The sequence below is a fragment of the Genypterus blacodes genome, unplaced genomic scaffold, assembly GCF_046128005.1.
Source record: "Genypterus blacodes isolate CSIRO-AG114 ecotype Tasmania unplaced genomic scaffold, CSIRO-AGI_Gbla_v1 ptg000040l_1, whole genome shotgun sequence".
Classification (NCBI taxonomy): Eukaryota; Metazoa; Chordata; class Actinopteri; order Ophidiiformes; family Ophidiidae; genus Genypterus; species Genypterus blacodes.
In genome coordinates, this window is record NW_027466853.1 from 3,233,287 (window position 1) to 3,377,465 (window position 144,179).

A 144,179-nucleotide genomic window follows, 5' to 3' on the forward strand; every position below is an offset into this window, starting at 1 on the left:
ACATTTTTAGAAAATTTTCAATATTCCCCAATTTGTCCCAAATTTACACAAATTGATGGCATTTCTGCCTGGATGCTGCGTCTGATATTTTAGCTCTCTATCTCCTTCCTTGTCACAGATATGGGCTTTTCAAGTTTTCTCCAGTTTCAAAAATCGATGACCCGGGGGTCAACATTTTTAGAAAATTTTCAATATTCCCCAATTTGCCCCAAATTCACACACATTGATGGCATTTCTGCCTGGATGCTGCGTCTGAAATTGTAGCTCTCTATCTCCTTCCTTGTCACAGATATGGGCTTTTCAAGTTTTCTCTAGTTTCAAGAATCGATGACCCGCGAGTCAACTTTTTTAGAAAATTTAAAAATATTCCCCAATTTGCCCCAAATTCACACACATTGATGGCATTTCTGCCTGGATGCTGCGTCTGAAATTGTAGCTCTCTATCTCCTTCCTTGTCACAGATATGGGCTTTTCAAGTTTTCTCTAGTTTCAAGAATCGATGAATTGCGGGTCAACATTTTTAGAAAATTTTCAATATTCCCCAATTTGCCCCAAATTTACACACATTGATGGCATTTCTGTCTGGATGCTGCGTCTGAAATTTGAGCTCTCTATCTCCTTCCTTGTCACAGATATGGGCTTTTCAAGTTTTCTCTAGTTTCAAAAATCGATGACCCGGGGATCAACATTTTTAGAAAATTTTCAATATTCCCTAATTTGCCCAAAATTTACACACATTGATGGCCTTTCTGCCTGGATGCTGCGTCTGAAATTGTAGCTCTCTATCTCCTTCCTTGTCACAGTTATGGGCTTTTAAAGTTTTTTCCAGTTTCAAAAATTGATGACCCGGGTCAACATTTTTAGAAAATTTTCAATATTCCCCAATTTGTCCCAAATTAACACACATTGATGGCATTTCTGCCTGGATGCTGCGTCTGAAATTTTAGCTCTCTATCTCCTTCCTTGTCACAGATATGGGCTTTTCAAGTTTTCTCCATTTTCAAAAATCGATGACCCGGGGGTCAACATTTTTAGAAAATTTTCAATATTCCCCAATTTGCCCCAAATTCACACACATTGATGGCATTTCTGCCTGGATGCTGCGTCTGAAATTGTAGCTCTCTATCTCCTTCCTTGTCACAGATATGGGCTTTTCAAGTTTTCTCCAGTTTCAAAAATCGATGACCCGGGGGTCAACATTTTTAGAAAATTTTCTATATTCCCTAATTTGCCCAAAATTTACACACATTGATGGCATTTCTGCATGGATGCTGCGTCTGAAATTGTAGCTCTCTATCTCCTTCCTTGTCACAGATATGGGCTTTTCAAGTTTTCTCTAGTTTCAAGAATCGATAACCCGCGGGTCAACATTTTTTGAAAATTTTCAATATTCCCCAATTTGTCCCAAATTTACACAAATTGATGGCATTTCTGTCTGGATGCTGCGTCTGAAATTTTAGCTCTCTATCTCCTTCCTTGTCACAGATATGGGCTTTTCAAGTTTTCTCTAGTTTCAAGAACTGATGACCCGCGGGTTAACATTTTTAGAAAATTTTCAATATTCCCCAATTTGTCCCAAATTTACACACATTGATCGCATTTCTGCCTGGATGCTGCGTCTGAAATTTTAGCTCTCTATCTCCTTCCTTGTCACAGTTATGGGCTTTTAAAGTTTTCTCCAGTTTCAAAAATTGATGACCCGCGTCAACATTTTTAGAAAATTTTCAATATTCCCCAATTTGTCCCAAATTTACACACATTGATGGCATTTCTGCCTGGATGCTGCGTCTGAAATTGTAGCTCTTTATCTCCTTCCTTGTCACAGATATGGGCTTTTCAAGTTTTCTCTAGTTTCAAGAATCGATGACCCGCGGGTCAACATTTTTAGAAAATTTTCAATATTCCCCAATTCGTCCCAAATTTACACAAATTGATGGCATTTCTGTCTGGATGCTGCGCCTGAAATTTCAGCTCTCTATCTCCTTCCTTGTCACAGATATGGGCTTTTAAAGTTTTCTCCAGTATCAAAAATCGATGACCCTGGGGTCAACTTTTTTAGAAAATTTTCAATATTCCCCAATTTGCCCCAAATTCACACAAATTGATGGCATTTCTGCCTGGATGCTGCGTCTGAAATTTTAGCTCTCTATCTCCTTCCTTGTCACAGATATGGGCTTTTCAAGTTTTCTCTAGTTTCAAGAATCGATGAATTCGGGTCAACATTTTTAGAAAATTTTCAATATTCCCCAATTTGCCCCAAATTTACACACATTGATGGCATTTCTGTCTGGATGCTGCGTCTGAAATTTTAGCTCTCTATCTCCTTCCTTGTCACAGATATGGGCTTTTCAAGTTTTCTCTAGTTTCAAAAATCGATGACCCGCAGGTCAACATTTTTAGAAAATTTTCAATATTCCCTAATTTGCCCAAAATTTACACACATTGATGGCCTTTCTGCCTGGATGCTGCGTCTGAAATTGTAGCTCTCTATCTCCTTCCTTGTCACAGTTATGGGCTTTTAAAGTTTTTTCCAGTTTCAAAAATTGATGACCCGGGTCAACATTTTTAGAAAATTTTCAATATTCCCCAATTTGTCCCAAATTTACACACATTGATGGCATTTCTGCCTGGATGCTGGGTCTGAAATTGTAGCTCTTTATCTCCTTCCTTGTCACAGATATGGGCTTTTCAAGTTTTCTCTAGTTTCAAGAATCGATGACCCGCGGGTCAACATTTTTAGAAAATTTTCAATATTCCCCAATTTGTCCCAAATTTACACAAATTGATGGCATTTCTGCCTGGATGCTGCGTCTGAAATTTTAGCTCTCTATCTCCTTCCTTGTCACAGATATGGGCTTTTCAAGTTTTCTCTAGTTTCAAGAATCGATGACCCGCGAGTCAACTTTTTTAGAAAATTTAAAAATATTCCCCAATTTGCCCCAAATTCACACACATTGATGGCATTTCTGCCTGGATGCTGCGTCTGAAATTGTAGCTCTCTATCTCCTTCCTTGTCACAGATATGGGCTTTTCAAGTTTTCTCTAGTTTCAAGAATCGATGAATTGCGGGTCAACATTTTTAGAAAATTTTCAATATTCCCCAATTCATCCCAAATTTACACAAATTGATGGCATTTCTGCCTGGATGCTGCGTCTGAAATTTAAGCTCTCTATCTCCTTCCTTGTCACAGATATGGGCTTTTCAAGTTTTCTCCAGTTTCAAAAATCGATGACCCGGGGGTCAACTTTTTTCCAAAATGTTCAATATTCCCCAATTTGCCCCAAATTTACACACATTGATGGCATTTCTGCCTGGATGCTGCGTCTGAAATTGTAGCTCTCTATCTCCTTCCTTGTCACAGATATGGGCTTTTCAAGTTTTCTCCAGTTTCAAAAATCGATGACCCGCGGGTCAACATTTTTAGAAAATTTTCAATATTCCCTAATTTGCCCAAAATTTACACACATTGATGGCATTTCTGCCTGGATGCTGCGTCTGAAATTGTAGCTTTCTATCTCCTTCCTTGTCACAGATATGGGCTTTTCAAGTTTTCTCTAGTTTCAAAAATTGATGACCCGGGTCAACATTTTTAGAAAATTTTCAATATTCCCCAATTTGCCCCAAATTTACACACATTGATGGCATTTCTGTCTGGATGCTGCGTCTGAAATTGTAGCTCTCTATCTCCATCCTTGTCACAGACATGGGCTTTTCAAGTTTTCTCTAGTTACAAGAATCGATGACCCGCGGGTCAACATTTTTAGAAAATTTTCAATATTCCCCAATTTGTCCCAAATTTACTCAAATTGATGGCATTTCTGCCTGGATGCTGCGCCTAAAATTTCAGCTCTTTATCTTCTTCCTTGTCACAGATATGGGCTTTTCAAGTTTTCTCCAGTTTCAAAAATCGATGACCGGGTCAACATTTTTAGAAAATTTTCAATATTCCCCAATTTGCCCCAAATTTACACACATTGATGGCATTTCTGCCTGGATGCGGTGCCTGAAATTTTAGCTCTCTATCTCCTCCTTGTCACAGATATTGGCTTTTAAAGTTTTCTCCAGTTTCAAAAATTGATGACCCGGGTCAACCTTTTTAGAAAATTTTCAATATTCCCCAATTTGCCCCAAATTCACACACATTGATGGCATTTCTGCCTGGATGCTGCGTCTGAAATTGTAGCTCTCTATCTCCTTCCTTGTCACAGATATGGGCTTTTCAAGTTTTCTCTAGTTTCAAGAATCGATGACCCGCGAGTCAACTTTTTTAGAAAATTTAAAAATATTCCCCAATTTGCCCCAAATTCACACACATTGATGGCATTTCTGTCTGGATGCTGCGTCTGAAATTGTAGCTCTCTATCTCCTTCCTTGTCACAGATATGGGCTTTTCAAGTTTTCTCTAGTTTCAAGAATCGATGAATTGCGGGTCAACATTTTTAGAAAATTTTCAATATTCCCCAATTCGTCCCAAATTTACACAAATTGATGGCATTTCTGTCTGGATGCTGCGCCTGAAATTTTAGCTCTCTATCTCCTTCCTTGTCACAGATATGGGCTTTTAAAGTTTTCTCCAGTTTCAAAAATCGATGACCCTGGGGTCAACTTTTTTAGAAAATTTTCAATATTCCCCAATTTGCCCCAAATTCACACAAATTGATGGCATTTCTGCCTGGATGCTGCGTCTGAAATTTTAGCTCTCTATCTCCTTCCTTGTCACAGATATGGGCTTTTCAAGTTTTCTCCAGTTTCAAAAATCGATGACCCGGGGGTCAACATTTTTAGAAAATTTTCAATAATCCCCAATTTGCCCCAAATTCACACACATTGATGGCATTTCTGCCTGGATGCTGCGTCTGAAATTGTAGCTCTCTATCTCCTTCCTTGTCACAGATATGGGCTTTTCAAGTTTTCTCTAGTTTCAAGAATCGATGACCCGCGAGTCAACATTTTTAGAAAATTTAAAAATATTCCCCAATTTGCCCCAAATTCACACACATTGATGGCATTTCTGCCTGGATGCTGCGTCTGAAATTGTAGCTCTCTATCTCCTTCCTTGTCACAGATATGGGCTTTTCAAGTTTTCTCTAGTTTCAAGAATCGATGAATTGCGGGTCAACATTTTTAGAAAATTTTCAATATTCCCCAATTTGTCCCAAATTTACACAAATTGATGGCATTTCTGTCTGGATGCTGCGTCTGAAATTTTAGCTCTCTATCTCCTTCCTTGTCACAGATATGGGCTTTTCAAGTTTTCTCCAGTTTCAAAAATCGATGACCCGGGGGTCAACATTTTTAGAAAATTTTCAATATTCCCTAATTTGCCCAAAATTTACACACATTGATGGCATTTCTGCATGGATGCTGCGTCTGAAATTGTAGCTCTCTATCTCCTTCCTTGTCACAGATATGGGCTTTTCAAGTTTTCTCTAGTTTCAAGAATCGATAACCCGCGGGTCAACATTTTTTGAAAATTTTCAATATTCCCCAATTTGTCCCAAATTTACACACATTGATGGCATTTCTGCCTGGATGCTGCGTCTGAAATTGTAGCTCTTTATCTCCTTCCTTGTCACAGATATGGGCTTTTCAAGTTTTCTCTAGTTTCAAGAACTGATGACCCGCGGGTTAACATTTTTAGAAAATTTTCAATATTCCCCAATTTGTCCCAAATTTACACACATTGATTGCATTTCTGCCTGGATGCTGCGTCTGAAATTTTAGCTCTCTATCTCCTTCCTTGTCACAGTTATGGGCTTTTAAAGTTTTCTCCAGTTTCAAAAATTGATGACCCGGGTCAACATTTTTAGAAAATTTTCAATATTCCCCAATTTGTCCCAAATTTACACACATTGATGGCATTTCTGCCTGGATGCTGCGTCTGAAATTGTAGCTCTTTATCTCCTTCCTTGTCACAGATATGGGCTTTTCAAGTTTTCTCTAGTTTCAAGAATCGATGACCCGCGGGTCAACATTTTTAGAAAATTTTCAATATTCCCCAATTTGTCCCAAATTTACACAAATTGATGGCATTTCTGCCTGGATGCTGCGTCTGAAATTTAAGCTCTCTATCTCCTTCCTTGTCACAGATATGGGCTTTTCAAGTTTTCTCTAGTTTCAAGAATCGATGACCCGCGGGTCAACATTTTTAGAAAATTTTCAATATTCCCCAATTCGTCCCAAATTTACACAAATTGATGGCATTTCTGTCTGGATGCTGCGCCTGAAATTTCAACTCTCTATCTCCTTCCTTGTCACAGATATGGGCTTTTAAAGTTTTCTCCAGTATCAAAAATCGATGACCCTGGGGTCAACTTTTTTAGAAAATTTTCAATATTCCCCAATTTGCCCCAAATTTACACACATTGATGGCATTTCTGTCTGGATGCTGCCTCTGAAATTTTAGCTCTCTATCTCCTTCCTTGTCACAGATATGGGCTTTTCAAGTTTTCTCTAGTTTCAAAAATCGATGACCCGGGGATCAACATTTTTAGAAAATTTTCAATATTCCCTAATTTGCCCAAAATTTACACACATTGATGGCCTTTCTGCCTGGATGCTGCGTCTGAAATTGTAGCTCTCTATCTCCTTCCTTGTCACAGATATGGGCTTTTCAAGTTTTCTCCAGTTTTAAAAATCGATGACCCGGGGGTCAACTTTTTTACAAAATTTTCAATATTCCCCAATTTGTCCCAAATGTACACAAATTGATGGCATTTCTGCCTGGATGCTGCGTCTGAAATTTTAGCTCTCTATCTCCTTCCTTGTCACAGATATGTGCTTTTCAAGTTTTCTCTAGTTTCAAGAATCGATGACCCGCGAGTCAACTTTTTTAGAAAATTTAAAAATATTCCCCAATTCATCCCAAATTTACACACATTGATGGCATTTCTGCCTGGATGCTGCGTCTGAAATTGTAGCTCTCTATCTCCTTCCTTGTCACAGATATGGGCTTTTCAAGTTTTCTCCAGTTTCAAAAATCGATGACCCGCGGGTCAACATTTTTAGAAAATTTTCAATATTCCTTAATTTGCCCAAAATTTACACACATTGATGGCATTTCTGCCTGGATGCTGTGTCTGAAATTGTAGCTCTCTATCTCCTTCCTTGTCACAGATATGGGCTTTTCAAGTTTTCTCTAGTTTCAAAAATTGATGACCCGGGTCAACATTTTTAGAAAATTTTCAATATTCCCCAATTTGCCCCAAATTTACACACATTGATGGCATTTCTGCCTGGATGCTGCGTCTGAAATTGTAGCTCTCTATCTCCATCCTTGTCACAGACATGGGCTTTTCAAGTTTTCTCTAGTTACAAGAATCGATGACCCGCGGGTCAACATTTTTGGAAAATTTTCAATACTCCAATTTGTCCCAAATTTACTCAAATTGATGGCATTTCTGCCTGGATGCTGCGCCTAAAATTTCAGCTCTTTATCTCCTTCCTTGTCACAGATATGGGCTTTTCAAGTTTTCTCCAGTTTCAAAAATCGATGACCGGGTCAACATTTTTAGAAAATTTTCAATATTCCCCAATTTGCCCCAAATTTACACACATTGATGGCATTTCTGCCTGGATGCTGCGCCTGAAATTTTAGCTCTCTATCTCCTTCCTTGTCACAGATATGGGCTTTTCAAGTTTTCTCTAGTTTCAAGAATCGATGACCCGGGGGTCAACATTTTTAGAAAATTTTCAATATTCCCCAATTTGTCCCAAATTTACACAAATTGATGGCATTTCTGCCTGAATGCTGCGTCTGAAATTTTAGCTCTCTATCTCCTTCCTTGTCACAGATATGGGCTTTTCAAGTTTTCTCCAGTTTCAAAAATTGATGAACCTGGTCAACATTTTTAGAAAATTTTCAATATTCCCCAATTTGTCCCAAATTTACACATATTGATGGCATTTCTGTCTGGATGCTGCGCCTGAAATTTTAGCTCTCTATCTCCTTCCTTGTCACAGACATGGGCTTTTCAAGTTTTCTCTAGTTACAAGAATCGATGACCCGGGGGTCAACTTTTTTAGAAAATTTGCAATATTCCCCAATTTGCCCCAAATTTACACACATTGATGGCATTTCTGCCTGGATGCTGCGTCTGAAATTGTAGCTCTCTATCTCCTTCCTTGTCACAGATATGGGCTTTTCAAGTTTTCTCCAGTTTCAAAAATTGATGACCCGGGTCAACATTTTTAGAAAATTTTCAATATTCCCCAATTTGTCCCAAATTTACACAAATTGATGGCATTTCTGTCTGGATGCTGCGTCTGAAATTGTAGCTCTCTATCTCCATCCTTGTCACAGACATGGGCTTTTCAAGTTTTCTCTAGTTACAAGAATCGATGACCCGCAGGTCAACATTTTTAGAAAATTTTCAATATTCCCCAATTTCTCCCAAATTTACACAAATTGATGGCATTTCTGCCTGGATGCTGCGCCTGAAATTTTAGCTCTCTATCTCCTTCCTTGTCACAGATATGGGCTTTTCAAGTTTTCTCCAGTTTCAAAAATTGATGACCCGGGTCAACATTTTTAGAAAATTTGCAATATTCCCCAATTTGCCCCAAATTTACACACATTGATGGCATTTCTGCCTGGATGCTGCGTCTGAAATTGTAGCTCTCTATCTCCTTCCTTGTCACAGACATGGGCTTTTCAAGTTTTCTCTAGTTACAAGAATCGATGACCCGCGGGTCAACATTTTTAGAAAATTTTCAATATTCCCCAATTTGTCCCAAATTTACACAAATTGATGGCATTTCTGCCTGGATGCTGCGCCTGAAATTTCAGCTCTCTATCTCCTTCCTTGTCACAGATATGGGCTTTTCAAGTTTTCTCCAGTTTCAAAAATCGATGACCCGGGGGTCAACTTTTTTGCAAAATTTTCAATATTCCCCAATTTGCCCCAAATTTACACATTGATGGCATTTCTGCCTGGATGCTGCGTCTGAAATTGTAGCTCTCTATCTCCTTCCTTGTCACAGATATGGGCTTTTCAAGTTTTCTCCAGTTTCAAAAATAAATGACCCGCGGGTCAACATTTTTAGAAAATTTTCAATATTCCCCAATTTGTCCTAAATTTACACAAATTGATAGCATTTCTGCCTGGATGCTGCGCCTGAAATTTCAGCTCTTTATCTCCTTCCTTGTCACAGATATGGGCTTTTGAAGTTTTCTCCAGTTTCAAAAATTGATGACCCTGGTCAACATTTTTAGAAAATTTTCAATATTCCCCAATTTGCCCCAAATTTACACACATTGATGGCATTTCTGCCTGGATGCTGGGTCTGAAATTGTAGCTCTTTATCTCCTTCCTTGTCACAGATATGGGCTTTTCAAGTTTTCTCTAGTTTCAAGAATCGATGACCCGCGGGTCAACATTTTTAGAAAATATTCAATATTCCCCAATTTGTCCCAAATTTACACAAATTGATGGCATTTCTGCCTGGATGCTGCGTCTGAAATTTTAGCTCTCTATCTCCTTCCTTGTCACAGATATGGGCTTTTCAAGTTTTCTCTAGTTTCAAGAATCGATGACCCGCGAGTCAACTTTTTTAGAAAATTTAAAAATATTCCCCAATTTGCCCCAAATTCACACACATTGATGGCATTTCTGCCTGGATGCTGCGTCTGAAATTGTAGCTCTCTATCTCCTTCCTTGTCACAGATATGGGCTTTTCAAGTTTTCTCTAGTTTCAAGAATCGATGAATTGCGGGTCAACATTTTTAGAAAATTTTCAATATTCCCCAATTCATCCCAAATTTACACAAATTGATGGCATTTCTGCCTGGATGCTGCGTCTGAAATTTAAGCTCTCTATCTCCTTCCTTGTCACAGATATGGGCTTTTCAAGTTTTCTCTAGTTTCAAGAATCGATGACCCGCTGGTCAACATTTTTAGAAAATTTTCAATATTCCCCAATTTGCCCCAAATTCACACACATTGATGGCATTTCTGCCTGGATGCTGCGTCTGAAATTTTAGCTCTCTATCTCCTTCCTTGTCACAGATATGGGCTTTTAAAGTTTTCTCCAGTTTCAAAAATCGATGACCCGGGGGTCAACTTTTTTCCAAAATGTTCAATATTCCCCAATTTGCCCCAAATTTACACACATTGATGGCATTTCTGCCTGGATGCTGCGTCTGAAATTGTAGCTCTCTATCTCCTTCCTTGTCACAGATATGGGCTTTTCAAGTTTTCTCCAGTTTCAAAAATCGATGACCCGCGGGTCAACATTTTTAGAAAATTTTCAATATTCCCTAATTTGCCCAAAATTTACACACATTGATGGCATTTCTGCCTGGATGCTGCGTCTGAAATTGTAGCTTTCTATCTCCTTCCTTGTCACAGATATGGGCTTTTCAAGTTTTCTCTAGTTTCAAAAATTGATGACCCGGGTCAACATTTTTAGAAAATTTTCAATATTCCCCAATTTGCCCCAAATTGACACACATTGATGGCATTTCTGCCTGGATGCTGCGTCTGAAATTGTAGCTTTCTATCTCCTTCCTTGTCACAGACATGGGCTTTTCAAGTTTTCTCTAGTTACAAGAATCGATAACACGCGGGTCAACATTTTTGGAAAATTTTCAATATTCCCCAATTTGTCCCAAATTTACACACATTGATGGCATTTCTGTCTGGATGCTGCGTCTGAAATTTTAGCTTTCTATCTCCTTCCTTGTCACAGATATGGGCTTTTAAAGTTTTCTCCAGTTCCAAAAATAAATGACCCGCGGGTCAACATTTTTAGAAAATTTTCAATATTCCCCAATTTGCCACAAATTCACACACATTGATGGCATTTCTGCCTGAATGCTGCGTCTGAAATTTTAGCTATCTATCTCCTTCCTTGTCACAGATATGGGCTTTTCAAGTTTTCTCCAGTTTCAAAAATTGATGACCCGGGTCAACATTTTTAGAAAATGTTCAATATTCCCCAATTTGCCTCAAATTTACACACATTGATGGCATTTCTGCCTGGATGCTGCGCCTGAAATTTTAGATCTCTATCTCCTTCCTGGTCACAGATATGGGGTTTTCAAGTTTTCTCCAGTTTCAAAAATTGATGAACCTGGTCAACATTTTTAGAAATTTTTCAATATTCCCCAATTTGTCCCAAATTTACACATATTGATGGCATTTCTGTTTGGATGCTGCGCCTGAAATTTTAGCTCTTTATCTCCTTCCTTGTCACAGACATGGGCTTTTCAAGTTTTCTCTAGTTACAAGAATCGATGACCCGCAGGTCAACATTTTTAGAAAATTTTCAATATTCCCCAATTTGTCCCAAATTTACACACATTGATGGCATTTCTGCCTGGATGCTGCGCCTGAAATTTTAGCTCTCTATCTCCTTCCTTGTCACAGACATGGGCTTTTCAAGTTTTCTCTAGTTACAAGAATCGATGACCCGGGGGTCAACTTTTTTAGAAAATTTGCAATATTCCCCAATTTGCCCCAAATTTACACACATTGATGGCATTTCTGCCTGGATGCTGCGTCTGAAATTGTAGCTCTCTATCTCCTTCCTTGTCACAGATATGGGCTTTTCAAGTTTTCTCCAGTTTCAAAAATTGATGACCCGGGTCAACATTTTTAGAAAATTTTCAATATTCCCCAATTTCTCCCAAATTTACACAAATTGATGGCATTTCTGCCTGGATGCTGCGCCTGAAATTTTAGCTCTCTATCTCCTTCCTTGTCACAGATATGGGCTTTTCAAGTTTTCTCCAGTTTCAAAAATTGATGACCCGGGTCAACATTTTTAGAAAATTTGCAATATTCCCCAATTTGCCCCAAATTTACACACATTGATGGCATTTCTGCCTGGATGCTGCGTCTGAAATTGTAGCTCTCTATCTCCTTCCTTGTCACAGACATGGGCTTTTCAAGTTTTCTCTAGTTACAAGAATCAATGACCCGCGGGTCAACATTTTTAGAAAATTTTCAATATTCCCCAATTTGTCCCAAATTTACACAAATTGATGGCATTTCTGCCTGGATGCTGCGCCTGAAATTTCAGCTCTCTATCTCCTTCCTTGTCACAGATATGGGCTTTTCAAGTTTTCTCCAGTTTCAAAAATCGATGACCCGGGGGTCAACTTTTTTGCAAAATTTTCAATATTCCCCAATTTGCCCCAAATTTACACATTGATGGCATTTCTGCCTGGATGCTGCGTCTGAAATTGTAGCTCTCTATCTCCTTCCTTGTCACAGATATGGGCTTTTCAAGTTTTCTCCAGTTTCAAAAATAAATGACCCGCGGGTCAACATTTTTAGAAAATTTTCAATATTCCCCAATTTGTCCTAAATTTACACAAATTGATAGCATTTCTGCCTGGATGCTGCGCCTGAAATTTCAGCTCTTTATCTCCTTCCTTGTCACAGATATGGGCTTTTCAAGTTTTCTCCAGTTTCAAAAATTGATGACCCTGGTCAACATTTTTAGAAAATTTTCAATATTCCCCAATTTGCCCCAAATTTACACACATTGATGGCATTTCTGCCTGGATGTGGTGCCTGAAATTTAAGCTCTCTATCTCCTTCCTTGTCACAGATATGGGCTTTTCAAGTTTTCTCCAGTTTCAAAAATTGATGACCCGGGTCAACATTTTTAGAAAATTTTCAATATTCCCCAATTTGTCCCAAATTTACACACATTGATGGCATTTCTGCTTGGATGCTGTGTCTGAAATTGTAGCTCTCTATCTCCTTCCTTGTCACAGATATGGGCTTTTAAAGTTTTCTCCAGTTTCAAAAATTGATGACCCGGGGGTCAACTTTTTTACAAAATTTTCAATATTCCCCAATTTGTCCCAAATTTACACACATTGATGGCATTTCTGCCTGGATGCTGGGTCTGAAATTGTAGCTCTTTATCTCCTTCCTTGTCACAGATATGGGCTTTTCAAGTTTTCTCTAGTTTCAAGAATCGATGACCCGCGGGTCAACATTTTTAGAAAATATTCAATATTCCCCAATTTGTCCCAAATTTACACAAATTGATGGCATTTCTGCCTGGATGCTGCGTCTGAAATTTTAGCTCTCTATCTCCTTCCTTGTCACAGATATGGGCTTTTCAAGTTTTCTCTAGTTTCAAGAATCGATGACCCGCGAGTCAACTTTTTTAGAAAATTTAAAAATATTCCCCAATTTGCCCCAAATTCACACACATTGATGGCATTTCTGCCTGGATGCTGCGTCTGAAATTGTAGCTCTCTATCTCCTTCCTTGTCACAGATATGGGCTTTTCAAGTTTTCTCTAGTTTCAAGAATCGATGAATTGCGGGTCAACATTTTTAGAAAATTTTCAATATTCCCCAATTCATCCCAAATTTACACAAATTGATGGCATTTCTGCCTGGATGCTGCGTCTGAAATTTAAGCTCTCTATCTCCTTCCTTGTCACAGATATGGGCTTTTCAAGTTTTCTCTAGTTTCAAGAATCGATGACCCGCTGGTCAACATTTTTAGAAAATTTTCAATATTCCCCAATTTGCCCCAAATTCACACACATTGATGGCATTTCTGCCTGGATGCTGCGTCTGAAATTTTAGCTCTCTATCTCCTTCCTTGTCACAGATATGGGCTTTTAAAGTTTTCTCCAGTTTCAAAAATCGATGACCCGGGGGTCAACTTTTTTCCAAAATGTTCAATATTCCCCAATTTGCCCCAAATTTACACACATTGATGGCATTTCTGCCTGGATGCTGCGTCTGAAATTGTAGCTCTCTATCTCCTTCCTTGTCACAGATATGGGCTTTTCAAGTTTTCTCCAGTTTCAAAAATCGATGACCCGCGGGTCAACATTTTTAGAAAATTTTCAATATTCCCTAATTTGCCCAAAATTTACACACATTGATGGCATTTCTGCCTGGATGCTGCGTCTGAAATTGTAGCTTTCTATCTCCTTCCTTGTCACAGATATGGGCTTTTCAAGTTTTCTCTAGTTTCAAAAATTGATGACCCGGGTCAACATTTTTAGAAAATTTTCAATATTCCCCAATTTGCCCCAAATTGACACACATTGATGGCATTTCTGCCTGGATGCTGCGTCTGAAATTGTAGCTTTCTATCTCCTTCCTTGTCACAGACATGGGCTTTTCAAGTTTTCTCTAGTTACAAGAATCGATAACACGCGGGTCAACATTTTTGGAAAATTTTCAATATTCCCCAATTTGTCCCAAATTTACACACATTGATGGCATTTCTGTCTGGATGCTGCGTCTGAAATTTTAGCTTTCTATCTCCTTCCTTGTCACAGATATGGGCTTTTAAAGTTTTCTCCAGTTCCAAAAATAAATGACCCGCGGGTCAACATTTTTAGAAAATTTTCAATATTCCCCAATTTGCCACAAATTCACACACATTGATGGCATTTCTGCCTGAATGCTGCGTCTGAAATTTTAGCTATCTATCTCCTTCCTTGTCACAGATATGGGCTTTTCAAGTTTTCTCCAGTTTCAAAAATTGATGACCCGGGTCAACATTTTTAGAAAATGTTCAATATTCCCCAATTTGCCTCAAATTTACACACATTGATGGCATTTCTGCCTGGATGCTGCGCCTGAAATTTTAGATCTCTATCTCCTTCCTGGTCACAGATATGGGGTTTTCAAGTTTTCTCCAGTTTCAAAAATTGATGAACCTGGTCAACATTTTTAGAAATTTTTCAATATTCCCCAATTTGTCCCAAATTTACACATATTGATGGCATTTCTGTCTGGATGCTGCGCCTGAAATTTTAGCTCTTTATCTCCTTCCTTGTCACAGACATGGGCTTTTCAAGTTTTCTCTAGTTACAAGAATCGATGACCCGCAGGTCAACATTTTTAGAAAATTTTCAATATTCCCCAATTTGTCCCAAATTTACACACATTGATGGCATTTCTGCCTGGATGCTGCGCCTGAAATTTTAGCTCTCTATCTCCTTCCTTGTCACAGACATGGGCTTTTCAAGTTTTCTCTAGTTACAAGAATCGATGACCCGGGGGTCAACTTTTTTAGAAAATTTGCAATATTCCCCAATTTGCCCCAAATTTACACACATTGATGGCATTTCTGCCTGGATGCTGCGTCTGAAATTGTAGCTCTCTATCTCCTTCCTTGTCACAGATATGGGCTTTTCAAGTTTTCTCCAGTTTCAAAAATTGATGACCCGGGTCAACATTTTTAGAAAATTTTCAATATTCCCCAATTTCTCCCAAATTTACACAAATTGATGGCATTTCTGCCTGGATGCTGCGCCTGAAATTTTAGCTCTCTATCTCCTTCCTTGTCACAGATATGGGCTTTTCAAGTTTTCTCCAGTTTCAAAAATTGATGACCCGGGTCAACATTTTTAGAAAATTTGCAATATTCCCCAATTTGCCCCAAATTTACACACATTGATGGCATTTCTGCCTGGATGCTGCGTCTGAAATTGTAGCTCTCTATCTCCTTCCTTGTCACAGACATGGGCTTTTCAAGTTTTCTCTAGTTACAAGAATCAATGACCCGCGGGTCAACATTTTTAGAAAATTTTCAATATTCCCCAATTTGTCCCAAATTTACACAAATTGATGGCATTTCTGCCTGGATGCTGCGCCTGAAATTTCAGCTCTCTATCTCCTTCCTTGTCACAGATATGGGCTTTTCAAGTTTTCTCCAGTTTCAAAAATCGATGACCCGGGGGTCAACTTTTTTGCAAAATTTTCAATATTCCCCAATTTGCCCCAAATTTACACATTGATGGCATTTCTGCCTGGATGCTGCGTCTGAAATTGTAGCTCTCTATCTCCTTCCTTGTCACAGATATGGGCTTTTCAAGTTTTCTCCAGTTTCAAAAATAAATGACCCGCGGGTCAACATTTTTAGAAAATTTTCAATATTCCCCAATTTGTCCTAAATTTACACAAATTGATAGCATTTCTGCCTGGATGCTGCGCCTGAAATTTCAGCTCTTTATCTCCTTCCTTGTCACAGATATGGGCTTTTCAAGTTTTCTCCAGTTTCAAAAATTGATGACCCTGGTCAACATTTTTAGAAAATTTTCAATATTCCCCAATTTGCCCCAAATTTACACACATTGATGGCATTTCTGCCTGGATGTGGTGCCTGAAATTTAAGCTCTCTATCTCCTTCCTTGTCACAGATATGGGCTTTTCAAGTTTTCTCCAGTTTCAAAAATTGATGACCCGGGTCAACATTTTTAGAAAATTTTCAATATTCCCCAATTTGTCCCAAATTTACACACATTGATGGCATTTCTGCTTGGATGCTGTGTCTGAAATTGTAGCTCTCTATCTCCTTCCTTGTCACAGATATGGGCTTTTAAAGTTTTCTCCAGTTTCAAAAATTGATGACCCGGGGGTCAACTTTTTTACAAAATTTTCAATATTCCCCAATTTGTCCCAAATTTACACACATTGATGGCATTTCTGCCTGGATGCTGGGTCTGAAATTGTAGCTCTTTATCTCCTTCCTTGTCACAGATATGGGCTTTTCAAGTTTTCTCTAGTTTCAAGAATCGATGACCCGCGGGTCAACATTTTTAGAAAATATTCAATATTCCCCAATTTGTCCCAAATTTACACAAATTGATGGCATTTCTGCCTGGATGCTGCGTCTGAAATTTTAGCTCTCTATCTCCTTCCTTGTCACAGATATGGGCTTTTCAAGTTTTCTCCAGTTTTAAAAATCGATGACCCGGGGGTCAACTTTTTTACAAAATTTTCAATATTCCCCAATTTGTCCCAAATTTACACAAATTTATGGCATTTCTGCCTGGATGCTGCGTCTGAAATTTAAGCTCTCTATCTCCTTCCTTGTCACAGATATGGGCTTTTCAAGTTTTCTCTAGTTTCAAGAATCGATGACCCGCTGGTCAACTTTTTTCCAAAATGTTCAATATTCCCCAATTTGCCCCAAATTTACACACATTGATGGCATTTCTGCCTGGATGCTGCGTCTGAAATTGTAGCTCTCTATCTCCTTCCTTGTCACAGATATGGGCTTTTCAAGTTTTCTCCAGTTTCAAAAATCGATGACCCGCGGGTCAACATTTTTAGAAAATTTTCAATATTCCCTAATTTGCCCAAAATTTACACACATTGATGGCATTTCTGCCTGGATGCTGCGTCTGAAATTGTAGCTTTCTATCTCCTTCCTTGTCACAGATATGGGCTTTTCAAGTTTTCTCTAGTTTCAAAAATTGATGACCCGGGTCAACATTTTTAGAAAATTTTCAATATTCCCCAATTTGCCCCAAATTTACACACATTGATGGCATTTCTGCCTGGATGCTGCGTCTGAAATTGTAGCTTTCTATCTCCTTCCTTGTCACAGACATGGGCTTTTCAAGTTTTCTCTAGTTACAAGAATCGATGACACGCGGGTCAACATTTTTGGAAAATTTTCAATATTCCCCAATTTGTCCCAAATTTACACACATTGATGGCATTTCTGTCTGGATGCTGCGTCTGAAATTTTAGCTCTCTATCTCCTTCCTTGTCACAGATATGGGCTTTTAAAGTTTTCTCCAGTTCCAAAAATAAATGACCCGCGGGTCAACATTTTTAGAAAATTTTCAATATTCCCCAATTTGCCACAAATTTACACACATTGATGGCATTTCTGCCTGAATGCTGCGTCTGAAATTTTAGCTATCTATCTCCTTCCTTGTCACAGATATGGGCTTTTCAAGTTTTCTCCAGTTTCAAAAATTGATGACCCGGGTCAACATTTTTAGAAAATGTTCAATATTCCCCAATTTGCCTCAAATTTACACACATTGATGGCATTTCTGCCTGGATGCTGCGCCTGAAATTTTAGATCTCTATCTCCTTCCTGGTCACAGATATGGGGTTTTCAAGTTTTCTCCAGTTTCAAAAATTGATGAACCTGGTCAACATTTTTAGAAAATTTTCAATATTCCCCAATTTGTCCCAAATTTACACATATTGATGGCATTTCTGTCTGGATGCTGCGCCTGAAATTTTAGCTCTTTATCTCCTTCCTTGTCACAGACATGGGCTTTTCAAGTTTTCTCTAGTTACAAGAATCGATGACCCGCAGGTCAACATTTTTAGAAAATTTTCAATATTCCCCAATTTGTCCCAAATTTACACACATTGATGGCATTTCTGCCTGGATGCTGCGCCTGAAATTTTAGCTCTCTATCTCCTTCCTTGTCACAGACATGGGCTTTTCAAGTTTTCTCTAGTTACAAGAATCGATGACCCGGGGGTCAACTTTTTTAGAAAATTTGCAATATTCCCCAATTTGCCCCAAATTTACACACATTGATGGCATTTCTGCCTGGATGCTGCGTCTGAAATTGTAGCTCTCTATCTCCTTCCTTGTCACAGATATGGGCTTTTCAAGTTTTCTCCAGTTTCAAAAATTGATGACCCGGGTCAACATTTTTAGAAAATTTTCAATATTCCCCAATTTCTCCCAAATTTACACAAATTGATGGCATTTCTGCCTGGATGCTGCGCCTGAAATTTTAGCTCTCTATCTCCTTCCTTGTCACAGATATGGGCTTTTCAAGTTTTCTCCAGTTTCAAAAATTGATGACCCGGGTCAACATTTTTAGAAAATTTGCAATATTCCCCAATTTGCCCCAAATTTACACACATTGATGGCATTTCTGCCTGGATGCTGCGTCTGAAATTGTAGCTCTCTATCTCCTTCCTTGTCACAGACATGGGCTTTTCAAGTTTTCTCTAGTTACAAGAATCGATGACCCGCGGGTCAACATTTTTAGAAAATTTTCAATATTCCCCAATTTGTCCCAAATTTACACAAATTGATGGCATTTCTGCCTGGATGCTGCGCCTGAAATTTCAGCTCTCTATCTCCTTCCTTGTCACAGATATGGGCTTTTCAAGTTTTCTCCAGTTTCAAAAATCGATGACCCGCGGGTCAACATTTTTAGAAAATTTTCAATATTCCCCAATTTGTCCTAAATTTACACAAATTGATAGCATTTCTGCCTGGATGCTGCGCCTGAAATTTCAGCTCTTTATCTCCTTCCTTGTCACAGATATGGGCTTTTCAAGTTTTCTCCAGTTTCAGTAATTGATGACCCTGGTCAACATTTTTAGAAAATTTTCAATATTCCCCAATTTGCCCCAAATTTACACACATTGATGGCATTTCTGCCTGGATGCGGTGCCTGAAATTTAAGCTCTCTATCTCCTTCCTTGTCACAGATATGGGCTTTTCAAGTTTTCTCCAGTTTCAAAAATCGATGACCCGGTGGTCAACTTTTTTACAAAATTTTCAATATTCCCCAATTTGCCCCAAATTTACACACATTGATGGCATTTCTGCCTGGATGCTGCGTCTGAAATTGTAGCTCTCTATCTCCTTCCTTGTCACAGACATGGGCTTTTCAAGTTTTCTCTAGTTACAAGAATCGATGACCCGCGGGTCAACATTTTTAGAAAATTTTCAATATTCCCCAATCTGCCCCAAATTTACACACATTGAAGGCATTTGTGCCTGGATGCTGCGTCTGAAATTGTAGCTCTCTATCTCCTTCCTTGTCACAGATATGGGCTTTTCAAGTTTTTTCCAGTTTCAGAAATCGATGACCCGCGGGTCAACATTTTTAGAAAATTTTCAATATTCCCCAATTTGCCCCAAATTTACACACATTGATGGCATTTCTGCCTGGATGCTGCGTCTGAAATTGTAGCTCTCTATCTCCTTCCTTGTCACAGATATGGGCTTTTCAAGTTTTCTCCAGTTTCAAAAATTGATGACCCGGGTCAACATTTTTAGAAAATTTTCAATATTCCCCAATTTGTCCCAAATTTACACAAATTGATGGCATTTCTGCCTGGATGCTGCGTCTGAAATTGTAGCTCTCTATCTCCTTCCTTGTCACAGACATGGGCTTTTCAAGTTTTCTCTAGTTACAAGAATCGATGACCCGGGGGTCAACTTTTTTAGAAAATTTTCAATATTCCCCAATTTGCCCCAAATTTACACACATTGATGGCATTTCTGCCTGGATGCTGCATCTGAAATTGTAGCTCTCTATCTCCATCCTTGTCACAGACATGGGCTTTTCAAGTTTTCTCTAGTTACAAGAATTGATGACCCGCGGGTCAACATTTTTAGAAAATTTTCAATATTCCCCAATTTGTCCTAAATTTACACAAATTGATAGCATTTCTGCCTGGATGCTGCGCCTGAAATTTCAGCTCTTTATCTCCTTCCTTGTCACAGATATGGGCTTTTCAAGTTTTCTCCAGTTTCAAAAATTGATGACCCTGGTCAACATTTTTAGAAAATTTTAAATATTCCCCAATTTGCCCCAAATTTACACACATTGATGGCATTTCTGCCTGGATGCTGCGTCTGAAATTGTAGCTCTCTATCTCCTTCCTTGTCACAGACATGGGCTTTTCAAGTTTTCTCTAGTTACAAGAATCGATGACCCGCGGGTCAACATTTTTAGAAAATTTTCAATATTCCCCAATTTGTCCTAAATTTACACAAATTGATAGCATTTCTGCCTGGATGCTGCGCCTGAAATTTCAGCTCTTTATCTCCTTCCTTGTCACAGATATGGGCTTTTCAAGTTTTCTCCAGTTTCAAAAATTGATGACCCTGGTCAACATTTTTCGAAAATTTTCAATATTCCCCAATTTGCCCCAAATTTACACACATTGATGGCATTTCTGCCTGGATGCGGTGCCTGAAATTTAAGCTCTCTATCTCCTTCCTTGTCACAGATATGGGCTTTTCAAGTTTTCTCCAGTTTCAAAAATTGATGACCCGGGTCAACTTTTTTAGAAAATTTTCAATATTCCCCAATTTGTCCCAAATTTACACACATTGATGGCATTTCTGCTTGGATGCTGTGTCTGAAATTGTAGCTCTCTATCTCCTTCCTTGTCACAGATATGGGCTTTTCAAGTTTTCTCTAGTTACAAGAATCGATGACCCGCGGGTCAACATTTTTAGAAAATTTTCAATATTCCCCAATTTGTCCCAAATTTACACAAATTGATGGGATTTCTGTCTGGATGCTGCGTCTGAAATTTTAGCTCTCTATCTCCTTCCTTGTCACAGTCATGGGCTTTTAAAGTTTTTTCCAGTTTCAGAAATCGATGACCCGCGGGTCAACATTTTTAGAAAATTTTCAATATTCCCCAATTTGCCCCAAATTTACACACATTGATGGCATTTCTGCCTGGATGCTGCGTCTGAAATTTTAGCTCTCTATCTCCTTCCTTGTCACAGATATGGGCTTTTCAAGTTTTCTCCAGTTTCAAAAATTGATGACCCGGGTCAAAATTTTTAGAAAATTTTCAATATTCCCCAATTTGTCCCAAATTTACACAAATTGATGGCATTTCTGTCTGGATGCTGCGTCTGAAATTGTAGCTCTCTATCTCCTTCCTTGTCACAGATATGGGCTTTTCGAGTTTTCTCCAGTTTCAAAAATTGATGACCCGGGTCAACATTTTTAGAAAATTTTCAATATTCCCCAATTTGCCCCAAATTTACACACATTGATGGCATTTCTGCCTGGATGCTGCGCCTGAAATTTCAGCTCTTTATCTCCTTCCTTGTCACAGATATGGGCTTTTCAAGTTTCAAAAATTGATGACCCTGATCAACATTTTTAGAAAATTTTCAATATTCCCCAATTTGCCCCAAATTTACACACATTGATGGCATTTCTGCCTGGATGCTGCGTCTAAAATTGTAGCTCTCTATCTCCATCCTTGTCACAGACATGGGCTTTTCAAGTTTTCTCTAGTTACAAGAATCGATGACCCGCGGGTCAACATTTTTAGAAAATTTTCAATATTCCCCAATTTGTCCTAAATTTACACAAATTGATAGCATTTCTGCCTGGATGCTGCGCCTGAAATTTCAGCTCTTTATCTCCTTCCTTGTCACAGATATGGGCTTTTCAAGTTTTCTCCAGTTTCAAAAATTGATGACCCTGGTCAACATTTTTAGAAAATTGTCAATATTCCCCAATTTGCCCCAAATTTACACACATTGATGGCATTTCTGCCTGGATGCGGTGCCTGAAATTTAAGCTCTCTATCTCCTTCCTTGTCACAGATATGGGCTTTTCAAGTTTTCTCCAGTTTCAAAAATTGATGACCCGGGTCAACATTTTTAGAAAATTTTCAATATTCCCCTATTTGTCCCAAATTTACACAAATTGATGGGATTTCTGTCTGGATGCTGCGTCTGAAATTTTAGCTCTCTATCTCCTTCCTTGTCACAGATATGGGCTTTTCAAGTTTTTTCCAGTTTCAGAAATGGATGACCCGCGGGTCAACATTTTTAGAAAATTTTCAATATTCCCCAATTTGCCCCAAATTTACACACATTGATGGCATTTCTGCCTGGCTGCTGCGTCTAAAATTGTAGCTCTCTATCTCCTTCCTTGTCACAGATATTGGCTTTTAAAGTTTTCTCCAGTTTCAAAAATTGATGACCCGGGTCAACATTTTTAGAAAATTTTCAATATTCCCCAATTTGCCCCAAATTTACACACATTGATGGCATTTCTGCCTGGATGCTGCGCCTGAAATTTCAGCTCTTTATCTCCTTCCTTGTCACAGATATGGGCTTTTCAAGTTTCAAAAATTGATGACCCTGATCAACATTTTTAGAAAATTTTCAATATTCCCCAATTTGCCCCAAATTTACACACATTGATGGCATTTCTGCCTGGATGCTGCGTCTAAAATTGTAGCTCTCTATCTCCATCCTTGTCACAGACATGGGCTTTTCAAGTTTTCTCTAGTTACAAGAATCGATGACCCGCGGGTCAACATTTTTAGAAAATTTTCAATATTCCCCAATTTGTCCTAAATTTACACAAATTGATAGCATTTCTGCCTGGATGCTGCGCCTGAAATTTCAGCTCTTTATCTCCTTCCTTGTCACAGATATGGGCTTTTCAAGTTTTCTCCAGTTTCAAAAATTGATGACCCTGGTCAACATTTTTAGAAAATTGTCAATATTCCCCAATTTGCCCCAAATTTACACACATTGATGGCATTTCTGCCTGGATGCGGTGCCTGAAATTTAAGCTCTCTATCTCCTTCCTTGTCACAGATATGGGCTTTTCAAGTTTTCTCCAGTTTCAAAAATTGATGACCCGGGTCAACATTTTTAGAAAATTTTCAATATTCCCCTATTTGTCCCAAATTTACACAAATTGATGGGATTTCTGTCTGGATGCTGCGTCTGAAATTTTAGCTCTCTATCTCCTTCCTTGTCACAGATATGGGCTTTTCAAGTTTTTTCCAGTTTCAGAAATGGATGACCCGCGGGTCAACATTTTTAGAAAATTTTCAATATTCCCCAATTTGCCCCAAATTTACACACATTGATGGCATTTCTGCCTGGATGCTGCGTCTGAAATTTTAGCTCTCTATCTCCTTCCTTGTCACAGATATGGGCTTTTCAAGTTTTCTCCAGTTTCAAAAATTGATGACCCGGGTCAACATTTTTAGAAAATTTTCAATATTCCCCAATTTGTCCCAAATTTACACAAATTGATGGCATTTCTGTCTGGATGCTGCGTCTGAAATTGTAGCTCTCTATCTCCTTCCTTGTCACAGATATGGGCTTTTCGAGTTTTCTCCAGTTTCAAAAATTGATGACCCGGGTCAACATTTTTAGAAAATTTTCAATATTCCCCAATTTGCCCCAAATTTACACACATTGATGGCATTTCTGCCTGGATGCTGCGTCTGAAATTGTAGCTCTCTATCTCCTTCCTTGTCACAGACATGGGCTTTTCAAGTTTTCTGTAGTTACAAGAATCGATGATCCGCGGGTCAACATTTTTAGAAAATTTTCAATATTCCCCAATTCGCCCCAAATTTACACACATTGATGGCATTTCTGCCTGGATGCTGCGCCTGAAATTTCAGCTCTCTATCTCCTTCCTTGTCACAGATATGGGCTTTTCAAGTTTTCTCCAGTTTCAAAAATTGATGACCCGGGTCAACATTTTTAGAAAATTTTCAATATTCCCCAATTTGCCCCAAAGTTACAAACATTGATGACATTTCTGCCTGGATGCTGCGCCTGAAATTTCAGCTCTCTATCTCCTTCCTTGTCACAGATATGGGCTTTTCAAGTTTTCTCCAGTTTCAAAAATTGATTACCCGGGTCAACATTTTTAGAAAATTTTCAATATTCCCCAATTTGCCCCAAATTTACACACATTGATGGCATTTGTGCCTGGATGCTGCGTCTGAAATTGTAGCTCTCTATCTCCTTCCTTGTCACAGACATGGGCTTTTCAAGTTTTCTCTAGTTACAAGAATCGATGACCCGGGGGTCAACATTTTTAGAAAATTTTCAATATTCCCCAATTTGTCCCAAATTTACACAAATTGATGGGATTTCTGTCTGGATGCTGCGTCTGAAATTTTAGCTCTCTATCTCCTTCCTTGTCACAGATATGGGCTTTTCAAGTTTTCTCTAGTTTCAAGAATCGATGACCCGCGGGTCAACATTTTTTGAAAATTTTCAATATTCCCCAATTTGCCCTAAATTTACACACATTGATGGCATTTCTGCCTGGATGCTGCGCCTGAAATTTCAGCTCTCTATCTCCTTCCTTGTCACAGATATGGGCTTTTCAAGTTTTCTCCTCTTTCAAAAATTGATTACCCGGGTCAACATTTTTAGAAAATTTTCAATATTCCCCAATCTGCCCCAAATTTACACACATTGATGGCATTTGTGCCTGGATGCTGCGTCTGAAATTTTAGCTCTCTATCTCCTTCCTTGTCACAGATATGGGCTTTTCAAGTTTTTTCCAGTTTCAGAAATCGATGACCCGCGGGTCAACATTTTTAGAAAATTTTCAATATTCCCCAATTTGCCCCAAATTTACACACATTGATGGCATTTCTGCCTGGATGCTGCGTCTAAAATTGTAGCTCTCTATCTCCTTCCTTGTCACAGATATTGGCTTTTAAAGTTTTCTCCAGTTTCAAAAATTGATGACCCGGGTCAACATTTTTAGAAAATTTTCAATATTCCCCAATTTGCCCCAAATTTACACACATTGATGGCATTTCTGCCTGGATGCTGCGTCTGAAATTTTAGCTCTCTATCTCCTTCCTTGTCACAGATATGGGCTTTTCAAGTTTTCTCCAGTTTCAAAAATTGATGACTCGGGTCAACATTTTTAGAAAATTTTCAATATTCCCCAATTTGTCCCAAATTTACACAAATTGATGGCATTTCTGTCTGGATGCTGCGTCTGAAATTTTAGCTCTCTATCTCCTTCCTTGTCACAGATATGGGCTTTTCGAGTTTTCTCCTGTTTCAAAAATTGATTACCCGGGTCAACATTTTTAGAAAATTTTCAATATTCCCCAATCTGCCCCAAATTTACACACATTGATGGCATTTGTGCCTGGATGCTGCGTCTGAAATTGTAGCTCTCTATCTCCTTCCTTGTCACAGACATGGGCTTTTCAAGTTTTCTCTAGTTACAAGAATCGATGACCCGCGGGTCAACATTTTTAGAAAATTTTCAATATTCCCCAATTTGTCCCAAATTTACACAAATTGATGGGATATCTGTCTGGATGCTGCGTCTGAAATTTTAGCTCTCTATCTCCTTCCTTGTCACAGATATGGGCTTTTCAAGTTTTCTCTAGTTTCAAGAATCGATGACCCGCGGGTCAACATTTTTAGAAAATTTTCAATATTCCCCAATTTGTCCCAAATTTACACACATTGATGGCATTTCTGTCTGGATGCTGCGTCTGAAATTTTAGCTCTCTATCTCCTTCCTTGTCACAGATATGGGCTTTTCAAGTTTTCTCTAGTTTCAAGAATCGATGACCCGCGGGTCAACATTTTTAGAAAATTTTCAATATTCCCCAATTTGTCCCAAATTTACACACATTGATGGCATTTCTGTCTGGATGCTGCGTCTGAAATTTTAGCTCTCTATCTCCTTCCTTGTCACAGATATGGGCTTTTCAAGTTTTTTCCAGTTTCAGAAATCGATGACCCGCGGGTCAACATTTTTAGAAAATTTTCTATATTCCCCAATTTGCCCCAAATTTACACACATTGATGGCATTTCTGCCTGGATGCTGCGTCTAAAATTGTAGCTCTCTATCTCCTTCCTTGTCACAGATATTGGCTTTTAAAGTTTTCTCCAGTTTCAAAAATTGATGACCCGGGTCAACATTTTTAGAAAATTTTCAATATTCCCCAATTTGCCCCAAATTTACACACATTGATGGCATTTCTGCCTGGATGCTGCGTTTGAAATTTTAGCTCTCTATCTCCTTCCTTGTCACAGATATGGGCTTTTCAAGTTTTCTCCAGTTTCAAAAATTGATGACTCGGGTCAACATTTTTAGAAAATTTTCAATATTCCCCAATTTGTCCCAAATTTACACAAATTGATGGCATTTCTGTCTGGATGCTGCGTCTGAAATTTTAGCTCTCTATCTCCTTCCTTGTCACAGATATGGGCTTTTCGAGTTTTCTCCAGTTTCAAAAATTGATGACCCGGGTCAACATTTTTAGAAAATTTTCAATATTCCCCAATTTGCCCCAAATTTACACACATTGATGGCATTTCTGCCTGGATGCTGCGTCTGAAATTTTAGCTCTCTATCTCCTTCCTTGTCACAGACATGGGCTTTTCAAGTTTTCTCTAGTTACAAGAATCGATGACCCGCGGGTCAACATTTTTAGAAAATTTTCAATATTCCCCAATTTGCCCCAAATTTACACACATTGATGGCTTTTCTGCCTGGATGCTGCGCCTGAAATTTCAGCTCTCTATCTCCTTCCTTGTCACAGATATGGGCTTTTCAAGTTTTCTCCAGTTTCAAAAATTGATGACCCGGGTCAACATTTTTAGAAAATTTTCAATATTCCCCAATTTGCCCCAAAGTTACAAACATTGATGGCTTTTCTGCCTGGATGCTGCGCCTGAAATTTCAGCTCTCTATCTCCTTCCTTGTCACAGATATGGGCTTTTCAAGTTTTCTCCAGTTTCAAAAATTGATGACTCGGGTCAACATTTTTAGAAAATTTTCAATATTCCCCAATTTGTCCCAAATTTACACAAATTGATGGCATTTCTGTCTGGATGCTGCGTCTGAAATTTTAGCTCTCTATCTCCTTCCTTGTCACAGATATGGGCTTTTCGAGTTTTCTCCTGTTTCAAAAATTGATTACCCGGGTCAACATTTTTAGAAAATTTTCAATATTCCCCAATTTGCCCCAAATTTACACACATTGATGGCATTTGTGCCTGGATGCTGCGTCTGAAATTGTAGCTCTCTATCTCCTTCCTTGTCACAGACATGGGCTTTTCAAGTTTTCTCTAGTTACAAGAATCGATGACCCGCGGGTCAACATTTTTAGAAAATTTTCAATATTCCCCAATTTGTCCCAAATTTACACAAATTGATGGGATATCTGTCTGGATGCTGCGTCTGAAATTTTAGCTCTCTATCTCCTTCCTTGTCACAGATATGGGCTTTTCAAGTTTTCTCTAGTTTCAAGAATCGATGACCCGCAGGTCAACATTTTTAGAAAATTTTCAATATTCCCCAATTTGTCCCAAATTTACACACATTGATGGCATTTCTGTCTGGATGCTGCGTCTGAAATTTTAGCTCTCTATCTCCTTCCTTGTCACAGATATGGGCTTTTCAAGTTTTTTCCAGTTTCAGAAATCGATGACCCGCGGGTCAACATTTTTAGAAAATTTTCAATATTCCCCAATTTGCCCCAAATTTACACACATTGATGGCATTTCTGCCTGGATGCTGCGTCTAAAATTGTAGCTCTCTATCTCCTTCCTTGTCACAGATATTGGCTTTTAAAGTTTTCTCCAGTTTCAAAAATTGATGACCCGGGTCAACATTTTTAGAAAATTTTCAATATTCCCCAATTTGCCCCAAATTTACACACATTGATGGCATTTCTGCCTGGATGCTGCGTCTGAAATTGTAGCTCTCTATCTCCTTCCTTGTCACAGATATGGGCTTTTCAAGTTTTCTCCAGTTTCAAAAATTGATGACTCGGGTCAACATTTTTAGAAAATTTTCAATATTCCCCAATTTGTCCCAAATTTACACAAATTGATGGCATTTCTGTCTGGATGCTGCGTCTGAAATTTTAGCTCTCTATCTCCTTCCTTGTCACAGATATGGGCTTTTCGAGTTTTCTCCAGTTTCAAAAATTGATGACCCGGGTCAACATTTTTAGAAAATTTTCAATATTCCCCAATTTGCCCCAAATTTACACACATTGATGGCATTTCTGCCTGGATGCTGCGTCTGAAATTTTAGCTCTCTATCTCCTTCCTTGTCACAGACATGGGCTTTTCAAGTTTTCTCTAGTTACAAGAATCGATGACCCGCGGGTCAACATTTTTAGAAAATTTTCAATATTCCCCAATTTGCCCCAAATTTACACACATTGATGGCTTTTCTGCCTGGATGCTGCGCCTGAAATTTCAGCTCTCTATCTCCTTCCTTGTCACAGATATGGGCTTTTCAAGTTTTCTCCAGTTTCAAAAATTGATGAGCCGGGTCAACATTTTTAGAAAATTTTCAATATTCCCCAATTTGCCCCAAAGTTACAAACATTGATGGCTTTTCTGCCTGGATGCTGCGCCTGAAATTTCAGCTCTCTATCTCCTTCCTTGTCACAGATATGGGCTTTTCAAGTTTTCTCCAGTTTCAAAAATTGATGACCCGGGTCAACATTTTTAGAAAATTTTCAATATTCCCCAATTTGCCCCAAAGTTACAAACATTGATGGCATTTCTGCCTGGATGCTGCGCCTGAAATTTCAGCTCTCTATCTCCTTCCTTGTCACAGATATGGGCTTTTCAAGTTTTCTCCAGTTTCAAAAATTGATGACCCGGGTCAACATTTTTAGAAAATTTGCAATATTCCCCAATTTGCCCCAAGTTTACACACATTGATGGCATTTCTGCCTGGATGCTGCGCCTGAAATTTCAGCTCTCTATCTCCTTCCTTGTCACAGATATGGGCTTTTCAAGTTTTCTCCAGTTTCAAAAATTGATGACCCGGGTCAACATTTTTAGAAAATTTTCAATATTCCCCAATTTGCCCCAAGTTTACACACATTGATGGCATTTCTGCCTGGATGCTGCGCACTTTCATCATCATCATCATCATCATCATCATCATCGTCACACAGTGGCTCGTGTACTTCACTCCTCATGTGCATTCAATCATCTCATATTATGCCCATGTGCAATACTCATTTTCTGAATGTATGCTTTCTTATAAGATAAGATAAGATACAACTTTATTCTCCCGAGGGACATTGGGTGTTGACACAGGGAGTGAAACATGAGGGAGGAGGACCAGGTGAGGCCTGCTGCTCAGAGGGCCAAAATGCTTACTGCACCGGGTATTCCAAGGCGGTCTCCCATCCAAGTACTAACCTGGCCCGACACTGCTTAGCTTCCGAGATCAGACGAGATCGGGCGTGTTCAGAGTGGTATGGCCGTAAACGAGGAAAGCAGCCACTCAGAGGCTCTTTATAGGTGAGACAGACCCAGTTCAAGTCACCGTGTACACATGACTACACTCAAGTTCATATATATCACAATTTACATGATGCCTTCACCAGAAACACACATTTCTGGATAATGAAGTCTTACCTAAAGAAACTGGTAATCATCACATAGAACATACAGAGGGACCACTTACATCACTGACGCTCACTTTCATCATCATCATCATCATCATCATCATCATCATCATCATCGTCACACAGTGGCTCGTGTACTTCACTTCTCATGTGCATTCAATCTTCTCATATTATGCCCATGTGCAATACTCATTTTCTGAATGTATGCTTTCATATAAGATAAGATAAGATAGAACTTTATTCTCCCGAGGGAACTTGCGTGTTCACAGAGGGAGTTAAACATGAGGGAGGAGGACCAGGTGAGGCCTGCTGCTCAGAGGGCCAAAATGCTTACGGCACCGGGTATTCCTAGGCGGTCTCCCATCCAAGTACTAACCTGGCCCGACGCTGCTTAGCTTCCGAGATCAGACGAGATCAGGCGTGTTCAGAGTGGTATGGCCGTAAACGAGGAGAGCAGCCACACAGAGGCTCTTTATAGGTGAGACAGACCCAGTTCAAGTCACCGTGTACGCATGACTACACTCAAGTTCATGTATATCACAGTTTACATGATGCCTTCATCAGAAGAACACTAACATTTCAGATAAGATAAGATACAACTTTATTCTCCCTAGGGAAATTGCGTGTTGACAGAGGGAGTGAAACATGAGGGAGGAAGACCAGGTGAGGCCTGCTGCTCAGAGGGCCAAAATGCTTACGGCACCGGGTATTCCCAGGAGGTCTCCCATTCAAGCACTAACCTGGCCCGACGCTGCTTAGCTTCCGAGATCAGACGAGATCGGGCGTGTTCAGAGTGGTATGGCCGTAAACGAGGACAGCAGCCACACAGAGGCTCTTCATAGGTGAGACAGACCCAGTTCAAGTCACCGTGTACACATGACTACACTCAAGTTCATGTATATCACAATTTACATGATGCCTTCATCAGAAACACACATTTCTGGATAATGAAGTCTTACCTAATGAAACTGATAATCATCACATAGAACATAAAGAGGGACCACTAACATCTCTGACGCTCACTTTCATCATCATCATCATCGTCACACAGTGGCTCGTGTACTTCACTTCTCATGTGCATTCAATCTTCTCATATTATGCCCATGTGCAATACTCATTTTCTGAATGTATGCTTTCATATAAGATAAGATAAGATACAACTTTATTCTCCCGAGGGAACTTGCATGTTCACAGAGTGAGTGAAACATGAGGGAGGAGGACCAGGTGAGGCCTGCTGCTCACAGGGCCAAAATGCTTACGGCACCGGTTATTCCTAGGCGGTCTGCCATCCAAGTACTAACCTGGCCCGACGCTGCTTAGCTTCTGAGATCAGACGAGATCGGGCGTGTTTTTTTTTTTTCTCTTTTATTATCAAAAAATAAATATTTTTACAAATACATTTTACACAAGTAAATACAAGTCATTTCAAATCAAATCAAATTATTTCCAACAATCCATAACACCATTCATCACATCTTTTTTTTTTCTTTTTTTTTTTTTTTCCTTCACCCATCACCCCTCACCCTTGACCTATTGACATTTGCACCCCACCCTGATTTCCACACACAAATAGACAGTTATCTTCCAGCACCTTTTGTTTGAAATCTTGTCCCCACCATCCCACAGCAGACTCACATTCCTTTTCATAAAGTTACAGAAAAATCTCCAGATGTTCACTTTTTTGTCCTCGAAATGTGAATAGTTTCTCCGAAGTCTGATGACATGTTTGGCATAACTCAGAATGTAATTGATAAGCCATTTGTTCACCCCTGCTTTCCTTTCCTTATACCCAAATAGAAAAAACCTCTCCCATTTTTCCTTTTCCGTGATTGTGACTCTACATTTTTGAAAGCATTGGTCCAGCTTCTCAAAAAACACTTTTAACTCCTTACATTCAAAAATAAAGTGCCTAAATGTCTCCACTTCCACCTCACATATATCACAAACCTTGCTGTTGAGTCTATTTATCTGGTTTAGCACCAAATTGACAAATATTCTATTGTGTCTGAGCCTGAAATTTGTATCAAAGCACTCTGATGAAATGAACTTCACATTTAGATCTGACCAAATGTGCTCCCTCTTAAGCCCATGGAACTGCCTTAGCCATACTTCCTCAGCTGCCGCTTTCTTCTTTTCCTTTCCCAAAAACACTCTATATAGTATCTTGGAGTTAACTGATCGTATGTCATGCTCTTTCCCTCCTTGGATGAGGGAGAAACTGACCAACTCCAGAGCCTTCTCTGCCCTCCTCCCCTTCACCAGCGCCACCCAGCTACGAGGTAACCCCTCTAAAATTCTCTGGCATAGTCTTTTGATCTCTATTGGTCTCACTTTCCTTAATCTTCCCCTGACCTCCTGGATTACTTCCTCCTGCAGAAATCCACCACCTCTTTGGATAAAGTGCTTCACCTGATTTAAACCTAGTTCCTCCAAGTACCTCCCTGAAAATACCTTCCCCTGACACCTTATTGCCGGATTTCTGAAAACTGGTTGGTGTAACACCTGCTCCGCAGTCTCACATCTAAACTTTAAATCCCCCAGTAAAATATTCCACGCTTCAAGTATTTCCCCTGTAAATGCATTAACCTGTGCTCCTTCCCTTTGCTCCGTTTCCCTACATAGATTAAACACTCCTCTATTATCCCACCCCTGTAGGCAAGAGTCGAGGCACTTCTGCCACGCGTAAATCTTTGCGTTTCCCCTAAATTTCCCTAACAGTCGAATCCGTGCACTAAGCTTTTTACTTTTCAGGTCCACCAATTTCAAACCGCCCTCCTTCTGCCCATTGATGAGCACCTTCCTGGCTATCAAATGCTGTTTTTTATTCCAGGTGAAAGCACTCATCATGTCATTCAGCTTTCCTATTACCCTGTCCGGCTTTTCACAGACTCTTAGCGCATACTGACACTTGGACAGGAGGAGGGCGTTAGTTACTATCACTTTACCCCTTAGATTCAATTTCCTCCCGGACCAGAAATCCAATCGCATTTTGATTTTTCCCTCTATTTCACCCCACGTTTGTTTTGTTGCTGCATCTCGATTCTTACCTACGTATACACCCAAAACCTTCACCATTTCATTTCTCTTTACAAAATTCCATTTATTTACACAATCGAAACCATCACCAAAGCCAATTAGCTCGGTTTTTTCCCCATTGATTTTGGCCCCAGATGCCCTCTCATAGCACTCTACATGCTGCAGCACCCTGTCTACACTCCTCTCATCCCTAACCGTAATACTTATGTCATCTGCGTACTGGTAGATTTTCGTGTCCGTTTTATCTTCCATTTCAATCCCCAAAATCCCTGGGTCCCTCCTAATGAGGGCAGACAAGGGTTCTGCCGCTATGGAGTATAACATAGCTGAAAGCGGGCATCCTTGCCTGATTGACCTCTCCAGAGCGAAGCTCTCAGTTAACCTCCCGTTTATTTTCACCCTACTGATGGCATTCCTATATATTAACCTAATCCATTTAGTGAAACCTTCCCCGAAACCCATCTTTTCCAGTGTTTTAAACAAAAAATCATGATCCACCCTATCAAACGCCTTCTCTAAATCAACCCCTATGTACAGCCCTCCCTTCTGATTCATTTTGTCAAAGATGTCCTGGATCGATAAGATGATGTCACTAATGACTCTCCCTACCACACCATAACACTGACAGGGATTCACCACTGTGCCTATCACCTCCTTCAATCTGTTTGCCAGGATTTTAGCCAGTATTTTATAATCTGTATTTAGCAGACTAATTGGCCTATAATTCCCCAAATCACCTTTGTCACCCTTATTCTTATACACCACTCGGATTAGCCCCGTGAAGAAGTCCCCAGATGCTTTCCCCTCCCGCTCCATGCATTGAAAGATTCTCAGGAGAATTGGCTTCATCACCTGTTTAAAGGTGATGTAAAATTCCCCCGATAACCCATCCAGCCCTGGACTTTTGTTCTTATTCAAACCATTTATTGCCCTTTCCAATTCTTCCTCTGTTATGTTTTTATCACAGTCTGCTCTGTCATCTTCCCCTAATTTTTTTTCTATCCCTTCAAAAACACTGTGGTCTGTAGAGTTTACCTCCATCTTTGAAAAAAGTGTTTTAAAATGTTTATGAGCCACCTCCAGCATTTCCTCTGTCTTCTCCATTGTCTTACCCTCTTCATTTTTCAGGTTTTGCAGATGAGCTTTCTTTTGCTGTCTTTTTTCAAGCCCTAAAAAGAAACTTGTATTCTTTTCCCCTTCTAAAATATCCTTCATCCTCGATCTGATAGCTGCCCCTCTGCTCCGTTTCTTCTCAAGCTCATCTAATTGTTTTCTCAGCATGAGATATTTTAGATTGTTGAAGTTTTCCTCTGCAATCGACCTTTCCAGCTCTTTATTAATCTGGTCTCTTAAACTATACTCAGTTCTTCTTTCCTTCTCCATTTTATTTTTACAATAGTTTATTGTCACTTTTTTGATGTGCAATTTCACCTCCTCCCACCACTCCCCCATATTTATACAACCCTCACCCTGCAGTTCTCTTTTTCTTTCTTTCAGTAGATTTTCAACTTTCTCCCTATATTTTCCATCCAGCAAAACACTGTTATTTAAACACCATAACCCTCCACCTTTGTGCTCTTTCTCCCCCAGCTCCACCCATAACCTTGCATGATCGCTAAACCCTGTGAACTCATACCAGCATTTTGAAAAAAAATTTTCCAGCCCAGATGCTAATAGACATAAGTCAATCCTGGACTGTTTAAGTTTCCCCAGAACCGTCTGTCGTCTGGAAAAGCCCCTTTCTCCCATATTGCACACCCTCCACAGATCTACCAGGTTGAAATAGTCAAAAAGCTCATTTAGCGATTTCCTACTTATATCACTTTTGTATGTATTGTTGCTTGATATATCCAATCTCGTAAGTGCACAGTTAAAATCCCCCACTACACAAATGTTCCCTCCCAAATGCGGTTTTAGTTGATCAAAGAAAATTCCACGCTTCTTGTCCTCATTCGGTGCATAAATATTCAAAAGTTTGTAAAGCACATTCCTGTAAATAAATTCAATACCGATCACCCTTCCCTCATCATCCTTCACTATTTCCTTAACATTTTTGATCTTATCTCCTTTAGCAAAAATAGCGACTCCGGCTCGTCCATTTACACCGTTGTTTGCCCACACTTTTCCAGCCCATGTATCCCTCAGATAGCTTCTCCACTCCCTTGTCCACTTAGTCTCTTGTACACAGAGGATGTCAAAAGTATCCACCCTTAAAACATCTCGCATCTTGTTAATACATCTTAAGCCGTTTGTGTTTTGCGATAGTATTTTTAACATTGTAAATACATAGAGATAAATCAGGCCCATCATCTTTATGCTACAGTTCACGTCTTACTTTTTCCTCTTTTTGATCCCCTTGTCTTCAGCATCCATTGCAGTCTTCTCTTCCCCAGCTCCTGGCTGTTTCCGAGGTCCATATCAGACTCCGAGTTCCCCGACTCTTGAGACCCCGTCAAGCATATCTCTGAGTCTGATTCTGGGGGCCGCTGAAGTTGAACAATTTTCACCTTCCTCTCCTTTCTCTCCGATGTATTCACACTCTGCCCCTCTGCTGCGTCTCCATGTCCCGGCACCTCAGCTGTCGATCCTCTCACCTCCATTCCTTGCTCTCCGTCCGACTCCAGTATGTCTCTTCCTTTCTCCGCTTCCCCCTCCGCACGATCCTTCTCGGTCTCCTCCCTCTCAGAGATATTCTCTCTCGATTCTTCCTGCTCCTCACGTTGCTTTCCTCCCGTCCCTGGAGCATGATCAACGTCCTCACAAACACATCTGCTGATCTCCTTTTTGCAGCTCTGGCATTTGTTCCCTCTGCCCATGCACTCCCTTGCATAGTGCCCCTGCTCTCCACATTTTCTACAAAGGAAATCTGGACAGTCCCTCAGGATATGACCAGTCTGTATGCACTGTCTGCACACTTTCACCTGTTTGTCGAGCAAAACTCTGAAGAACTCTGCTCCAAAAGCCGTCTCAAACTTGGTCGAATATGGAAGTGATTGGACCGTCTCCGTGAATTTAACTTTCACGTATCTTGTTCCGTCAGCAATTCTAGTTCCCGGCCACATTCTCCTGATGATCGGGGATACTGCACTCACTCCCCAGCTGTTCAGCTTGCCCAGAATGACGCTGTCCGTGATATACGCCGGCAGCCCCAGAAACGAGACCACCAGCTCATCATTACATAACTCCTTGGACATGATCGCGGTCTGTCCAATTTTTATGCCGTCCAATAGTCTTTCTTTCCCCTTCGGGTGATTCATTGTGATCTCATATTTATTTCTGCCCGTGTACCGGCAGGCGATGATTTTCCCACAAGTGTCTTGTATTGCCTGGATCAGCTCCATTGCGGTCACTTTATCTTCTCCAATCAGCTCCAGGGCGAGCGTTAAATTTTGCTGAAACTCTTCAGCTTTATCCTTAATAATCCGTATCTCTTCCTCTCTGATGATTTCTCTCTCCTGCCCTCTTCCTCCTTCCGCATTTTCGGCTACGTCAGGAGCTGTCACCGCACGTGTGTCCTCCATTTCTCCCGTCATATTCTGACCGTCCACGGTCCTGTACGCCCGATCGTCTTTCACCATCGGCTCGTTTGCCTCGGCCGTCCGGACCGGGCCCGGTGCAGCGACTCTGGCTCCCTTTCCTCTGGTTCTCACCATACTTGGAGCACAGTATAAACTATTTTCCATCAGGAAAACACAAACCAAACAAACAAATAACTTAAAGTGTCCCCCAGACAGTCAAAACTGCTGGGGGTGGCTCCAAAAACCGAGCTATCAAAGAAACGAAAAATCTGGGCTTAAAGAAACGCCACAGTTCAAACTCAAAATCAAAATTGCCGCACAGGATCAGTCAAAATACACGCACGCCTGGAGCTCACACACACCTCCTCTGACTTCCGTGTTCAGAGTGGTATGGCCGTAAACGAGGAGAGCAGCCACACAGAGGCTCTTTACAGGTGAGGCAGACCCAGTTCAAGTCACCGTGTACACATGACTACACTCAAGTTCATGTATATCACAATTTACATGATGCCTTCATCAGAAACACACATTTCTGGATAATGAAGTCTTACCTAATGAAACTGATAATCATCACATAGAACATACAGAGGGACCACTTACATCTCTGACGCTCACTTTCATCATCACCATCATCATCATCATCATCATCATCCGCACACAGTTGCTCGTGTACTTCACTCCTCATGTGCATTCAATAATCTCATATTATGGCCATGTGCAATACTCATTTTCTGAATGTATGCTTTCATATAAGATAAGATAAGATAGAACTTTATTCTCCCGAGGGACATTGCGTGTTGACAGAGGGAGTGAAACATGAGGGAGGAGGACCAGGTGAGGCCTGCTGCTCAGAGGGCCAAAATGCTTACGGCACTGGGTATTCCCAGGCGGTCTCCCATCCAAGTACTAACCTGTCCCGACGCTGCTTAGCTTCAGAGATCAGACGAGATCGGGCGTGTTCAGAGTGGTATGGCCGTAAACAAGGAGAGCAGCCACACAGAGGCTCTTTATAGGTGAGACAGACCCAGTTCAAGTCACCGTGTACACATGACTACACTCAAGTTCATGTATATCACAATTTACATGATGCCTTCATCAGAAACACACATTTCTGGATAATGAAGTCTTACCTAATGAAACTGATAATCATCACATAGAACATACAGAGGGACCACTTACATCTCTGACGCTCACTTTCATCATCATCATCATCATCATCATCATCATCATCATCATCATCATCGTCACACAGTGGCTTGTGTACTTCACTTCTCATGTGCATTCAATCTTCTCATATTATGCCCATGTGCAATACTCATTTTCTGAATGTATGCTTTCATATAAGATAAGATAAGATACAACTTTATTCTCCCGAGGGAAATTGCGTGTTTACAGAGGGAGTGAAACATGAGGGAGGAGGACCCGGTGAGGCCTGCTGCTCAGAGGGCCAAAATGCTAACGGCACCGGGTATTCCCAGGCGGTCTCCCATCCAAGTACAAACCTGGTCCAACGCTGCTTAGCTTCTGAGATCAGACGAGATCGGGTGTGTTCAGAGTGGTATGGCCGTAAAATAGGAGAGCAGCCACACAGAGGCTCTTTATAGGTGAGACAGACCCAGTTCAAGTCACCGTGTACACATGACTACACTCAAGTTCATGTATATCACAATTTACATGATGCCTTCATCAGAAGAACACTAACATTTCAGATAAGATAAGATACAACTTTATTCTCCCGAGGGAAATTGCGTGTTGACAGAGGGAGTGAAACATGAGGGAGGAGGATTAGGTGAGGCCTGCTGCTCAGAGGGCCAAAATGCTTACGGCACCGGGTATTCCCAGGCAGTCTCCCATCCAAGTACTAACCTGTCCCGACGCTGCTTAGCTTCCGAGATCAGACGAGATCGGGCGTGTTCAGAGTGGTATGGCTGTAAACGAGGAGAGCAGCCACACAGGGCACCACGTTGTCCTTTCCGGCGACGTGTCAGATGTCCGTGGTGTATTCCGATATGAAGGAGAGCTGACGCTGCTGGCGGGCCGACCAAGGCTCGGCCACCTTGGACATGCAGAACGTGAGCGGCTTATGGTCCACGAATGCCGTAAACTCTCGACCTTCAAGCAGGAACCTGAAATGGCGGACTGCCAACCAGAGGCCGAGGAGCTCTCTGTCAAACGCACTGTACTTGCGCTCCCTGGGGGTCAACTGGCGGCTGAAAAAGACGAGTGGCTGCCAGGCGCCGTCGACCCATTGCTCGTGCACCTCTCCCACAGCATAATCAGATGCGTCCGTGGTGATAGCGATGGGGGCCTTGTGCGACGGGTGGGCCAGCATGGTGGCTTGGCTCAGGGAGGCTTTGGTGGCATCGAACGCGGCATCCCTCTCAGCCGTCCAGTCGACGGCCTGACCGGGGGACTTACCCTTAAGAGCCTCGTATAGCGGGCGCATAGTGTGGGCGGCCCGGCGGATGAACCGGTGATAAAAGGTTACCATCCCCAGAAACTCCCGGAGTGCACGAGCTGTGTGCGGTCTTGGAAAGGCGGACACGGCCTCCACCTTTGCACGGAGGGGGGCAGCCCCCTCTTTGCTCACCAGATGTCCGAGGAATTGGATGGAGGGCAACCCGAACACGCACTTCGCAGGGTTGATAATCAAGCCGTGCTGGTCGAGCCTATTGAAGAGATCCCGGAGGTGTACTTGGTGCTCTCCCTCCGAGGAGCTGGCAACGAGAATATCGTCTAGGTAAACGAAAATGAACGGCATGTCTCTTAGCGCCGAATCCATCAACCGCTGGAAAGACTGTGCAGCGTTCTTAAGTCCAAACGGCATCCGCAGGAACTCAAACAGTCCGAACGGCGTGACCACAGCCGTTTTGGGGATGTCTGCAGGGTGCACCGGGACTTGGTGGTAGCCCCGCACCAGATCCACTTTGGAGAAAACCAGTTTGCCAGCCAGATGTGCGGAGAAATCCTGGATGTGGGGGACCGGGTAGCGGTCCGGTGTGGTAGCGTCGTTAAGGCGGCGGTAGTCTCCGCACGGACGACAACCACCATCTGGTTTAGGGACGATGTGGAGGGGTGAGGCCCATGGGCTGTCAGAGCGGTGGATAATGCCCAGGCACTCCATGTTGGCAAACTCTGACCTGGCGACTGCCAGCCTGACAGGATTGAGCCGCCGGGCCCTAGCGTAGACCGGGGGGCCCTTAGTGTCAATGTGGTGTTCAACCCCGTGCTTGATGGTAGTGGCGGAAAAGGTGGGCTTCGTCAGGCTGGGAAACTCACCAAGTAGGCGTTGATATCTGTCCCCCTCAGCAAGAGAGCTGGAGAGTCCGCCGTATGTTGCCTCACCGCGGACACAAGCAAGCGAGGAGAATGTCAATGCGTCTACCAAGCGGCTGTTCTTGACGTCCACTAGTAGTCCGTGAGCACACAGGAAATCCGCACCGAGGATGGGGAAGGAAATGTCGGCCGTAACAAAATCCCACGTAAACTGCCGGCCCTCGAGACACAGGTTCACAGTCTTTGTGCCATAGGTGCGGATAGGGGTGTCGTTAGCAGACGTCAATGGGGGGCCGTAGCCTCCGCTGGCGGTGTCACTCCTCGTGGCCGGCAAAACGCTCCTGTTAGCTCCGGTGTCGCAGAGGAAGTTACGCCTGGAGAGGGTGTCCTTAATGAATAGTAGTCTGCTTGTTGCACCCACGCTCACGGTACAACTGAACGTGGGCCCTGTCGTTTCCCGCCGGTCCATAGTTGCAAGGGGGCCGGCATCTCTTAGCTTTAGCGCCGAAACGCGCATGGAAGTAGCACATGCCTGAATTTGTGCGGCCGTCAGCAGTCACAGGGTCTCCTGTAGTTAGCATTCCTCTGCTGGGGGGCATGTAGCTGCGCGTCGGGGCTAGCACCTCAGGGGCGAAACGCTGGGTAGCCAGGAAAAAGCGATCAGCCTCCTTGGCGAAAGCTCGTGGCTCCGTGATAGTTGTATTAGTTTAGGCTGTTTGCACGTGTGGCGGCATGTGCCGAAGGAACAGTTCCATGAACAGGAAATTTGGCTCTTCTTTACCTAGCAGGTTCAGCATCATCTCCATGTGCTCTGAGGGCTTACTGTCTCCGAGGCCGTGAATAGCGAACAGGCGTCGGGCTCGTTCCGGCCGTGACAGCTCGAAGGTTTTGAGCAGGAGAGTCTTGAATGCTGCATATTTCTCCAGGGCAGGAAGAGAAGTAATAAACCCCACTGTCCGGGCCGCTGTAGAGCTCCCCAGTGCGGAGACGACGTGGAAATAGCGTGTGTCGTCATCCGTTATCCCGCGGAGGGCGAATTGAGCTTCCGTCTGTGCGAACCATGCCGCCGCGGACGTCTCCCAAAACTCCGGCAATTTGAGAAAAACGGCCATGTTCAGTCCAGTCTCGGAAACTTTGTCGAGACTCGCGTCAGGGTCACCAGTGTAGTGCCGAAGGACGGGAGTCGGAGGCGGCGTATTGAGTTTTAACGTCCACTTTATAGACATGCGGATTCACTCGTCTCGTACAATCAATACAGCAGAACAACAACACCTACGGACCGGAAGTCCTCGCCCTTTTAACCACCGTGGGGAACACACCTACCCACACCATAGTCCGAGGGGGAATTATGTATAATCACCACAATATCACAATTTACATGATGCCTTCATCAGAAACACACATTTCTGGATAATGAAGTCTTACCTAATGAAACTGATAATCATCACATAGAACATACAGAGGGACCACTTACATCTCTGACGCTCACTTTCATCATCATCATCGTCACACAGTGGCTCGTGTACTTCACTTCTCATGTGCATTCAATCTTCTCATATTATGCCCATGTGCAATACTCATTTTCTGAATGTATGCTTTCATATAAGATAAGATAAGATACAACTTTATTCTCCCGAGGGAAATTGCGTGTTGACAGAGGGAGTGAAACATGAGGGAGGAAGACCAGGTGAGGCCTGCTGCTCAGAGGGCCAAAATGCTTACGGCACCGGGTATTCCCAGGCGGTCTCCCATCCAAGTACTAACCTGGCCCGACGCTGCTTAGCTTCTGAGATCAGACGAGATCGGGCGTGTTCAGAGTGGTATGGCCGTAAACGAGGAGAGCAGCCACACAGAGGCTCTTCATAGGTGAGACAGACCCAGTTCAAGTCACCGTGTACACATGACTACACTCAAGTTCATGTATATCACAATTTACATGATGCCTTCATCAGAAGAACACTAACATTTCAGATAAGATAAGATACAACTTTATTCTCCCGAGGGAAATTGCGTGTTGACAGAGGGAGTGAAACATGAGGGAGGAGGACCAGGTGAGGCCTGCTGCTCAGAGGGCCAAAATGCTTACTGCACCGGGAATTCCAAGGCGGTCTCCCATCCAAGTACTAACCTGGCCCGACGCTGCTAAGCTTCCGAGATCAGACGAGATCGGGCGTGTTCAGAGTGGTATGGCCGTAAACGAAGAGAGCAGCCACACAGAGGCTCTTTATAGGTGAGACAGACCCAGTTCAAGTCACCGTGTACACATGACTACACTCAAGTTCATGTATATCACAATTTACATGAAACACACATTTCTGGATAATGAAGTCTTACCTAATGAAACTGATAATCATCACATAGAACATAAAGAGGGACCACTAACATCTCTGACGCTCACTTTCATCATCATCATCATCATCATTATCATCATCGTCACACAGTGGCTCGTGTACTTCACTTCTCATGTGCATTCAATCTTCTCATATTATGCCCATGTGCAATACTCATTTTCTGAATGTATGCTTTCATATACGATAAGATAAGATACAACTTTATTCTCCCGAGGGGCATTGGGTGTTGACAGAGGGAGTGAAACATGAGGGAGGAGGACCAGGTGAGGCCTGCTGCTCAGAGGGCCAAAATGCTTACGGCACCGGGTTTTCCCAGGCGGTCTCCCATGCAAGTACTAACCTGGCCAGACTTTGCTTAGCTTCCGAGATCAGACGAGATCGGGCATGTTCAGAGTGGTATGGCCGTACCGAGGAGAGCAGCCACACAGAGGCTCTTTATAGGTGAGACAGACCCAGTTCAAGTCACCGTGTACACATGACTACACTCAAGTTCATGTATATCACAATTTACATGATGCCTTCATCAGAAGAACACATTTCTGGATAATGAGGTCTAACCAAATGAAACTGATAATCTTCACATAGAACATAACGAGGGACCACTAACATCTCTGACACTCACTTTCATCATCATCATCATCATCGTCACACAGTGTCTCTTGTACTTCACTTCTCATGTGCATTCAATCTTCTCATATTATGACCATGTGCAATACTCATTTTCTGAATGTATGCTTTCATATAAGATTGGATAAGATGCAACTTTATTCTCCCGAGGGAAACTGTGTGTTCACAGAGGGAGTGAAACATGAGGGAGGAGGACCAAGTGAGGCCTGCTGCTCAGAGGGCCAAAATGCTTACGGCACCGGGTATTCCCAGGCGGTCTCCCATCCAAGTACTAACCTGGCCGGACGCTGCTTAGCTTCTGAGATCAGAAGAGATCGGGCGTGTTCAGAGTGGTATGGCCGTAAACGAGGAGAGCAGCCACACAGAGGCTCTTTATAGGTGAGACAGACCCAGTTCACGTCACCGTGTACACATGACTACACTCAAGTTCATGTATATCACAATTTACATGATGCCTTCATCAGAAGAACACTTACATTTCAGATAAGATAAGATACAACTTTATTCTCCCGAGGGACATTGGGTGTTGACACAGGGAGTGAAACATGAGGGAGGAGGACCAGGTGAGGCCTGCTGCTCACAGGGCCAAAATGCTTACGGCACCGGGTATTCCTAGGCGGTCTCCCATCCAAGTACTAACCTGGCCCGACGCTGCTTAGCTTCTGAGATCAGATGAGATCGGGCGTGTTTTTTTTTTTCTCTTTTATTATCAAAAAATAAATATTTTTACAAATACATTTTACACAAGTAAATACAAGTCATTTCAAATCAAATCAAATTATTTCCAACAATCCATAACACCATTCATCACATCTTTTTTTTTTCTTTTTTTTTTTTTTTCCTTCACCCATCACCCCTCACCCTTGACCTATTGACATTTGCACCCCACCCTGATTTCCACACACAAATAGACAGTTATCTTCCAGCACCTTTTGTTTGAAATTCTTGTCCCCACCATCCCACAGCAGACTCACATTCCTTTTCATAAAGTTACAGAAAAATCTCCAGATGTTCACTTTTTTGTCCTCGAAATGTGAATAGTTTCTCCGAAGTCTGATGACATGTTTGGCATAACTCAGAATGTAATTGATAAGCCATTTGTTCACCCCTGCTTTCCTTTCCTTATACCCAAATAGAAAAAACCTCTCCCATTTTTCCTTTTCCGTGATTGTGACTCTACATTTTTGAAAGCATTGGTCCAGTTTCTCAAAAAACACTTTTAACTCCTTACATTCAAAAATAAAGTGCCTAAATGTCTCCACTTCCACCTCACATATATCACAAACCTTGCTGTTGAGTCTATTTATCTGGTTTAGCACCAAATTGACAAATATTCTATTGTGTCTGAGCCTGAAATTTGTATCAAAGCACTCTGATGAAATGAACTTCACATTCAGATCTGACCAAATGTGCTCCCTCTTAAGCCCATGGAACTGCCTTAGCCATACTTCCTCAGCTGCCGCTTTCTTCTTTTCCTTTCCCAAAAACACTCTATATAGTATCTTGGAGTTAACTGATCGTATGTCATGCTCTTTCCCTCCTTGGATGAGGGAGAAACTGACCAACTCCAGAGCCTTCTCTGCCCTCCTCCCCTTCACCAGCGCCACCCAGCTACGAGGTAACCCCTCTAAAATTCTCTGGCATAGTCTTTTGATCTCTATTGGTCTCACTTTCCCTAATCTTCCCCTGACCTCCTGGATTACTTCCTCCTGCAGAAATCCACCACCTCTTTGGATAAAGTGCTTCACCTGATTTAAACCTAGTTCCTCCAAGTACCTCCCTGAAAATACCTTCCCCTGACACCTTATTGCCGGATTTCTGAAAACTGGTTGGTGTAACACCTGCTCCGCAGTCTCACATCTAAACTTTAAATCCCCCAGTAAAATATTCCACGCTTCAAGTATTTCCCCTGTAAATGCATTAACCTGTGCTCTTTCCCTTTGCTCCGTTTCCCTACATAGATTAAACACTCCTCTATTATCCCACCCCTGTAGGCAAGAGTCGAGGCACTTCTGCCACGCGTAAATCTTTGCGTTTCCCATAAATTTCCCTAACAGTCGAATCCGTGCACTAAGCTTTTTACTTTTCAGGTCCACCAATTTCAAACCGCCCTCCTTCTGCCCATTGATGAGCACCTTCCTGGCTATCAAATGCTGTTTTTTATTCCAGATGAAAGCACTCATCATGTCATTCAGCTTTCCTATTACCCTGTCCGGCTTTTCACAGACTCTTAGCGCATACTGACACTTGGACAGGAGGAGGGCGTTAGTTACTATCACTTTACCCCTTAGATTCAATTTCCTCCCGGACCAGAAATCCAATCGCATTTTGATTTTTCCCTCTATTTCACCCCACGTTTGTTTTGTTGCTGCATCTCGATTCTTACCTACGTATACACCCAAAACCTTCACCATTTCATTTCTCTTTACAAAATTCCATTTATTTACACAATCGAAACCATCACCAAAGCCAATTAGCTCGGTTTTTTCCCCATTGATTTTGGCCCCAGATGCCCTCTCATAGCACTCTACATGCTGCAGCACCCTGTCTACACTCCTCTCATCCCTAACCGTAATACTTATGTCATCTGCGTACTGGTAGATTTTCGTGTCCGTTTTATCTTCCATTTCAATCCCCAAAATCCCTGGGTCCCTCCTAATGAGGGCAGACAAGGGTTCTGCCGCTATGGAGTATAACATAGCTGAAAGCGGGCATCCTTGCCTGATTGACCTCTCCAGAGCGAAGCTCTCAGTTAACCTCCCGTTTATTTTCACCCTACTGATGGCATTCCTATATATTAACCTAATCCATTTAGTGAAACCTTCCCCGAAACCCATCTTTTCCAGTGTTTTAAACAAAAAATCATGATCCACCCTATCAAACGCCTTCTCTAAATCAACCCCTATGTACAGCCCTCCCTTCTGATTCATTTTGTCAAAGATGTCCTGGATCGATAAGATGATGTCACTAATGACTCTCCCTACCACACCATAACACTGACAGGGATTCACCACTGTGCCTATCACCTCCTTCAATCTGTTTGCCAGGATTTTAGCCAGTATTTTATAATCTGTATTTAGCAGACTAATTGGCCTATAATTCCCCAAATCACCTTTGTCACCCTTATTCTTATACACCACTCGGATTAGCCCCGTGAAGAAGTCCCCAGATGCTTTCCCCTCCCGCTCCATGCATTGAAAGATTCTCAGGAGAATTGGCTTCATCACCTGTTTAAAGGTGATGTAAAATTCCCCCGATAACCCATCCAGCCCTGGACTTTTGTTCTTATTCAAATCATTTATTGCTCTTTCCAATTCTTCCTCTGTTATGTTTTTATCACAGTCTGCTCTGTCATCTTCCCCTAATTTTTTTTCTATCCCTTCAAAAACACTGTGGTCTGTAGAGTTTACCTCCATCTTTGAAAAAAGTGTTTTAAAATGTTTATGAGCCACCTCCAGCATTTCCTCTGTCTTCTCCATTGTCTTACCCTCTTCATTTTTCAGGTTTTGCAGATGAGCTTTCTTTTGCTGTCTTTTTTCAAGCCCTAAAAAGAAACTTGTATTCTTTTCCCCTTCTAAAATATCCTTCATCCTCGATCTGATAGCTGCCCCTCTGCTCCGTTTCTTCTCAAGCTCATCTAATTGTTTTCTCAGCATGAGATATTTTAGATTGTTGAAGTTTTCCTCTGCAATCGACCTTTCCAGCTCTTTATTACTCTGGTCTCTTAAACTATACTCAGTTCTTCTTTCCTTCTCCATTTTATTTTTACAATAGTTTATTGTCACTTTTTTGATGTGCAATTTCACCTCCTCCCACCACTCCCCCATATTTATACAACCCTCACCCTGCAGTTCTCTTTTTCTTTCTTTCAGTAGATTTTCAACTTTCTCCCTATATTTTCCATCCAGCAAAACACTGTTATTTAAACACCATAACCCTCCACCTTTGTGCTCTTTCTCCCCCAGCTCCACCCATAACCTTGCATGATCGCTAAACCCTGTGAACTCATACCAGCATTTTGAAAAAAAATTTTCCAGCCCAGATGCTAATAGACATAAGTCAATCCTGGACTGTTTAAGTTTCCCCAGAACCGTCTGTCGTCTGGAAAAGCCCCTTTCTCCCATATTGCGCACCCTCCACAGATCTACCAGGTTGAAATAGTCAAAAAGCTCATTTAGCGATTTCCTACTTATATCACTTTTGTATGTATTGTTGCTTGATATATCCAATCTCGTAAGTGCACAGTTAAAATCCCCCACTACACAAATGTTCCCTCCCAAATGCGGTTTTAGTTGATCAAAGAAAATTCCACGCTTCTTGTCCTCATTCGGTGCATAAATATTCAAAAGTTTGTAAAGCACATTCCTGTAAATAAATTCAATACCGATCACCCTTCCCTCATCATCCTTCACTATTTCCTTAACATTTTTGATCTTATCTCCTTTAGCAAAAATAGCGACTCCGGCTCGTCCATTTACACCGTTGTTTGCCCACACTTTTCCAGCCCATGTATCCCTCAGATAGCTTCTCCACTCCCTTGTCCACTTAGTCTCTTGTACACAGAGGATGTCAAAAGTATCCACCCTTAAAACATCTCGCATCTTGTTAATACATCTTAAGCCGTTTGTGTTTTGCGATAGTATTTTTAACATTGTAAATACATAGAGATAAATCAGGCCCATCATCTTTATGCTACAGTTCACGTCTTACTTTTTCCTCTTTTTGATCCCCTTGTCTTCAGCATCCATTGCAGTCTTCTCTTCCCCAGCTCCTGGCTGTTTCCGAGGTCCATATCAGACTCCGAGTTCCCCGACTCTTGAGACCCCGTCAAGCATATCTCTGAGTCTGATTCTGGGGGCCGCTGAAGTTGAACAATTTTCACCTTCCTCTCCTTTCTCTCCGATGTATTCACACTCTGCCCCTCTGCTGCGTCTCCATGTCCCGGCACCTCAGCTGTCGATCCTCTCACCTCCATTCCTTGCTCTCCGTCCGACTCCAGTATGTCTCTTCCTTTCTCCGCTTCCCCCTCCGCACGATCCTTCTCGGTCTCCTCCCTCTCAGAGATATTCTCTCTCGATTCTTCCTGCTCCTCACGTTGCTTTCCTCCCGTCCCTGGAGCATGATCAACGTCCTCACAAACACATCTGCTGCTCTCCTTTTTGCAGCTCTGGCATTTGTTCCCTCTGCCCATGCACTCCCTTGCATAGTGCCCCTGCTCTCCACATTTTCTACAAAGGAAATCTGGACAGTCCCTCAGGATATGACCAGTCTGTATGCACTGTCTGCACACTTTCACCTGTTTGTCGTGCAAAACTCTGAAGAACTCTGCTCCAAAAGCCGTCTCAAACTTGGTCGAATATGGAAGTGATTGGACCGTCTCCGTGAATTTAACTTTCACGTATCTTGTTCCGTCAGCAATTCTAGTTCCCGGCCACATTCTCCTGATGATCGGGGATACTGCACTCACTCCCCAGCTGTTCAGCTTGCCCAGAATGACGCTGTCCGTGATATACGCCGGCAGCCCCAGAAACGAGACCACCAGCTCATCATTACATAACTCCTTGGACATGATCGCGGTCTGTCCAATTTTTATGCCGTCCAATAGTCTTTCTTTCCCCTTCGGGTGATTCATTGTGATCTCATATTTATTTCTGCCCGTGTACCGGCAGGCGATGATTTTCCCACAAGTGTCTTGTATTGCCTGGATCAGCTCCATTGCGGTCACTTTATCTTCTCCAATCAGCTCCAGGGCGAGCGTTAAATTTTGCTGAAACTCTTCAGCTTTATCCTTAATAATCCGTATCTCTTCCTCTCTGATGATTTCTCTCTCCTGCCCTCTTCCTCCTTCCGCATTTTCGGCTACGTCAGGAGCTGTCACCGCACGTGTGTCCTCCATTTCTCCCGTCATATTCTGACCGTCCACGGTCCTGTACGCCCGATCGTCTTTCACCATCGGCTCGTTTGCCTCGGCCGTCCGGACCGGGCCCGGTGCAGCGACTCTGGCTCCCTTTCCTCTGGTTCTCACCATACTTGGAGCACAGTATAAACTATTTTCCATCAGGAAAACACAAACCAAACAAACAAATAACTTAAAGTGTCCCCCAGACAGTCAAAACTGCTGGGGGTGGCTCCAAAAACCGAGCTATCAAAGAAACGAAAAATCTGGGCTTAAAGAAACGCCACAGTTCAAACTCAAAATCAAAATTGCCGCACAGGATCAGTCAAAATACACGCACGCCTGGAGCTCACACACACCTCCTCTGACTTCCGTGTTCAGAGTGGTATGGCCGTAAACGAGGAGAGCAGCCACACAGAGGCTCTTTACAGGTGAGGCAGACCCAGTTCAAGTCACCGTGTACACATGACTACACTCAAGTTCATGTATATCACAATTTACATGATGCCTTCATCAGAAACACACATTTCTGGATAATGAAGTCTTACCTAATGAAACTGATAATCATCACATAGAACATACAGAGGGACCACTTACATCTCTGACGCTCACTTTCATCATCACCATCATCATCATCATCATCATCATCCGCACACAGTTGCTCGTGTACTTCACTCCTCATGTGCATTCAATAATCTCATATTATGGCCATGTGCAATACTCATTTTCTGAATGTATGCTTTCATATAAGATAAGATAAGATAGAACTTTATTCTCCCGAGGGACATTGCGTGTTGACAGAGGGAGTGAAACATGAGGGAGGAGGACCAGGTGAGGCCTGCTGCTCAGAGGGCCAAAATGCTTACGGCACTGGGTATTCCCAGGCGGTCTCCCATCCAAGTACTAACCTGTCCCGACGCTGCTTAGCTTCAGAGATCAGACGAGATCGGGCGTGTTCAGAGTGGTATGGCCGTAAACAAGGAGAGCAGCCACACAGAGGCTCTTTATAGGTGAGACAGACCCAGTTCAAGTCACCGTGTACACATGACTACACTCAAGTTCATGTATATCACAATTTACATGATGCCTTCATCAGAAACACACATTTCTGGATAATGAAGTCTTACCTAATGAAACTGATAATCATCACATAGAACATACAGAGGGACCACTTACATCTCTGACGCTCACTTTCATCATCATCATCATCATCATCATCATCATCATCATCATCATCATCGTCACACAGTGGCTTGTGTACTTCACTTCTCATGTGCATTCAATCTTCTCATATTATGCCCATGTGCAATACTCATTTTCTGAATGTATGCTTTCATATAAGATAAGATAAGATACAACTTTATTCTCCCGAGGGAAATTGCGTGTTTACAGAGGGAGTGAAACATGAGGGAGGAGGACCCGGTGAGGCCTGCTGCTCAGAGGGCCAAAATGCTAACGGCACCGGGTATTCCCAGGCGGTCTCCCATCCAAGTACAAACCTGGTCCAACGCTGCTTAGCTTCTGAGATCAGACGAGATCGGGTGTGTTCAGAGTGGTATGGCCGTAAAATAGGAGAGCAGCCACACAGAGGCTCTTTATAGGTGAGACAGACCCAGTTCAAGTCACCGTGTACACATGACTACACTCAAGTTCATGTATATCACAATTTACATGATGCCTTCATCAGAAGAACACTAACATTTCAGATAAGATAAGATACAACTTTATTCTCCCGAGGGAAATTGCGTGTTGACAGAGGGAGTGAAACATGAGGGAGGAGGATTAGGTGAGGCCTGCTGCTCAGAGGGCCAAAATGCTTACGGCACCGGGTATTCCCAGGCAGTCTCCCATCCAAGTACTAACCTGTCCCGACGCTGCTTAGCTTCCGAGATCAGACGAGATCGGGCGTGTTCAGAGTGGTATGGCTGTAAACGAGGAGAGCAGCCACACAGGGCACCACGTTGTCCTTTCCGGCGACGTGTCAGATGTCCGTGGTGTATTCCGATATGAAGGAGAGCTGACGCTGCTGGCGGGCCGACCAAGGCTCGGCCACCTTGGACATGCAGAACGTGAGCGGCTTATGGTCCACGAATGCCGTAAACTCTCGACCTTCAAGCAGGAACCTGAAATGGCGGACTGCCAACCAGAGGCCGAGGAGCTCTCTGTCAAACGCACTGTACTTGCGCTCCCTGGGGGTCAACTGGCGGCTGAAAAAGACGAGTGGCTGCCAGGCGCCGTCGACCCATTGCTCGTGCACCTCTCCCACAGCATAATCAGATGCGTCCGTGGTGATAGCGATGGGGGCCTTGTGCGACGGGTGGGCCAGCATGGTGGCTTGGCTCAGGGAGGCTTTGGTGGCATCGAACGCGGCATCCCTCTCAGCCGTCCAGTCGACGGCCTGACCGGGGGACTTACCCTTAAGAGCCTCGTATAGCGGGCGCATAGTGTGGGCGGCCCGGCGGATGAACCGGTGATAAAAGGTTACCATCCCCAGAAACTCCCGGAGTGCACGAGCTGTGTGCGGTCTTGGAAAGGCGGACACGGCCTCCACCTTTGCACGGAGGGGGGCAGCCCCCTCTTTGCTCACCAGATGTCCGAGGAATTGGATGGAGGGCAACCCGAACACGCACTTCGCAGGGTTGATAATCAAGCCGTGCTGGTCGAGCCTATTGAAGAGATCCCGGAGGTGTACTTGGTGCTCTCCCTCCGAGGAGCTGGCAACGAGAATATCGTCTAGGTAAACGAAAATGAACGGCATGTCTCTTAGCGCCGAATCCATCAACCGCTGGAAAGACTGTGCAGCGTTCTTAAGTCCAAACGGCATCCGCAGGAACTCAAACAGTCCGAACGGCGTGACCACAGCCGTTTTGGGGATGTCTGCAGGGTGCACCGGGACTTGGTGGTAGCCCCGCACCAGATCCACTTTGGAGAAAACCAGTTTGCCAGCCAGATGTGCGGAGAAATCCTGGATGTGGGGGACCGGGTAGCGGTCCGGTGTGGTAGCGTCGTTAAGGCGGCGGTAGTCTCCGCACGGACGACAACCACCATCTGGTTTAGGGACGATGTGGAGGGGTGAGGCCCATGGGCTGTCAGAGCGGTGGATAATGCCCAGGCACTCCATGTTGGCAAACTCTGACCTGGCGACTGCCAGCCTGACAGGATTGAGCCGCCGGGCCCTAGCGTAGACCGGGGGGCCCTTAGTGTCAATGTGGTGTTCAACCCCGTGCTTGATGGTAGTGGCGGAAAAGGTGGGCTTCGTCAGGCTGGGAAACTCACCAAGTAGGCGTTGATATCTGTCCCCCTCAGCAAGAGAGCTGGAGAGTCCGCCGTATGTTGCCTCACCGCGGACACAAGCAAGCGAGGAGAATGTCAATGCGTCTACCAAGCGGCTGTTCTTGACGTCCACTAGTAGTCCGTGAGCACACAGGAAATCCGCACCGAGGATGGGGAAGGAAATGTCGGCCGTAACAAAATCCCACGTAAACTGCCGGCCCTCGAGACACAGGTTCACAGTCTTTGTGCCATAGGTGCGGATAGGGGTGTCGTTAGCAGACGTCAATGGGGGGCCGTAGCCTCCGCTGGCGGTGTCACTCCTCGTGGCCGGCAAAACGCTCCTGTTAGCTCCGGTGTCGCAGAGGAAGTTACGCCTGGAGAGGGTGTCCTTAATGAATAGTAGTCTGCTTGTTGCACCCACGCTCACGGTACAACTGAACGTGGGCCCTGTCGTTTCCCGCCGGTCCATAGTTGCAAGGGGGCCGGCATCTCTTAGCTTTAGCGCCGAAACGCGCATGGAAGTAGCACATGCCTGAATTTGTGCGGCCGTCAGCAGTCACAGGGTCTCCTGTAGTTAGCATTCCTCTGCTGGGGGGCATGTAGCTGCGCGTCGGGGCTAGCACCTCAGGGGCGAAACGCTGGGTAGCCAGGAAAAAGCGATCAGCCTCCTTGGCGAAAGCTCGTGGCTCCGTGATAGTTGTATTAGTTTAGGCTGTTTGCACGTGTGGCGGCATGTGCCGAAGGAACAGTTCCATGAACAGGAAATTTGGCTCTTCTTTACCTAGCAGGTTCAGCATCATCTCCATGTGCTCTGAGGGCTTACTGTCTCCGAGGCCGTGAATAGCGAACAGGCGTCGGGCTCGTTCCGGCCGTGACAGCTCGAAGGTTTTGAGCAGGAGAGTCTTGAATGCTGCATATTTCTCCAGGGCAGGAAGAGAAGTAATAAACCCCACTGTCCGGGCCGCTGTAGAGCTCCCCAGTGCGGAGACGACGTGGAAATAGCGTGTGTCGTCATCCGTTATCCCGCGGAGGGCGAATTGAGCTTCCGTCTGTGCGAACCATGCCGCCGCGGACGTCTCCCAAAACTCCGGCAATTTGAGAAAAACGGCCATGTTCAGTCCAGTCTCGGAAACTTTGTCGAGACTCGCGTCAGGGTCACCAGTGTAGTGCCGAAGGACGGGAGTCGGAGGCGGCGTATTGAGTTTTAACGTCCACTTTATAGACATGCGGATTCACTCGTCTCGTACAATCAATACAGCAGAACAACAACACCTACGGACCGGAAGTCCTCGCCCTTTTAACCACCGTGGGGAACACACCTACCCACACCATAGTCCGAGGGGGAATTATGTATAATCACCACAATATCACAATTTACATGATGCCTTCATCAGAAACACACATTTCTGGATAATGAAGTCTTACCTAATGAAACTGATAATCATCACATAGAACATACAGAGGGACCACTTACATCTCTGACGCTCACTTTCATCATCATCATCGTCACACAGTGGCTCGTGTACTTCACTTCTCATGTGCATTCAATCTTCTCATATTATGCCCATGTGCAATACTCATTTTCTGAATGTATGCTTTCATATAAGATAAGATAAGATACAACTTTATTCTCCCGAGGGAAATTGCGTGTTGACAGAGGGAGTGAAACATGAGGGAGGAAGACCAGGTGAGGCCTGCTGCTCAGAGGGCCAAAATGCTTACGGCACCGGGTATTCCCAGGCGGTCTCCCATCCAAGTACTAACCTGGCCCGACGCTGCTTAGCTTCTGAGATCAGACGAGATCGGGCGTGTTCAGAGTGGTATGGCCGTAAACGAGGAGAGCAGCCACACAGAGGCTCTTCATAGGTGAGACAGACCCAGTTCAAGTCACCGTGTACACATGACTACACTCAAGTTCATGTATATCACAATTTACATGATGCCTTCATCAGAAGAACACTAACATTTCAGATAAGATAAGATACAACTTTATTCTCCCGAGGGAAATTGCGTGTTGACAGAGGGAGTGAAACATGAGGGAGGAGGACCAGGTGAGGCCTGCTGCTCAGAGGGCCAAAATGCTTACTGCACCGGGAATTCCAAGGCGGTCTCCCATCCAAGTACTAACCTGGCCCGACGCTGCTAAGCTTCCGAGATCAGACGAGATCGGGCGTGTTCAGAGTGGTATGGCCGTAAACGAAGAGAGCAGCCACACAGAGGCTCTTTATAGGTGAGACAGACCCAGTTCAAGTCACCGTGTACACATGACTACACTCAAGTTCATGTATATCACAATTTACATGAAACACACATTTCTGGATAATGAAGTCTTACCTAATGAAACTGATAATCATCACATAGAACATAAAGAGGGACCACTAACATCTCTGACGCTCACTTTCATCATCATCATCATCATCATTATCATCATCGTCACACAGTGGCTCGTGTACTTCACTTCTCATGTGCATTCAATCTTCTCATATTATGCCCATGTGCAATACTCATTTTCTGAATGTATGCTTTCATATACGATAAGATAAGATACAACTTTATTCTCCCGAGGGGCATTGGGTGTTGACAGAGGGAGTGAAACATGAGGGAGGAGGACCAGGTGAGGCCTGCTGCTCAGAGGGCCAAAATGCTTACGGCACCGGGTATTCCCAGGCGGTCTCCCATCCAAGTACTAACCTGGCCCGACGCTGATTAGCTTCCGAGATCAGAGGAGATCGGGCGTGTTCAGAGTGGTATGGCCGTAAACGAGGAGAGCAGCCACACAGAGGCTCTTTATAGGTGAGACAGACCCAGTTCAAGTCACCGTGTACACATGACTACACTCAAGTTCATGTATATCACAATTTACATGATGCCTTCATCAGAAGAACACATTTCTGGATAATGAGGTCTAACCAAATGAAACTGATAATCTTCACATAGAACATAACGAGGGACCACTAACATCTCTGACACTCACTTTCATCATCATCATCATCATCGTCACACAGTGTCTCTTGTACTTCACTTCTCATGTGCATTCAATCTTCTCATATTATGACCATGTGCAATACTCATTTTCTGAATGTATGCTTTCATATAAGATTGGATAAGATGCAACTTTATTCTCCCGAGGGAAACTGTGTGTTCACAGAGGGAGTGAAACATGAGGGAGGAGGACCAAGTGAGGCCTGCTGCTCAGAGGGCCAAAATGCTTACGGCACCGGGTATTCCCAGGCGGTCTCCCATCCAAGTACTAACCTGGCCGGACGCTGCTTAGCTTCTGAGATCAGAAGAGATCGGGCGTGTTCAGAGTGGTATGGCCGTAAACGAGGAGAGCAGCCACACAGAGGCTCTTTATAGGTGAGACAGACCCAGTTCACGTCACCGTGTACACATGACTACACTCAAGTTCATGTATATCACAATTTACATGATGCCTTCATCAGAAGAACACTTACATTTCAGATAAGATAAGATACAACTTTATTCTCCCGAGGGACATTGGGTGTTGACACAGGGAGTGAAACATGAGGGAGGAGGACCAGGTGAGGCCTGCTGCTCACAGGGCCAAAATGCTTACGGCACCGGGTATTCCTAGGCGGTCTCCCATCCAAGTACTAACCTGGCCCGACGCTGCTTAGCTTCTGAGATCAGATGAGATCGGGCGTGTTTTTTTTTTTCTCTTTTATTATCAAAAAATAAATATTTTTACAAATACATTTTACACAAGTAAATACAAGTCATTTCAAATCAAATCAAATTATTTCCAACAATCCATAACACCATTCATCACATCTTTTTTTTTTCTTTTTTTTTTTTTTTCCTTCACCCATCACCCCTCACCCTTGACCTATTGACATTTGCACCCCACCCTGATTTCCACACACAAATAGACAGTTATCTTCCAGCACCTTTTGTTTGAAATTCTTGTCCCCACCATCCCACAGCAGACTCACATTCCTTTTCATAAAGTTACAGAAAAATCTCCAGATGTTCACTTTTTTGTCCTCGAAATGTGAATAGTTTCTCCGAAGTCTGATGACATGTTTGGCATAACTCAGAATGTAATTGATAAGCCATTTGTTCACCCCTGCTTTCCTTTCCTTATACCCAAATAGAAAAAACCTCTCCCATTTTTCCTTTTCCGTGATTGTGACTCTACATTTTTGAAAGCATTGGTCCAGTTTCTCAAAAAACACTTTTAACTCCTTACATTCAAAAATAAAGTGCCTAAATGTCTCCACTTCCACCTCACATATATCACAAACCTTGCTGTTGAGTCTATTTATCTGGTTTAGCACCAAATTGACAAATATTCTATTGTGTCTGAGCCTGAAATTTGTATCAAAGCACTCTGATGAAATGAACTTCACATTCAGATCTGACCAAATGTGCTCCCTCTTAAGCCCATGGAACTGCCTTAGCCATACTTCCTCAGCTGCCGCTTTCTTCTTTTCCTTTCCCAAAAACACTCTATATAGTATCTTGGAGTTAACTGATCGTATGTCATGCTCTTTCCCTCCTTGGATGAGGGAGAAACTGACCAACTCCAGAGCCTTCTCTGCCCTCCTCCCCTTCACCAGCGCCACCCAGCTACGAGGTAACCCCTCTAAAATTCTCTGGCATAGACTTTTGATCTCTATTGGTCTCACTTTCCCTAATCTTCCCCTGACCTCCTGGATTACTTCCTCCTGCAGAAATCCACCACCTCTTTGGATAAAGTGCTTCACCTGATTTAAACCTAGTTCCTCCAAGTACCTCCCTGAAAATACCTTCCCCTGACACCTTATTGCCGGATTTCTGAAAACTGGTTGGTGTAACACCTGCTCCGCAGTCTCACATCTAAACTTTAAATCCCCCAGTAAAATATTCCACGCTTCAAGTATTTCCCCTGTAAATGCATTAACCTGTGCTCTTTCCCTTTGCTCCGTTTCCCTACATAGATTAAACACTCCTCTATTATCCCACCCCTGTAGGCAAGAGTCGAGGCACTTCTGCCACGCGTAAATCTTTGCGTTTCCCCTAAATTTCCCTAACAGTCGAATCCGTGCACTAAGCTTTTTACTTTTCAGGTCCACCAATTTCAAACCGCCCTCCTTCTGCCCATTGATGAGCACCTTCCTGGCTATCAAATGCTGTTTTTTATTCCAGGTGAAAGCACTCATCATGTCATTCAGCTTTCCTATTACCCTGTCCGGCTTTTCACAGACTCTTAGCGCATACTGACACTTGGACAGGAGGAGGGCGTTAGTTACTATCACTTTACCCCTTAGATTCAATTTCCTCCCGGACCAGAAATCCAATCGCATTTTGATTTTTCCCTCTATTTCACCCCACGTTTGTTTTGTTGCTGCATCTCGATTCTTACCTACGTATACACCCAAAACCTTCACCATTTCATTTCTCTTTACAAAATTCCATTTATTTACACAATCGAAACCATCACCAAAGCCAATTAGCTCGGTTTTTTCCCCATTGATTTTGGCCCCAGATGCCCTCTCATAGCACTCTACATGCTGCAGCACCCTGTCTACACTCCTCTCATCCCTAACCGTAATACTTATGTCATCTGCGTACTGGTAGATTTTCGTGTCCGTTTTATCTTCCATTTCAATCCCCAAAATCCCTGGGTCCCTCCTAATGAGGGCAGACAAGGGTTCTGCCGCTATGGAGTATAACATAGCTGAAAGCGGGCATCCTTGCCTGATTGACCTCTCCAGAGCGAAGCTCTCAGTTAACCTCCCGTTTATTTTCACCCTACTGATGGCATTCCTATATATTAACCTAATCCATTTAGTGAAACCTTCCCCGAAACCCATCTTTTCCAGTGTTTTAAACAAAAAATCATGATCCACCCTATCAAACGCCTTCTCTAAATCAACCCCTATGTACAGCCCTCCCTTCTGATTCATTTTGTCAAAGATGTCCTGGATCGATAAGATGATGTCACTAATGACTCTCCCTACCACACCATAACACTGACAGGGATTCACCACTGTGCCTATCACCTCCTTCAATCTGTTTGCCAGGATTTTAGCCAGTATTTTATAATCTGTATTTAGCAGACTAATTGGCCTATAATTCCCCAAATCACCTTTGTCACCCTTATTCTTATACACCACTCGGATTAGCCCCGTGAAGAAGTCCCCAGATGCTTTCCCCTCCCGCTCCATGCATTGAAAGATTCTCAGGAGAATTGGCTTCATCACCTGTTTAAAGGTGATGTAAAATTCCCCCGATAACCCATCCAGCCCTGGACTTTTGTTCTTATTCAAATCATTTATTGCTCTTTCCAATTCTTCCTCTGTTATGTTTTTATCACAGTCTGCTCTGTCATCTTCCCCTAATTTTTTTTCTATCCCTTCAAAAACACTGTGGTCTGTAGAGTTTACCTCCATCTTTGAAAAAAGTGTTTTAAAATGTTTATGAGCCACCTCCAGCATTTCCTCTGTCTTCTCCATTGTCTTACCCTCTTCATTTTTCAGGTTTTGCAGATGAGCTTTCTTTTGCTGTCTTTTTTCAAGCCCTAAAAAGAAACTTGTATTCTTTTCCCCTTCTAAAATATCCTTCATCCTCGATCTGATAGCTGCCCCTCTGCTCCGTTTCTTCTCAAGCTCATCTAATTGTTTTCTCAGCATGAGATATTTTAGATTGTTGAAGTTTTCCTCTGCAATCGACCTTTCCAGCTCTTTATTACTCTGGTCTCTTAAACTATACTCAGTTCTTCTTTCCTTCTCCATTTTATTTTTACAATAGTTTATTGTCACTTTTTTGATGTGCAATTTCACCTCCTCCCACCACTCCCCCATATTTATACAACCCTCACCCTGCAGTTCTCTTTTTCTTTCTTTCAGTAGATTTTCAACTTTCTCCCTATATTTTCCATCCAGCAAAACACTGTTATTTAAACACCATAACCCTCCACCTTTGTGCTCTTTCTCCCCCAGCTCCACCCATAACCTTGCATGATCGCTAAACCCTGTGAACTCATACCAGCATTTTGAAAAAAAATTTTCCAGCCCAGATGCTAATAGACATAAGTCAATCCTGGACTGTTTAAGTTTCCCCAGAACCGTCTGTCGTCTGGAAAAGCCCCTTTCTCCCATATTGCGCACCCTCCACAGATCTACCAGGTTGAAATAGTCAAAAAGCTCATTTAGCGATTTCCTACTTATATCACTTTTGTATGTATTGTTGCTTGATATATCCAATCTCGTAAGTGCACAGTTAAAATCCCCCACTACACAAATGTTCCCTCCCAAATGCGGTTTTAGTTGATCAAAGAAAATTCCACGCTTCTTGTCCTCATTCGGTGCATAAATATTCAAAAGTTTGTAAAGCACATTCCTGTAAATAAATTCAATACCGATCACCCTTCCCTCATCATCCTTCACTATTTCCTTAACATTTTTGATCTTATCTCCTTTAGCAAAAATAGCGACTCCGGCTCGTCCATTTACACCGTTGTTTGCCCACACTTTTCCAGCCCATGTATCCCTCAGATAGCTTCTCCACTCCCTTGTCCACTTAGTCTCTTGTACACAGAGGATGTCAAAAGTATCCACCCTTAAAACATCTCGCATCTTGTTAATACATCTTAAGCCGTTTGTGTTTTGCGATAGTATTTTTAACATTGTAAATACATAGAGATAAATCAGGCCCATCATCTTTATGCTACAGTTCACGTCTTACTTTTTCCTCTTTTTGATCCCCTTGTCTTCAGCATCCATTGCAGTCTTCTCTTCCCCAGCTCCTGGCTGTTTCCGAGGTCCATATCAGACTCCGAGTTCCCCGACTCTTGAGACCCCGTCAAGCATATCTCTGAGTCTGATTCTGGGGGCCGCTGAAGTTGAACAATTTTCACCTTCCTCTCCTTTCTCTCCGATGTATTCACACTCTGCCCCTCTGCTGCGTCTCCATGTCCCGGCACCTCAGCTGTCGATCCTCTCACCTCCATTCCTTGCTCTCCGTCCGACTCCAGTATGTCTCTTCCTTTCTCCGCTTCCCCCTCCGCACGATCCTTCTCGGTCTCCTCCCTCTCAGAGATATTCTCTCTCGATTCTTCCTGCTCCTCACGTTGCTTTCCTCCCGTCCCTGGAGCATGATCAACGTCCTCACAAACACATCTGCTGCTCTCCTTTTTGCAGCTCTGGCATTTGTTCCCTCTGCCCATGCACTCCCTTGCATAGTGCCCCTGCTCTCCACATTTTCTACAAAGGAAATCTGGACAGTCCCTCAGGATATGACCAGTCTGTATGCACTGTCTGCACACTTTCACCTGTTTGTCGTGCAAAACTCTGAAGAACTCTGCTCCAAAAGCCGTCTCAAACTTGGTCGAATATGGAAGTGATTGGACCGTCTCCGTGAATTTAACTTTCACGTATCTTGTTCCGTCAGCAATTCTAGTTCCCGGCCACATTCTCCTGATGATCGGGGATACTGCACTCACTCCCCAGCTGTTCAGCTTGCCCAGAATGACGCTGTCCGTGATATACGCCGGCAGCCCCAGAAACGAGACCACCAGCTCATCATTACATAACTCCTTGGACATGATCGCGGTCTGTCCAATTTTTATGCCGTCCAATAGTCTTTCTTTCCCCTTCGGGTGATTCATTGTGATCTCATATTTATTTCTGCCCGTGTACCGGCAGGCGATGATTTTCCCACAAGTGTCTTGTATTGCCTGGATCAGCTCCATTGCGGTCACTTTATCTTCTCCAATCAGCTCCAGGGCGAGCGTTAAATTTTGCTGAAACTCTTCAGCTTTATCCTTAATAATCCGTATCTCTTCCTCTCTGATGATTTCTCTCTCCTGCCCTCTTCCTCCTTCCGCATTTTCGGCTACGTCAGGAGCTGTCACCGCACGTGTGTCCTCCATTTCTCCCGTCATATTCTGACCGTCCACGGTCCTGTACGCCCGATCGTCTTTCACCATCGGCTCGCTTGCCTCGGCCGTCCGGTCCGGGCCCGGTGCAGCAACTCTGGCTCCCTTTCCTCTGGTTCTCACCATACTTGGAGCACAGTATAAACTATTTTCCATCAGGAAAACACAAACCAAACAAACAAATAACTTAAAGTGTCCCCCAGACAGTCAAAACTGCTGGGGGTGGCTCCAAAAACCGAGCTATCAAAGAAACGAAAAATCTGGGCTTAAAGAAACGCCCCACAGTTCAAACTCAAAATCAAAATTGCCGCACAGGATCAGTCAAAATACACGCACGCCTGGAGCTCACACACACCTCCTCTGACTTCCGTGTTCAGAGTGGTATGGCCGTAAACAAGAAGAGCAGCCACACAGAGGCTCTTTATAGGTGAGACAGACCCAGTTCAAGTCACCGTGTACACATGACTACACTCAAGTTCATGTATATCACAATTTACATGATGCCTTCATCAGAAGAACACTAACATTTCAAATAAGATAAGACACAACTTTATTCTCCCGAGGGAAATTGCGTGTTGACAGAGGGAGTGAAACATGAGGGAGGAGGACCAGGTGAGGCCTGCTGCTCAGAGGGCCAAAATGCTTACGGCACCGGGTATTCCCAGGCGGTCTCCCATTCAAGTTCTAACCTGGCCCGACGCTGCTTAGCTTCCGAGATTGTGCGTGTTCAGAGTGGTACGGCCTTAAACTAGGAGAGCAGCCACACAGAGGCTCTTTATAGGTGAGACAGACGCAGTTCAAGTCACCGTGTACACATGACTACACTCAAGTTCATGTATATCACAATTTACATGATGCCTTCATCAGAAACACACATTTCTGGATAATGAAGTCTTACCTAATGAAACTGATAATCATCACATAGAACATTAAGAGGGACCACTTACATCTCTGACGCTCACTTTCATCATCATCATCATCATCATCATCATCATCATCATCATCGTCACACAGTGGCTCGTGTACTTCACTTCTCATGTGCATTCAATCTTCTCATATTATGCCCATGTGCAATACTCATGTTCTGAATGTATGCTTTCATATAAGATAAGATAAGATACAACTTTATTCTCCCGAGGGAACTTGCGTGTTCACAGAGGGAGTGAAACATGAGGGAGGAGGACCAGGTGAGGCCTGCTGCTCAGAGGGCCAAAATGCTTACGGCACCGGGTATTCCCAGGCGGTCTCCCATCCAAGTACTAACCTGGCCCGACGCTGCTTAGCTTCCGAGATCAGACGAGATCAGGCGTGTTCAGAGTGGTATGGCCGTAAACGAGGAGAGCAGCCACACAGAGGCTCTTTATAGGTGAGACAGACCCAGTTCAAGTCACCGTGTACACATGACTACACTCAAGTTCATGTATATCACAATTTACATGATGCCTTCATCAGAAACACACATTTCTGGATAATGAAGTCTTACCTAATGAAACTGATAATCATCACATGGAACATACAGAGGGACCACTAACATCTCTGACGCTCACTTTCATCATCATCATCATCATCATCATCATCATCATCATCATCGTCACACAGTGGCTCGTGTACTTCACTTCTCATGTGCATTCAATCTTCTCATATTATGCCCATGTGCAATACTCATTTTCTGAATGTATGCTTTCATATAAGATAAGATAAGATACAACTTTATTCCTCCAAGGGAACTTGCTTGTTCACAGAGGGAGTGAAACATGAGGGAGGAGGACCAGGTGAGGCCTGCTGCTCAGAGGGCCAAAATGCTTACGGCACCGGGTATTCCCATGCGGCCTCCCATCCAAGTACTAACCTGGCCCGATGCTGCTTAGCTTCCGAGATCAGACGAGATCAGGCGTGTTCAGAGTGGTATGGCCGTAAACGAGGAGAGCAGCCACACAGAGGCTCTTTATAGGTGAGACAGACCCAGTTCAAGTCACCGTGTACGCATGACTACACTCAAGTTCATGTATATCACAATTTACATGATGCCTTCATCAGAAGAACACTAACATTTCAGATAAGGTAAGATAAAACTTTATTCTCCCGAGGGAAATTGCGTGTTGACAGAGGGAGTGAAACATGAGGGAGGAGGACCATGAGAGGCCTGCTGCTCAGAGGGCCAAAATGCTTACGGCACCGGGTATTCCCAGGCGGTCTCCCATCCAAGTACTAACCTGGCCCGACGCTGATTAGCTTCCGAGATCAGAGGAGATCGGGCGTGTTCAGAGTGGTATGGCCGTAAACGAGGAGAGCAGCCACACAGAGGCTCTTTATAGGTGAGACAGACCCAGTTCAAGTCACCGTGTACACATGACTACACTCAAGTTCATGTATATCACAATTTACATGATGCCTTCATCAGAAGAACACTAACATTTCAGATAAGATAAGATACGACTTTATTCTCCCGAGGGAAATTGCTTGTTCACAGAGGGAGTGAAACATGAGGGAGGAGGACCAGGTGAGGCCTGCGACTCAGAGGGCCAAAATGCTAACGGCACCGGGTATTCCCAGGCGGTCTCCCATCCAAGTACTAACCTGGCCCGACGCTGCTTAGCTTCCGAGATCAGACGAGATCGGGCGTGTTCAGAGTGGTATGGCCGTAAACGAGGAGAGCAGCCACACAGAGGCTCTTTATAGGTGAGACAGACCCAGTTCAAGTCCCCGTGTACACATGACTACACTCAAGTTCATGTATACCACAATTTACATGATGCCTTCATCAGAAACACACATTTCTGGATAATGAAGTCTTACCTAATGAAACTGATAATCATCACATAGAACATACAGAGGGACCACTTACATCTCTGACGCTCACTTTTATCCTCATCATCATCATCATTATCATCATCATCATCGTCACACAGTGGCTCCTGTACTTCACTCCTCATGTGCATTCAATCATCTCATATTATGCCCATGTGCAATACTCATTTTCTGAATGTATGCTTTCATATAAGATAAGATAAGATACAACTTTATTCTCCCGAGGGACATTGGTTGTTGACAAAGGGAGTGAAACATGAGGGAGGAGGACCAGGTGAGGCCTGCTGCTCAGAGGGCCAAAATGCTTACTGCACCGGGTATTCCCAGGCGGTCTCCCATCCAAGTACTAACCTGGCCCGACGCTGCTTAGCTTCCGAGGTTGTGCGTGTTCAGAGTGGTACGGCCTTAAACTAGGAGAGCAGCCACACAGAGGCTCTTTATAGGTGAGACAGACGCAGTTCAAGTCACCGTGTACACATGACTACACTCAAGTTCATGTATATCACAATTTACATGATGCCTTCATCAGAAACACACATTTCTGGATAATGAAGTCTTACCTAATGAAACTGATAATCATCACATAGAACATAAAGAGGGACCACTAACATCTCTGACGCTCACTTTCATCATCATTATCATCATCATCATCATCATCATCATCATCTCACACAGTGGCTCGTGTACTTCACTTCTCATGTGCATTCAATCTTCTCATATTATGATCGTGTGCAATACTCATTTTCTGAATGTATGCTTTCATATAAGATAAGATAAGATACAACTTTATTCTCCCGAGGGGAATTGCGTGTTCACAGAGGGAGTGAAACATGAGGGAGGAGGACCAGGTGAGGCCTGCTGCTCAGAGGGCCAAAATGCTTACGGCACCGGGTATTCCCAGGCGGTCTCCCATCCAAGTACTAACCTGGCCCGACGCTAATTAGCTTCCGAGATCAGACGAGATCAGGCGTGTTCAGAGTGGTATGGCCGTAAACGAGGAGAGCAGCCACACAGAGGCTCTTTATAAGTGAGACAGACCCAGTTCAAGTCACCGTGTACACATGACTACACTCAAGTTCATGTATATCACAATTTACATGATGCCTTCATCAGAAACACACATTTCTGGATAATGAAGTCTTACCTAATGAAACTGATAATCATCATATAGAACATAAAGAGGGACCACTAACATCTCTGACGCTCACTTTCATCATCATCATCATCATCATTGTCACACAGTGGCTTGTGTACTTCACTTCTCATGTGCATTCAATCTTCTCATATTATGCCCATGTGCAATACTCATTTTCTGAATGTATGCTTTCATATAAGATAAGATAAGATACAACTTTATTCTCCCGAGGGACATTGGGTGTTGACAGAGGGAGTGAAACATGAGGGAGGAGGACCAGGTGAGGCCTGCTGCTCAGAGGGCCAAAATGCTAACGGCACCGGGTATTCCCAGGCGGTCTCCCATCCAAGTACTAACCTGGCCCGACGCTGCTTAGCTTCTGAGATCAGAAGAGATCGGGCATGTTCAGAGAGGTATGGCCGTGAACGAGGAGAGCAGCCACACAGAGGCTCTTTATAGGTGAGACAGACCCAGTTCAAGTCACCGTGTACACATGACTACACTCAAGTTCATGTATATCACAATTTACATGATGCCTTCATCAGAAACACACATTTCTGGATAATGAAGTCTTACCTAATGAAACTGATAATCATCACATAGAACATAAAGAGGGACCACTAACATCTCTGACGCTCACTTTCATCATCATTATCATCATCATCATCATCATCGTCACACAGTGGCTCGTGTACTTCACTCCTCATGTGCATTCAATCTTCTCATATTATGCCCATGTGCAATACTCATTTTCTGAATGTATGCTTTCATATAAGATAAGATAAGATACAACTTTATTCTCCCGAGGGACATTGGGTGTTGACAGAGGGAGTGAAACATGAGAGAGAAGGGCCAGGTGAGGCCTGCTGCTCAGAGGGCCAAAATGCTTACGGCACTGGGTATTCCCAGGCGGTCTCCCATCCAAGTACTAACCTGGCCCGATGCTGCTTAGCTTCCGAGATCAGACGAGATCAGGCGTGTTCAGAGTGGTATGGCCGTAAACGAGGAGAGCAGCCACACAGAGGCTCTTTATAGGTGAGACAGACCCAGTTCAAGTCACCGTGTACACATGACTACACTCAAGTTCATGTATATCACAATTTACATGATGCCTTCATCAGAAACACACATTTCTGGATAATGAAGTCTTACCTAATGAAACTGATAATCATCACATAGAACATACAGAGGGACCACTTACATCTCTGACGCTCACTTTCATCCTCATCATCATCATTGTCACACAGTGGCTCGTGTTCTTCACTTCTCATGTGCATTCAATCTTCTCATATTATGACCATGTGCAATACTCATTTTCTGAATGTATGCTTTCATATAAGATAAGATAAGATACAACTTTATTCTCCCGAGGGAAATTGCGTGTTTACAGAGGGAGTGAAACATGAGGAAGGAGGACCAGGTGAGGCCTGCTGCTCAGAGGGCCAAAATGCTAACGGCACCGGGTATTCCCAGGCGGTCTCCCATCCAAGTACTAACCTGGCCGGACGCTGCTTAGCTTCTGAGATCAGAAGAGATCGGGCGTGTTCAGAGTGGTATGGCCGTAAACGAGGAGAGGAGCCACACAGAGGCTCTTTATAGGTGAGACAGACCCAGTTCAAGTCACCGTGTACACATGACTACACTCAAGTTCATGTATATCACAATTTACATGATGCCTTTGTGACATACCCCCCATTTAGTCTTTTCTTTGGTCCCTTTTCCATTAAGTTGTGGCCTTTTATTTTCTTTTGTTACGATGTTGTTGCATGTTTTGGCCAGAAGTGGCGCTGTAGTACTGGGATATAATGCAGTTGCATAACGGTGAGAGAGAGAAGAAGTAGCCACTGAGAACGGAAGGCGGGGGATGTAAATGGTGAAGTGAGCTGTATTGTGGAAACTTTGGATTAAACGAAAAACTTTTTCCCAGCACGCCGTTGAGAGTATTACTTTCTTCAAGTGTGCAACAAAATTGGCGCCCGAACAGGGACTCAACGTGATACAAAAAAGAAGTCTGAAGAAAAAAAAAAAGAACGAACGTTGGAACACGCAAAATGGAGCTGGAGCAGTTACAGGATCAGCTAACGGAGCTACTGTGTCGGCTAAACGTGGAACAGCTAAAAGAAGTGTGTATCCGAGCTAAAGTTTCATCAGACAAGGAGAAGAAACACACGTTGATCCGAGCAATTAATGAGTCAGTAGAGAATGCTTTTGAAGAGGAGGAACAAGATGTAGCAGAGACATTTGGGCAAGAGTTGTTAGCTACAGCTAAGCGATTGAGAGAAAACGCGCCCAAACCAGAGAGGTATGATAAAAATGAAGAGGAGCTACAAAAGCTACAAAAACAGTATGCTGAAATGCAGTTGACATTCCAGACGTCGACCAAAATGCTCGAGGAGGAAATGAGTCGGCTTCGGGAAAAAATGAACAGGACGGCTAGCCCGCCAGAACTCCCATTCTCCAGAGCCCCTGAAGTGGTTATCAGACGCGAGTTTCGGATTAATGGCCAGATAGGTGAATTGGGGCAGAAAGACAAGTTATCATACACTAACCTCATGTACCAAATAGACTCTGAAAAACGTAAAGGCCACAGCGATGTAGAAATTGTTGAAGCCGTAGTAAAAGCTGCTACACCAGGGCTCAGTTTACGTGATATGCTGGAAGCCAAAAATAATTTGACACTCGTGCAGTTGAAGACGATTCTTAAAGCCCATTTCAAAGAAAACAACACTACAGATATGTTCCACAGACTCATTAACATAACTCAAGATGCAAAAGAATCCCCTCAGAATTTTCTTTTTCGTGCAGTTGAACTCAAAGAGAAGCTACTGGCGGCTGCAGAAGATGCCAGCTCAGATGTACAGTATAGCCCAGACCTCATTCAGAAAAAGTTTCTTAGGTCAGTCAGTACAGGACTACTGAGTGATAATGTTAAAATGCAGCTGAAACCTCACCTAGATGATCTAGGAGTGACTGACGAGATATTGATAGAGAAAATGAATGATGCTGCTGCTGTTGATTGGGAGACACAGCAGAAATTGAAGAAAAGTATCCCAAATAAGCCAGCCAGAATAAATGAGCTAAAAACAGAAACAACTACTTACCAGCTGTATAGTGACAGGGAAACAGACAATGACCAGCCATCTGAACACAGCACTTCAGTCAAGGCCAGTGTTAAAAGTCAGAAGATAAAAACTCCAAAAAGCTCTTCAGAAACTGAACTGATGGATGCAGTGAAACAGCTGAGAGAGGAAGTGGCTGAGCTGAGGAAGAATGTTCAGTACTCAGCACGACCATCTCACCAGTTCCAAAACAGAGGGAAGAGGGCATGCAGAGGATGTCAAGACCGGGGTGAAGAGGAACAGTGTGACCACTGCTTCAAATGTGGCCTGAGTGGACACCTCTCAAGAGGATGCAGAGGCCAAAGGAACTCAAGAGGCAACACTGATTCAGCTAATATCAAAGGACAGACTGTAGAATGTACCTCCCCTGACACTCAAGAACAGCATAGCAAGTCACTCAACACCCCTACTATTCTTAGAGAAAGCATTGTACAATTAGAAGAGAGACTGCGAGCAGAAAGGTGTTCCCCAGGTGGAAGATTGGCAGGTTCTGCTTATATTAGCCACATCTCCCCTCGTCACCATTCACAGCTGCTGAGACTTATTGGAAAGAAGTGCATGGTGAGTTGCTACCTAGATGGGGTGAAGACTCAAGCCTTATGGGACACTGGATCGCAAGTCTGCCTTATCAATGAGACCTGGAGGAAGAACTGCATCCCAGAGGTGAAGGTACGGAGCACTGAAGAACTCCTCGGCCCTGGTCCTTTTGTGGGGAAAGCTGTCAACCAGACCGACATCCCTTTCCTAGGCTGGGTGGAGGTCACGTTCCACCTAGACCCATCACATGCTCCAGAGTTCACGCTTCAGGTGCCCATGCTCGTGACGGGTGAGAAAGGAGCAGCAGAAGAGCCAATCATTGGTTACAATGTAATTGAACTGTTGTTAAAGAATGGTGTGGAGGGTCCACATGAAGTAATAACACAGGCTGTGAGCACAGCTTTCTCTTTTAGCTGTAAAAAGACTGAAATGTTAGTGAAAATTATTCAAAACAGTGACCCTGAGTGCAGTGACGGCCTAGTGAGAGTGGGCAGGCAGAAGGAAGTGATCCCAGCAGGTCAGGTGAGAACTATAAAATGTGCTGTGAGAACAGGTCCTCTACTGTCCAGTCAAGAAGCCCTTTTTCTGCCTGATGAACATGCCCCCTGGCCAGATGGCCTGAGTATGTCAGAGAGCATGATGACTCTTAGCGAAGGGACATATTCTCGCATAGCATTGCCCATCACCAATTACACCTGTCATGATGTCACCCTGAGCCCACGCACAGTGTTGGGGCAGGTTCAACTGGTCAAAGCTGTCTATCCAGTGGACGCCAAGCCAGTCACTCCCCGACCAGCTTCTCCAGTCGAACGTCCAGAGGTCAGCAGGGAGGATGAGCCTGAGCCTGATGGAAGGACAGCGGTGGACGAGGAAAGGTGGGACCCACCAATCACACTGATTCACCTCCCCCTTGCTCAGCAGCGACAAGTGAAGCAGATGTTGAGGGAGGAATGCAGAGCGTTCGCCAGAGACGATGATGATGTGGGATACATCCCTTCCCTACAACTGAAAATCAGACTCACAGATACAACACCGGTAAGACGTACCTATGTGTCTGTGCCTAAGCCACTTCACAAAGAAGTAAAACAGTACTTAGAAGACTTGTTAAATAGGGGCTGGATCCAAAAATCTAGGTCACATTACTCATCTCCCATTGTCTGTGTGCGGAAAAAAGATGGGAACCTCCGTCTGTGCTGTGACTACAGAGAACTCAACCGTAAGTCTCTGCCAGATCGCCACCCTATTCCCTCGCATTCAAGATATGCTAGATAGTTTACATGGGAGTGCATGGTTTTCAGTGTTAGATCAAGGCAAGGCCTACCATCAGGGGTTCGTGGAAGAAAGTAGTAGACCACTCACAGCTTTTATAACACCCTGGGGCCTATATGAGTGGATCTGAATCCCTTTTGGCTTGTCTACAGCACCCTCCGAATTCCAGCGCAGCATGGAGGAGTGTCTATCTGGACTCAGAGATGAAATTTGCGAGCCATATCTAGACGATAATCTGGTTCATAGCCAAACATTTGATAATCACCTGAAAGATGTGAGAAAAGTGCTTCAGCGCTACCAACAGCACGGGATGAAATTGACTGCAAAGAAATGTGAGCTCTTTAAGAACCAGGTCAGATTTCTGGGAAAGATCGTATCGAAGGAAGGCTACACAATGGATCCTGCAGAAGTAGCCCCAGTGCAAGAGATGAAGCAGAGGAAGCCAGCGACAGTGGGTGAGGTGCGGAAAGTGCTAGGATTCATCTCATACTACCGAGCCTATATCCCAAACTTCTCTCGCATAGCTAAGCCTCTCTATGCACTGCTGTGCGCTGAGATACCAGGCAGTGAGACCCCTAAAGGCACAAAGAAGCAGAAGGCTGGGGTGAGAAAGACAAAGCAAAGCCAAGTACCCTCACATCAACGTATCAGGTGGACAAAAGAACACAGTACAGTTCTCAGTCAGCTGATAGATTACCTCTCCAGTCCTCCTGTGCTGGGCTACCCAAACTTTGAAGAACCGTTCATTATGCATTGTGATGCGTCCCAGGATGGACTTGGAGCGGTGCTCTATCAAAAACAGGAGGGAAGGTTAAAGGTCATTGCGTATGGCTCCCGCACACTCTCTGCTCCAGAGAAGAATTACCATCTACATTCTGGTAAGCTAGAGTTTTTAGCAATGAAATGGGCTATATGCGAGAGGTTTAGAGATTATTTGTATTACACTCCATCGTTTGTAGTATATACAGATAATAACCCTCTGACATATGTGCTGACAACAGCTAAATTGAATGCCACGTTGCTGAGATGGGTGGCTGAATTGGCAGACTTCCGATTTTCAATTAAGTACAGGCCAGGGAAGTCTAACTCTGACGCAGACGGGCTATCGAGAATGCCCCTTGACATAGAGAAGTATATGCTAACCTGTTCACAAAAGATACAGTCTGAGATCTTGGCCAGTGTCTCCAAAGGGTTGTCAGTTCACCAGGTGGAGAGAGAGCAGTTGCTGTGTCCAGTGACCATCACCACAGCCATCGCAGAGCTGAGCAGTGAGCCGCGGATGAACGCAGCAAAGCAGATCGCCCCTCAAGCACTGAGAGCCGCTCAAGACGAGGATCTACTGCTGAAGCAGGTGAAACAGCAGGTCGCACAACAGCAGTGGCCGAGGGTGAAAGACACTCACAGTGAGTTGGCAGTGTTTGCAAGGGAGAAAGCGAAGTTGGTGATTGATGCTGAGGATGTTCTCCGGCGACAGACAGCAACACGCACACAACTGGTTGTGCCTCCAAAGTTCCGTCCCCTCATCCTGAGAGAGCTGCATGAAGAGATGGGACACTTGGGCATTGAACGGACACTCCATCTGATCCGTGAGCGTTTCTTTTGGCCTCATATGCAGAGAGACGTTGAGCATCACATCAACAAGGTCTGTAGCTGTGTGAAACGGAAAAGACCACAGAAAGCGGTAAGAGCACCACTTACCAGTATTGTGACAACATACCCCTTTGAGCTGGTCTCAATTGACTTCATGCACCTAGAGAAGTGTAAAGGAGGATATGAGTACATTCTGGTGGTCATGGACCATTTTACACGATTCGCTCAGGCGTATGCATGTACTAACAACAGTGCTCGAACTGCAGCTGAGAAGATATTCGGTGACTTTGTCCTCAAATTCGGCTTCCCCACGAAATTACACCATGATCAGGGTAGAGAATTTGAGAATAAGTTGTTTGCAGAGCTCCAAAAATACTCTGGCATCCAAGGTTCTCGCACCACCCCGTACCACCCCCAGGGGAACGGTCAAGTGGAACGCTTCAACCGCACCCTGCTGGCCATGTTGCGTAACCTAGATGACCAAGCTAAAGCAGATTGGAAGAATTCTCTTGCCAAAGTAATACACGCCTACAATTGCACGCGCAATGAGTCCACTGGATACGCACCATATTACCTGCTCTTTGGTCGTAACCCCAGATTGCCTATTGACATCATGTTCAGTATCCCCCACAGTGATGGCAGTGCATCTCATGATGACTATGCCAAGAAATGGAAACAGAGGATGGAGGAGGCGTACCAGTTAGCCTCCAAGGCTGCGAAGGCAAGCGGAGAGAGGGGGAAAAACCTGTATGACCGGAAGGTTCAAGGTGCAGAGCTGTATCCTGGCTGCAGAGTTCTCATTAGGAACTTGACTGAAAGAGGTGGACCCGGAAAACTCAGGTCATTCTGGGAAGACAAAGTCCATGTAGTGGTCAAGAGAAAACACCCAGAAAGTCCAGTTTATGAAGTACAACCAGAGGATGGCCAGGGCCGCACCAGAGTGCTTCATCGAAATCTGCTGCTCCCCTGTGACTTCCTGCCAGTTGAGTCACACAAGCCTGAAAAGAAAAGAGGTGAGAGACCACACAAAGAGAAAAAGACACCGACAAAACAGAATGCAGAACCCGAGTGTTCATCTGACTCTGAAGAGGATGACTGGCGATGCATGTCCAGATGGCCCCAAGGAGACTCCGCAGCACAAACCAGAAGGAACCTCAGACCAGAGGCTACAGAGTTTCAGCCACGGGCTGCAACACCAGCACCTGAGGGAGACGATGTGATGGGAGAACAGACCCTGTGGACATCAGACACGGACAGAGAGCAAGAAGAACAGATCGAGACTGGACTGGAAAATGAAGTGACTGTGACAGCAGGCCTGAGTGAGGATATAGAAGAGGCTGAGCTGGAGACCGCAAGCAATGAGGGAGAAGAGTATCCATCATCTTCACCACCTGCGAGACGATATCCTTTCAGAAATAGACCTGCACCCAAAACACTCGCATATGATAGGTTGGGGCAGCCCACAGTTAATTGAATTAAAGTTATGAGATTATATGATGCACTTTAAAGTTGTAAGTTCAAGCCATCCAGTTTTAAGATGAATACAATTTGTTAGTTCATGTCAAAGTCATATGATGGATGGAAAATGTTAATGTGTTGTTTAAAAGAAAAAAAATACTTTTAGTTTATATAGGCCCACACAAAGTCAGTTCTCACATTTAGAATCGCACAAATATAACTGAAGAGGAAATGGTGGTTGTAAGATATTGTATTTACAGGAGTATGGTTGAAAAGACTAAATGTAAAGAGACTCTTATAACGAAATGATATGAAGAAAAGAGTTATTAGAATATATGAAGTGTGAGATTCTATGTGATTTCGCTACAGGTCAAAGGTCACGCCTATTCCAGTCAAGACAAGCTGCCCGTGAACACAGCGGAGTAAATAGATAGTTGTCATAGTGCACAATGACTTCCTCTGTTTAACACATGACATTAAGGGGAGATAAGTGTGATGTGAAATCTGTCATTAGATATGTGTCTTGAATAATGGACTCCAACCTGGAAGTGATCAAATTGTCTTAAACAGGATGAACTGAGACGGGAAATGTCGGGACGACATTTAGTTAAGCAGGGGAGAGTGTGACAGCTGATTAGCTTCCGAGATCAGACGAGATCGGGCGTGTTCAGAGTGGTATGGCCGTAAACGAGGAGAGCAGCCACACAGAGGCTCTTTATAGGTGAGACAGACCCAGTTCAAGTCACCGTGTACACATGACTACACTCAAGTTCATGTATATCACAATTTACATGATGCCTTCATCAGAAACACACATTTCTGGATAATGAAGTCTTACCTAATGAAACTGATAATCATCACATAGAACATAAAGAGGGACCACTAAAATCTCTGACGCTCACTTTCATCATCATTATCATCATCATCATCATCATCATCGTCACACAGTGGCTCGTGTACTTCACTTCTCATGTGCATTCAATCTTCTCATATTATGCCCATGTGCAATACTCATTTTCTGACTGTACGCTTTCATATAAGATAAGATAAGATACAACTTTATTCCTCCAAGGGAACTTGCGTGTTCACAGAGTGAGTGAAACATGAGGGAGGAGGACCAGGTGAGGCCTGCTGCTCAGAGGGCCAAAATGCTTACGGCACCGGGTATTCCCATGCGGTCTCCCATCCAAGTACTAACCTGGCCCGACGCTGCTTAGCTTCTGAGATCAGACGAGATCGGGCGTGTTCAGAGTGGTATGGCCGTAAACTAGGAGAGCAGCCACACAGAGGCTCTTTATAGGTGAGACAGACCCAGTTCAAGTCACCGTGTATGCATGACTACACTCAAGTTCATGTATATCAAAATTTACATGATGCCTTCATCAGAAGAACACTAACATTTCAGATAAGGTAAGATACAACTTTATTCTCCCGAGGGAAATTGCGTGTTGACAGAGGGAGTGAAACATGAGGGAGGAGGACCATGAGAGGCCTGCTGCTCAGAGGGCCAAAATGCTTACGGCACCGGGTATTCCCAGGCGGTCTCCCATCGAAGTACTAACCTGGCCCGACGCTGATTAGCTTCCGAGATCAGAGGAGATCGGGCGTGTTCAGAGTGGTATGGCCGTAAACGAGGAGAGCAGCCACACAGAGGCTCTTTATAGGTGAGACAGACCCAGTTCAAGTCACCGTGTACACATGACTACACTCAAGTTCATGTATATCACAATTTACATGATGCCTTCATCAGAAACACACATTTCTGGATAATGAAGTCTTACCTAATGAAACTGAAAATCATCACATAGAACATACAGAGGGACCACTTACATCTCTGACGCTCACTTTCATCCTCATCATCATCATTGTCACACAGTGGCTCGTGTTCTTCACTTCTCATGTGCATTCAATCTTCTCATATTATGACCATGTGCAATACTCATTTTCTGAATGTATGCTTTCATATAAGATAAGATAAGATACAACTTTATTCTCCCGAGGGAACTTGCGAATTAGCAGAGGGAGTGAAACATGAGGGAGGAGGACCAGGTGAGGCCTGCTGCTCAGAGGGCCAAAATGCTTACGGCACCGGGTATTCCTAGGCGGTCTCCCATCGAAGTACTAACCTGGCCTGACGCTGCTTAGCTTCCGAGATCAGACGAGATCAGGCGTGTTCAGAGTGGTATGGCCGTAAACGAGGAGAGCAGCCACACAGAGGCTCTTTATAGGTGAGACAGACCCAGTTCAAGTCACCGTGTACGCATTACTACACTCAAGTTCATGTATATCACAATTTACATGATGCCTTCATCAGTAGAACACTAACATTTTAGATAAGATAGGATACAACTTTATTCTCCCGAGGGAAATTGCGTGTTTACAGAGGGAGTGAAACATGAGGGAGGAGGACCAGGTGAGGCCTGCTGCTCAGAGGGCCAAAATGCTAACGGCACCGGGTATTCCCAGGCGGTCTCCCATCCAAGTACAAACCTGGCCCAACGCTGCACTGAAATTTTAGCTCTCTATCTCCTTCCTTGTCACAGATATGGGCTTTTTAAGTTTTCTCCAGTTTCAAAAATCGATGACCCGGGGGTCAACTTTTTTCCAAAATTTTCAATATTCCCCAATTTGTCCCAAATTTACACAATTTGATGGCATTTCTGTCTGGATGCTGCGTCTGAAATTTTAGCTCTCTATCTCCTTCCTTGTCACAGATATGGGCTTTTAAAGTTTTCTCCAGTTTCAAAAATCGATGACCTGGGGGTCAACTTTTTTCCAAAATTTTCAATATTCCCCAATTTGTCCCAAATTTACACAAATTGATGGCATTTCTGTCTGGATGCTGCGTCTGAAATTTTAGCTCTCTATCTCCTTCCTTGTCACAGACATGGGCTTTTCAAGTTTTCTCCAGTTTCAAAAATCGATGACCCGCGGGTCAACATTTTTAGAAAATTTTCAATATTCCCCAATTTGCCCCAAATTTACACACATTGATGGCATTTCTGCCTGTATGCTGCGTCTGAAATTTTAGCTCTCTATCTCCTTCCTTGTCACAGATATGGGCTTTTCAAGTTTTCTCTAGTTTCAAGAATCGATGACCCGCGGGTCAACATTTTCAGAAAATGTTCAATGTTCCCCAATTTGTCTCAAATTTACACAAATTGATGGCATTTCTGTCTGGATGCTGCGTCTGAAATTTTAGCTCTCTATCTCCTTCCTTGTCACAGATATGGGCTTTTTAAGTTTTCTCCAGTTTCAAAAATCGATGACCCAGGGGTCAACTTTTTTCCAAAATTTTCAATATTCCCCAATTTGTCCCAAATTTACACAAATTGATGGCATTTCTGTCTGGATGCTGCGTCTGAAATTTAGGTCTCTATCTCCTTCCTTGTCACAGTTATGGGCTTTTAAAGTTTTCTACAGTTCCAGAAATTGATGACCCGGGTCAACATTTTTAGAAAATTTTCAATATTTCTCAAATTTGCCACAAATTTACACACATTGATGGCATTTCTGCCTGGATGCTGCGTCTGAAATTTTAGCTCTCTATCTCCTTCCTTGTCACAGACATGGGCTTTTCAAGTTTTCTCTAGTTACAAGAATTGATGACCCGCGGGTCAGCATTTTTAGAAAATTTTCAATATTCCCCAATAAGTCCCAAATTTACACAAATTGATGGCATCTCTGTCTGGATGCTGCGTCTGAAATTTAAGCTCTCTATCTCCTTCCTTGTCACAGATATGGGCTTTTCAAGTGTTCTCCAGTTTCAAAAATCGATGACCCGCGGGTCAACATTTTTAGAAAATTTTCAATATTCCCCAATTTGTCTAAAATTTACACAAATTGATGGCATTTCTGTCTGGATGCTGCGTCTGAAATTTTAGCTCTCTATCTCCTTCCTTCTCACAGATATGGGCTTTTGAAGTTTTCTCTAGTTTCAAGAATCGATGACCCGGGTCAACATTTTTAGAAAATTTTCAATATTCCCCAATTTGCCCCAAATTTACACACATTGATGGCATTTCTGCCTGGATGCTGCGTCTGAAATTTTAGCTCTCTATCTCCTTCCTTGTCACAGATATGGGCTTTTCAAGTTTTCTCTAGTTTCAAGAATCGATGACCCGCGGGTCAACATTTTTAGAAAATGTTCAATATTCCCCAATTTGTCTAAAATTTACACAAATTGATGGCATTTCTGTCTGGATGCTGCGTCTGAAATTTTAGCTCTCTATCTCCTTCCTTGTCACAGACATGGGCTTTTCAAGTTTTCTCCAGTTTCAAAAATCGATGACCCGCGGGTCAACATTTTTAGAAAATTTTCAATATTCCCCAATTTGCCCCAAATTTACACACATTGATGGCATTTCTGCCTGTATGCTGCGTCTGAAATTTTAGCTCTCTATCTCCTTCCTTGTCACAGATATGGGCTTTTCAAGTTTTCTCTAGTTTCAAGAATCGATGACCCGCGGGTCAACATTTTCAGAAAATGTTCAATGTTCCCCAATTTGTCTCAAATTTACACAAATTGATGGCATTTCTGTCTGGATGCTGCGTCTGAAATTTTAGCTCTCTATCTCCTTCCTTGTCACAGATATGGGCTTTTTAAGTTTTCTCCAGTTTCAAAAATCGATGACCCAGGGGTCAACTTTTTTCCAAAATTTTCAATATTCCCCAATTTGTCCCAAATTTACACAAATTGATGGCATTTCTGTCTGGATGCTGCGTCTGAAATTTAGGTCTCTATCTCCTTCCTTGTCACAGTTATGGGCTTTTAAAGTTTTCTACAGTTCCAGAAATTGATGACCCGGGTCAACATTTTTAGAAAATTTTCAATATTTCTCAAATTTGCCACAAATTTACACACATTGATGGCATTTCTGCCTGGATGCTGCGTCTGAAATTTTAGCTCTCTATCTCCTTCCTTGTCACAGACATGGGCTTTTCAAGTTTTCTCTAGTTACAAGAATTGATGACCCGCGGGTCAACATTTTTAGAAAATTTTCAATATTCCCCAATAAGTCCCAAATTTACACAAATTGATGGCATCTCTGTCTGGATGCTGCGTCTGAAATTTAAGCTCTCTATCTCCTTCCTTGTCACAGATATGGGCTTTTCAAGTGTTCTCCAGTTTCAAAAATCGATGACCCGCGGGTCAACATTTTTAGAAAATTTTCAATATTCCCCAATTTGCCCCAAATTTACACACATTGATGGCATTTCTGCCTGGATGCTGCGTCTGAAATGTTAGCTCTCTATCTCCTTCCTTGTCACAGATATGGGCTTTTCAAGTTTTCTCTAGTTTCAAGAATCGATGACCCGCGGGTCAACATTTTTAGAAAATGTTCAATATTCCCCAATTTGTCTAAAATTTACACAAATTGATGGCATTTCTGTCTGGATGCTGCGTCTGAAATTTTAGCTCTCTATCTCCTTCCTTCTCACAGATATGGGCTTTTGAAGTTTTCTCTAGTTTCAAGAATCGATGACCCGGGTCAACATTTTTAGAAAATTTTCAATGTTCCCCAATTTGCCCCAAATTTACACACATTGATGGCATTTCTGCCTGGATGCTGCGTCTGAAATGTTAGCTCTCTATCTCCTTCCTTGTCACAGATATGGGCTTTTCAAGTTTTCTCTAGTTTCAAGAATCGATGACCCGCGGGTCAACATTTTTAGAAAATGTTCAATATTCCCCAATTTGTCTCAAATTTACACAAATTGATGGCATTTCTGTCTGGATGCTGCGTCTGAAATTTTAGCTCTCTATCTCCTTCCTTGTCACAGATATGGGCTTTTTAAGTTTTCTCCAGTTTCAAAAATCGATGACCCAGGGGTCAACTTTTTTCCCAAATTTTCAATATTCCCCAATTTGTCCCAAATTTACACAAATTGATGGCATTTCTGTCTGGATGCTGCGTCTGAAATTTAGGTCTCTATCTCCTTCCTTGTCACAGTTATGGGCTTTTAAAGTTTTCTACAGTTCCAGAAATTGATGACCCGGGTCAACATTTTTAGAAAATTTTCAATATTTCTCAAATTTGCCACAAATTTACACACATTGATGGCATTTCTGCCTGGATGCTGCGTCTGAAATTTTAGCTCTCTATCTCCTTCCTTGTCACAGATATGGGCTTTTAAAGTTTTCTCCAGTTTCAAAAATTAAATGACCCGCGGGTCAACATTTTTAGAAAATTTTCAATATTCCCCAATTTGTCCCAAATTTACACAAATTGATGGCATTTCTGTCTGGATGCTGCGTCTGAAATTTTAGCTCTCTATCTCCTTCCTTGTCACAGACATGGGCTTTTCAAGTTTTCTCTAGTTACAAGAATTGATGACCCGCGGGTCAACATTTTTAGAAAATTTTCAATATTCCCCAATAAGTCCCAAATTTACACAAATTGATGGCATCTCTGTCTGGATGCTGCGTCTGAAATTTTAGCTCTCTATCTCCTTCCTTCTCACAGATATGGGCTTTTTAAGTTTTCTCCAGTTTCAAAAATCGATGACCCGGGGGTCAACATTTTTCCAAAATTTTCAATATTCCCCAATTTGTCCCAAATTTACACAAATTGATGGCATTTCTGTCTGGATGCTGCGTCTGAAATGTTAGCTCTCTATCTCCTTCCTTGTAACAGATATGGGCTTTTTAAGTTTTCTCCAGGTTCAAAAATCGATGACCCGGGTCAACATTTTTACAAAATTTTCAATATTCCCCAATTTGCCCCAAATTTACACAAATTGATGGCATTTCTGTCTGGATGCTGCGTCTGAAATTTTAGCTCTTTATCTCCTTCCTTGTCACAGATATGGGCTTTTAAAGTTTTCTCCAGTTTCAAAAATCGATGACCCGGGGGTCAACATTTTTCCAAAATTTTCAATATTCCCCAATTTGCCCCAAATTTACACACATTGATGGAATTTCTGCCTGGATGCTGCGTCTGAAATTGTAGCTCTCTATCTCCTTCCTTGTCACAGACATGGGCTTTTCAAGTTTTCTCTAGTTTCAAGAATCGATGACCCGCGGGTCAACATTTTTAGAAAATTTTCAATATTCCCCAATTTGCCCCAAATTTATACTCATTGATGGCATTTCTGCCTGGATGCTGCGTCTGAAATTTTTGCTCTCTATCTCCTTCCTTGTCACAGATATGGGCTTTTAAAGTTTTCTCCAGTTTCAAAAATCAATGACCCGCGGGTCAACATTTTTAGAAAATTTTCAATATTCCCCAATTTGTCTCAAATTTACACAAATTGATGGCATTTCTGTCTGGATGCTGCGTCTGAAATTTTAGCTCTCTATCTCCTACCTTGTCACAGACCTGGGCTTTTCAAGTTTTCTCCAGTTTCAAAAATCGATGACCCGGGTCAACATTTTTAGAAAATTTTCAATATCCCCCAATTTGCCCCAAATTTACACACATTGATGGCATTTCTGCCTGGATGCTGCGTCTGAAATTTTAGCTCTCTATCTCCTTCCTTGTCACAGATATGGGCTTTTAAAGTTTTCTCCAGTTTCAAAAATCAATGACCCGCGGGTCAACATTTTTAGAAAATTTTCAATATTCCACAATTTGTCCCAAATTTACACAAATTGATGGCATTTCTGTCTGGATGCTGCGTCTGAAATTTTAGCTCTCTATCTCCTGCCTTGTCACAGATATGGGCTTTTCAAGTGTTCTCCAGTTTCAAAAATCGATGACCCGGGTCAACATTTGTAGAAAATTTTCAATATTCCCCAATTTGCCCCAAATTTACACACATTGATGGCATTTCTGCCTGGATGCTGCGTCTGAAATTTTAGCTCTCTATCTCCTTCCTTGTCACAGATATGGGCTTTTCAAGTTTTCTCTAGTTTCAAGAATCGATGACCCGCGGGTCAACATTTTTAGAAAATGTTCAAAATTCCCCAATTTGTCTAAAATTTACACAAATTGATGGCATTTCTGTCTGGATGCTGCTCCTGAAATTGTAGCTCTCTATCTCCTTCCTTGTCACAGATATGGGCTTTTTAAGTTTTCTCCAGTTTCAAAAAGCGATGACCCGGGGGTCAACTTTTTTCCCAAATTTTCAATATTCCCCAATTTGTCCCAAATTTACACAAATTGATGGCATTTCTGTCTGGATGCTGCGTCTGAAATGTTAGCTCTCTATCTCCTTCCTTGTCACAGATATGTGCTTTTTAAGATTTCTCCAGGTTCAAAAATCGATGACCCGGGTCAACATTTTTAGAAAATTTTCAATATTCCCCAATTTGCCCCAAATTTACACAAATTGATGGCATTTCTGTCTGGATGCTGCGACTGAAATTGTAGCTCTCTATCTCCTTCCTTGTCACAGACATGGGCTTTTCAAGTTTTCTCTAGTTACAAGAATCGATGACCCGCGGGTCAACATTTTTAGAAAATTTTTAATATTCCCAAATTTGTCCGAAATTTACACAAATTGATGGCATTTCTGCCTGGATGCTGCGTCTGAAATTGTAGCTCTCTATCTCCTTCCTTGTCACAGATATGGGCTTTTCAAGTTTTCTCCAGTTTCAAAAATTGATGACCCGGGTCAACATTTTTTGAAAATTTTCAATATTCCCCAATTTGCCCCAAATTTACACAAATTGATGGCATTTCTGTCTGGATGCTGCGTCTGAAATTGTAGCTCTCTATCTCCTTCCTTGTCACAGATATGGGCTTTTCAAGTTTTCTCCAGTTTCAAAAATTGATGACCCGGGTCAACATTTTTAGAAAATTTTCAATATTCCCCAATTTGTCCCAAATTTACACACATTGATGGCATTTCTGCCTGGATGCTGCGTCTGAAATGTTAGCTCTCTATCTCCTTCCTTGTCACAGATATGGGCTTTTCAAGTTTTCTCTAGTTTCAAGAATCGATGACCCGCGGGTCAACATTTTTAGAAAATGTTCAATATTCCCCAATTTGTCTCAAATTTACACAAATTGATGGCATTTCTGTCTGGATGCTGCGTCTGAAATTTTAGCTCTCTATCTCCTTCCTTGTCACAGATATGGGCTTTTTAAGTTTTCTCCAGTTTCAAAAATCGATGACCCAGGGGTCAACTTTTTTCCCAAATTTTCAATATTCCCCAATTTGTCCCAAATTTACACAAATTGATGGCATTTCTGTCTGGATGCTGCGTCTGAAATTTAGGTCTCTATCTCCTTCCTTGTCACAGTTATGGGCTTTTAAAGTTTTCTACAGTTCCAGAAATTGATGACCCGGGTCAACATTTTTAGAAAATTTTCAATATTTCTCAAATTTGCCACAAATTTACACACATTGATGGCATTTCTGCCTGGATGCTGCGTCTGAAATTTTAGCTCTCTATCTCCTTCCTTGTCACAGATATGGGCTTTTAAAGTTTTCTCCAGTTTCAAAAATTAAATGACCCGCGGGTCAACATTTTTAGAAAATGTTCAATGTTCCCCAATTTGTCCCAAATTTACACAAATTGATGGCATTTCTGTCTGGATGCTGCGTCTGAAATTTTAGCTCTCTATCTCCTTCCTTGTCACAGACATGGGCTTTTCAAGTTTTCTCTAGTTACAAGAATTGATGACCCGCGGGTCAACATTTTTAGAAAATTTTCAATATTCCCCAATAAGTCCCAAATTTACACAAATTGATGGCATCTCTGTCTGGATGCTGCGTCTGAAATTTTAGCTCTCTATCTCCTTCCTTCTCACAGATATGGGCTTTTTAAGTTTTCTCCAGTTTCAAAAATCGATGACCCGGGGGTCAACATTTTTCCAAAATTTTCAATATTCCCCAATTTGTCCCAAATTTACACAAATTGATGGCATTTCTGTCTGGATGCTGCGTCTGAAATGTTAGCTCTCTATCTCCTTCCTTGTAACAGATATGGGCTTTTTAAGTTTTCTCCAGGTTCAAAAATCGATGACCCGGGTCAACATTTTTACAAAATTTTCAATATTCCCCAATTTGCCCCAAATTTACACAAATTGATGGCATTTCTGTCTGGATGCTGCGTCTGAAATTTTAGCTCTTTATCTCCTTCCTTGTCACAGATATGGGCTTTTAAAGTTTTCTCCAGTTTCAAAAATCGATGACCCGGGGGTCAACATTTTTCCAAAATTTTCAATATTCCCCAATTTGCCCCAAATTTACACACATTGATGGAATTTCTGCCTGGATGCTGCGTCTGAAATTGTAGCTCTCTATCTCCTTCCTTGTCACAGACATGGGCTTTTCAAGTTTTCTCTAGTTTCAAGAATCGATGACCCGCGGGTCAACATTTTTAGAAAATGTTCAATATTCCCCAATTTGCCCCAAATTTATACTCATTGATGGCATTTCTGCCTGGATGCTGCGTCTGAAATTTTTGCTCTCTATCTCCTTCCTTGTCACAGATATGGGCTTTTAAAGTTTTCTCCAGTTTCAAAAATCAATGACCCGCGGGTCAACATTTTTAGAAAATTTTCAATATTCCCCAATTTGTCTCAAATTTACACAAATTGATGGCATTTCTGTCTGGATGCTGCGTCTGAAATTTTAGCTCTCTATCTCCTACCTTGTCACAGACCTGGGCTTTTCAAGTTTTCTCCAGTTTCAAAAATCGATGACCCGGGTCAACATTTTTAGAAAATTTTCAATATCCCCCAATTTGCCCCAAATTTACACACATTGATGGCATTTCTGCCTGGATGCTGCGTCTGAAATTTTAGCTCTCTATCTCCTTCCTTGTCACAGATATGGGCTTTTAAAGTTTTCTCCAGTTTCAAAAATCAATGACCCGCGGGTCAACATTTTTAGAAAATTTTCAATATTCCACAATTTGTCCCAAATTTACACAAATTGATGGCATTTCTGTCTGGATGCTGCGTCTGAAATTTTAGCTCTCTATCTCCTTCCTTGTCACAGACATGGGCTTTTCAAGTTTTCTCTAGTTACAAGAATCGATGACCCGCGGGTCAACATTTTTAGAAAATTTTCAATATTCCCAAATAAGTCCCAAATTTACACAAATTGATGGTATTTCTGCCTGGTTGCTGCGTCTGAAATTTTAGCTCTCTATCTCCTGCCTTGTCACAGATATGGGCTTTTCAAGTGTTCTCCAGTTTCAAAAATCGATGACCCGGGTCAACATTTGTAGAAAATTTTCAATATTCCCCAATTTGCCCCAAATTTACACACATTGATGGCATTTCTGCCTGGATGCTGCGTCTGAAATTTTAGCTCTCTATCTCCTTCCTTGTCACAGATATGGGCTTTTCAAGTTTTCTCTAGTTTCAAGAATCGATGACCCGCGGGTCAACATTTTTAGAAAATGTTCAAAATTCCCCAATTTGTCTAAAATTTACACAAATTGATGGCATTTCTGTCTGGATGCTGCTCCTGAAATTGTAGCTCTCTATCTCCTTCCTTGTCACAGATATGGGCTTTTTAAGTTTTCTCCAGTTTCAAAAAGCGATGACCCGGGGGTCAACTTTTTTCCCAAATTTTCAATATTCCCCAATTTGTCCCAAATTTACACAAATTGATGGCATTTCTGTCTGGATGCTGCGTCTGAAATGTTAGCTCTCTATCTCCTTCCTTGTCACAGATATGTGCTTTTTAAGATTTCTCCAGGTTCAAAAATCGATGACCCGGGTCAACATTTTTAGAAAATTTTCAATATTCCCCAATTTGCCCCAAATTTACACAAATTGATGGCATTTCTGTCTGGATGCTGCGACTGAAATTGTAGCTCTCTATCTCCTTCCTTGTCACAGACATGGGCTTTTCAAGTTTTCTCTAGTTACAAGAATCGATGACCCGCGGGTCAACATTTTTAGAAAATTTTTAATATTCCCAAATTTGTCCGAAATTTACACAAATTGATGGCATTTCTGCCTGGATGCTGCGTCTGAAATTGTAGCTCTCTATCTCCTTCCTTGTCACAGATATGGGCTTTTCAAGTTTTCTCCAGTTTCAAAAATTGATGACCCGGGTCAACATTTTTTGAAAATTTTCAATATTCCCCAATTTGCCCCAAATTTACACAAATTGATGGCATTTCTGTCTGGATGCTGCGTCTGAAATTGTAGCTCTCTATCTCCTTCCTTGTCACAGATATGGGCTTTTCAAGTTTTCTCCAGTTTCAAAAATTGATGACCCGGGTCAACATTTTTAGAAAATTTTCAATATTCCCCAATTTGTCCCAAATTTACACAAATTGATGGCATTTGAGTCTGGATGCTGTGTCTGAAATTTTAGCTCTCTATCTCCTTCCTTGTCAAAGATATGGGCTTTTCAAGTTTTCTCTAGTTTCGAATAGATAACCCGCGGGTCAACATTTTTAGAAAATTTTCAATATTCCCCAATTTGTCCCAAATTTACACAAATTGATGGCATTTCTGTCTGGATGCTGCGTCTGAAATTTTAGCTCTCTATCTCCTTCCTTGTCACAGATATTGGCTTTTAAAGTTTTCTCCAGTTTCAAAAATTGATGACACGGGTCAACATTTTTAGAAAATTTTCATTATTCCCCAATTTGCCCCAAATTTACACACATTGATGGCATTTCTGCCTGGATGCTGCGTCTGAAATTGTAGCTCTCTATCTCCTTCCTAGTCACAGATATGGGCTTTTCAAGTTTTCTCCAGTTTCAAAAATCGATGACCCGGGGGTCAAAATTTTTTGAAAATTTTCAATATTCCCCAATTTGTCCCAAATTTACACACATTGATGGCATTTCTGCCTGGATGCTGTGTCTGAAATTGTAGCTCTCTATCTCCTTCCTTGTCACAGACATGGGCTTTTCAAGTTTTCTCTAGTTACAAGAATCGATGACCCGCGGGTCAACATTTTTAGAAAATTTTCAATATTCCCCAATTTGTCCCAAATTTACACAAATTGATGGCATCTCTGTCTGGATGCTGCGTCTGAAATTTTAGCTCTCTATCTCCTTCCTTGTCACAGATATGGGCTTTTCAAATTTTCTCCAGTTTCAAAAATTGATGACCCGGGTCAACATTTTTAGAAAATTTTCAATATTCCCCAATTTGTCCCAAATTTACACAAATTGATGGCATTTGTGTCTGGATGCTGTGTCTGAAATTTTAGCTCTCTATCTCCTTCCTCGTCACAGATGTGGGCTTTTCAAGTTTTCTCTAGTTTCAAGAATCGATGACCCGCGGGTCAACATTTTTAGAAAATTTTCAATATTCCCCAATTTGTCCCAAATTTACACACATTGATGGCATTTCTGCCTGGATGCTGCGTCTGAAATTTTAGCTCTCTATCTCCTTCCTTGTCACAGATATTGGCTTTTAAAGTTTTCTGCAGTTTCAAAAATTGATGACCCGGGTCAACATTTTTAGAAAATTTTCAATATTCCCCAATTTGCCCCAAATTTACACACATTGATGGCATTTCTGCCTGGATGCTGCGTCTGAAATTGTAGCTCTCTATCTCCTTCCTTGTCACAGTTATGGGCTTTTAAAGTTTCTCCAGTTTCAAAAATCGATGACCAGCGGGTCAACATTTTTAGAAAATTTTCAATATTCCCCAATTTGTCCCAAATTTACACAAATTGATGGCATTTCTGTCTGGATGCTGCGTCTGAAATTTTAGCTCTCTATCTCCTTCCTTGTCACAGATATGGGCTTTTCAAGTTTTCTCTAGTTTCAAGAATCGATGACCCGTGGGTCAACATTTTTAGAAAATTTTCAATAATCCCCAAATCGTCTCAAATTTACACAAATTGATGGCATTTCTGTCTGGATGCTGCGTCTGAAATTTTAGCTCTCTATCTCCTTCCTTGTCACAGATATGGGCTTTTATATTTTTCTCCAGTTTCAAAAATTGATGACCCGGGTTACCATTTTTAGAAAATTTTCAATATTCCCCAATTTGTCTCAAATTTATACAAATTGATGGCATTTCTGTCTGGATGCTGCGTCTGAAATTGTAGCTCTCTATCTCCTTCCTTGTCACAGATATGGGCTTTTTAAGTTTTCTCCAGTTTCAAAAATCGATGACCCGGGGGTCAACATTTTTAGAAATTTTTCAATATTCCCCAATTTGCCCCAAATTTACACACATTGATGGCATTTCTGCCTGGATGCTGCGTCTGAAATTTTAGCTCTCTATCTCCTTCCTTGTTACAGATATGGGCTTTTCAAGTTTTCTCCAGTTTCAAAAATTGATGACCTGGGTTAACATTTTTAGAAAATTTTCAATATTCCCCAATTTGCCCCGAAATAACACAAATTGAAGCCATTGCAGCCTGGATGCTGCGTCTAAAAATTTTAACATTCTAACTCCTTCCTTGCCCAAGATATGGGCGTTTCAAGTTCTCCTCAGCTGAAAAAAACATTGACCGCGGGGTCAACATTTTCACCAAAAATTCAATATTCCCCAATTTGCCCCGAAATAACACAAATTGAAGCCAATGCAGCCTGGATGCTGTGTCTCAAATGTGAGCTCTCTCACTCCTTCCTTATCCAAGATATGGGCATTTCAAGTTCTCCTCAGCTGAAAAAAACATTGACCGCGGGGTCAACATTTTCACAAAAAATTCAATATTCCCCAATTTGCCCCGAAATAACACAAATTGAAGCCATTGCAGCCTGGATGCTGCGTCTAAAAATTTTAACATTCTTACTCCTTCCTTGCCCAAGATATGGGCGTTTCAAGTTCTCCTCAGCTGAAAAAAACATTGACCGCGGGGTCAACATTTTCACAAAAAATTAAATATTCCCCAATTTGCCCCGAAATAACACAAATTGAAGCCATTGCAGCCTGGATGCTGTGTCTAAAAATTTTAACACTCTAACTCCTTCTTTGCCCAAGATATGGGCGTTTCAAGTTCTCCTCAGCTGAAAAAAACATTGACCGCGGGGTCAACATTTTCACAAAAAATTCAATATTCCCCAATTTGCCCCAAAATAACACAAATTGAAGCCATTGCAGCCTGGATGCTGTGTCTGAAATGTGAGCTCTCTCACTCCTTCCTTATCCAAGATATGGGCATTTCAAGTTCTCCTCAGCTGAAAAAAACATTGACCGCGGGGTCAACATTTTCACAAAAAATTCAATATTCCCCAATTTGCCCCGAAATAACACAAATTGAAGCCATTGCAGCCTGGATGCTGCGTCTAAAAATTTTAACATTCTTACTCCTTCCTTGCCCAAGATATGGTCGTTTCAAGTTCTCCTCAGCTGAAAAAAACATTGACCGCGGGGTCAACATTTTCACAAAAAATTCAATATTCCCCAATTTCCCCCGAAATAACACAAATTGAAGCCATTGCAGCCTGGATAATGTGTCTGAAATGTGAGCTCTCTAACTCCTTCCTTGCCCAAGATATGGGCGTTTCAAGTTATCTCCTCAGCTGAAAAAAACATTGACCGCGAGGTCAACTTTTTCACCAAAAAATCAATATTCCCCAATTGGCCCCAAAATAACACAAATTGAAGCCATTGCAGCCTGGATGCTGCGTCTAAAAATTTTAACACTCTAATTCCTTCCTTGCCCAAGATATGGGCGTTTCAAGTTCTCCTCAGCTGAAAAAAACATTGACTGCGCGGTCAACATTTTCACCAAAAATTCAATATTCCCCAATTTGCCCCAAAATAACACAAATTGAAGCCATTGCAGCCTGGATGCTGCGTCTAAAAATTTTAACACTCTAACTCCTTCTTTGCCCAAGATATGGGCGTTTCAAGTTCTCCTCAGCTGAAAAAAACATTGACCGCGGGGTCAACTTTTTCACCAAAAATTCAATATTCCCCAATTTGCCCCAAAATAACACAAATTGAAGCCATTGCAGCCTGGATGCTGTGTCTGAAATGTGAGCTCTCTCACTCCTTCCTTATCCAAGATATGGGCGTTTCAAGTTTTCTCCAGTTGAAAAAAAACGTTGACCGCGGGGTCAACATTTTCACCAAAAATTCAATATTCCCCAATTTACCCCAAAATAACACAAATTGAAGCCATTGCAGCCTGGATGCTGTGTCTGAAATGTGAGCTCTCTCACTCCTTCCTTATCCAAGATATGGGCATTTCAAGTTCTCCTCAGCTGAAAAAAACATTAACCGCGGGGTCAACTTTTTCACCAAAAATTCAATATTCCCCAATTTGCCCCAAAATAACACAAATTGAAGCCATTGCAGCCTGGATGCTGCGTCTAAAAATTTTAACACTCTAACTCCTTCTTTGCCCAAGATATGGGCGTTTCAAGTTCTCCTCAGCTGAAAAAAACATTGACCGCGGGGTCAACATTTTCACAAAAAATTCAATATTCCCCAATTTGCCCCGAAATAACACAAATTGAAGCCATTGCAGCCTGGATGCTGCGTCTAAAAATTTTAACACTCTAACTCCTTCCTTGCCCAAGATATGGGCGTTTCAAGTTCTCCTCAGCTGAAAAAAACATTGACCGCGGGGTCAACATTTTCACAAAAAATTCAATATTCCCTAATTTGCCCCAAAATAACACAAATTGAAGCCATTGCAGCCTGGATGCTGTGTCTGAAATGTGAGCTCTCTCACTCCTTCCTTATCCAAGATATGGGCATTTCAAGTTCTCCTCAGCTGAAAAAAACATTGACCGCGGGGTCAACATTTTCACAAAAAATTCAATATTCCCCAATTTGCCCCAAAATAACACAAATTGAAGCCATTGCAGCCTGGATGCTGCGTCTAAAAATTTTAACACTCTAACTCCTTCTTTGCCCAAGATATGGGCGTTTCAAGTTCTCCTCAGCTGAAAAAAACATTGACCGCGGGGTCAACTTTTTCACCAAAAATTCAATATTCCCCAATTTGCCCCAAAATAACACAAATTGAAGCCATTGCAGCCTGGATGCTGTGTCTGAAATGTGAGCTCTCTCACTCCTTCCTTATCCAAGATATGGGCGTTTCAAGTTTTCTCCAGTTGAAAAAAAACGTTGACCGCGGGGTCAACATTTTCACCAAAAATTCAATATTCCCCAATTTACCCCAAAATAACACAAATTGAAGCCATTGCAGCCTGGATGCTGTGTCTGAAATGTGAGCTCTCTCACTCCTTCCTTATCCAAGATATGGGCATTTCAAGTTCTCCTCAGCTGAAAAAAACATTGACCGCGGGGTCAACTTTTTCACCAAAAATTCAATATTCCCCAATTTGCCCCAAAATAACACAAATTGAAGCCATTGCAGCCTGGATGCTGCGTCTAAAAATTTTAACACTCTAACTCCTTCTTTGCCCAAGATATGGGCGTTTCAAGTTCTCCTCAGCTGAAAAAAACATTGACCGCGGGGTCAACATTTTCACAAAAAATTCAATATTCCCCAATTTGCCCCGAAATAACACAAATTGAAGCCATTGCAGCCTGGATGCTGCGTCTAAAAATTTTAACACTCTAACTCCTTCCTTGCCCAAGATATGGGCGTTTCAAGTTCTCCTCAGCTGAAAAAAACATTGACCGCGGGGTCAACATTTTCACAAAAAATTCAATATTCCCTAATTTGCCCCAAAATAACACAAATTGAAGCCATTGCAGCCTGGATGCTGTGTCTGAAATGTGAGCTCTCTCACTCCTTCCTTATCCAAGATATGGGCGTTTCAAGTTTTCTCCAGTTGAAAAAAAACGTTGACCGCGGGGTCAACATTTTCACCAAAAATTCAATATTCCCCAATTTACCTCAAAATAACACAAATTGAAGCCATTACAGCCTGGATGCTGTGTCTGAAATGTGAGCTCTCTCACTCCTTCCTTATCCAAGATATGGGCATTTCAAGTTCTCCTCAGCTGAAAAAAACATTGACCGCGGGGTCAACTTTTTCACCAAAAATTCAATATTCCCCAATTTGCCCCAAAATAACACAAATTGAAGCCATTGCAGCCTGGATGCTGCGTCTAAAAATTTTAACACTCTAACTCCTTCTTTGCCCAAGATATGGGCGTTTCAAGTTCTCCTCAGCTGAAAAAAACATTGACCGCGGGGTCAACATTTTCACAAAAAATTCAATATTCCCCAATTTGCCCCGAAATAACACAAATTGAAGCCATTGCAGCCTGGATGCTGCGTCTAAAAATTTTAACATTCTAACTCCTTCCTTGCCCAAGATATGGGCGTTTCAAGTTCTCCTCAGCTGAAAAAAACATTGACCGCGGGGTCAACTTTTTCACCAAAAATTCAATATTCCCCAATTTGCCCCAAAATAACACAAATTGAAGCCATTGCAGCCTGGATGCTGTGTCTGAAATGTGAGCTCTCTCACTCCTTCCTTATCCAAGATATGGGCATTTCAAGTTCTCCTCAGCTGAAAAAAACATTGACCGCGGGGTCAACATTTTCACAAAAAATTCAATATTCCCCAATTTGCCCCAAAATAACACAAATTGAAGCCATTGCAGCCTGGATGCTGCGTCTAAAAATTTTAACACTCTAACTCCTTCTTTGCCCAAGATATGGGCGTTTCAAGTTCTCCTCAGCTGAAAAAAACATTGACCGCGGGGTCAACATTTTCACAAAAAATTCAATATTCCCCAATTTGCCCCGAAATAACACAAATTGAAGCCATTGCAGCCTGGATGCTGCGTCTAAAAATTTTAACATTCTAACTCCTACCTTGCCCAAGATATGGGCGTTTCAAGTTCTCCTCAGCTGAAAAAAACATTGACCGCGGGGTCAACTTTTTCACCAAAAATTCAATATTCCCCAATTTGCCCCAAAATAACACAAATTGAAGCCATTGCAGCCTGGATGCTGTGTCTGAAATGTGAGCTCTCTCACTCCTTCCTTATCCAAGATATGGGCATTTCAAGTTCTCCTCAGCTGAAAAAAACATTGACCGCGGGGTCAACATTTTCACAAAAAATTCAATATTCCCCAATTTGCCCCAAAATAACACAAATTGAAGCCATTGCAGCCTGGATGCTGTGTCTGAAATGTGAGCTCTCTCACTCCTTCCTTATCCAAGATATGGGCATTTCAAGTTCTCCTCAGCTGAAAAAAACATTGACCGCGGGGTCAACATTTTCACAAAAAATTCAATATTCCCCAATTTGCCCCAAAATAACACAAATTGAAGCCATTGCAGCCTGGATGCTGCGTCTAAAAATTTTAACACTCTAACTCCTTCTTTGCCCAAGATATGGGTGTTTCAAGTTCTCCTCAGCTGAAAAAAACATTGACCGCGGGGTCAACTTTTTCACCAAAAATTCAATATTCCCCAATTTGCCCCAAAATAACACAAATTGAAGCCATTGCAGCCTGGATGCTGTGTCTGAAATGTGAGCTCTCTCACTCCTTCCTTATCCAAGATATGGGCGTTTCAAGTTTTCTCCAGTTGAAAAAAAACGTTGACCGCGGGGTCAACATTTTCACCAAAAATTCAATATTCCCCAATTTACCCCAAAATAACACAAATTGAAGCCATTGCAGCCTGGATGCTGTGTCTGAAATGTGAGCTCTCTCACTCCTTCCTTATCCAAGATATGGGCATTTCAAGTTCTCCTCAGCTGAAAAAAACATTGACCGCGGGGTCAACTTTTTCACCAAAAATTCAATATTCCCCAATTTGCCCCAAAATAACACAAATTGAAGCCATTGCAGCCTGGATGCTGTGTCTGAAATGTGAGCTCTCTCACTCCTTCCTTATCCAAGATATGGGCATTTCAAGTTCTCCTCAGCTGAAAAAAACATTGACCGCGGGGTCAACATTTTCACAAAAAATTCAATATTCCCCAATTTGCCCCGAAATAACACAAATTGAAGCCATTGCAGCCTGGATGCTGCGTCTAAAAATTTGAACACTCTAACTCCTTCCTTGCCCAAGATATGGGCGTTTCAAGTTCTCCTCAGCTGAAAAAAACATTGACCGCGGGGTCAACTTTTTCACCAAAAAATCAATATTCCCCAATTTGCCCCAAAATAACACAAATTGAAGCCATTGCAGCCTGGATGCTGTGTCTGAAATGTGAGCTCTCTCACTCCTTCCTTATCCAAGATATGGGCGTTTCAAGTTCTCCTCAGCTGAAAAAAACATTGACCGCGGGGTCAACTTTTTCACCAAAAATTCAATATTCCCCAATCTGCCCCGAAATAACACAAATTGAAGCCATTGCAGCCTGGATGCTGTGTCTGAAATGTGAGCTCTCTCACTCCTTCCTTATCCAAGATATGGGCGTTTCAAGTTTTCTCCAGTTGAAAAAACACGTTGACCGCGGGGTCAACTTTTTCACCAAAAATTCAATATTCCCCAATTTGCCCCAAAATAACACAAATTGAAGCCATTGCAGCCTGGATGCTGTGTCTGAAATGTGAGCTCTCTCACTCCTTCCTTATCCAAGATATGGGCGTTTCAAGTTTTCTCCAGTTGAAAAAACACGTTGACCGCGGGGTCAACATTTTCACCAAAAATTCAATATTCCCGAATTTGCCCCAAAATAACACAAATTGAAGCCATTGCAGCCTGGATGCTGTGTCTGAAATGTGAGCTCTCTCACTCCTTCCTTATCCAAGATATGGGCGTTTCAAGTTCTCCTCAGCTGAAAAAAACATTGACCGCGGGGTCAACTTTTTCACCAAAAATTCAATATTCCCCAATTTGCCCCGAAATAACACAAATTGAAGCCATTGCAGCCTGGATGCTGTGTCTGAAATGTGAGCTCTCTCACTCCTTCCTTATCCAAGATATGGGCGTTTCAAGTTTTCTCCAGTTGAAAAAACACGTTGACCGCGGGGTCAACATTTTCACCAAAAATTCAATATTCCCCAATTTGCCCCAAAATAACACAAATTGAAGCCATTGCAGCCTGGATGCTGTGTCTGAAATGTGAGCTCTCTCACTCCTTCCTTATCCAAGATATGGGCGTTTCAAGTTCTCCTCAGCTGAAAAAAACATTGACCGCGGGGTCAACTTTTTCACCAAAAATTCAATATTCCCCAATTTGCCCCAAAATAACACAAATTGAAGCCATTGCAGCCTGGATGCTGTGTCTGAAATGTGAGCTCTCTCACTCCTTCCTTATCCAAGATATGGGCGTTTCAAGTTTTCTCCAGTTGAAAAAACACGTTGACCGCGGGGTCAACATTTTCACCAAAAAATCAATATTCCCCAATTTGCCCCAAAATAACACAAATTGAAGCCATTGCAGCCTGGATGCTGCGTCTAAAAATTTGAACACTCTAACTCCTTCCTTGCCCAAGATATGGGCGTTTAAAGTTCTCCTCAGCTGAAAAAAACATTGACCGCGGGGTCAACTTTTTCACCAAAAATTCAATATTCCCCAATTTGCCCCAAAATAACACAAATTGAAGCCATTGCAGCCTGGATGCTGTGTCTGAAATGTGAGCTCTCTCACTCCTTCCTTATCCAAGATATGGGCATTTCAAGTTCTCCTCAGCTGAAAAAAACATTGACCGCGGGGTCAACATTTTCACCAAAAATTCAATATTCCCCAATTTGCCCCGAAATAACACAAATTGAAGCCATTGCAGCCTGGATGCTGTGTCTGAAATGTGAGCTATCTAACTCCTTCCTTGCCCAAGATATGGGCGTTTCAAGTTCTCCTCAGCTGAAAAAAACATTGACCGCGGGGTCAACATTTTAACAAAAAATTCAATATTCCCCAATTTGCCCCGAAATAACACAAATTGAAGCCATTGCAGCCTGGATGCTGTGTCTTAAATGTGAGCTCTCTAACTCCTTCCTTATCCAAGATATGGGCATTTCAAGTTCTCCTCAGCTGAAAAAAACATTGACCGCGGGGTCAACATTTTCACCAAAAATTCAATATTCCCCAATTTGCCCCGAAATAACACAAATTGAAGCCATTGCAGCCTGGATGCTGCGTCTAAAAATTTTAACACTCTAACTCCTTCCTTATCCAAGATATGGGCATTTCAAGTTCTCCTCAGCTGAAAAAAACATTGACCGCAGGGTCAACATTTTCACCAAAAATTCAATATTCCCCAATTTGCCCCAAAATAACACAAATTGAAGCCATTGCAGCCTGGATGCTGTGTCTGAAATTTAAGCTCTCTCACTCCTTCCATGCCCAAGATATGGGCGTTTCAAGTTTTCTCCAGTTGAAAAAACACGTTGACCGCGGGGTCAACATTTTCACCAAAAATTCAATATTCCCCAATCTGCCCCAAAATAACACAAATTGAAGCCATTGCAGCCTGGATGCTGTGTCTGAAATTTAAGCTCTCTCACTCCTTCCATGCCCAAGATATGGGCGTTTCAAGTTTTCCTCAGCTGAAAAAAACATTGACCGCGGGGTCAACTTTTTCACCAAAAATTCAATATTCCCCAATTTGCCCCAAAATAACACAAATTGAAGCCATTGCAGCCTGGATGCTGCGTCTAAAAATTTTAACACTCTAACTCCTTCTTTGCCCAAGATATGGGCGTTTCAAGTTCTCCTCAGCTGAAAAAAACATTGACCGCGGGGTCAACATTTTCACAAAAAATTCAATATTCCCCAATTTGCCCCGAAATAACACAAATTGAAGCCATTGCAGCCTGGATGCTGCGTCTAAAAATTTTAACATTCTAACTCCTTCCTTGCCCAAGATATGGGCGTTTCAAGTTCTCCTCAGCTGAAAAAAACATTGACCGCGGGGTCAACATTTTCACCAAAAATTCAATATTCCCCAATTTGCCCCAAAATAACACAAATTGAAGCCATTGCAGCCTGGATGCTGTGTCTGAAATGTGAGCTCTCTCACTCCTTCCTTATCCAAGATATGGGCGTTTCAAGTTTTCTCCAGTAGAAAAAAAACGTTGACCGCGGGGTCAACATTTTCACCAAAAATTCAATATTCCCCAATTTGCCCCAAAATAACACAAATTGAAGCCATTGCAGCCTGGATGCTGCGTCTAAAAATTTGAACACTCTAACTCCTTCCTTGCCCAAGATATGGGCGTTTCAAGTTCTCCTCAGCTGAAAAAAACATTGACCGCGGGGTCAACTTTTTCACAAAAAAATCAATATTCCCCAATTTGCCCGAAAAAACCACAAATTGAAGCCATTGCAGCCTGGATGCTGTGTCTGAAATGTCACCTCTCTCACTCCTTCCTTATCCAAGATATGGGCGTTTCAAGTTTTCTCCAGTTGAAAAAACACGTTGACCGCGGGGTCAACATTTTCACCAAAAATTCAATATTCCCCAATTTGCCCCAAAATAACACAAATTGAAGCCATTGCAGCCTGGATGCTGTGTCTGAAATTTAAGCTCTCTCACTCCTTCCATGCCCAAGATATGGGCGTTTCAAGTTATCTCCTCAGCTGAAAAAAACATTGACCGCGGGGTCAACTTTTTCACCAAAACATCAATATTCCCCAATTTGCCCCAAAATAACACAAATTGAAGCCATTGCAGCCTGGATGCTGTGTCTGAAATGTGAGCTCTCTCACTCCTTCCTTATCCAAGATATGGGCGTTTCAAGTTCTCCTCAGCTGAAAAAAACATTGACCGCGGGGTCAACTTTTTCACAAAAAAATCAATATTCCCCAATTTGCCCGAAAAAACCACAAATTGAAGCCATTGCAGCCTGGATGCTGTGTCTGAAATGTCAGCTCTCTCACTCCTTCCTTATCCAAGATATGGGCGTTTCAAGTTTTCTCCAGTTGAAAAAACACGTTGACCGCGGGGTCAACATTTTCACCAAAAATTCAATATTCCCCAATTTGCCCCAAAATAACACAAATTGAAGCCATTGCAGCCTGGATGCTGCGTCTAAAAATTTGAACACTCTAACTCCTTCCTTGCCCAAGATATGGGCGTTTCAAGTTCTCCTCAGCTGAAAAAAACATTGACCGCGGGGTCAACTTTTTCACAAAAAAATCAATATTCCCCAATTTGCCCGAAAAAACCACAAATTGAAGCCATTGCAGCCTGGATGCTGTGTCTGAAATGTCAGCTCTCTCACTCCTTCCTTATCCAAGATATGGGCGTTTCAAGTTCTCCTCAGCTGAAAAAAACATTGACCGCGGGGTCAACTTTTTCACCAAAAATTCAATATTCCCCAATTTGCCCCGAAATAACACAAATTGAAGCCATTGCAGCCTGGATGCTGTGTCTGAAATGTGAGCTCTCTCACTCCTTCCTTATCCAAGATATGGGCGTTTCAAGTTTTCTCCAGTTGAAAAAACACGTTGACCGCGGAGTCAACATTTTCACCAAAAATTCAATATTCCCCAATTTGCCCCGAAATAACACAAATTGAAGCCATTGCAGCCTGGATGCTGTGTCTGAAATGTGAGCTCTCTAACTCCTTCCTTGCCCAAGATATGGGCGTTTCAAGTTCTCCTCAGCTGAAAAAAACATTGACCGCGGGGTCAACATTTTCACCAAAAATTCAATATTCCCCAATTTGCCCCAAAATAACACAAATTGAAGCCATTGCAGCCTGGATGCTGCGTATAAAAAATTTAACACTCTAACTCCTTCCTTGCCCAAGATATGGGCGTTTCAAGTTTTCTACAGTTGAAATAAACCTTGACCGCGGGGTCAACATTTTCACCAAAAATTCAATATTCCCCAATTTGCCCCAAAATAACACAAATTGAAGCCATTGCAGCCTGGATGCTGTGTCTGAAATGTGAGCTCTCTCACTCCTTCCTTACCCAAGATATGGGCGTTTCAAGTTCTCCTCGGCTGAAAAAAACATTGACCGCGGGGTCAACATTTTCACCAAAAATTCAATATTCCCCAATTTGCCCCACAATAACACAAATTGAAGCCATGGCAGCCTGGATGCTGTGTCTGAAATTCTGAGCTCTCTCACTCCTTCCTTATCCAAGATATGGGCGTTTCAAGTTATCTCCTCAGCTGAAAAAAACATTGATCGCGAGGTCAACATTTTCACCAAAAATTCAATATTCCCCAATGTGCCCCAAAATAACACAAATTGAAGCCATTGCAGCCTGGATGCTGCGTCTAAAAATTTGAACACTCTAACTCCTTCCTTGCCCAAGATATGGGCGTTTAAAGTTCTCCTCAGCTGAAAAAAACATTGACCGCGGGGTCAACTTTTTCACCAAAAATTCAATATTCCCCAATTTGCCCCAAAATAACACAAATTGAAGCCATTGCAGCCTGGATGCTGTGTCTGAAATGTGAGCTCTCTCACTCCTTCCTTATCCAAGATATGGGCATTTCAAGTTCTCCTCAGCTGAAAAAAACATTGACCGCGGGGTCAACTTTTTCACCAAAAATTCAATATTCCCCAATTTGCCCCAAAATAACACAAATTGAAGCCATTGCAGCCTGGATGCTGTGTCTGAAATGTGAGCTCTCTCACTCCTTCCTTATCCAAGATATGGGCGTTTCAAGTTTTCTCCAGTTGAAAAAACACGTTGACCGCGGGGTCAACATTTTCACCAAAAATTCAATATTCCCCAATTTGCCCCGAAATAACACAAATTGAAGCCATTGCAGCCTGGATGCTGTGTCTGAAATGTGAGCTATCTAACTCCTTCCTTGCCCAAGATATGGGCGTTTCAAGTTCTCCTCAGCTGAAAAAAACATTGACCGCGGGGTCAACATTTTAACAAAAAATTCAATATTCCCCAATTTGCCCCAAAATAACACAAATTGAAGCCATTGCAGCCTGGATGCTGCGTCTAAAAATTTTAACACTCTAACTCCTTCCTTGCCCAAGATATGGGCCTTTCAAGTTATCTCCTCAGCTGAAAAAAACATTGACCGCGAGGTCAACATTTTCACCAAAAATTCAATATTCCCCAATTTGCCCCAAAATAACACAAATTGAAGCCATTGCAGCCTGGATGCTGTGTCTGAAATGTGAGCTCTCTCACTCCTTCCTTATCCAAGATATGGGCGTTTCAAGTTCTCCTCAGCTGAAAAAAACATTGACCGCGGGGTCAACTTTTTCACCAAAAATTCAATATTCCCCAATTTGCCCCAAAATAACACAAATTGAAGCCATTGCAGCCTGGATGCTGTGTCTGAAATGTGAGCTCTCTCACTCCTTCCTTATCCAAGATATGGGCATTTCAAGTTCTCCTCAGCTGAAAAAAACATTGACCGCGGGGTCAACTTTTTCACCAAAAATTCAATATTCCCCAATTTGCCCCAAAATAACACAAATTGAAGCCATTGCAGCCTGGATGCTGTGTCTGAAATGTGAGCTCTCTCACTCCTTCCTTATCCAAGATATGGGCGTTTCAAGTTTTCTCTAGTTGAAAAAACACGTTGACCGCGGGGTCAACATTTTCACCAAAAATTCAATATTCCCCAATTTGCCCCGAAATAACACAAATTGAAGCCATTGCAGCCTGGATGCTGCGTCTAAAAATTTTAACACTCTAACTCCTTCCTTATCCAAGATATGGGCATTTCAAGTTCTCCTCAGCTGAAAAAAACATTGACCGCGGGGTCAACATTTTCACCAAAAATTCAATATTCCCCAATTTGCCCCAAAATAACACAAATTGAAGCCATTGCAGCCTGGATGCTGTGTCTGAAATTTAAGCTCTCTCACTCCTTCCATGCCCAAGATATGGGCGTTTCAAGTTATCTCCTCAGCTGAAAAAAACATTGACCGCGGGGTCAACATTTTCACCAAAAATTCAATATTCCCCAATTTGCCCCAAAATAACACAAATTGAAGCCATTGCAGCCTGGATGCTGTGTCTCAAATGTGAGCTCTCTCACTCCTTCCTTATCCAAGATTTGGGCGTTTCAAGTTCTCCTCAGCTGAAAAAAACATTGACCGCGGGGTCAACTTTTTCACCAAAAATTCAATATTCCGCAATTTGCCCCAAAATAACACAAATTGAAGCCATTGCAGCCTGGATGCTGTGTCTGAAATTTAAGCTCTCTCACTCCTTCCATGCCCAAGATATGGGCGTTTCAAGTTATCTCCTCAGCTGAAAAAAACATTGACCGCGGGGTCAACATTTTCACCAAAAATTCAATATTCCCCAATTTGCCCCGAAATAACACAAATTGAAGCCAATGCAGCCTGGATGCTGTGTCTGAAATGTGAGCTCTCTCACTCCTTCCTTATCCAAGATATGGGCGTTTCAAGTTTTCTCCAGTTGAAAAAACACGTTGACCGCGGGGTCAACATTTTCACCAAAAATTCAATATTCCCCAATTTGCCCCGAAATAACACAAATTGAAGCCATTGCAGCCTGGATGCTGCGTCTAAAAATTTTAACACTCTAACTCCTTCCTTGCCCAAGATATGGGCCTTTCAAGTTATCTCCTCAGCTGAAAAAAACATTGACCGCGAGGTCAACTTTTTCACCAAAAATTCAATATTCCCCAATTTGCCCCAAAATAACACAAATTGAAGCCATTGCAGCCTGGATGCTGTGTCTGAAATGTGAGCTCTCTCACTCCTTCCTTATCCAAGATATGGGCATTTCAAGTTCTCCTCAGCTGAAAAAAACATTGACCGCGGGGTCAACATTTTCACCAAAAATTCAATATTCCCCAATTTGCCCCAAAATAACACAAATTGAAGCCATTGCAGCCTGGATGCTGCGTCTAAAAATTTGAACACTCTAACTCCTTCCTTGCCCAAGATATGGGCGTTTCAAGTTCTCCTCAGCTGAAAAAAACATTGACCGCGGGGTCAACATTTTCACCAAAAATTCAATATTCCCCAATTTGCCCCGAAATAACACAAATTCATCCGATTGCAGCCTGGATGCTGTGTCTGAAATGTGAGCTCTCTCACTCCTTCCTTATCCAAGATATGGGCGTTTCAAGTTCTCCTCAGCTGAAAAAAACATTGACCGCGGGGTCAACATTTTCACCAAAAATTCAATATTCCCCAATTTGCCCCGAAATAACACAAATTGAAGCCATTGCAGCCTGGATGCTGTGTCTGAAATGTGAGCTCTCTAACTCCTTCCTTATCCAAGATATGGGCATTTCAAGTTCTCCTCAGCTGAAAAAAACATTGACCGCGGGGTCAACATTTTCACCAAAAATTCAATATTCCCCAATTTGCCCCGAAATAACACAAATTGAAGCCATTGCAGCCTGGATGCTGTGTCTGAAATGTGAGCTCTCTAACTCCTTCCTTATCCAAGATATGGGCATTTCAAGTTCTCCTCAGCTGAAAAAAACATTGACCGCGGGGTCAACTTTTTCACCAAAAATTCAATATTCCCCAATTTGCCCCGAAATAACACAAATTGAAGCCATTGCAGCCTGGATGCTGCATCTAAAAATTTTAACACTCTAACTCCTTCCTTATCCAAGATATGGGCATTTCAAGTTCTCCTCAGCTGAAAAAAACATTGACCGCGGGGTCAACATTTTCACCAAAAATTCAATATTCCCCAATTTGCCCCAAAATAACACAAATTGAAGCCATTGCAGCCTGGATGCTGTGTCTGAAATGTGAGCTCTCTCACTCCTTCCTTATCCAAGATATGGGCGTTTCAAGTTATCTCCAGTTGAAAAAACACGTTGACCGCGGGGTCAACATTTTCACCAAAAATTCAATATTCCCCAATTTGCCCCAAAATAACACAAATTGAAGCCATTGCAGCCTGGATGCTGCGTCTAAAAATTTGAACACTCTAACTCCTTCCTTGCCCAAGATATGGGCGTTTAAAGTTCTCCTCAGCTGAAAAAAACATTGACCGCGGGGTCAACTTTTTCACCAAAAATTCAATATTCCCCAATTTGCCCCAAAATAACACAAATTGAAGCCATTGCAGCCTGGATGCTGTGTCTGAAATGTGAGCTCTCTCACTCCTTCCTTGCCCAAGATATGGGCGTTTCAAGTTCTCCTCAGCTGAAAAAAACATTGACCGCGGGGTCAACATTTTCACCAAAAATTCAATATTCCCCAATTTGCCCCAAAATAACACAAATTGAAGCCATTGCAGCCTGGATGCTGCGTATAAAAATTTTAACACTCTAACTCCTTCCTTGCCCAAGATACGGGCGTTTCAAGTTATCTCCTCAGCTGAAAAAAACATTGACCGCGGGGTCAACATTTTCACCAAAAATTCAATATTCCCCAATTTGCCCCAAAATAACACAAATTGAAGCCATTGCAGCCTGGATGCTGCGTATAAAAATTTTAACACTCTAACTCCTTCCTTGCCCAAGATATGGGCGTTTCAAGTTCTCCTCAGCTGAAAAAAACATTGACCGCGGGGTCAACATTTTCACCAAAAATTCAATATTCCCCAATTTGCCCCAAAATAACACAAATTGAAGCCATTGCAGCCTGGATGCTGCGTCTGAAATGTGAGCTCTCTCACTCCTTCCTTATCCAAGATATGGGCGTTTCAAGTTCTCCTCAGCTGAAAAAAACATTGACCGCGGTGTCAACTTTTTCACCAAAAATTCTATATTCCCCAATTTGCCCCAAAATAACACAAATTGAAGCCATTGCAGCCTGGATGCTGCGTCTGAAATGTGAGCTCTCTCACTCCTTCCTTATCCAAGATATGGGCGTTTCAAGTTCTCCTCAGCTGAAAAAAACATTGACCGCGGGGTCAACATTTTCACAAAAAATTCAATATTCCCCAATTTGCCCCGAAATAACACAAATTGAAGCCATTGCAGCCTGGATGCTGCGTCTAAAAATTTTAACACTCTCACTCCTTCCTTGCCCAAGATATGGGCGTTTCAAGATATCTCCTCAGCTGAAAAAAACATTGACCGCAGGGTCAACATTTTCACCACAAATTCAATATTCCCCAATTTGCCCCAAAATAACACAAATTGATGCCATTGCAGCCTGGATGCTGTGTCTTAAATGTGAGCTCTCTCACTCCTTCCTTATCCAAGATATGGGCGTTTCAAGTTCTCCTCAGCTGAAAAAAACATTGACCGCGGGGTCAACATTTTCACCAAAAATTCAATATTCCCCAATTTGCCCCACAATAACACAAATTGAAGCCATGGCAGCCTGGATGCTGTGTTTGTAATTCTGAGCTCTCTCACTCTTTCCTTATCCAAGATATGGGCGTTTCAAGTTCTCCTCAGCTGAAAAAAACATTGACCGCGGGGTCAACTTTTTCACCAAAAATTCAATATTCCCCAATTTGCCCCGAAATAACACAAATTCATCCCATTGCAGCCTGGATGCTGTGTCTGAAATGTAAGCTCTCTCACTCCTTCCTTATCCAAGATATGGGCGTTTCAAGTTCTCCTCAGCTGAAAAAAACATTGACCGCGGGGTCAACTTTTTCACCAAAAATTCAATATTCCCCAATTTGCCCCGAAATAACACAAATTCATCCCATTGCAGCCTGGATGCTGTGTCTGAAATGTGAGCTCTCTAACTCCTTCCTTATCCAAGATATGGGCATTTCAAGTTCTCCTCAGCTGAAAAAAACATTGACCGCGGGGTCAACATTTTCACCAAAAATTCAATATTCCCCAATTTGCCCCAAAATAACACAAATTGAAGCCATTGCAGCCTGGATGCTGTGTCTGAAATGTGAGCTCTCTCACTCCTTCCTTACCCAAGATATGGGCGTTTCAAGTTCTCCTCGGCTGAAAAAAACATTGACCGCGGGGTCAACTTTTTCACCAAAAATTCAATATTCCCCAATTTGCCCCGAAATAACACAAATTCATCCCATTGCAGCCTGGATGCTGTGTTTGTAATTCTGAGCTCTCTCACTCTTTCCTTATCCAAGATATGGGCGTTTCAAGTTCTCCTCAGCTGAAAAAAACATTGACCGCGGGGTCAACTTTTTCACCAAAAATTCAATATTCCCCAATTTGCCCGAAAAAACCACAAATTGAAGCCATTGCAGCCTGGATGCTGTGTCTGAAATGTGAGCTCTCTCACTCCTTCCTTATCCAAGATTTGGGCGTTTCAAGTTTTCTCCAGTTGAAAAAACACGTTGACCGCGGGGTCAACATTTTCACAAAAAATTCAATATTCCCAAATTTGCCCCAAAAAAACACAAATTGATGCCATTGCAGCCTGGATGCTGCGTCTAAAAATTTTAACACTCTAACTCCTTCCTTGCCCAAGATATGGGTGTTTCAAGTTTTCTCCAGTTGAAAAAAAACGTTGACCGCGGGGTCAACATTTTCACAAAAAATTCAATATTCCCCAATTTGCCCCAAAATAACACAAATTGATGCCATTGCAGCCTGGATGCTGCGTCTAAAAATTTTAACACTCTAACTCCTTCCTTGCCCAAGATATGGGTGTTTCAAGTTTTCTCCAGTTGAAAAAAAACGTTGACCGCGGGGTCAACATTTTCACAAAAAAAACAATATTCCCCAACGTGCCCCGAAATAACACAAATTCATCCCATTGCAGCCTGGATGCTGTGTCTGAAATGTGAGCTCTCTCACTCCTTCCTTATCCAAGATATGGGCGTTTCAAGTTTTCTCCAGTTGAAAAAACACGTTGACCGCGGGGTCAACATTTTCACCAAAAATTCAATATTCCCCAATTTGCCCCGAAATAACACAAATTGAAGCCATTGCAGCCTGGATGCTGCGTCTAAAAATTTTAACACTCTAACTCCTTCCTTATCCAAGATATGGGCATTTCAAGTTCTCCTCAGCTGAAAAAAACATTGACCGCGGGGTCAACATTTTCACCAAAAATTCAATATTCCCCAATTTGCCCCAAAATAACACAAATTGAAGCCATTGCAGCCCGGATGCTGTGTCTGAAATGTGAGCTCTCTCACTCCTTCCTTATCCAAGATATGGGCGTTTCAAGTTATCTCCTCAGCTGAGAAATACATTGACCGCGGGGTCAACTTTTTCACAAAAAAATCAATTTTCCCCAATTTGCCCGAAAAAACCACAAATTGAAGCCATTGCAGCCTGGATGCTGCGTCTGAAATGTGAGCTCTCTCACTCCTTCCTTATCCAAGATATGGGCGTTTCAAGTTCTCCTCAGCTGAAAAAAACATTGACCGCGGGGTCAACTTTTTCACCAAAAATTCAATATTCCCCAATTTGCCCAAAAAAAACACAAACTGAAGCCATTGCAGCCTGGATGCTGTGTCTGAAATGTGAGCTCTCTCACTCCTTCCTTATCCAAGATATGGGCGTTTCAAGTTTTCTCCAGTTGAAAAAACACGTTGACCGCGGGGTCAACATTTTCACAAAAAATTCAATATTCCCCAATTTGCCCCCAAATAACACAAATTGAAGCCATTGCAGCCTGGATGCTGCGTCTAAAAATTTTAACACTCTAACTCCTTCCTTGCCCAAGATATGGGCGTTTCAAGTTCTCCTCAGCTGAAAAAAACATTGACCGCGGGGTCAACTTTTTCACCAAAAATTCAATATTCCCCAATTTGCCCCGAAATAACACAAATTCATCCCATTGCAGCCTGGATGCTGTGTCTGAAATGTGAGCTCTCTAACTCCTTCCTTATCCAAGATATGGGCATTTCAAGTTGTCCTCAGCTGAAAAAAACATTGACCGCGGGGTCAACATTTTCACCAAAAATTCAATATTCCCCAATTTGCCCGAAAAAACCACAAATTGAAGCCATTGCAGCCTGGATGCTGTGTCTGAAATGTGAGCTCTCTCACTCCTTCCTTATCCAAGATTTGGGCGTTTCAAGTTTTCTCCAGTTGAAAAAACACGTTGACCGCGGGGTCAACATTTTCACAAAAAATTCAATATTCCCAAATTTGCCCCAAAAAAACACAAATTGATGCCATTGCAGCCTGGATGCTGCGTCTAAAAATTTTAACACTCTAACTCCTTCCTTGCCCAAGATATGGGTGTTTCAAGTTTTCTCCAGTTGAAAAAAAACGTTGACCGCGGGGTCAACATTTTCACAAAAAATTCAATATTCCCCAATTTGCCCCAAAATAACACAAATTGATGCCATTGCAGCCTGGATGCTGCGTCTAAAAATTTTAACACTCTAACTCCTTCCTTGCCCAAGATATGGGTGTTTCAAGTTTTCTCCAGTTGAAAAAAAACGTTGACCGCGGGGTCAACATTTTCACAAAAAAAACAATATTCCCCAACGTGCCCCGAAATAACACAAATTCATCCCATTGCAGCCTGGATGCTGTGTCTGAAATGTGAGCTCTCTCACTCCTTCCTTATCCAAGATATGGGCGTTTCAAGTTTTCTCCAGTTGAAAAAACACGTTGACCGCGGGGTCAACATTTTCACCAAAAATTCAATATTCCCCAATTTGCCCCGAAATAACACAAATTGAAGCCATTGCAGCCTGGATGCTGCGTCTAAAAATTTTAACACTCTAACTCCTTCCTTATCCAAGATATGGGCATTTCAAGTTCTCCTCAGCTGAAAAAAACATTGACCGCGGGGTCAACATTTTCACCAAAAATTCAATATTCCCCAATTTGCCCCAAAATAACACAAATTGAAGCCATTGCAGCCCGGATGCTGTGTCTGAAATGTGAGCTCTCTCACTCCTTCCTTATCCAAGATATGGGCGTTTCAAGTTATCTCCTCAGCTGAGAAATACATTGACCGCGGGGTCAACTTTTTCACAAAAAAATCAATTTTCCCCAATTTGCCCGAAAAAACCACAAATTGAAGCCATTGCAGCCTGGATGCTGCGTCTGAAATGTGAGCTCTCTCACTCCTTCCTTATCCAAGATATGGGCGTTTCAAGTTCTCCTCAGCTGAAAAAAACATTGACCGCGGGGTCAACTTTTTCACCAAAAATTCAATATTCCCCAATTTGCCCAAAAAAAACACAAACTGAAGCCATTGCAGCCTGGATGCTGTGTCTGAAATGTGAGCTCTCTCACTCCTTCCTTATCCAAGATATGGGCGTTTCAAGTTTTCTCCAGTTGAAAAAACACGTTGACCGCGGGGTCAACATTTTCACAAAAAATTCAATATTCCCCAATTTGCCCCCAAATAACACAAATTGAAGCCATTGCAGCCTGGATGCTGCGTCTAAAAATTTTAACACTCTAACTCCTTCCTTGCCCAAGATATGGGCGTTTCAAGTTCTCCTCAGCTGAAAAAAACATTGACCGCGGGGTCAACTTTTTCACCAAAAATTCAATATTCCCCAATTTGCCCCGAAATAACACAAATTCATCCCATTGCAGCCTGGATGCTGTGTCTGAAATGTGAGCTCTCTAACTCCTTCCTTATCCAAGATATGGGCATTTCAAGTTCTCCTCAGCTGAAAAAAACATTGACCGCGGGGTCAACATTTTCACCAAAAATTCAATATTCCCCAATTTGCCCCAAAATAACACAAATTGAAGCCATTGCAGCCTGGATGCTGTGTCTCAAATGTGAGCTCTCTCACTCCTTCCTTATCCAAGATATGGGCGTTTCAAGTTCTCCTCAGCTGAAAAAAACATTGACCGCGGGGTCAACTTTTTCACCAAAAATTCAATATTCCCCAATTTGCCCCGAAATAACACAAATTCATCCCATTGCAGCCTGGATGCTGTGTCTGAAATGTGAGCTCTCTAACTCCTTCCTTATCCAAGATATGGGCATTTCAAGTTCTCCTCAGCTGAAACAAACATTGACCGCGGGGTCAACATTTTCACCAAAAATTCAATATTCCCCAATTTGCCCCAAAATAACACAAATTGAAGCCATTGCAGCCTGGATGCTGTGTCTGAAATGTGAGCTCTCTCACTCCTTCCTTATCCAAGATATGGGCGTTTCAAGTTCTCCTCAGCTGAAAAAAACATTGACCGCGGGGTCAACTTTTTCACCAAAAATTCAATATTCCCCAATTTGCCCCGAAATAACACAAATTCATCCCATTGCAGCCTGGATGCTGTGTCTGAAATGTGAGCTCTCTAACTCCTTCCTTATCCAAGATATGGGCGTTTAAAGTTCTCCTCAGCTGAAACAAACATTGACCGCGGGGTCAACATTTTCACCAAAAATTCAATATTCCCCAATTTGCCCCGAAATAACACAAATTCATCCCATTGCAGCCTGGATGCTGTGTCTGAAATGTAAGCTCTCTCACTCCTTCCTTATCCAAGATATGGGCGTTTCAAGTTCTCCTCAGCTGAAAAAAACATTGACCGCGGGGTCAACTTTTTCACCAAAAATTCAATATTCCCCAATTTGCCCCGAAATAACACAAATTCATCCCATTGCAGCCTGGATGCTGTGTCTGAAATGTGAGCTCTCTAACTCCTTCCTTATCCAAGATATGGGCATTTCAAGTTCTCCTCAGCTGAAAAAAACATTGACCGCGGGGTCAACATTTTCACCAAAAATTCAATATTCCCCAATTTGCCCCGAAATAACACAAATTGAAGCCATTGCAGCCTGGATGCTGCGTCTAAAAATTTTAACACTCTAACTCCTTCCCTGCCCAAGATATGGGCGTTTCAAGTTCTCCTCAGCTGAAAAAAACATTGACCGCGGGGTCAACTTTTTCACCAAAAATTCAATATTCCCCAATTTGCCCCAAAATAACACAAATTGAAGCCATTGCAGCCTGGATGCTGTGTCTGAAATTTAAGCTCTCTCAAGCTCTCTCACTCCTTCCATGCCCAAGATATGGGCGTTTCAAGTCATCTCCTCAGCTGAAAAAAACATTGACCGCGGGGTCAAAATTTTCACCAAAAATTCAATATTCCCCAATTTGCCCCAAAATAACACAAATTGCAGCCATTGCAGCCTGGATGCGAAATGTGAGCTCTCTCACTCCTTCCTTATCCAAGATATGGGCGTTTCAAGTTCTCCTCAGCTGAAAAAAACATTGACCGCGGGGTCAACATTTTCACCAAAAATTCAATATTCCCCAATTTGCCCCAAAATAACACAAATTGCAGGCATTGCAGCCTGGATGCGAAATGTGAGCTCTCTCACTCCTTCCTTATCCAAGATATGGGCGTTTCAAGTTCTCCTCAGCTGAAAAAAACATTGACCGCGGGGTCAACTTTTTCACCAAAAATTCAATATTGCCCAATTTGCCCCGAAATAACACAAATTCATCCCATTGCAGCCTGGATGCTGTGTCTGAAATGTAAGCTCTCTCACTCCTTCCTTATCCAAGATATGGGCGTTTCAAGTTCTCCTCAGCTGAAAAAAACATTGACCGCGGGGTCAACTTTTTCACCAAAAATTCAATATTCCCCAATTTGCCCCGAAATAACACAAATTCATCCCATTGCAGCCTGGATGCTGTGTCTGAAATGTGAGCTCTCTAACTCCTTCCTTATCCAAGATATGGGCATTTCAAGTTCTCCTCAGCTGAAAAAAACATTGACCGCGGGGTCAACATTTTCACCAAAAATTCAATATTCCCCAATTTGCCCCAAAATAACACAAATTGAAGCCATTGCAGCCTGGATGCTGTGTCTCAAATGTGAGCTCTCTCACTCCTTCCTTATCCAAGATATGGGCGTTTCAAGTTCTCCTCAGCTGAAAAAAACATTGACCGCGGGGTCAACTTTTTCACCAAAAATTCAATATTCCCCAATTTGCCCCGAAATAACACAAATTCATCCCATTGCAGCCTGGATGCTGTGTCTGAAATGTGAGCTCTCTAACTCCTTCCTTATCCAAGATATGGGCATTTCAAGTTCTCCTCAGCTGAAACAAACATTGACCGCGGGGTCAACATTTTTACCAAAAATTCAATATTCCCCAATTTGCCCCAAAATAACACAAATTGAAGCCATTGCAGCCTGGATGCTGTGTCTGAAATGTAAGCTCTCTCACTCCTTCCTTATCCAAGATTTGGGCGTTTCAAGTTTTCTCCAGTTGAAAAAACACGTTGACCGCGGGGTCAACATTTTCACAAAAAATTCAATATTCCCAAATTTGCCCCAAAAAAACACAAATTGATGCCATTGCAGCCTGGATGCTGCGTCTAAAAATTTTAACACTCTAACTCCTTCCTTGCCCAAGATATGGGTGTTTCAAGTTTTCTCCAGTTGAAAAAAAACGTTGACCGCGGGGTCAACATTTTCACCAAAAATTCAATATTCCCCAATTTGCCCCGAAATAACACAAATTGATGCCATTGCAGCCTGGATGCTGCGTCTAAAAATTTTAACACTCTAACTCCTTCCTTGCCCAAGATATGGGTGTTTCAAGTTTTCTCCAGTTGAAAAAAAACGTTGACCGCGGGGTCAACATTTTCACCAAAAATTCAATATTCCCCAATTTGCCCCAAAATAACACAAATTGAAGCCATTGCAGCCTGGATGCTGCGTCTAAAAATTTTAACACTCTAACTCCTTCCTTGCCCAAGATATGGGCGTTTCAAGTTCTCCTCAGCTGAAAAAAACATTGACCGCGGGGTCAACATTTTCACCAAAAATTCAATATTCCCCAATTTGCCCCAAAATAACACAAATTGAAGCCATTGCAGCCTGGATGCTGTGTCTGAAATGTGAGCTCTCTCACTCCTTCCTTATCCAAGATATGGGCGTTTCAAGTTCTCCTCAGCTGAAAAAAACATTGACCGCGGGGTCAACTTTTTCACCAAAAATTCAATATTCCCCAATTTGCCCCAAAATAACACAAATTGAAGCCATTGCAGCCTGGATGCTGTGTCTGAAATTTAAGCTCTCTCAAGCTCTCTCACTCCTTCCATGCCCAAGATATGGGCGTTTCAAGTTATCTCCTCAGCTGAAAAAAACATTGACCGCGGGGTCAACTTTTTCACCAAAAATTCAATATTCCCCAATTTGCCCCGGAATAACACAAATTCATCCCATTGCAGCCTGGATGCTGTGTCTGAAATGTAAGCTCTCTCACTCCTTCCTTATCCAAGATATGGGCGTTTCAAGTTTTCTCCAGTTGAAAAAACACGTTGACCGCGGGGTCAACATTTTCACCAAAAATTCAATATTCCCCAATTTGCCCCGAAATAACACAAATTGAAGCCATTGCAGCCTGGATGCTGCGTCTAAAAATTTTAACACTCTAACTCCTTCCCTGCCCAAGATATGGGCGTTTCAAGTTCTCCTCAGCTGAAAAAAACATTGACCGCGGGGTCAACTTTTTCACCAAAAATTCAATATTCCCCAATTTGCCCGAAAAAACCACAAATTGAAGCCATTGCAGCCTGGATGCTGTGTCTGAAATGTGAGCTCTCTCACTCCTTCCTTATCCAAGATTTGGGCGTTTCAAGTTTTCTCCAGTTGAAAAAACACGTTGACCGCGGGGTCAACATTTTCACAAAAAATTCAATATTCCCAAATTTGCCCCAAAAAAACACAAATTGATGCCATTGCAGCCTGGATGCTGCGTCTAAAAATTTTAACACTCTAACTCCTTCCTTGCCCAAGATATGGGTGTTTCAAGTTTTCTCCAGTTGAAAAAAAACGTTGACCGCGGGGTCAACATTTTCACCAAAAATTCAATATTCCCCAATTTGCCCCGAAATAACACAAATTGATGCCATTGCAGCCTGGATGCTGCGTCTAAAAATTTTAACACTCTAACTCCTTCCTTGCCCAAGATATGGGTGTTTCAAGTTTTCTCCAGTTGAAAAAAAACGTTGACCGCGGGGTCAACATTTTCACAAAAAATTCAATATTCCCCAACGTGCCCCGAAATAACACAAATTCATCCCATTGCAGCCTGGATGCTGTGTCTGAAATGTGAGCTCTCTCACTCCTTCCTTATCCAAGATATGGGCGTTTCAAGTTCTCCTCAGCTGAAAAAAACATTGACCGCGGGGTAAACTTTTTCACAAAAAAATCAATATTCCCCAATTTGCCCGAAAAAAACACAAATTGAAGCCATTGCAGCCTGGATGCTGTGTCTGAAATGTGAGCTCTCTCACTCCTTCCTTATCCAAGATATGGGCATTTCAAGTTCTCCTCAGCTGAAAAAAACATTGACCGCGGGGTCAACATTTTCACCAAAAATTCAATATTCCCCAATTTGCCCCAAAATAACACAAATTGAAGCCATTGCAGCCTGGATGCTGTGTCTGAAATTTAAGCTCTCTCACTCCTTCCATGCCCAAGATATGGGCGTTTCAAGTTATCTCCTCAGCTGAAAAAAAACATTGACCGCGGGGTCAACTTTTTCACCAAAAATTCAATATTCCCCAATTTGTCCCGAAATAACACAAATTCATCCCATTGTAGCCTGGATGCTGTGTCTGAAATGTGAGCTCTCTCACTCCTTCCATGCCCAAGATATGGGCATTTCAAGTTATCTCCTCAGCTGAAAAAAACATTGACCGCGGGGTCAACTTTTTCACCAAAAATTCAATATTCCCCAATTTGCCCCAAAATAACACAAATTGAAGCCATTGCAGCCTGGATGCTGTGTCTGAAATTTAAGCTCTCTCACTCCTTCCATGCCCAAGATATGGGCGTTTCAAGTTCTCCTCAGCTGAAAAAAACATTGACCGCGGGGTCAACATTTTCACAAAAAATTCAATATTCCCCAATTTGCCCCGAAATAACACAAATTGAAGCCATTGCAGCCTGGATGCTGCGTCTAAAAATTTGAACACTCTAACTCCTTCCTTGCCCAAGATATGGGCGTTTCAAGTTATCTCCTCAGCTGAAAAAAACATTGACCGCGGGGTCAACTTTTTCACCAAAAAATCAATATTCCCCAATTTGCCCCAAAATAACACAAATTGAAGCCATTGCAGCCTGGATGCTGTGTCTGAAATTTAAGCTCTCTCACTCCTTCCATGCCCAAGATATGGGCGTTTCAAGTTATCTCCTCAGCTGAAAAAAACATTGACCGCGGGGTCAACTTTTTCACCAAAAAATCAATATTCCCCAATTTGCCCCAAAATAACACAAATTGAAGCCATTGCAGCCTGGATGCTGTGTCTGAAATTTAAGCTCTCTCACTCCTTCCATGCCCAAGATATGGGCGTTTCAAGTTATCTCCTCAGCTGAAAAAAACATTGACCGCGGGGTCAACTTTTTCACCAAAAAATCAATATTCCCCAATCTGCCCCGAAATAACACAAATTGAAGCCATTGCAGCCTGGATGCTGTGTCTGAAATGTGAGCTCTCTCACTCCTTCCTTATCCAAGATATGGGCGTTTCAAGTTCTCCTCAGCTGAAAAAAACATTGACCGCGGGGTCAACTTTTTCACCAAAAATTCAATATTCCCCAATCTGCCCCGAAATAACACAAATTGAAGCCATTGCAGCCTGGATGCTGTGTCTGAAATGTGAGCTCTCTCACTCCTTCCTTATCCAAGATATGGGCGTTTCAAGTTTTCTCCAGTTGAAAAAACACGTTGACCGCGGGGTCAACATTTTCACCAAAAAATCAATATTCCCCAATTTGCCCCAAAATAACACAAATTGAAGCCATTGCAGCCTGGATGCTGCGTCTAAAAATTTGAACACTCTAACTCCTTCCTTGCCCAAGATATGGGCGTTTAAAGTTCTCCTCAGCTGAAAAAAACATTGACCGCGGGGTCAACTTTTTCACCAAAAATTCAATATTCCCCAATTTGCCTCAAAATAACACAAATTGAAGCCATTGCAGCCTGGATGCTGTGTCTGAAATGTGAGCTCTCTCACTCCTTCCTTATCCAAGATATGGGCATTTCAAGTTCTCCTCAGCTGAAAAAAACATTGACCGCGGGGTCAACATTTTCACCAAAAATTCAATATTCCCCAATTTGCCCCGAAATAACACAAATTGAAGCCATTGCAGCCTGGATGCTGTGTCTGAAATGTGAGCTATCTAACTCCTTCCTTGCCCAAGATATGGGCGTTTCAAGTTCTCCTCAGCTGAAAAAAACATTGACCGCGGGGTCAACATTTTAACAAAAAATTCAATATTCCCCAATTTGCCCCGAAATAACACAAATTGAAGCCATTGCAGCCTGGATGCTGTGTCTGAAATGTGAGCTCTCTAACTCCTTCCTTATCCAAGATATGGGCATTTCAAGTTCTCCTCAGCTGAAAAAAACATTGACCGCGGGGTCAACATTTTCACCAAAAATTCAATATTCCCCAATTTGCCCCAAAATAACACAAATTGAAGCCATTGCAGCCTGGATGCTGTGTCTGAAATGTGAGCTCTCTCACTCCTTCCTTATCCAAGATATGGGCGTTTCAAGTTCTCCTCAGCTGAAAAAAACACGTTGACCGCGGGGTCAACATTTTCACCAAAAATTCAATATTCCCCAATTTGCCCCAAAATAACACAAATTGAAGCCATTGCAGCCTGGATGCTGTGTCTGAAATGTAAGCTCTCTCACTCCTTCCTTATCCAAGATATGGGCGTTTCAAGTTTTCTCCAGTTGAAAAAACACGTTGACCGCGGGGTCAACATTTTCACCAAAAATTCAATATTCCCCAATTTGCCCCGAAATAACACAAATTGAAGCCATTGCAGCCTGGATGCTGCGTCTAAAAATTTTAACACTCTAACTCCTTCCCTGCCCAAGATATGGGCGTTTCAGGTTCTCCTCAGCTGAAAAAAACATTGACCGCGGGGTCAACTTTTTCACCAAAAATTCAATATTCCCCAATTTGCCCGAAAAAACCACAAATTGAAGCCATTGCAGCCTGGATGCTGTGTCTGAAATGTGAGCTCTCTCACTCCTTCCTTATCCAAGATTTGGGCGTTTCAAGTTTTCTCCAGTTGAAAAAACACGTTGACCGCGGGGTCAACATTTTCACAAAAAATTCAATATTCCCAAATTTGCCCCAAAAAAACACAAATTGATGCCATTGCAGCCTGGATGCTGCGTCTAAAAATTTTAACACTCTAACTCCTTCCTTGCCCAAGATATGGGTGTTTCAAGTTTTCTCCAGTTGAAAAAAAAACGTTGACCGCGGGGTCAACATTTTCACAAAAAATTCAATATTCCCCAATTTGCCCCAAAATAACACAAATTGATGCCATTGCAGCCTGGATGCTGCGTCTAAAAATTTTAACACTCTAACTCCTTCCTTGCCCAAGATATGGGTGTTTCAAGTTTTCTCCAGTTGAAAAAAAACGTTGACCGCGGGGTCAACATTTTCACAAAAAATTCAATATTCCCCAACGTGCCCCGAAATAACACAAATTCATCCCATTGCAGCCTGGATGCTGTGTCTGAAATGTGAGCTCTCTCACTCCTTCCTTATCCAAGATATGGGCGTTTCAAGTTTTCTCCAGTTGAAAAAACACGTTGACCGCGGGGTCAACATTTTCACCAAAAATTCAATATTCCCCAATTTGCCCCGAAATAACACAAATTGAAGCCATTGCAGCCTGGATGCTGCGTCTAAAAATTTTAACACTCTAACTCCTTCCTTATCCAAGATATGGGCATTTCAAGTTCTCCTCAGCTGAAAAAAACATTGACCGCGGGGTCAACATTTTCACCAAAAATTCAATATTCCCCAATTTGCCCCAAAATAACACAAATTGAAGCCATTGCAGCCCGGATGCTGTGTCTGAAATGTGAGCTCTCTCAGTCCTTCCTTATCCAAGATATGGGCGTTTCAAGTTATCTCCTCAGCTGAGAAATACATTGACCGCGGGGTCAACTTTTTCACAAAAAAATCAATATTCCCCAATTTGCCCGAAAAAACCACAAATTGAAGCCATTGCAGCCTGGATGCTGCGTCTGAAATGTGAGCTCTCTCACTCCTTCCTTATCCAAGATATGGGCGTTTCAAGTTCTCCTCAGCTGAAAAAAACATTGACCGCGGGGTCAACTTTTTCACCAAAAATTCAATATTCCCCAATTTGCCCCAAAAAAACACAAATTGAAGCCATTGCAGCCTGGATGCTGTGTCTGAAATGTGAGCTCTCTCACTCCTTCCTTATCCAAGATATGGGCGTTTCAAGTTTTCTCCAGTTGAAAAAACACGTTGACCGCGGGGTCAACATTTTCACAAAAAATTCAATATTCCCCAATTTGCCCCCAAATAACACAAATTGAAGCCATTGCAGCCTGGATGCTGCGTCTAAAAATTTTAACACTCTAACTCCTTCCTTGCCCAAGATATGGGCGTTTCAAGTTCTCCTCAGCTGAAAAAAACATTGACCGCGGGGTCAACATTTTCACCAAAAATTCAATATTCCCCAATTTGCCCCAAAATAACACAAATTGAAGCCATTGCAGCATGGATGCTGTGTCTGAAATGTGAGCTCTCTCACTCCTTCCTTATCCAAGATATGGGCATTTCAAGTTCTCCTCAGCTGAAAAAAACATTGACCGCGGGGTCAACATTTTCACCAAAAATTCAATATTCCCCAATTTGCCCCGAAATAACACAAATTGAAGCCATTGCAGCCTGGATGCTGTGTCTGAAATTTAAGCTCTCTCACTCCTTCCATGCCCAAGATATGGGCGTTTCAAGTTATCTCCTCAGCTGAAAAAAAACATTGACCGCGGGGTCAACTTTTTCACCAAAAATTCAATATTCCCCAATTTGTCCCGAAATAACACAAATTCATCCCATTGTAGCCTGGATGCTGTGTCTGAAATGTGAGCTCTCTCACTCCTTCCATGCCCAAGATATGGGCATTTCAAGTTATCTCCTCAGCTGAAAAAAACATTGACCGCGGGGTCAACTTTTTCACCAAAAATTCAATATTCCCCAATTTGCCCCAAAATAACACAAATTGAAGCCATTGCAGCCTGGATGCTGTGTCTGAAATTTAAGCTCTCTCACTCCTTCCATGCCCAAGATATGGGCGTTTCAAGTTATCTCCTCAGCTGAAAAAAAACATTGACCGCGGGGTCAACTTTTTCACCAAAAATTCAATATTCCCCAATTTGCCCCGAAATAACACAAATTGAAGCCATTGCAGCCTGGATGCTGCGTCTAAAAATTTTAACACTAACTCCTTCCTTGCCCAAGATATGGGCGTTTCAAGTTCTCCTCAGCTGAAAAAAACATTGACCGCGGGGTCAACTTTTTCACCGAAAAATCAATATTCCCCATTTGCCCCAAAATAACACAAATTGAAGCCATTGCAGCCTGGATGTTGTGTCTGAAATGTGAGCTCTCTCACTCCTTCCTTATCCAAGATATGGGCGTTTCAAGTTCTCCTCAGCTGAAAAAAACATTGACCGCGGGGTCAACTTTTTCACCAAAAATTCAATATTCCCCAATTGCCCCAAAATAACACAAATTGAAGCCATTGCAGCCTGGATGCTGTGTCTGAAATGTGAGCTCTCTCACTCATTCCTTATCCAAGATATGGGCGTTTCAAGTTTTCTCCAGTTGAAAAAACACGTTGACCGCGGGGTCAACATTTTCACCAAAAATTCAATATTCCCCAATTTGCCCCGAAATAACACAAATTGAAGCCATTGCAGCCTGGATGCTGTGTCTGAAATGTGAGCTCTCTAACTCCTTCCTTGCCCAAGATATGGGCGTTTCAAGTTCTCCTCAGCTGAAAAAAACATTGACCGCGGGGTCAACATTTTCACCAAAAAATCAATATTCCCCAATTTGCCCCAAAATAACACAAATTGAAGCCATTGCAGCCTGGATGCTGCGTCTAAAAATTTTAACACTCTAACTCCTTCCTTGCCCAAGATATGGGCGTTTCAAGTTCTCCTCAGCTGAAAAAAACATTGACCGCGGGGTCAACATTTTCACCAAAAATTCAATATTCCCCAATTTGCCCCAAAATAACACAAATTGAAGCCATTGCAGCCTGGATGCTGCGTCTAAAAATTTTAACATTCTAACTCCTTCCTTGCCCAAGATATGGGCGTTTCAAGTTCTCCTCAGCTGAAAAAAACATTGACCGCGGGGTCAACTTTTTCACCAAAAATTCAATATTCCCCAATTTGCCCCAAAATAACACAAATTGAAGCCATTGCAGCCTGGATGCTGTGTCTGAAATGTGAGCTCTCTCACTCCTTCCTTATCCAAGATATGGGCATTTCAAGTTCTCCTCAGCTGAAAAAAACATTGACCGCGGGGTCAACATTTTCACAAAAAATTCAATATTCCCCAATTTGCCCCGAAATAACACAAATTGAAGCCATTGCAGCCTGGATGCTGCGTCTAAAAATTTGAACACTCTAACTCCTTCCTTGCCCAAGATATGGGCGTTTCAAGTTCTCCTCAGCTGAAAAAAACATTGACCGCGGGGTCAACTTTTTCACAAAAAAATCAATATTCCCCAATTTGCCCGAAAAAACCACAAATTGAAGCCATTGCAGCCTGGATGCTGTGTCTGAAATGTCAGCTCTTTCACTCCTTCCTTATCCAAGATATGGGCGTTTCAAGTTTTCTCCAGTTGGAAAAACACGTTGACCGCGGGGTCAACATTTTCACCAAAAATTCAATATTCCCCAATTTGCCCCAAAATAACACAAATTGAAGCCATTGCAGCCTGGATGCTGTGTCTGAAATTTAAGCTCTCTCACTCCTTCCATGCCCAAGATATGGGCGTTTCAAGTTATCTCCTCAGCTGAAAAAAACATTGACCGCGGGGTCAACTTTTTCACCAAAAAATCAATATTCCCCAATTTGCCCCAAAATAACACAAATTGAAGCCATTGCAGCCTGGATGCTGTGTCTGAAATGTGAGCTCTCTCACTCCTTCCTTATCCAAGATATGGGCGTTTCAAGTTCTCCTCAGCTGAAAAAAACATTGACCGCGGGGTCAACTTTTTCACCAAAAATTCAATATTCCCCAATCTGCCCCGAAATAACACAAATTGAAGCCATTGCAGCCTGGATGCTGTGTCTGAAATGTGAGCTCTCTCACTCCTTCCTTATCCAAGATATGGGCGTTTCAAGTTTTCTCCAGTTGAAAAAACACGTTGACCGCGGGGTCAACATTTTCACCAAAAAATCAATATTCCCCAATTTGCCCCAAAATAACACAAATTGAAGCCATTGCAGCCTGGATGCTGCGTCTAAAAATTTGAACACTCTAACTCCTTCCTTGCCCAAGATATGGGCGTTTAAAGTTCTCCTCAGCTGAAAAAAACATTGACCGCGGGGTCAACTTTTTCACCAAAAATTCAATATTCCCCAATTTGCCCCAAAATAACACAAATTGAAGCCATTGCAGCCTGGATGCTGTGTCTGAAATGTGAGCTCTCTCACTCCTTCCTTATCCAAGATATGGGCATTTCAAGTTCTCCTCAGCTGAAAAAAACATTGACCGCGGGGTCAACATTTTCACCAAAAATTCAATATTCCCCAATTTGCCCCGAAATAACACAAATTGAAGCCATTGCAGCCTGGATGCTGTGTCTGAAATGTGAGCTATCTAACTCCTTCCTTGCCCAAGATATGGGCGTTTCAAGTTCTCCTCAGCTGAAAAAAACATTGACCGCGGGGTCAACATTTTCACCAAAAATTCAATATTCCCCAATTTGCCCCAAAATAACACAAATTGAAGCCATTGCAGCCTGGATGCTGTGTCTGAAATGTGAGCTCTCTCACTCCTTCCTTATCCAAGATATGGGCATTTCAAGTTCTCCTCAGCTGAAAAAAACATTGACCGCGGGGTCAACATTTTCACAAAAAATTCAATATTCCCCAATTTGCCCCGAAATAACACAAATTGAAGCCATTGCAGCCTGGATGCTGCGTCTAAAAATTTGAACACTCTAACTCCTTCCTTGCCCAAGATATGGGCGTTTCAAGTTCTCCTCAGCTGAAAAAAACATTGACCGCGGGGTCAACTTTTTCACAAAAAAATCAATATTCCCCAATTTGCCCGAAAAAACCACAAATTGAAGCCATTGCAGCCTGGATGCTGTGTCTGAAATGTCAGCTCTCTCACTCCTTCCTTATCCAAGATATGGGCGTTTCAAGTTTTCTCCAGTTGAAAAAACACGTTGACCGCGGGGTCAACATTTTCACCAAAAATTCAATATTCCCCAATTTGCCCCAAAATAACACAAATTGAAGCCATTGCAGCCTGGATGCTGTGTCTCAAATGTGAGCTCTCTCACTCCTTCCTTATCCAAGATTTGGGCGTTTCAAGTTCTCCTCAGCTGAAAAAAACATTGACCGCGGGGTCAACTTTTTCACCAAAAATTCAATATTCCCCAATTTGCCCCAAAATAACACAAATTGAAGCCATTGCAGCCTGGATGCTGTGTCTGAAATTTAAGCTCTCTCACTCCTTCCTTATCCAAGATATGGGCGTTTCAAGTTTTCTCCAGTTGAAAAAACACGTTGACCGCGGGGTCAACATTTTCACCAAAAATTCAATATTCCCCAATTTGCCCCGAAATAACACAAATTGAAGCCATTGCAGCCTGGATGCTGCGTCTAAAAATTTTAACACTCTAACTCCTTCCTTGCCCAAGATATGGGCCTTTCAAGTTATCTCCTCAGCTGAAAAAAACGTTGACCGCGAGGTCAACTTTTTCACCAAAAATTCAATATTCCCCAATTTGCCCCAAAATCACACAAATTGAAGCCATTGCAGCCTGGATGCTGTGTCTGAAATGTGAGCTCTCTCACTCCTTCCTTATCCAAGATATGGGCGTTTCAAGTTTTCTCCAGTTGAAAAAACACGTTGAACGCGGGGTCAACATTTTCACCAAAAATTCAATATTCCCCAATTTGCCCCGAAATAACACAAATTGAAGCCATTGCAGCCTGGATGCTGTGTCTGAAATGTGAGCTCTCTAACTCCTTCCTTGCCCAAGATATGGGCGTTTCAAGTTCTCCTCAGCTGAAAAAAACATTGACCGCGGGGTCAACATTTTCACAAAAAATTCAATATTCCCCAATTTGCGCCCAAATAACACACATTGAAGCCATTGCAGCCTGGATGCTGCGTCTAAAAATTTTAACACTCTAACTCCTTCCTTGCCCAAGATGTGGGCGTTTCAAGTTCTCCTCAGCTGAAAAAAACATTGACCGCGGGGTCAACTTTTTCACCAAACATTCAATATTCCCCAATTTGCCCCAAAATAACACAAATTGAAGCCATTGCAGCCTGGATGCTGTGTCTCAAATGTGAGCTCTCTCACTCCTTCCTTATCCAAGATATGGGCGTTTCAAGTTCTCCTCAGCTGAAAACACGTTGACCGCGGGGTCAACTTTTTCACCAAAAATTCAATATTCCCCAATTTGCCCCGAAATAACACAAATTCATCCCATTGCAGCCTGGATGCTGTGTCTGAAATGTGAGCTCTCTAACTCCTTCCTTATCCAAGATATGGGCATTTCAAGTTCTCCTCAGCTGAAAAAAACATTGACCGCGGGGTCAACATTTTCACCAAAAATTCAATATTCCCCAATTTGCCCCAAAATAACACAAATTGAAGCCATTGCAGCCTGGATGCTGTGTCTCAAATGTGAGCTCTCTCACTCCTTCCTTATCCAAGATATGGGCGTTTCAAGTTCTCCTCAGCTGAAAAAAACATTGACCGCGGGGTCAACTTTTTCACCAAAAATTCAATATTCCCCAATTTGCCCCGAAATAACACAAATGCATCCCATTGCAGCCTGGATGCTGTGTCTGAAATGTGAGCTCTCTAACTCCTTCCTTATCCAAGATATGGGCATTTCAAGTTCTCCTCAGCTGAAACAAACATTGACCGCGGGGTCAACATTTTCACCAAAAATTCAATATTCCCCAATTTGCCCCAAAATAACACAAATTGAAGCCATTGCAGCCTGGATGCTGTGTCTGAAATGTAAGCTCTCTCACTCCTTCCATGCCCAAGATATGGGCGTTTCAAGTTTTCTCCAGTTGAAAAAACACGTTGACCGCGGGGTCAACATTTTCACCAAAAATTCAATATTCCCCAATTTGCCCCAAAATAACACAAATTCATCCCATTGCAGCCTGGATGCTGTGTCTGAAATGTGAGCTCTCTAACTCCTTCCTTATCCAAGATATGGGCATTTCAAGTTCTCCTCAGCTGAAAAAAACATTGACCGCGGGGTCAACATTTTCACCAAAAATTCAATATTCCCCAATTTGCCCCAAAATAACACAAATTGAAGCCATTGCAGCCTGGATGCTGTGTCTCAAATGTGAGCTCTCTCACTCCTTCCTTATCCAAGATATGGGCGTTTCAAGTTCTCCTCAGCTGAAAAAAACATTGACCGCGGGGTCAACTTTTTCACCAAAAATTCAATATTCCCCAATTTGCCCCGAAATAACACAAATGCATCCCATTGCAGCCTGGATGCTGTGTCTGAAATGTGAGCTCTCTAACTCCTTCCTTATCCAAGATATGGGCATTTCAAGTTCTCCTCAGCTGAAACAAACATTGACCGCGGGGTCAACATTTTCACCAAAAATTCAATATTCCCCAATTTGCCCCAAAATAACACAAATTGAAGCCATTGCAGCCTGGATGCTGTGTCTGAAATGTAAGCTCTCTCACTCCTTCCATGCCCAAGATATGGGCGTTTCAAGTTTTCTCCAGTTGAAAAAACACGTTGACCGCGGGGTCAACATTTTCACCAAAAATTCAATATTCCCCAATTTGCCCCAAAATAACACAAATTCATCCCATTGCAGCCTGGATGCTGTGTCTGAAATGTGAGCTCTCTAACTCCTTCCTTATCCAAGATATGGGCATTTCAAGTTCTCCTCAGCTGAAAAAAACATTGACCGCGGGGTCAACATTTTCACCAAAAATTCAATATTCCCCAATTTGCCCCAAAATAACACAAATTGAAGCCATTGCAGCCTGGATGCTGTGTCTCAAATGTGAGCTCTCTCACTCCTTCCTTATCCAAGATATGGGCGTTTCAAGTTCTCCTCAGCTGAAAAAAACATTGACCGCGGGGTCAACTTTTTCACCAAAAATTCAATATTCCCCAATTTGCCCCGAAATAACACAAATGCATCCCATTGCAGCCTGGATGCTGTGTCTGAAATGTGAGCTCTCTAACTCCTTCCTTATCCAAGATATGGGCATTTCAAGTTCTCCTCAGCTGAAACAAACATTGACCGCGGGGTCAACATTTTCACCAAAAATTCAATATTCCCCAATTTGCCCCAAAATAACACAAATTGAAGCCATTGCAGCCTGGATGCTGTGTCTGAAATGTAAGCTCTCTCACTCCTTCCATGCCCAAGATATGGGCGTTTCAAGTTTTCTCCAGTTGAAAAAACACGTTGACCGCGGGGTCAACATTTTCACCAAAAATTCAATATTCCCCAATTTGCCCCAAAATAACACAAATTGAAGCCATTGCAGCCTGGATGCTGTGTCTGAAATGTGAGCTCTCTCACTCCTTCCTTATCCAAGATATGGGCGTTTCAAGTTTTCTCCAGTTGAAAAAACACGTTGAACGCGGGGTCAACATTTTCACCAAAAATTCAATATTCCCCAATTTGCCCCGAAATAACACAAATTGAAGCCATTGCAGCCTGGATGCTGTGTCTGAAATGTGAGCTCTCTAACTCCTTCCTTGCCCAAGATATGGGCGTTTCAAGTTCTCCTCAGCTGAAAAAAACATTGACCGCGGGGTCAACTTTTTCACCAAAAATTCAATATTCCCCAATTTGCGCCCAAATAACACACATTGAAGCCATTGCAGCCTGGATGCTGCGTCTAAAAATTTTAACACTCTAACTCCTTCCTTGCCCAAGATGTGGGCGTTTCAAGTTCTCCTCAGCTGAAAAAAACATTGACCGCGGGGTCAACTTTTTCACCAAACATTCAATATTCCCCAATTTGCCCCAAAATAACACAAATTGAAGCCATTGCAGCCTGGATGCTGTGTCTCAAATGTGAGCTCTCTCACTCCTTCCTTATCCAAGATATGGGCGTTTCAAGTTCTCCTCAGCTGAAAAAAACATTGACCGCGGGGTCAACATTTTCACCAAAAATTCAATATTCCCCAATTTGCCCCAAAATAACACAAATTGAAGCCATTGCAGCCTGGATGCTGTGTCTCAAATGTGAGCTCTCTCACTCCTTCCTTATCCAAGATATGGGCGTTTCAAGTTCTCCTCAGCTGAAAAAAACATTGACCGCGGGGTCAACTTTTTCACCAAAAATTCAATATTCCCCAATTTGCCCCAAAATAACACAAATTGAAGCCATTGCAGCCTGGATGCTGTGTCTGAAATGTAAGCTCTCTCACTCCTTCCATGCCCAAGATATGGGCGTTTCAAGTTTTCTCCAGTTGAAAAAACACGTTGACCGCGGGGTCAACATTTTCACCAAAAATTCAATATTCCCCAATTTGCCCCAAAATAACACAAATTGAAGCCATTGCAGCCTGGATGCTGTGTCTGAAATTTAAGCTCTCTCACTCCTTCCATGCCCAAGATATGGGCGTTTCAATTTATCTCCTCAGCTGAAAAAAACATTGACCGCGGGGTCAACATTTTCACCAAAAATTCAATATTCCCCAATTTGCCCCAAAATAACACAAATTGAAGCCATTGCAGCCTGGATGCTGTGTCTCAAATGTGAGCTCTCTCACTCCTTCCTTATCCAAGATTTGGGCGTTTCAATTTCTCCTCAGCTGAAAAAAACATTGACCGCGGGGTCAACTTTTTCACCAAAAATTCAATATTCCCCAATTTGCCCCAAAATAACACAAATTGAAGCCATTGCAGCCTGGATGCTGTGTCTGAAATTTAAGCTCTCTCACTCCTTCCATGCCCAAGATATGGGCGTTTCAAGTTATCTCCTCAGCTGAAAAAAACATTGACCGCGGGGTCAACATTTTCACCAAAAATTCAATATTCCCCAATTTGCCCCGAAATAACACAAATTGAAGCCAATGCAGCCTGGATGCTGTGTCTGAAATGTGAGCTCTCTCACTCCTTCCTTATCCAAGATATGGGCGTTTCAAGTTTTCTCCAGTTGAAAAAACACGTTGACCGCGGGGTCAACATTTTCACCAAAAATTCAATATTCCCCAATTTGCCCCGAAATAACACAAATTGAAGCCATTGCAGCCTGGATGCTGTGTCTGAAATGTGAGCTCTCTAACTCCTTCCTTGCCCAAGATATGGGCGTTTCAAGTTCTCCTCAGCTGAAAAAAACATTGACCGCGGGGTCAACATTTTCACAAAAAATTCAATATTCCCCAATTTGCGCCCAAATAACACACATTGAAGCCATTGCAGCCTGGATGCTGCGTCTAAAAATTTGAACACTCTAACTCCTTCCTTGCCCAAGATGTGGGCGTTTCAAGTTCTCCTCAGCTGAAAAAAACATTGACCGCGGGGTCAACTTTTTCACCAAACATTCAATATTCCCCAATTTGCCCCGAAATAACACAAATTCATCCCATTGCAGCCTGGATGCTGTGTCTGAAATGTAAGCTCTCTCACTCCTTCCATGCCCAAGATATGGGCGTTTCAAGTTTTCTCCAGTTGAAAAAACACGTTGAACGCGGGGTCAACATTTTCACCAAAAATTCAATATTCCCCAATTTGCCCCGAAATAACACAAATTCATCCCATTGCAGCCTGGATGCTGTGTCTGAAATGTAAGCTCTCTAACTCCTTCCTTGCCCAAGATATGGGCGTTTCAAGTTCTCCTCAGCTGAAAAAAACATTGACCGCGGGGTCAACATTTTCACCAAAAATTCAATATTCCCCAATTTGCCCCAAAATAACACAAATTGAAGCCATTGCAGCCTGGATGCTGTGTCTGAAATGTGAGCTCTCTCACTCCTTCCTTATCCAAGATATGGGCGTTTCAAGTTATCTCCTCAGCTGAAAAAAACATTGACCGCGGGGTCAACTTTTTCACCAAAAATTCAATATTCCCCAATTTGCCCCGAAATAACACAAATTCATCCCATTGCAGCCTGGATGCTGTGTCTGAAATGTAAGCTCTCTCACTCCTTCCTTATCCAAGATATGGGCGTTTCAAGTTCTCCTCAGCTGAAAAAAACATTGACCGCGGGGTCAACTTTTTCACCAAAAATTCAATATTCCCCAATTTGCCCCGAAATAACACAAATTCATCCCATTGCAGCCTGGATGCTGTGTCTGAAATGTAAGCTCTCTCACTCCTTCCTTATCCAAGATATGGGCGTTTCAAGTTTTCTCCAGTTGAAAAAAACATTGACCGCGGGGTCAACATTTTCACCAAAAATTCAATATTCCCCAATTTGCCCCGAAATAACACAAATTGAAGCCATTGCAGCCTGGATGCTGCGTCTAAAAATTTTAACACTCTAACTCCTTCCCTGCCCAAGATATGGGCGTTTCAAGTTCTCCTCAGCTGAAAAAAACATTGACCGCGGGGTCAACTTTTTCACCAAAAATTCAATATTCCCCAATTTGCCCCAAAATAACACAAATTGAAGCCATTGCAGCCTGGATGCTGTGTCTGAAATTTAAGCTCTCTCAAGCTCTCTCACTCCTTCCATGCCCAAGATATGGGCGTTTCAAGTTATCTCCTCAGCTGAAAAAAACATTGACCGCGGGGTCAACTTTTTCACCAAAAATTCAATATTCCCCAATTTGCCCCGGAATAACACAAATTCATCCCATTGCAGCCTGGATGCTGTGTCTGAAATGTAAGCTCTCTCACTCCTTCCTTATCCAAGATATGGGCGTTTCAAGTTTTCTCCAGTTGAAAAAACACGTTGACCGCGGGGTCAACATTTTCACCAAAAATTCAATATTCCCCAATTTGCCCCGAAATAACACAAATTGAAGCCATTGCAGCCTGGATGCTGCGTCTAAAAATTTTAACACTCTAACTCCTTCCCTGCCCAAGATATGGGCGTTTCAAGTTCTCCTCAGCTGAAAAAAACATTGACCGCGGGGTCAACTTTTTCACCAAAAATTCAATATTCCCCAATTTGCCCGAAAAAACCACAAATTGAAGCCATTGCAGCCTGGATGCTGTGTCTGAAATGTGAGCTCTCTCACTCCTTCCTTATCCAAGATTTGGGCGTTTCAAGTTTTCTCCAGTTGAAAAAACACGTTGACCGCGGGGTCAACATTTTCACCAAAAATTCAATATTCCCAAATTTGCCCCAAAAAAACACAAATTGATGCCATTGCAGCCTGGATGCTGCGTCTAAAAATTTTAACACTCTAACTCCTTCCTTGCCCAAGATATGGGTGTTTCAAGTTTTCTCCAGTTGAAAAAAAACGTTGACCGCGGGGTCAACATTTTCACAAAAAATTCAATATTCCCCAATTTGCCCCAAAACAACACAAATTGATGCCATTGCAGCCTGGATGCTGCGTCTAAAAATTTTAACACTCTAACTCCTTCCTTGCCCAAGATATGGGTGTTTCAAGTTTTCTCCAGTTGAAAAAAAACGTTGACCGCGGGGTCAACATTTTCACAAAAAATTCAATATTCCCCAACGTGCCCCGAAATAACACAAATTCATCCCATTGCAGCCTGGATGCTGTGTCTGAAATGTGAGCTCTCTCACTCCTTCCTTATCCAAGATATGGGCGTTTCAAGTTTTCTCCAGTTGAAAAAACACGTTGACCGCGGGGTCAACATTTTCACCAAAAATTCAATATTCCCCAATTTGCCCCGAAATAACACAAATTGAAGCCATTGCAGCCTGGATGCTGCGTCTAAAAATTTTAACACTCTAACTCCTTCCTTATCCAAGATATGGGCATTTCAAGTTCTCCTCAGCTGAAAAAAACATTGACCGCGGGGTCAACATTTTCACCAAAAATTCAATATTCCCCAATTTGCCCCAAAATAACACAAATTGAAGCCATTGCAGCCCGGATGCTGTGTCTGAAATGTGAGCTCTCTCACTCCTTCCTTATCCAAGATATGGGCGTTTCAAGTTATCTCCTCAGCTGAGAAATACATTGACCGCGGGGTCAACTTTTTCACAAAAAAATCAATATTCCCCAATTTGCCCGAAAAAACCACAAATTGAAGCCATTGCAGCCTGGATGCTGTGTCTGAAATGTGAGCTCTCTCACTCCTTCCTTATCCAAGATATGGGCGTTTCAAGTTCTCCTCAGCTGAAAAAAACATTGACCGCGGGGTCAACTTTTTCACCAAAAATTCAATATTCCCCAATTTGCCCAAAAAAAACACAAACTGAAGCCATTGCAGCCTGGATGCTGTGTCTGAAATGTGAGCTCTCTCACTCCTTCCTTATCCAAGATATGGGCGTTTCAAGTTTTCTCCAGTTGAAAAAACACGTTGACCGCGGGGTCAACATTTTCACAAAAAATTCAATATTCCCCAATTTGCCCCCAAATAACACAAATTGAAGCCATTGCAGCCTGGATGCTGCGTCTAAAAATTTTAACACTCTAACTCCTTCCTTGCCCAAGATATGGGCGTTTCAAGTTCTCCTCAGCTGAAAAAAACATTGACCGCGGGGTCAACTTTTTCACCAAAAATTCAATATTCCCCAATTTGCCCCGAAATAACACAAATTCATCCCATTGCAGCCTGGATGCTGTGTCTGAAATGTGAGCTCTCTCACTCCTTCCTTATCCAAGATATGGGCGTTTCAAGTTCTCCTCAGCTGAAAAAAACATTGACCGCGGGGTCAACTTTTTCACCAAAAATTCAATATTCCCCAATTTGCCCCGAAATAACACAAATTCATCCCATTGCAGCCTGGATGCTGTGTCTGAAATGTGAGCTCTCTAACTCCTTCCTTATCCAAGATATGGGCATTTCAAGTTCTCCTCAGCTGAAACAAACATTGACCGCGGGGTCAACATTTTCACCAAAAATTCAATATTCCCCAATTTGCCCCAAAATAACACAAATTGAAGCCATTGCAGCCTGGATGCTGTGTCTGAAATGTGAGCTCTCTCACTCCTTCCTTATCCAAGATATGGGCGTTTCAAGTTCTCCTCAGCTGAAAAAAACATTGACCGCGGGGTCAACTTTTTCACCAAAAATTCAATATTCCCCAATTTGCCCCGAAATAACACAAATTCATCCCATTGCAGCCTGGATGCTGTGTCTGAAATGTGAGCTCTCTAACTCCTTCCTTGTCCAAGATATGGGCATTTCAAGTTCTCCTCAGCTGAAACAAACATTGACCGCGGGGTCAACATTTTCACCAAAAATTCAATATTCCCCAATTTGCCCCAAAATAACAAATTGAAGCCATTGCAGCCTGGATGCTGTGTCTGAAATGTGAGCTCTCTCACTCCTTCCTTATCCAAGATATGGGCGTTTCAAGTTCTCCTCAGCTGAAAAAAACATTGACCGCGGGGTCAACTTTTTCACCAAAAATTCAATATTCCCCAATTTGCCCCGAAATAACACAAATTCATCCCATTGCAGCCTGGATGCTGTGTCTGAAATGTAAGCTCTCTCACTCCTTCCTTATCCAAGATATGGGCGTTTCAAGTTCTCCTCAGCTGAAAAAAACATTGACCGCGGGGTCAACTTTTTCACCAAAAATTCAATATTCCCCAATTTGCCCCGAAATAACACAAATTCATCCCATTGCAGCCTGGATGCTGTGTCTGAAATGTGAGCTCTCTAACTCCTTCCTTATCCAAGATATGGGCATTTCAAGTTCTCCTCAGCTGAAAAAAACATTGACCGCGGGGTCAACTTTTTCACCAAAAATTCAATATTCCCCAATTTGCCCCAAAATAACACAAATTGAAGCCATTGCAGCCTGGATGCTGTGTCTGAAATTTAAGCTCTCTCAAGCTCTCTCACTCCTTCCATGCCCAAGATATGGGCGTTTCAAGTCATCTCCTCAGCTGAAAAAAACATTGACCGCGGGGTCAAAATTTTCACCAAAAATTCAATATTCCCCAATTTGCCCCAAAATAACACAAATTGCAGCCATTGCAGCCTGGATGCGAAATGTGAGCTCTCTCACTCCTTCCTTATCCAAGATATGGGCGTTTCAAGTTCTCCTCAGCTGAAAAAAACATTGACCGCGGGGTCAACATTTTCACCAAAAATTCAATATTCCCCAATTTGCCCCAAAATAACACAAATTGCAGGCATTGCAGCCTGGATGCGAAATGTGAGCTCTCTCACTCCTTCCTTATCCAAGATATGGGCGTTTCAAGTTCTCCTCAGCTGAAAAAAACATTGACCGCGGGGTCAACTTTTTCACCAAAAATTCAATATTGCCCAATTTGCCCCGAAATAACACAAATTCATCCCATTGCAGCCTGGATGCTGTGTCTGAAATGTAAGCTCTCTCACTCCTTCCTTATCCAAGATATGGGCGTTTCAAGTTCTCCTCAGCTGAAAAAAACATTGACCGCGGGGTCAACTTTTTCACCAAAAATTCAATATTGCCCAATTTGCCCCGAAATAACACAAATTCATCCCATTGCAGCCTGGATGCTGTGTCTGAAATGTGAGCTCTCTAACTCCTTCCTTATCCAAGATATGGGCATTTCAAGTTCTCCTCAGCTGAAACAAACATTGACCGCGGGGTCAACATTTTCACCAAAAATTCAATATTCCCCAATTTGCCCCAAAATAACACAAATTGAAGCCATTGCAGCCTGGATGCTGTGTCTGAAATGTAAGCTCTCTCACTCCTTCCATGCCCAAGATATGGGCGTTTCAAGTTTTCTCCAGTTGAAAAAACACGTTGACCGCGGGGTCAACATTTTCACAAAAAATTCAATATTCCCCAATTTGCCCCAAAATAACACAAATTGAAGCCATTGCAGCCTGGATGCTGCGTCTAAAAATTTTAACACTCTAACTCCTTCCTTGCCCAAGATATGGGCGTTTCAAGTTCTCCTCAGCTGAAAAAAACATTGACCGCGGGGTCAACATTTTCACCAAAAATTCAATATTCCCCAATTTGCCCCAAAATAACACAAATTGAAGCCATTGCAGCCTGGATGCTGTGTCTGAAATGTGAGCTCTCTCACTCCTTCCTTATCCAAGATATGGGCGTTTCAAGTTCTCCTCAGCTGAAAAAAACATTGACCGCGGGGTCAACTTTTTCACCAAAAATTCAATATTCCCCAATTTGCCCCAAAATAACACAAATTGAAGCCATTGCAGCCTGGATGCTGTGTCTGAAATTTAAGCTCTCTCAAGCTCTCTCACTCCTTCCATGCCCAAGATATGGGCGTTTCAAGTTATCTCCTCAGCTGAAAAAAACATTGACCGCGGGGTCAACTTTTTCACCAAAAATTCAATATTCCCCAATTTTCCCCGGAATAACACAAATTCATCCCATTGCAGCCTGGATGCTGTGTCTGAAATGTAAGCTCTCTCACTCCTTCCTTATCCAAGATATGGGCGTTTCAAGTTTTCTCCAGTTGAAAAAACACGTTGACCGCGGGGTCAACATTTTCACCAAAAATTCAATATTCCCCAATTTGCCCCGAAATAACACAAATTGAAGCCATTGCAGCCTGGATGCTGTGTCTGAAATTTAAGCTCTCTCAAGCTCTCTCACTCCTTCCATGCCCAAGATATGGGCGTTTCAAGTTATCTCCTCAGCTGAAAAAAACATTGACCGCGGGGTCAACTTTTTCACCAAAAATTCAATATTCCCCAATTTGCCCCAAAAAAACACAAATTGAAGCCATTGCAGCCTGGATGCTGTGTCTGAAATGTGAGCTCTCTCACTCCTTCCTTATCCAAGATATGGGCGTTTCAAGTTTTCTCCAGTTGAAAAAACACGTTGACCGCGGGGTCAACATTTTCACAAAAAATTCAATATTCCCCAATTTGCCCCCAAATAACACAAATTGAAGCCATTGCAGCCTGGATGCTGTGTCTGAAATGTGAGCTCTCTCACTCCTTCCTTATCAAAGATATGGGCGTTTCAAGTTCTCCTCAGCTGAAAAAAACATTGACCGCGGGGTCAACTTTTTCACCAAAAAAACAATATTCCCCAATTTGCCCCAAAATAACACAAATTGAAGCCATTGCAGCCTGGATGCTGCGTCTAAAAATTTGAACACTCTAACTCCTTCCTTGCCCAAGATATGGGCGTTTCAAGTTCTCCTCAGCTGAAAAAAACATTGACCGCGGGGTCAACATTTTCACCAAAAATTCAATATTCCCCAATTTGCCCCAAAATATCACGAATTCATCCCATTGCAGCCTGGATGCTGTGTCTGAAATGTGAGCTCTCTCACTCCTTCCTTATCAAAGATATGGGCGTTTCAAGTTCTCCTCAGCTGAAAAAAACATTGACCGCGGGGTCAACTTTTTCACCAAAAAAACAATATTCCCCAATTTGCCCCAAAATAACACAAATTGAAGCCATTGCAGCCTGGATGCTGCGTCTAAAAATTTGAACACTCTAACTCCTTCCTTGCCCAAGATATGGGCGTTTCAAGTTCTCCTCAGCTGAAAAAAACATTGACCGCGGGGTCAACTTTTTCACCAAAAATTCAATATTCCCCAATTTGCCCGAAAAAACCACAAATTGAAGCCATTGCAGCCTGGATGCTGTGTCTGAAATGTGAGCTCTCTCACTCCTTCCTTATCCAAGATTTGGGCGTTTCAAGTTTTCTCCAGTTGAAAAAACACGTTGACCGCGGGGTCAACATTTTCACCAAAAATTCAATATTCCCCAATTTGCCCCAAAATAACACAAACTGAAGCCATTGCAGCCTGGATGCTGCGTCTGAAATGTGAGCTCTCTCACTCCTTCCTTATCCAAGATATGGGCGTTTCAAGTTCTCCTCAGCTGAAAAAAACATTGACCGCGGGGTCAACATTTTCACCAAAAATTCAATATTCCCCACTTTGCCCCAAAATAACACAAATTGAAGCCATTGCAGCCTGGATGCTGTGTCTGAAATGTGAGCTCTCTCACTCCTTCCTTGCCCAAGACACGGGCGTTTCAAGTTATCTCCTCAGCTGAAAAAAACATTGACCGCGAGGTCAACTTTTTCACCAAAAATTCAATATTCCCCACTTTGCCCCAAAATAACACAAATTCATCCCATTGCAGCCTGGATGCTGTGTCTGAAATGTGAGCTCTCTCACTCCTTCCTTATCAAAGATATGGGCGTTTCAAGTTCTCCTCAGCTGAAAAAAACATTGACCGCGGGGTCAACATTTTCACCAAAAATTCAATATTCCCCACTTTGCCCCAAAATAACACAAATTGAAGCCATTGCAGCCTGGATGCTGCGTCTGAAATTTAAGCTCTCTCACTCCTTCCTTGCCCAAGATATGGGCGTTTCAAGTTCTCCTCAGCTGAAAAAAACATTGACCGCGGGGTCAACATTTTCACCAAAAATTCAATATTCCCCACTTTGCCCCAAAATAACACAAATTGAAGCCATTGCAGCCTGGATGCTGTGTCTGAAATGTGAGCTCTCTCACTCCTTCCTTGCCCAAGACACGGGCGTTTCAAGTTATCTCCTCAGCTGAAAAAAACATTGACCGCGAGGTCAACTTTTTCACCAAAAATTCAATATTCCCCAATTTGCCCCAAAATAACACAAATTGATGCCATTCCTGCCTGGATGCTGCGTCTGAAATTTAAGCTCTCTCACTCCTTCCTTGCCCAAGATATGGGCGTTTCAAGTTATCTCCTCAGCTGAAAAAAACATTGACCGCGAGGTCAACTTTTTCACCAAAAATTCAATATTCCCCAATTTGCCCCAAAATAACACAAATTGATGCAATTCCTGCCTGGATGCTGCGTCTGAAATTTAAGCTCTCTCACTCCTTCCTTGCCCAAGATATGGGCGTTTCAAGTTCTCCTCAGCTGAAAAAAACATTGACTGCGGGGTCAACATTTTCACCAAAAATTCAATATTCCCCAATTTGCCCCAAAATATCACGAATTCATCCCATTGCAGCCTGGATGCTGTGTCTGAAATGTGAGCTCTCTCACTCCTTCCTTATCCAAGATATGGGCGTTTCAAGTTCTCCTCAGCTGAAAAAAACATTGACCGCGGGGTCAACTTTTTCACAAAAAATTCAATATTCCCCAATTTGCCCCAAAATAACACAAATTGAAGCCATTGCAGCCTGGATGCTGTGTCTGAAATGTGAGCTCTCTCACTCCTTCCTTATCCAAGATATGGGCGTTTCAAGTTCTCCTCAGCTGAAAAAAACATTGACCGCGGGGTCAACTTTTTCACAAAAAATTCAATATTCCCCAATTTGCCCCAAAATGACACAAATTGAAGCCATTGCAGCCTGGATGCTGTGTCTGAAACGTGAGCTCTCTCACTCCTTCCTTATCCAAGATATGGGCGTTTCAAGTTCTCCTCAGCTGAAAAAAACATTGACCGCAGGGTCAACTTTTTCACCAAAAATTCAATATTCCCCAATTTGCCCCAAAATAACACAAATTGAAGCCATTGCAGCCTGGATGCTGTGTCTGAAATGTGAGCTCTCTCACTCCTTCCTTATCCAAGATATGGGCGTTTCAAGTTCTCCTCAGCTGAAAAAAACATTGACCGCGGGGTCAACATTTTCACCAAAAATTCAATATTCCCCAATTTGCCCCAAAATAACACAAATTCATCCCATTACAGCCTGGATGCTGTGTCTGAAATGTGAGCTCTCTCACTCCTTCCTTATCAAAGATATGGGCGTTTCAAGTTCTCCTCAGCTGAAAAAAACATTGACCGCGGGGTCAACTTTTTCACCAAAAAAACAATATTCCCCAATTTGCCCCAAAATAACACAAATTGAAGCCATTGCAGCCTGGATGCTGCGTCTAAAAATTTGAACACTCTAACTCCTTCCTTGCCCAAGATATGGGCGTTTCAAGTTTTCTCCAGTTGAAAAAACACGTTGACCGCGGGGTCAACATTTTCACCAAAAATTCAATATTCCCCACTTTGCCCCAAAATAACACAAATTGAAGCCATTGCAGCCTGGATGCTGTGTCTTAAATGTGAGCTCTCTCACTCCTTCCTTATCCAAGATATGGGCGTTTCAAGTTCTCCTCAGCTGAAAAAAACATTGACCGCGGGGTCAACATTTTCACCAAAAATTCAATATTCCCCACTTTGCCCCAAAATAACACAAATTGAAGCCATTGCAGCCTGGATGCTGTGTCTGAAATGTGAGCTCTCTCACTCCTTCCTTGCCCAAGACACGGGCGTTTCAAGTTATCTCCTCAGCTGAAAAAAACATTGACCGCGAGGTCAACTTTTTCACCAAAAATTCAATATTCCCCAATTTGCCCCAAAATAACACAAATTGATGCCATTCCTGCCTGGATGCTGCGTCTGAAATTTAAGCTCTCTCACTCCTTCCTTGCCCAAGATATGGGCGTTTCAAGTTCTCCTCAGCTGAAAAAAACATTGACCGCGGGGTCAACATTTTCACCAAAAATTCAATATTCCCCACTTTGCCCCAAAATAACACAAATTGAAGCCATTGCAGCCTGGATGCTGTGTCTGAAATGTGAGCTCTCTCACTCCTTCCTTGCCCAAGACACGGGCGTTTCAAGTTATCTCCTCAGCTGAAAAAAACATTGACCGCGAGGTCAACTTTTTCACCAAAAATTCAATATTCCCCAATTTGCCCCAAAATAACACAAATTGATGCCATTCCTGCCTGGATGCTGCGTCTGAAATTTAAGCTCTCTCACTCCTTCCTTGCCCAAGATATGAGCGTTTCAAGTTATCTCCTCAGCTGAAAAAAACATTGACCGCGAGGTCAACTTTTTCACCAAAAATTCAATATTCCCCAATTTGCCCCAAAATATCACGAATTCATCCCATTGCAGCCTGGATGCTGTGTCTGAAATGTGAGCTCTCTCACTCCTTCCTTATCCAAGATATGGGCGTTTCAAGTTCTCCTCAGCTGAAAAAAACATTGACCGCGGGGTCAACTTTTTCACAAAAAATTCAATATTCCCCAATTTGCCCCAAAATAACACAAATTGAAGCCATTGCAGCCTGGATGCTGTGTCTGAAATGTGAGCTCTCTCACTCCTTCCTTATCCAAGATATGGGCGTTTCAAGTTCTCCTCAGCTGAAAAAAACATTGACCGCAGGGTCAACATTTTCACAAAAAATTCAATATTCCCCAATTTGCCCCAAAATGACACAAATTGAAGCCATTGCAGCCTGGATGCTGTGTCTGAAACGTGAGCTCTCTCACTCCTTCCTTATCCAAGATATGGGCGTTTCAAGTTTTCTCCAGTTGAAAAAACACGTTGACCGCGGGGTCAACATTTTCACCAAAAATTCAATATTCCCCAATTTGCCCCAAAATAACACAAATTCATCCCATTGCAGCCTGGATGCTGTGTCTGAAATGTGAGCTCTCTCACTCCTTCCTTATCCAAGATATGGGCGTTTCAAGTTCTCCTCAGCTGAAAAAAACATTGACCGCGGGGTCAACATTTTCACCAAAAATTCAATATTCCCCAATTTGCCCCAAAATAACACAAATTGAAGCCATTGCAGCCTGGATGCTGTGTCTGAAATGTGAGCTCTCTCACTCCTTCCTTGTCCAAGATATGGGCGTTTCAAGTTTTCTCCAGTTGAAAAAACACGTTGACCGCGGGGTCAACATTTTCACCAAAAATTCAATATTCCCCACTTTGCCCCAAAATAACACAAATTGAAGCCATTGCAGCCTGGATGCTGTGTCTGAAATGTGAGCTCTCTCACTCCTTCCTTGTCCAAGATATGGGCGTTTCAAGTTTTCTCCAGTTGAAAAAACACGTTGACCGCGGGGTCAACATTTTCACCAAAAATTCAATATTCCCCAATTTGCCCCAAAATAACACAAATTGAAGCCATTGCAGCCTGGATGCTGTATCTGAAATGTGAGCTCTCTCACTCCTTCCTTGTCCAAGATATGGGCGTTTCAATTTTTCTCCAGTTGAAAAAACACGTTGACCGCGGGGTCAACATTTTCACCAAAAATTCAATATTCCCCAATTTGCCCCAAAATAACACAAATTCATCCCATTGCAGCCTGGATGCTGTGTCTGAAATTTGAGCTCTCTCACTCCTTCCTTATCCAAGATATGGGCGTTTCAAGTTCTCCTCAGCTGAAAAAAACACTGACTGCGGGGTCAACATTTTCACCAAAAATTCAATATTCCCCACTTTGCCCCCAAGATATGGGCGTTTCAAGTTCTCCTCAGCTGAAAAAAACATTGACCGCGGGGTCAACATTTTCACCAAAAATTCAATATTCCCCAATTTGCCCCAAAATAACACAAATTGATGCCATTGCAGCCTGGATGCTGTGTCTGAAATGTGAGCTCTCTCACTCCTTCCTTATCCAAGATATGGGCGTTTCAAGTTCTCCTCAGCTGAAAAAAACATTGACCGCGGGGTCAACATTTTCACCAAAAATTCAATATTCCCCAATTTGCCCCAAAATAACACAAATTGAAGCCATTGCAGCCTGGATGCTGTGTCTGAAATGTGAGCTCTCTCACTCCTTCCTTGTCCAAGATATGGGCGTTTCAAGTTTTCTCCAGTTGAAAAAACACGTTGACCGCGGGGTCAACATTTTCACCAAAAATTCAATATTCCCCAATTTGCCCCAAAATAACACAAATTGAAGCCATTGCAGCCTGGATGCTGTGTCTGAAATGTGAGCTCTCTCACTCCTTCCTTATCCAAGATATGGGCGTTTCAAGTTCTCCTCAGCTGAAAAAAACATTGACCGCGGGGTCAACATTTTCACCAAAAATTCAATATTCCCCAATTTGCCCCAAAATATCACGAATTCATCCCATTGCAGCCTGGATGCTGTGTCTGAAATGTGAGCTCTCTCACTCCTTCCTTATCAAAGATATGGGCGTTTCAAGTTCTCCTCAGCTGAAAAAAACATTGACCGCGGGGTCAACTTTTTCACCAAAAAAACAATATTCCCCAATTTGCCCCAAAATAACACAAATTGAAGCCATTGCAGCCTGGATGCTGCGTCTAAAAATTTGAACACTCTAACTCCTTCCTTGCCCAAGATATGGGCGTTTCAAGTTTTCTCCAGTTGAAAAAACACGTTGACTGCGAGGTCAACTTTTTCACCAAAAATTCAATATTCCCCAATTTGCCCCAAAATAACACAAATTGATGCCATTGCAGCCTGGATGCTGTGTCTGAAATGTGAGCTCTCTCACTCCTTCCTTATCCAAGATATGGGCGTTTCAAGTTCTCCTCAGCTGAAAAAAACATTGACCGCGGGGTCAACATTTTCACAAAAAATTCAATATTCCCCACTTTGCCCCAAAATAACACAAATTGAAGCCATTGCAGCCTGGATGCTGTGTCTGAAATGTGAGCTCTCTCACTCCTTCCTTATCAAAGATATGGGCGTTTCAAGTTCTCCTCAGCTGAGAAAAACATTGACCGCGGGGTCAACATTTTCACCAAAAATTCAATATTCCCCAATTTGCCCCAAAATAACACAAATTGAAGCCATTGCAGCCTGGATGCTGTGTCTGAAACGTGAGCTCTCTCCCTCCTTCCTTATCCAAGATATGGGCGTTTCAAGTTTTCTCCAGTTGAAAAAACACGTTGACCGCGGGGTCAACATTTTCACCAAAAATTCAATATTCCCCAATTTGCCCCAAAATAACACAAATTGATGCAATTCCTGCCTGGATGCTGCGTCTGAAATTTAAGCTCTCTCACTCCTTCCTTGCCCAAGATATGGGCGTTTCAAGTTCTCCTCAGCTGAAAAAAACATTGACCGCGGGGTCAACTTTTTCACAAAAAATTCAATATTCCCCAATTTGCCCCAAAATAACACAAATTGAAGCCATTGCAGCCTGGAGCTGTGTCTGAAATGTGAGCTCTCTCACTCCTTCCTTATCCAAGATATGGGCGTTTCAAGTTCTCCTCAGCTGAAAAAAACATTGACCGCGGGGTCAACATTTTCACCAAAAATTCAATATTCCCCAATTTGCCCCAAAATATCACAAATTCATCCCATTACAGCCTGGATGCTGTGTCTGAAATGTGAGCTCTCTCACTCCTTCCTTATCAAAGATATGGGCGTTTCAAGTTCTCCTCAGCTGAAAAAAACATTGACCGCGGGGTCAACTTTTTCACCAAAAAAACAATATTCCCCAATTTGCCCCAAAATAACACAAATTGAAGCCATTGCAGCCTGGATGCTGTGTCTGAAATGTGAGCTCTCTCACTCCTTCCTTGTCCAAGATATGGGCGTTTCAAGTTTTCTCCAGTTGAAAAAACACGTTGACCGCGGGGTCAACATTTTCACCAAAAATTCAATATTCCCCAACTTGCCCCAAAATAACACAAATTCATCCCATTGCAGCCTGGATGCTGTGTCTGAAATGTGAGCTCTCTCACTCCTTCCTTGTCCAAGATATGGGCGTTTCAAGTTTTCTCCAGTTGAAAAAACACGTTGACCGCGGGGTCAACATTTTCACCAAAAATTCAATATTCCCCAATTTGCCCCAAAATAACACAAATTCATCCCATTGCAGCCTGGATGCTGTGTCTGAAATGTGAGCTCTCTCACTCCTTCCTTATCCAAGATATGGGCGTTTCAAGTTCTCCTCAGCTGAAAAAAACATTGACCGCGGGGTCAACATTTTCACAAAACATTCAATATTCCCCACTTTGCCCCAAAATAACACAAATTGAAGCCATTGCAGCCTGGATGCTGCGTCTGAAATTTAAGCTCTCTCACTCCTTCCTTGCCCAAGATATGGGCGTTTCAAGTTCTCCTCAGCTGAAAAAAACATTGACCGCGGGGTCAACATTTTCACCAAAAATTCAATATTCCCCAATTTGCCCCAAAATAACACAAATTGAAGCCATTGCAGCCTGGATGCTGTGTCTGAAATGTGAGCTCTCTCACTCCTTCCTTGTCCAAGATATGGGCGTTTCAAGTTTTCTCCAGTTGAAAAAACACGTTGACCGCGGGGTCAACATTTTCACCAAAAATTCAATATTCCCCAATTTGCCCCAAAATAACACAAATTGAAGCCATTGCAGCCTGGATGCTGTGTCTGAAATGTGAGCTCTCTCACTCCTTCCTTATCCAAGATATGGGCGTTTCAAGTTCTCCTCAGCTGAAAAAAACATTGACCGCGGGGTCAACATTTTCACCAAAAATTCAATATTCCCCAATTTGCCCCAAAATATCACGAATTCATCCCATTGCAGCCTGGATGCTGTGTCTGAAATGTGAGCTCTCTCACTCCTTCCTTATCAAAGATATGGGCGTTTCAAGTTCTCCTCAGCTGAAAAAAACATTGACCGCGGGGTCAACATTTTCACCAAAAATTCAATATTCCCCAATTTGCCCCAAAATAACACAAATTGAAGCCATTGCAGCCTGGATGCTGTGTCTGAAATGTGAGCTCTCTCACTCCTTCCTTGTCCAAGATATGGGCGTTTCAAGTTTTCTCCAGTTGAAAAAACACGTTGACCGCGGGGTCAACATTTTCACCAAAAATTCAATATTCCCCACTTTGCCCCAAAATAACACAAATTGAAGCCATTGCAGCCTGGATGCTGCGTCTGAAATTTAAGCTCTCTCACTCCTTCCTTGCCCAAGATATGGGCGTTTCAAGTTCTCCTCAGCTGAAAAAAACATTGACCGCGGGGTCAACATTTTCACCAAAAATTCAATATTCCCCACTTTGCCCCAAAATAACACAAATTGAAGCCATTGCAGCCTGGATGCTGTGTCTGAAATGTGAGCTCTCTCACTCCTTCCTTGCCCAAGACACGGGCGTTTCAAGTTATCTCCTCAGCTGAAAAAAACATTGACCGCGAGGTCAACTTTTTCACCAAAAATTCAATATTCCCCAATTTGCCCCAAAATAACACAAATTGATGCAATTCCTGCCTGGATGCTGCGTCTGAAATTTAAGCTCTCTCACTCCTTCCTTGCCCAAGATATGGGCGTTTCAAGTTCTCCTCAGCTGAAAAAAACATTGACCGCGGGGTCAACATTTTCACCAAAAATTCAATATTCCCCAATTTGCCCCAAAATATCACGAATTCATCCCATTGCAGCCTGGATGCTGTGTCTGAAATGTGAGCTCTCTCACTCCTTCCTTATCCAAGATATGGGCGTTTCAAGTTCTCCTCAGCTGATAAAAACATTGACCGCAGGGTCAACATTTTCACCAAAAATTCAATATTCCCCAATTTGCCCCAAAATGACACAAATTGAAGCCATTGCAGCCTGGATGCTGTGTCTGAAACGTGAGCTCTCTCACTCCTTCCTTATCCAAGATATGGGCGTTTCAAGTTCTCCTCAGCTGAAAAAAACATTGACCGCAGGGTCAACTTTTTCACCAAAAATTCAATATTCCCCAATTTGCCCCAAAATAACACAAATTGAAGCCATTGCAGCCTGGATGCTGTGTCTGAAATGTCAGCTCTCTCACTCCTTCCTTATCCAAGATATGGGCGTTTCAAGTTCTCCTCAGCTGAAAAAAACATTGACCGCGGGGTCAACATTTTCACCAAAAATTCAATATTCCCCAATTTGCCCCAAAATAACACAAATTCATCCCATTACATCCTGGATGCTGTGTCTGAAATGTGAGCTCTCTCACTCCTTCCTTATCAAAGATATGGGCGTTTCAAGTTCTCCTCAGCTGAAAAAAACATTGACCGCGGGGTCAACTTTTTCACCAAAAAAACAATATTCCCCAATTTGCCCCAAAATAACACAAATTGAAGCCATTGCAGCCTGGATGCTGCGTCTAAAAATTTGAACACTCTAACTCCTTCCTTGCCCAAGATATGGGCGTTTCAAGTTTTCTCCAGTTGAAAAAACACGTTGACCGCGGGGTCAACATTTTCACCAAAAATTCAATATTCCCCAATTTGCCCCAAAATAACACAAATTGAAGCCATTGCAGCCTGGATGCTGTGTCTGAAATGTGAGCTCTCTCACTCCTTCCTTATCCAAGATATGGGCGTTTCAAGTTCTCCTCAGCTGAAAAAAACATTGACCGCAGGGTCAACATTTTCACCAAAAATTCAATATTCCCCAATTTGCCCCAAAATATCACGAATTCATCCCATTGCAGCCTGGATGCTGTGTCTGAAATGTGAGCTCTCTCACTCCTTCCTTATCCAAGATATGGGCGTTTCAAGTTCTCCTCAGCTGAAAAAAACATTGACCGCAGGGTCAACATTTTCACCAAAAATTCAATATTCCCCAATTTGCCCCAAAATGACACAAATTGAAGCCATTGCAGCCTGGATGCTGTGTCTGAAACGTGAGCTCTCTCACTCCTTCCTTATCCAAGATATGGGCGTTTCAAGTTCTCCTCAGCTGAAAAAAACATTGACCGCAGGGTCAACTTTTTCACCAAAAATTCAATATTCCCCAATTTGCCCCAAAATAACACAAATTGAAGCCATTGCAGCCTGGATGCTGTGTCTGAAATGTGAGCTCTCTCACTCCTTCCTTATCCAAGATATGGGCGTTTCAAGTTCTCCTCAGCTGAAAAAAACATTGACCGCGGGGTCAACATTTTCACCAAAAATTCAATATTCCCCAATTTGCCCCAAAATAACACAAATTCATCCCATTACATCCTGGATGCTGTGTCTGAAATGTGAGCTCTCTCACTCCTTCCTTATCAAAGATATGGGCGTTTCAAGTTCTCCTCAGCTGAAAAAAACATTGACCGCGGGGTCAACTTTTTCACCAAAAAAACAATATTCCCCAATTTGCCCCAAAATAACACAAATTGAAGCCATTGCAGCCTGGATGCTGCGTCTAAAAATTTGAACACTCTAACTCCTTCCTTGCCCAAGATATGGGCGTTTCAAGTTTTCTCCAGTTGAAAAAACACGTTGACCGCGGGGTCAACATTTTCACCAAAAATTCAATATTCCCCAATTTGCCCCAAAATAACACAAATTGATGCCATTCCTGCCTGGATGCTGCGTCTGAAATTTAAGCTCTCTCACTCCTTCCTTGCCCAAGATATGGGCGTTTCAAGTTCTCCTCAGCTGAAAAAAACATTGACCGCGGGGTCAACATTTTCACCAAAAATTCAATATTCCCCAATTTGCCCCAAAATAACACAAATTCATCCCATTGCAGCCTGGATGCTGTGTCTGAAATGTGAGCTCTCTCACTCCTTCCTTATCAAAGATATGGGCGTTTCAAGTTCTCCTCAGCTGAAAAAAACATTGACCGCGGGGTCAACATTTTCACCAAAAATTCAATATTCCCCAATTTGCCCCAAAATATCACGAATTCATCCCATTGCAGCCTGGATGCTGTGTCTGAAATGTGAGCTCTCTCACTCCTTCCTTATCCAAGATATGGGCGTTTCAAGTTCTCCTCAGCTGAAAAAAACATTGACCGCGGGGTCAACTTTTTCACAAAAAATTCAATATTCCCCAATTTGCCCCAAAATAACACAAATTGAAGCCATTGCAGCCTGGATGCTGTGTCTCAAATGTGAGCTCTCTCACTCCTTCCTTATCCAAGATATGGGCGTTTCAAGTTCTCCTCAGCTGAAAAAAACATTGACCGCGGGGTCAACTTTTTCACCAAAAATTCTATATTCCCCAATTTGCCCCGAAATAACACAAATTCATCCCATTGCAGCCTGGATGCTGTGTCTGAAATGTGAGCTCTCTAACTCCTTCCTTATCCAAGATATGGGCAATTCAAGTTCTCCTCAGCTGAAAAAAACATTGACCGCGGGGTCAACATTTTCACCAAAAATTCAATATTCCCCAATTTGCCCCAAAATAACACAAATTGAAGCCATTGCAGCCTGGATGCTGTGTCTCAAATGTGAGCTCTCTCACTCCTTCCTTATCCAAGATATGGGCGTTTCAAGTTCTCCTCAGCTGAAAAAAACATTGACCGCGGGGTCAACTTTTTCACCAAAAATTCAATATTCCCCAATTTGCCCCGAAATAACACAAATGCATCCCATTGCAGCCTGGATGCTGTGTCTGAAATGTGAGCTCTCTAACTCCTTCCTTATCCAAGATATGGGCATTTCAAGTTCTCCTCAGCTGAAACAAACATTGACCGCGGGGTCAACATTTTCACCAAAAATTCAATATTCCCCAATTTGCCCCAAAATAACACAAATTGAAGCCATTGCAGCCTGGATGCTGTGTCTGAAATGTAAGCTCTCTCACTCCTTCCATGCCCAAGATATGGGCGTTTCAAGTTTTCTCCAGTTGAAAAAACACGTTGACCGCGGGGTCAACATTTTCACCAAAAATTCAATATTCCCCAATTTGCCCCAAAATAACACAAATTCATCCCATTGCAGCCTGGATGCTGTGTCTGAAATGTGAGCTCTCTAACTCCTTCCTTATCCAAGATATGGGCATTTCAAGTTCTCCTCAGCTGAAAAAAACATTGACCGCGGGGTCAACATTTTCACCAAAAATTCAATATTCCCCAATTTGCCCCAAAATAACACAAATTGAAGCCATTGCAGCCTGGATGCTGTGTCTCAAATGTGAGCTCTCTCACTCCTTCCTTATCCAAGATATGGGCGTTTCAAGTTCTCCTCAGCTGAAAAAAACATTGACCGCGGGGTCAACTTTTTCACCAAAAATTCAATATTCCCCAATTTGCCCCGAAATAACACAAATGCATCCCATTGCAGCCTGGATGCTGTGTCTGAAATGTGAGCTCTCTAACTCCTTCCTTATCCAAGATATGGGCATTTCAAGTTCTCCTCAGCTGAAACAAACATTGACCGCGGGGTCAACATTTTCACCAAAAATTCAATATTCCCCAATTTGCCCCAAAATAACACAAATTGAAGCCATTGCAGCCTGGATGCTGTGTCTGAAATGTAAGCTCTCTCACTCCTTCCATGCCCAAGATATGGGCGTTTCAAGTTTTCTCCAGTTGAAAAAACACGTTGACCGCGGGGTCAACATTTTCACCAAAAATTCAATATTCCCCAATTTGCCCCAAAATAACACAAATTGAAGCCATTGCAGCCTGGATGCTGTGTCTGAAATGTGAGCTCTCTCACTCCTTCCTTATCCAAGATATGGGCGTTTCAAGTTTTCTCCAGTTGAAAAAACACGTTGAACGCGGGGTCAACATTTTCACCAAAAATTCAATATTCCCCAATTTGCCCCGAAATAACACAAATTGAAGCCATTGCAGCCTGGATGCTGTG

The 144,179-nt window shown here is 42.5% G+C and overlaps 22 non-coding genes and 6 pseudogenes across 22 annotated transcripts; all 28 read right to left on the minus strand.

The window, feature by feature from the left end:
* Positions 1-29,409: 29,409 nt before the first annotated feature.
* Positions 29,410-29,528, minus strand: LOC142999157 (5S ribosomal RNA). Its single transcript, XR_012963278.1, has one exon. It is a non-coding gene; the product is annotated as a 5S ribosomal RNA (ribosomal RNA).
* A 466-nt stretch (positions 29,529-29,994) lies between these two features.
* Positions 29,995-30,113, minus strand: LOC142999182 (5S ribosomal RNA). Its single transcript, XR_012963295.1, has one exon. It is a non-coding gene; the product is annotated as a 5S ribosomal RNA (ribosomal RNA).
* A 245-nt stretch (positions 30,114-30,358) lies between these two features.
* Positions 30,359-30,477, minus strand: LOC142999155 (5S ribosomal RNA). Its single transcript, XR_012963276.1, has one exon. It is a non-coding gene; the product is annotated as a 5S ribosomal RNA (ribosomal RNA).
* Positions 30,478-37,083: 6,606 nt separating this feature from the next.
* On the minus strand, positions 37,084-37,202 carry LOC142999173 (5S ribosomal RNA; annotated as a pseudogene).
* A 472-nt stretch (positions 37,203-37,674) lies between these two features.
* Positions 37,675-37,793, minus strand: LOC142999163 (5S ribosomal RNA). Its single transcript, XR_012963284.1, has one exon. It is a non-coding gene; the product is annotated as a 5S ribosomal RNA (ribosomal RNA).
* Positions 37,794-38,038: 245 nt separating this feature from the next.
* LOC142999171 (5S ribosomal RNA) lies at positions 38,039-38,157 on the minus strand (annotated as a pseudogene).
* Positions 38,158-41,212: 3,055 nt separating this feature from the next.
* LOC142999174 (5S ribosomal RNA) lies at positions 41,213-41,331 on the minus strand. The gene has a single exon (XR_012963291.1). It is a non-coding gene; the product is annotated as a 5S ribosomal RNA (ribosomal RNA).
* Positions 41,332-41,576: 245 nt separating this feature from the next.
* On the minus strand, positions 41,577-41,695 carry LOC142999168 (5S ribosomal RNA). The gene has a single exon (XR_012963289.1). It is a non-coding gene; the product is annotated as a 5S ribosomal RNA (ribosomal RNA).
* A 444-nt stretch (positions 41,696-42,139) lies between these two features.
* LOC142999177 (5S ribosomal RNA) lies at positions 42,140-42,258 on the minus strand (annotated as a pseudogene).
* A 444-nt stretch (positions 42,259-42,702) lies between these two features.
* LOC142999165 (5S ribosomal RNA) lies at positions 42,703-42,821 on the minus strand. Its single transcript, XR_012963286.1, has one exon. It is a non-coding gene; the product is annotated as a 5S ribosomal RNA (ribosomal RNA).
* Positions 42,822-49,230: 6,409 nt separating this feature from the next.
* LOC142999175 (5S ribosomal RNA) lies at positions 49,231-49,349 on the minus strand (annotated as a pseudogene).
* A 472-nt stretch (positions 49,350-49,821) lies between these two features.
* On the minus strand, positions 49,822-49,940 carry LOC142999164 (5S ribosomal RNA). Its single transcript, XR_012963285.1, has one exon. It is a non-coding gene; the product is annotated as a 5S ribosomal RNA (ribosomal RNA).
* Positions 49,941-50,185: 245 nt separating this feature from the next.
* On the minus strand, positions 50,186-50,304 carry LOC142999172 (5S ribosomal RNA; annotated as a pseudogene).
* A 3,055-nt stretch (positions 50,305-53,359) lies between these two features.
* On the minus strand, positions 53,360-53,478 carry LOC142999180 (5S ribosomal RNA). Its single transcript, XR_012963294.1, has one exon. It is a non-coding gene; the product is annotated as a 5S ribosomal RNA (ribosomal RNA).
* Positions 53,479-53,723: 245 nt separating this feature from the next.
* LOC142999170 (5S ribosomal RNA) lies at positions 53,724-53,842 on the minus strand. The gene has a single exon (XR_012963290.1). It is a non-coding gene; the product is annotated as a 5S ribosomal RNA (ribosomal RNA).
* Positions 53,843-54,286: 444 nt separating this feature from the next.
* On the minus strand, positions 54,287-54,405 carry LOC142999153 (5S ribosomal RNA). Its single transcript, XR_012963274.1, has one exon. It is a non-coding gene; the product is annotated as a 5S ribosomal RNA (ribosomal RNA).
* Positions 54,406-54,850: 445 nt separating this feature from the next.
* On the minus strand, positions 54,851-54,969 carry LOC142999166 (5S ribosomal RNA). The gene has a single exon (XR_012963287.1). It is a non-coding gene; the product is annotated as a 5S ribosomal RNA (ribosomal RNA).
* A 6,771-nt stretch (positions 54,970-61,740) lies between these two features.
* LOC142999151 (5S ribosomal RNA) lies at positions 61,741-61,859 on the minus strand. Its single transcript, XR_012963272.1, has one exon. It is a non-coding gene; the product is annotated as a 5S ribosomal RNA (ribosomal RNA).
* A 466-nt stretch (positions 61,860-62,325) lies between these two features.
* Positions 62,326-62,444, minus strand: LOC142999159 (5S ribosomal RNA). The gene has a single exon (XR_012963280.1). It is a non-coding gene; the product is annotated as a 5S ribosomal RNA (ribosomal RNA).
* Positions 62,445-62,689: 245 nt separating this feature from the next.
* LOC142999154 (5S ribosomal RNA) lies at positions 62,690-62,808 on the minus strand. The gene has a single exon (XR_012963275.1). It is a non-coding gene; the product is annotated as a 5S ribosomal RNA (ribosomal RNA).
* A 245-nt stretch (positions 62,809-63,053) lies between these two features.
* On the minus strand, positions 63,054-63,172 carry LOC142999162 (5S ribosomal RNA). Its single transcript, XR_012963283.1, has one exon. It is a non-coding gene; the product is annotated as a 5S ribosomal RNA (ribosomal RNA).
* A 1,037-nt stretch (positions 63,173-64,209) lies between these two features.
* Positions 64,210-64,328, minus strand: LOC142999158 (5S ribosomal RNA). Its single transcript, XR_012963279.1, has one exon. It is a non-coding gene; the product is annotated as a 5S ribosomal RNA (ribosomal RNA).
* A 448-nt stretch (positions 64,329-64,776) lies between these two features.
* On the minus strand, positions 64,777-64,895 carry LOC142999167 (5S ribosomal RNA). The gene has a single exon (XR_012963288.1). It is a non-coding gene; the product is annotated as a 5S ribosomal RNA (ribosomal RNA).
* Positions 64,896-65,352: 457 nt separating this feature from the next.
* LOC142999161 (5S ribosomal RNA) lies at positions 65,353-65,471 on the minus strand. The gene has a single exon (XR_012963282.1). It is a non-coding gene; the product is annotated as a 5S ribosomal RNA (ribosomal RNA).
* A 445-nt stretch (positions 65,472-65,916) lies between these two features.
* Positions 65,917-66,035, minus strand: LOC142999176 (5S ribosomal RNA; annotated as a pseudogene).
* A 7,555-nt stretch (positions 66,036-73,590) lies between these two features.
* Positions 73,591-73,709, minus strand: LOC142999152 (5S ribosomal RNA). The gene has a single exon (XR_012963273.1). It is a non-coding gene; the product is annotated as a 5S ribosomal RNA (ribosomal RNA).
* A 245-nt stretch (positions 73,710-73,954) lies between these two features.
* LOC142999156 (5S ribosomal RNA) lies at positions 73,955-74,073 on the minus strand. Its single transcript, XR_012963277.1, has one exon. It is a non-coding gene; the product is annotated as a 5S ribosomal RNA (ribosomal RNA).
* A 445-nt stretch (positions 74,074-74,518) lies between these two features.
* Positions 74,519-74,637, minus strand: LOC142999160 (5S ribosomal RNA). Its single transcript, XR_012963281.1, has one exon. It is a non-coding gene; the product is annotated as a 5S ribosomal RNA (ribosomal RNA).
* Between the last annotated feature and the right edge of the window lie 69,542 nt (positions 74,638-144,179).